A 108,639-nucleotide genomic window follows, 5' to 3' on the forward strand; every position below is an offset into this window, starting at 1 on the left:
TAGATATAGTCTATCATTCTTCTTAAGTATAAAGAGTATAGACACTTCTGCTGAACTCTTTGATGAATGTATTCAGTTCTTTGATTGCACTTCTTCAAGATATTTATACAGAACATTCAACTTCTTTACAGACAAGTTATAAAGAAGCCTGTACAGCACTGTTGCACTGTCTTCAAGATGAATCTTATATTACACCTTGATATCAGGAAACTTTGCTGCTTTCCTTTTCAAAAAGACATTCTTAAAATCTGTAAAGAGATGTTGTATACATTTATCTTCAATGACAGATACTGCTGCTAATCTTGCAGTGAGAGTGATGACTTCTTCACCTGTTCTCAAGTTTCAATCACCTGCTATACAGTATATTGACTCAATTCTTTTCTCAAGATTCTTCTGATGAAACTCTTCAGATTTCTCTATCACTATCTTTTCATTAGTGAGACAGTATCACCACACCTGAGTGACTCAGTCAATGAGAGAATTGTTTTCTCTCAATTATAAGAGACCTAGAATGACATTCTCATCTATGATGTTAACTGTATAAAGAAGCAGACTGCTCTTCTTGAAGATTTCTTCAGAGTCTGTGATCACACACTTCACTTGAATTATGTCAAAACAGTGGCATTTTATTTTATCAGTAAATTTCACATAGTCTGACAGATCTATCTTCTTTCAATTCTTCATCAAAGAAAAGAAATAGAATATGAAGTTGACATCTACTCTGAAGTCAAGTAGACATCTCACTGATATCTTCTTATTCAGAGTATGCATTGTGATTGTAATATGAACTCAGAGATGTGAGAATTATCAATTCTTTTCTTTCTCTTCTTTATCTTCTGCAGATATATTTGTCAGAAGAGAAGTTAACTTCAAGAAGATGTCTTCTCAGTTTCTTCTCTTCTTCAGCTTCTTACAATCACTGATATAGTGATCATCAGCTCTGCAGTTGAAACAGAGATCTTTATCAAATCTTTTTTAACATTTCTTTACAGTGAGTGAAGAATCAGAATACTTGAAATTCTTCTTTACTTTCTCTGCACTGAAGCTGTTATGATACTATTTAGATTCTGTTGTTAATTGCTTAGAAGAGATCTTGTTAGTCTTTTTCTCAGAGAATTGATTATTCAAATAGATCTGAGAAGCCAGGTTGACAAGCTCAGTGCAATTGATTGATAAACTCTGATATTATAATATTATTATTCACACCTTGTGAGTCAGCTTTGTAAGATAAAGCTGCATTTTTAATTGATTCAAATCATCAGCTAGTTTCTCTCAATATTCTTCAAATCTTGCATTGAAATCAGAAGAATTCTCATTATCTCATTGATATAATGAGTTGAATCACTGCACTGCTATAAAGCTGCAGTTGTGATGATTTTTAATTTAATTCAGTAGAAAGTTCTTGAATTCTTCTCAAGTTATAATAGTATTGATACACTCAAGCTTTCTCTTCTTGATAGCTCAAGTAGTTGCAGAGATGTCTTCAAGAAGGTTGATAGTGTATATTACTCATATCTTATGAGTATTATACTGGCTCAGATTAAGGTGGAATTTTCATTCAAGAATACAGATAAAGCTGTGAAATTCAGATAAGATGTTTTTCTTATATCTCAGAGAATCTCTGACCTTAATCTCTCTATCTTCATGATAAATGTAGGTGTGTAGAGGCTGCGATGATGGCAGAGTGGTTAGAGAGCTCATGTCAAAATGTGCAGCAGGTTCAGAAATCTCAGATTTCTGCCAGAATAGAGGTGTACACACTCTAGAAGATGATGTAGTGTTTCCCTCAGAGAGTGAGGTCAGGTCAGTCTCAGCACAGGTGCATGAGGTTATATCAGTCTGTTAGAGCTCAACTGATTCAAATGTGTAATTAAATTGAGTGATTTAAATTGTAATATAACAGAACTGAAGCAGTGACTAGTTAACAGTGATATGTAGAAATAGTTGTTTGAGAAGTCATATGAGTGAGCTTGACTATCTTGCTTGAATAGTGAGCTTGTAGACTACAGAGTTATTGTGAGAATATCACAGATATGATACTTAGTATACTAAGAAGATTGTATGAGATACATAGTAACTCTTGTGTATATTTCAGTAGCAGTAAAATGAATCACTAACTTCTTTGATAGAGAGTCAGCATCTAGCTATTCTATATAGACAATGGGTGAATACTCTTCTCTCATTTCATGAGTGAGAATAGCCAGAGTGATACCTCAGCAGTGCCTCATTGTCAAGGAAAAGTAATCTGCTGACCTCATATAGAAGCAGGGTTCTCATATTCATCAATCGGATCTTTCTATGATATATCTGAATGATGTCATAGAGTGGTTGGAAACCGGTTCAGACGGGATGGAATCATCCGCATGGAAGCGATGGGCCGTGTGGAACCGCAACGGGGCCTTGGCGCGGCCGGGAGCGTGACAGAGAAGAAGAAACAGTCAAGAGTGTATAAGAAGATGAAGAAGATGTGTCATCATTCATGATAATACATCATTCTGGTGATTGTTAGAAGATAAACAAGTCCTGGTCACATTTCACAACATGTTACACTTACTGCTAATGAACTGCCCGGTATAAGCACTGTGAGAACACTTGGTATGAGAACAGAGAGCCATCATCAGAAACATATACAATGTGATAGATGAACAGATAAAAAGAGTTGAACAGAAGAAGAGATAGAAATCTTGAATAAGATAATGACATTCAATAATGACAATGATGAAGATGATGATTAAAGAATGAGAAAAGTTAGTGAATGAGTGATGTAATATAGTGAAAGTTTCTTTGTGAGAGTATATACAGAATGCTAGCTGAATCAGAGATAGATTACATAATTGTAAAATACTAGTGGCAAGCTAATCTGCATGAAGCTAGAATGTATAACATGATCATATAAGTGTGACTGAATCTGATGAGAGAGAATGTGATTCAGAAGAACATACAATTATCAGATAATAACACAGCTGCTTTCAAACTACTAGCATACATATACAAGTGTAAAGAAGTCATAGTGTATGCTAATTAATTTAGTATATAAGACTATAATATAAGAAGCCGGCGTACGCCTGTAATCGTACACTGACTTAAGCAACCTTTGAATCACAATCAGTTTCTTCAGAGTCAAGAGCTTAGAGTCTTGCTTAATGAGCTTATTCTGCATGTCTTTATTCAGTCTCTTTATAAATATCATTATTCAGATCTTGTTTCAGAGCTCTGTTTTCACAGATCTTAATTCATATTATAATTTTATAAAGCACTGTGAGTAGTCTTCATCAGATTTCTCATCTCTTTTTCTAATATTGATGATTACAGCTCAGATGTTCTCTGTTCAGCTTACAGAGTCTCTCAACTTATTCTCTAGATAGGTCTTAAGAACAGATTATCAGAATCTCTTATAATCATTCTCTAAATAATTCAGTCAGTTCTTGACTTCAGTGTAATAGAGACCTGTTATCACATAGATAACAGCTTCTTCATCTTTCATATTACACAGTCAGGCTTGTGAGTCAATTTTAAATACAAACTTGCAAAAGCTTTTATAGATTATGATTCAATAGATAGCTTTAAGTGATCACAGCTTAAGAAAGTTTCTTTTCAGTTCATAGATGTCTTTAAATATCATGTCTAGAGACTCAGTTTGAGAGTGTTTGCAGACAGTAAGCATTTCTTGTAGAAAAATAGCTTAATTCTGTGAGAGATGCTCAAGAATGTTCTTCACTGAGATTGATTTATTCATGAGTTCAGAGAGTTTCTCTGTCTGAAATACAGAGAATGATGTTCTGTAAGTAATTAGTAAGTTCTCTGAGACTTCTTTTATAAGAGTTATTTATAATTTGAGTGACTGCTTCTGAGTATCTGCAGTAGAGTTCATAGAGATTGAAGTGTATAAGTTTCTAGTTCTTTCAGTTATAACAGATGATTGCTGACTGACTGAGCTTGAAATATAAGAATAAGTGCTCACAGATGATTATTCAGGTGTTTACAGCTTGATGTGATATATACTGTTAACTACTAGAAGTATTCACAGTAGAAAGATAAAATGTAGAGGTTAAATGTATAATAGCATTCAAGCTGAGTTATAAATAGTATTTATGAACTCCAGTCTATATAGTTGTGTGTAGCCAAGAGCCGCTAGCCCTATTGATTACGCGAGAGATAGGAATAGAAGTAAAGAATCCGTGAGAAGCGGGATTTCTTACACACAATCTGATTGAATAAGTACTGAGAATGTTATTATCTGTTCTCTCAGTATGAGAAAAGCCTCTTCACACACAGCATTTCAGATGATTGAATGAAACTTCTTCTTTTGCAAATTTGTATTCATTTCTCTTAAGAGATCTGAGAGTGATGCAGATATTCATGCAAAATCCTTGATAAATCTGCAGTAGTATGAGATCAACTTAAGAAACTGTTATATATGATGTATATTTCTCAGCTGCAGTTAATTTGCTATGACATTCAATTTCTCTGAGATGAGATATATATAGTTATCACTTACTACATGTTCTACAAACTTCAACTCTTTCATTTCAAACACACACTTGATTGATTTGATGTAGAGCTTATACTTTGCCAGAGTTGTAAGCACTTCATCAAGATACTTCAGATATTCATTATATGAGTTTGAAAAGACTAGAATGTTATCAAGATATATAAGGTATGAGGTTTCATTCTGTTTATAAAGAATCATATTCATCATCATTTGAAAGATGACAGGTACATTTATCAGACTGAATGATATTATCAGAAATTTGAACTTCTCTCATTACATATTAAATGTGATTCACAGAACTGATAGTTTATCTACACAGATCTGTCAGTATTCTGAGAGAAGATTGATCTTCAATAGATATCAGGCATTTTCAATCATATTCAACTGTTGTTGAATCTGTGATAGTGAATATTCATTCTTGATTATAAGCTTGTTGAGTGCTCAGTAATCAATACACATTCATCACTTCTCATCTGTCTTTTTCACAAATAGGACTGAAAAGCCTCACACACTTGATGAGAGTTATATAAGATCACATTCTAGAAGGTCTGTGATCTGATACTTCTGTTCTTTGAGATGTGTTTGTGACAGAGAATATGCATTCTGATTGACTGATTTTGCATTCTCTGTGTCAATCTCATGTACAAATTCTTGTTCTGACAGCAATTTCAGTGAAAGATCTGTTTAAAAGATCTTCTTATACTTCTTCAGAAGCTTCTTCATACACTTGTCCTTCTGTATATTCTTTATCTTGATTTTCTTCACTTTCAGATTCTGTATCACATACAGAATACTTTCAGATGAGATCTTGTGAATCATTCTCTTTACTTGTTGATGTGTAAGCAGATTTAATTCTTCTATATCAGAGACATGGAATGTTCTTCTCATATCAGTTAATAGAATTGTATAAACTGTTTTCTTTCTATCAGTTAACTGTATATAGCATGTACATCATTGAATCTGCAGATTGAATCTTTGAAATTAATCAAGTCTGAGAATAAGATTGTATTTCACATTCTGTAGCTCTTGCACTCAAATATAGCAAGATTATTCTTCAAAGTGCAAGGAAACTCTTACTCTTGCAGGTGATATCAAATATCAGTTATCAGATAATCTTATATATCAGAGATTCTTCACTCAGTGAACCTCTTTCAATCTTCAGATTATATAATTATCAATATATTGTATAGAAGCTTCTGTATTCACTAACACTTTTACAGCTATCTCTCAATTCTTATTCAAGTGTTCTCTATATATTAACATTTCGGGCCTCAAGACATTGAGATGAGTGTTCACTTTATCATTCTTATCTGCATCTCATTCAGAAGCCTGCTTCTTCTTTACATTCACAGAATTCAGAGAATCATCTAACACAGACATCTCTTTCACTTTGAAGACTTTTCATAGAATATCAGCAAGTGTCTCTGAGCTCACTGATTCTGCTAGTTTTTTGACTCTCTTGCTTCTCTTGACTGTACACACTGAGTGCAATCTTTTGCATCATGATTTTAATATCTGCAGTTGAAGCAAGCTCAATGCTCATAACATCAAGATTTTCACTCAGAGAATCTCTTTTTCAGAGAATTCAGTGCTTTAGTGATGATATTCAGATCTAGATTCATTATATTCAAGTGTGTGACTTGTGTTATAGAAGTCTGATTATTCATTCTTCACTGAGATATACTTGATTGCAGTATTTTCTGTTGCAATTGACTCACTTATTCTCATATAATGAGAATATTGTATACTTTCTTCACTGTATCTGACTGTGAGATTAAGCATTTTCATTTCACTCTTAACTCAGATATAAGATCATGAATGAAGATCTGTAAATAGAAAGATATTAAAAGCTCTTCATTTAATGTAAGATAGTATAAGCTGAAGTGTATAAAGTATGATATAAGATTATTCACTTATCTACACTCAGTGAAGTGTTCATAACACTTATCTTATATATTCACTTTCTCAAAGTTATGTAAGATTCATTTGAAAAACTTATTTCATGTTTGTAAAAATGAATATTGCTCTGAGTCTGTGAGATTCATCTTTTTATCAGTTATTTATAATGACTTTGCTTTTCTGTATATTATTATTATTATTATTATTCTTCCATTATACTCATATGCAAGCGGAGCTTATGATGAGTCCTTGTGTAATGTTAAATACAGGCCAAGTGTTGGTTATACAGGAGGAAATACAGGTGTTGAGACCACGCCAAGATAACAAGAACATAGGAAATACAAAGGAGTGACAATTAAATACATGCGATAATAACTTCCCAGCTCAGGAACATAGAGCAATTTTATTGAAGCGATTTATACACCTCTGTATTTATTAGGAACCTGAGGTGCTTGGGTTCTGGATTTAATGTATCCCCTGCGGGTTTCGAACCCACACGCCCTGGTTTCCCACGCCAAGGCGCTACCGGGTGGCCGCATTAATCATTCGGCCACCGGGGCTGCTTTTCTGTATAGAAATGCAGCAGATCTTAAGACTTGTTGAAATTCTGTTAACTGTCTGTCTGTGAGTTTATATTCAATTTAATAATATGATTGCATCTGACTTAGTCAGCTGATTACAGCATCATTTTTTCATTTGTCATTGAAGCTTGATAACTTCAGCAGATCTTCTAACTTAATATATTTCTTACTCAGATTCTCATTCTGTGCAGTGATCTCTGATTATATGTATACTTCTGAAGAGATTATGAATAATCATGATGAGATCTTCAGATTCAGTGTAGTTATCTATCTATGTAAATGTTCAATCTTCTGCTATAGATCTAAGATCTGATTTTCTCTATTCTTATTGATAATAATGATTGCATCAGTGAAGCTCTTTATAGTAAATACTTGATCTGCAGTGAATGCTAATTGTTGTTTAACTTTCATCTCAGCCTGTCACTGCATACACAAGGCCTCAATCTTGTTTAGAATTCTTGTACATATATGAAGCTTCAATTTCAGTTCAGCAGTTTCAGCTGCTTTTCTTACTACTTTGAGTAAACTCTCTGAAAGGTTCTGCATATCTTCTGATTCAGATAGCAGAGAAGAGTGTTATTCATATTAGCTAGAGAAGGTATTTATTTCAGTGATTTTCTCATTGATTATACAATGTCTATTATTATATCACTGTATCATTATATTACTATATTGTTATATGATTTCTGTTATCATTGTACAACTTCAGTGATAGTCACTCTTTCTTTTATCTCTTTAAGTGAAGAGCAGTCTTCTTTGAATCTGATTCATCATTTTCATCTCTTTTTTCACATCTCATCTGTTCACATACATAGCATTTGTCTGAGTGTGAAGTTTTCCCTTAACAAGTGAAGCAGCATTAATTGAATACTCTTTCACTCACTGCTCTTTGTACACTATCTTTTGAGATGTTCTAGAATCACACTGACATGATAACTATAAATCACTTCATAGGCAGAATTATCACACTCTGAAGGAGCCTGCACTTCTCACTAGTTTTTAGACATGCTATCAGATGTGATTCAAAGATTGCTTAAGTCAGTGTATGATTACAGACATATGCTGGCTTCTTATATATTGAATCTTGTACGCTAAATTAATTAGTGGCCGCTAGGGCCCTCTTTACATTCATACACTAGTAGTTCGGAAGCGGCCGCGTTATTATCCGACGGTCGTACGTTCTCCCGAATCACAAAATTGAAGAGTATAGACTAATCAAATTTTAAATGCAGAAGAATCAAATTATATTTAATATTACTAATTATTCATCTTCTCTTAATAAAATTACAGTTATACCTTCTCTTTTCTCTCTTAAATAAAACATGATCTGTGAAAAGTGAGTACTATGCTAGATTATAATAATTAACACAGTTTCAGTATGCAGAGCTATATACATGCAGTGTGTACTGAACTAAGAGACTGTGTGAGTTATAAACTAGTATCAGCATCTCAGAAAGAGCTGTGCAGTGTGAGAAAGCTGTAACTCTCAACTATATATACAGAGAGTGAATCATCACAGTAAGTGTATATATATTATATGAAAGTAATACTTTTTGATAACACTCAGTCTCTGATATCATGAAAATAGAGTCTCTTCATAAGATTCATTTTTATCAGAAGTCAGAGAATCTTATATTTCTCAAGATTATTTTCACTTATCTTATCTGTGAAATTAATAAGAGAAATCATTGATTTCAGTATTCTGTTCTTGATATTATTCAAGTGACAGCAGAGTTCACCCTGGTCACACTTTTTAAGTGTATATTTTCTAAATATTCACATTTATACAGATATATACTGATTATTTGTTAGATAATATTAAGACAATAGCTTATCACAGCTAGACTGGCTGCTGAAATCATGAATTTCACATTTGATCTCATTTGATCTGATCTCATACATTTCTTGGCGTGAATCCCGCTGAGACTGGCTATCAAAAAAACAGGTAAAGTGACTATATATCAGATCTTAAAATGAAACCATAACTTGAAAAAAATAAGAAAGTGATCTCATTTGATCTCATTTAGTTTCATTCTTAGTATAAAGTTACTATTTTTAGACATTTTAAGGTTTTTTTTAGACTATTTTTAATTTTTTAAAAAGTAACGCTTTTTGATAATGCTCAAATGAGATTTAAAGTCATTTAAATCAATAAAAATAATTTAAATTGAGAAGTGAAAATCATGATCTCATTTGAAAAATGTGATAAGAGTAGACAGTAAGTCTCACTGAGACAGTATGAGACTACTATCTAATGTTAAAACCATGTAATGAGATCAGTCAAATTGATAATGAGACTATCAAAAAATCTGATTCTGATCTCAGACACAGTTACATAATCAGTCTAATCACAGCTGTGTTACTCTCACTGTGAGAAATACATGATTAATAATAAATATTACAAAGACTCTGAGAAGTGAGTATTTTGAAGATACTTGTAAGAATAAGTACTCGCAGGCGATTATTCGGGTGTTTGCAGCTTGGCGTGATATGTACTGTTAACTACTAGAAGTATTCATAGTAGAAAGATAAAATGTAGAAATTAAATGTATAATAGCATTCAAGCTGAGTTATGAATAGTATTCACAAACTCCAGTCTATATAGTTGTGTATAGTCAAGAGCTGCTAGCTCTATTGATTACACAAGAGATAGAAATAGAGATAAAGAATTTATAAGAAGTGAGATTTCTTACATACTTCTCTCTCTCTAAGGCTTCATTCATGAAGTCTTTCACTGAGTGACTTCATAGAGTCAGCTCAGTACTGCAGTGATACTCACTAAAAATTCTTCACATCTATAAAAAATCTCAGTGAGGAAAAATTCCTTATCACTGTGAAGAGAAAAGAGTCTGTCACTTAGTTTCTTATTTCATGAGATTCTTTATAGTCTACAGATTCTTCTCTGACTATTACACAGATTCATCTTATATCTTTCATATAGAAGAGTTTCAGTTGACTCTCAATCATTTTCATGAGATTCTTATATAACTATCACACAGATTTATCTCACAGATGAATCACTCTCTATGAGATCATTCTCATTAAAGAGAAACATTTATGAGTTAATCTTTCACTCATTCTTACAAATCATTGTTCTTTGACACTGTAGAATTGTGAGGAATTTTTCATTCTTTTATCAACTCTGTAGAATTGTAGAATCAAGATGTTTACAGTCTGTAATCACTCTTTGTAGTTATATAGAAAGATTCAGATCTGCAATTCACAATCACTTATGTTTATTAGAGTAATCTGACTGTTCTGTAGAATCACTCATAGTGTAAGTAAACCTCTCTAAAGTAGTATAAATATCTCAGATCTGTCTGCAGAATCTCATCTTCTTTTCTCTTTTTTTATAATAGCTCTCATTCTTATAAACTGTGAGTATTCTCATTTATCTGTGAAGTGTTTTCACTCAGATAATAGAGAGAGAGTGTTTCTGACAATGTTTACATATTGATTCAAGAACTTTTCAAGAATAAAAATTTTTTCAATTCTAATATCTTTATAAATAATGTCTGATTATCACTGAGCTTCTTATAAGTGTTTCTGTGACTTCTCTGATCACTTTTTACCAGCTGATGAAGCAGAGATGCTATCACTCATGATCACATCTTCATTCTCTTCAGCTCTGTCACTGCATCTGATCTTCAGGCCAGTGACTCATCTCATTCCTTTCTCAGACCAGTCTCTGACTTCAAGTAGTGCAGTCTTCTTCTTTGCTGTAAGTCTTCTTATAAGTAATTTCTTACAGATTCTAGCTGACAGTTTTTGTAAAGCTCTCAGTGTTATCAGTGTCTTCTGTGGCCCTGCAGGCCTATGATCATTCTTTCCCTGCTCACACAATCTCTGACTAGATATATGCAAATATGTCTAGATTTCTCATCAATGATTCTCATGCTGCAGTGCATTTCTGCAATCTCATTGTCAATGAAAGATGAGTTCTCAGGTACCTGTAAAATCTGAGTAATCAAGACAATGCAAATGTCATGAATTTGTGATAAGAGTTAATCTGAACAGATAAGCCTTCTCTCTGTATTCTAATTATTTCCAGGCTGAATACTTCAGCATAACTGAAAGAGCAGACACAGCTTCATGAGAGATATCTGATTATACACATAGATAGTCAGCTCTCAAGACTCTGCTACAACTGTATATACTCTGATGTTCAGCTTCTCTGAAGTCTGTGCATTTCTGACAGTCTTCATATCAAATGCAATAATTGTCTGTATCACAGACATAATACTCTCTACTTCTTTGAAGAGAGAAATTGATAGTTGTGAGAAGATTGAGTGTCACAGATATTAAGAGTGCAGGTTTGAGTTTTCTTTGTTTTTTTCTTTATTAGTCTTCAAATTGTGTTCACAGTTCTGTTTATTTTCTTGTTTTTTTTTTAGCTTTAATGAGAATATGATTTCTTCTTCTCTTATGTACACTGCAGACTGTTCATCTCAGTAGAAACTCATCATCTTATAGACTAGAATTTATAAATAACAGTGTTAATATCTTTATTACAATCAGATTCTTAGTGAAGACTGCACTATTCTGACTTATTAGAATTCATAGTATGAAAGTTATGTCTCAGCTTCTGCAGATGTCTTATCTGCTCAGATAATTCTTAAGTGAACTTATTCATCTTATCAGAATACTTTTATCACTGAATCTTGAATCAGAGCTTACAATCTCACTTCTCTGAGTCAATAATCTCTTTAATCTGATATTCTCTTTTACTCTCTAGTGCTTTGTGAACAGAGTGATGAGTCACAGAATTCTCTTCTGAGAATTTCTTATATTTACAGAGTAAAGAGATATGAAAAACATTGTATATCTATAATTCAGATGATAGTTTCAATCTGTAGAACTGTAAACTAACTTTTTTCACAATCTTATAAAACTCTGTTTATAAGAGATTCAGCTTCTTACTAGATCTTTATATGATAATGTTTTCTAGACTTAGTCAGACTCTATTATCTTTCTTGAAACTCTTTATAATATACTTGAAGTTATAGTATCTCTTCTGATACTCTTGAGTCTTTCTCAAGAATTCACAGACTTTCTCCTGAATCTTCTGAATTCTCTCAGCTCATTCACAAGCATCATCACACTCTATAGTGTACTCTTGTAAGTTTATCAAGATTATTCATGAATGAGTCTCAGTGAGCATTTCAAAGAGGGTTTTGTCTGTGCTGACATGCTTTGAGTTATTGTATATAAACTCTGTAAGTGATAATCAATGCACTCAGTCATTCTGATTGTAATTAACAAAGTATCACAGATACTGTTTCAATATACTTATCAGACATTCTGTCTGATCATCTGTCTGTTGATAAAAAGTCATGCTTAGATCTCATGAAATCTTCAGTATAGTTATCAGATCAGATCAGAACTCTTCTGTGAAGATTAATTCTCTATCTGAGACAATGTTTATAGATACTTCATGCAATCAGATCACATTGTGAATAAAGATGTGAGTTAAATTCTTTAACTTCAAGTTCTTACAGATGAGTATAAAGTATGTTATTTTAATGAAGTAATTCACTATCATCAGTACACTGTCAAAGCAGATATTATATATGTTCTTGCTTTCAGAGAGGCTTATAAGAGTATTCATTTCTAGCTGTTTTCAAGATTTCTGCAGAATGAGTAGAGAAGTAAGTTCTTCATATAGTCTGAACTACACTATCTGTGAATTCTGATAAATAGTATAAGAATTCACTATCTTCTTTACAAGTTCTCATATCTTCAGTCAGAAGTATTTTCTTGTAAGCAACTCATGAGTTCTAGTGTCTATAAAATAACTCACTAGAGAAGAGTTATGATATCTTTTGATAAGTTCTACACATAGAAACTTATTCACAGATATATAAATTCAGCTCTCTCTTCATAAGAGATTATTTAAGTCTCTTTAACTCTTTATTTCTGCAGAGTTGATCTCTGCTGTAAGCAGTTTCTGAATATACTGAGTATATTCATTCTTCAGTTGCAGTTCAGACAATCTGAATAGAAGATCTTATAAAGACTTATACTCTGTTTCTTCTTGCATCAGATCTTCTGCAGTGCTTCTCAAAGTCTGTAAATTCTTCAGATTATAGATACTCTCTTCAAGAATCCTCACAGAGATTCTCAGAGTGTTGACTCTCAGTGTTATAAGAAGTAGTTATGCAGGCTTCTTCTCTCTCTTCTTCCTCTTCTCTTATAGAGAATTGAGAGACTCTTTAGTTAATCTCTTCATAACACTCAGTTTAAGCATTCTGTGAAGCTTTTCTGTCTTCTCTAGTCTCTCTGTATCTGTCACCCTGGTCTTCTTAACATAGTCTGGCCTGTGAGAGAGTTTATTCACTGAGTTCTTAGTTCTCTTGATATGTTCTATCTTGAATCAGAACTCACTCAGTCTCTGAGCTTAGTAAATCTGTCACTGTGAGAGTTTCTTGATTGAAGTAAACTGTTATAAGCTGTTATAATCAGTTCTAACAGTAATCACTATTACAAGACTCTCAAAGTAGTGAAATCAGTGATAGAAGAATTTCACTATTATAAGAAGCTTCTGATTATAAATGTTATAGTTGATCTTTGCAGATTGCATCTTCTGTAAGAAAAAGATCACTGAAACTCAGTTCTCATTTGACTGTAGTTGCAAGACTATTTCTGAAATTATAAAGAAGAAGACATCTGTCTTCAATCTAGTTAAGAGTAAGAGATCAAAGTGAAATAGTATTACTGCATTTATAAATATCTGTTTCAATCTTGCAAAGACCTTATGAGCTTCTGAGATAAGAAAATTCTCACAGTTCTCTCTTCTTAACAATCTTTTCATTCTTTATTCACAGAATGACTTCTTCTTATTTTCACTCTTCAGTATGTCTGTAAGAGTCAAGAAGATTCTTATAAACACAAAGATAAATTATCTATAGAAATTCACAAAGCTCAAAAAGATCTGAATCTCATGAATACTAGTTAACTTCAGTTATGATAGAATAGTCTCAATCTGCAAAGGTTTTATCTGAATACTATCTGCAGTGATTACATATTCTAGGAAATTAATTCAGCAGACACTGAAGTTGTACTTCATAAGCTTAATATACAGTTCTGCCTCATCTAAGACCTTCAACACACTTCACACATGCTTAGTGTGTTCTTTCTTCTTCATAAAGTACATTATCACATCATTCAGATATATTATCACAAAGACATTCAGATATATATGAAGTGTTTTATTGATAAAAGACTGAAATACTGTAGAGATATTAGTCAGATTAAAAGACATCACTAGATATTTAAACAATCTCAGTGTGGTTTTAAAGACAGTCTTTCATTCATTCTCAGACTGTATTTGCAGCCATGCATATGCATTGATCACATTCAGTTGTGTGAATATAACAGCTCTCATAAGATGATTGATAACATTCTCAATCAGAGACAGAGAATAGCAGCTCTTTATTATCTTGAAGTTCAGATCATGATAGTCTACACATAATCTGAGATCTTCATTCTTCTTCTTCATAAATATCACAGAGGCTCTCACAGAGATCTGTAAAGATCAGATGAAGTCATTCTTCAGATTCTTCTTTACATAGATTCACAAGACCTCTATCTCATAATGAAAGAGCTTATAGATTGATTCTTAGAAGGGTTTCTATTCTTCTATCAAATCTATTATCAGATTCTTCTCATAGTGAGAGAGAAGCTCAGCTGCCTTTGCTGAGCTGAACATCTCTGTAAGATCTCAGTATTTCTCTGATATCTGAAGCTCAGTTTTCATGATCATAAGATTCTCAGACACTTGTAAAGTCATTATATAGATGAGCTTGTCTTCTCTGATCAACTCTGCAGCATCAACTGATTCTATCTCTGTAAGTGAGTCTGTCAACACTGATTGAAAGTATAAACCTGACTTGCAGACAGCTATGTGTAGATTGTATCTTTGAAGTCATGCAAGTCTCAAGTACATGTTATCTGCAATGTCTGTGATAATCACAGTTTTTACAAATCTTCTTCAGATTTCAGAGAGATCTTGTAATTCAAAGATAACTCTTACAAGTTTCTCAGCTCTCAGGTCTGAGATCTTATACTCTGCTTATTATAAGAGCAGATTCTCAGTTTTCATCTTTCAGCTCATTCACTTTATAAGCTTTAGAGATATCACAGTAATCTGAGATTCTGAGTTCATTAATACTTCTCATACTTGCAGAGCAGCAGCACTGCAGTACAGTCTCTTCTCATAAGTAAGCATTTTCATCAGAAGAGTAACAGATTCAGGTATCAGCTTCAAGACTCTTAAGAAGGCTGTTGCTGACTCTGTTCATAACTTCTCAAATTTCTATTTTGATTTGTCTGAACAGTTTGCATAGAGATGTTCTGATTTATAATAAATGAAGCAGAGTCTCTTTTTCTTAATCTCTCTGTTATATACTCTGTTCACAGAAGCTTATAAAGCTCTCTCTCTCTGCTCAGTAGTCAGATACAAATCTCTTTATATCTTATCATCTTTTTCTAACAAATCTGTTCTCTGTTATTCTGACTCTTACAGAGCTAATCAATGATTCACTCTCTGCAGGTCTGTGACTCTCACAGTGATTCATAAGCAATGAATAACAGTTATCAGTTTCTTCAGAGTTAAGAACTTAGAGTCTTGCTCAATGAGCTTGTTCTGCATATCTTTATTCAGTCTCTTTATAAATATCATCATTCAGGTCTTGTTTCAGAGCTCTGTTTTCACAGATCTCAATTTACATCACAATTTCATGAAGCACTGTGAGTAGTCTTTATTAGATTTCTCATCTCTTTTTCTAATATTGATGATCATGACTCAGATATTCTCTGTTCAGCTCACAGAGTCTTTCAACTTATTCTTTAAATAGATCTTGAGAACAGATTATCAGAATCTCTTATAATCATTCTCTAGATAATTCAGCCAGTTCTTGACTTCAGTGTAATAGAGGTCTGTTATTACATAGATGACAGCTTCTTCATCTTTCATATCACACAGTCAGACTTGTGAGTCAATTTCAAATACAAACTTATAAAAGCTTTTATAGATTGTGATTTGATAGATAATCTTAAGTGATCACAGCTTAAGAAAGTTTCTTTTCAGTTTGCAGATGTTTCTGAAGATTATGTCTAGAGACTCAGTTTAAGAGTGTTTGCAGACAGTAAGTATTTCTTGTAGAAAAATAGCTTGATTCTGTGAGAGATGCTCAAGAATGTTCTTTACTAAGATTGATTCATTCTTGAGTTCTGAGAATTCCTCTGTCATAGATGCAGAGAATGATGTTCTGTAAGTAATTGATAAGTTCTCTAAGACTTCTTTTATGAGAGTTATTCATGATTTGAGTGACTGCTTCTGAGTGTCTGCAGTAGAGTTCACAGAGGTTGAAGTATATGAGTTTCTAGTTCTTTCAGTCATAACAGATGATTGCTGACTGACTGAGCTTGAAATGTAAGAATAAGTGCTTGCAGGCAATTATTCAGATGTTTGCAGCTTGGTGTGATATGTACTGTTAACTACTAGAAGTATTCACAGTAGAAAGATAAAATATAGAGATTAAATGTATAATAGCATTCAAGCTGAGTTATGAATAGTATTCGCAAACTCCAGTCTATATAGTTGTGTGTAGTCAAGAGCCGCTAGCTCTATTAATTACATAAGAGATAGAAATAGAGGTAAAGAATCTGTAAGAAGCAGAATTTCTTACAATACTGCAGCTCTGTGATCTTGATTTTTTTTGTTTTTATTTTTTATTTTTTTCTTTTTCTTTTATTTTTTTTTTTATTCATTCTGATTTTTTCTTGTTTTTGTTTTATTTTTTGTTTTTTGTTTTTTTTTTGTATTTTATATTTTTTTCATGATTAAAATTATATAAATTATAATCTGTATTTAGAAAAGTAATGATATTTAGTAACAAACTCTCTGTTGAATTTTTAATAAATAAGCACTATATTATGATATTATGTAAGTGAGAAGTGATTTTATAATCTTATTTAATATTATTCTGAATAATGAGATCAGAATGAAAATGTGACTAAGAATTCAAATATATTCTTTATTCAGAACTAGATTTTTATTTGAAAAGTGAATCTGAGATCTTTAATATTTAAAATAATATGATTTGAAATTAATATGATGAATACAAATTATAATCAGAAGTAATACTTTTAAATAATATAATAACTGTAAAGTTTGATTCTGATCTCAGACACGGTTACACGGTCAGTCTACTGTTAAGTGCTCAAAGTGAAATAATATTTTTATTCTAATCTTTGATTCTTATAACATCAATTTCTCTGACACTGTTATCATATTATTATATAACTTATCTATATTGAATTATAAGAGAATTATAATGAATATCACTGAAGAAAAGATAAGAGTTATTGCATTTTATATAACATTTCTTAGAGATATATCACAGTAAAATAGCAATGCAGAGATTAAAGAATTAATTATAAGAAGATCTTACTAAAGCTGTTTTATTAATGATAAGAATCAGCTGAATTTAAACTATGATTTATATAATAACAGCTGATTTCATCATTATATACAGTATCTTCAGACTAAACTAGCTGATCTGCTGAATCTCATATAGACTGGCCGCCGAGATCATGAATTTCACATTTGATTCCATTTGATCTGGTCTCATACATTTCTTGGCGTGAATCCCGCTGGGACTGGCTATCAAAAAAACAGATAAAGTGACTATATATCAGATTTTAAAATGGAACCATGACTTGAAAAAAATGAGAAAGTGATTTCATTTGATCTCATTTAGTCCCATTCTTAGTATAAAGTTACTATTTTTAGACATTTTAAGGTTTTTTTTAGACTATTTTTAATTTTTTAAAAAGTAACGCTTTTTGATAACACTCAAATGAGATTTAAAGTCATTTAAAGTAATAAAAATAATTTAAATTGAGAAGTGGAAATCATGATCTCATTTGGAAAATGTGACAAGAGTAGACAGTAAGTCTCACTGAGACAGTATGAGACTACTATCTAATGTTAAAACTGTGTAATGGGATCAGTCGAATTGGTAATGAAACTATCAAAAAATCTGGTCCTGGTCCCAGACACGGTCACACGGTCAGTCTAATCTCATACATAGAGATTAAATATGTTAAGAGCAGAGTATGACAGCACAGACAGTATCTCTTTTTCAAATATATTTAAGTTTGAATTTAATCTCATTTTTCTCTTTAGATTCATATTATAGTAAGTTTACTAAAATATCAGAGATTTTATACTTATTACTGATCTATTCTGTTCTATCACTGTATAATTAGTAAGAATACTTCTGAATATTATAAATATTTCTCTTTTCTTACAGTTAAAATTATTTACAGTTATTAATTACTTATCTTAAGAAGTATCAGCTTTAAGAATATATTTAAGCTTTAATTATTATATCTCTTATCTTACAGTGTAAGCTCAAAGAGAGATGACTTAATTCAGTGATTAAGTAAATTATTTCTGTGATATTTTCAGTACAAAGTCAAAATCAATCATCTATTAATCTTATTATTCAGATATATACAGTTATTATAAGTGTAATATGACAGAACTGAAGTGATGACTAGTCAGTGACATTACATAGAGATAGTTGTTTGAGAAGCTGTATAAGTAAGCTTAACTATCTTACTTGAATAGTGAGCTTATAGACTACAGAGTTATTGTGAGAATATCACAGATATGATACTTAGTATACTAAGAAGATTGTATGAGACACACAGTAACTCTTATATATATCTCAGTAGAAGAAAAAATGAATCACTGACTTCTTTAATAAGAAGTCAGCATCTAGTTATTCTATATAGACAATGAGCAGATACTCTTCTCTTATTTTATAAGTAAGAATAGCTGAAGCAATATCTCAGTGATATCTTATTATCAAGAAAGAGTAATCTGCTGATCTTGTATAGAAGCAGAGTTCTTATATTTATCAATTGAATCTTTCTATGATATATCTGAATGATGTCATAGAGTGATTGAAAACCAGTTCAGATGAGATGAAATCATCTATATGAAAGTAATGAGTTATGTAAAATTACAGCAGAGTCTTGATATAGCTGAGAGTATGATAATATTCTTCTCTTTAAGAGTATAGTCTCTATGCTCTCAAGATTACTGAATTAGAAGTTATCTTTATTATGTAGTAATGATTATCAACTGATTAACAGTGTATATACTGTATATAATATAAAGAAATAGATGAGTTTTTCTGCTGACTGTGTAGATCTTTCTTTTCTCATCTTTATTCAAATTAAATGTATGATAAGTGAGTTTCTTATATATTAATTTAAAATATGAAAAAATGTAGTTAATAAGTGACTTATAGATCTCTCATTATATTTCATTCTATATATGAAATTCTCTGTAAAAGTGATGTGTTTTAGAGACAAAGTTAACAGTAGTGATAGAATTTTTTGAAAAGATCTTTTCTCTCTATGACACATTTTTCTCTTCTCTTTCTCATCTGTAATAGTGAGTGCATGAGAGCATCATTCTTAGAAGATAATAAGAGGCTTATTCTGACATTTTCTAGTGAGTAATAAATGTCTTCATGATGTGGCTGCAGCCTTCATGACTGTTAAGAAAGCCAGGTTGAAGATGAAGATAACAGTGTCACTGAGCTGCAGAAGCACTGCTCTCATTGTCATATCTTCTTCTTCTTCTTCTGCTTCTCTTACAGCTGCAGTGATAGTCACTGTACTCTGCAGTGAGATGTTATCTCTTCTGCTGATTAATTTATTCATGTCTAGTTCTTTCTCTGCTTCTCTTATCACTGTTGCAACGCCGCTCTCTCTCTTAATCAACATGATGACATATGACCTCATGTGATCATTCAGAGAGAATCTCAGAGAGAGCTTGATTTCAGAGACAGCAGCTCTAAGAAGCTCAATCTATAGTTTCTCTTCTGTGACACACTTGAGCTCTGCTCAGAATGCTACTGAGTTGAATCTGCAGAATTCTGCAGTTTCTTTATCTTCTCTCTATAAGAAGGCTTCAGTGCAGCCTCTGATCAGCACTACTACTTGTCTGCACTATGTTAAGCAGCTGAAGAAGAGAGGAATTTTATATACTCACTTCTTCTCTTACTTCTGTTATTTCTATTATATCTGTAATAACAACTTCTGTCTCTCTGTAAGTATTATCTCATAGAAAGATATTATATCAGCTCTAATAAGAAGTCTAGATATCTAAGCAGTACAGAGTGAAAGTCTCAGAGCTTTAAGTATTGACAAATTCTATTAAGACTGAGAAGATCTCTCTTACTCATCTGTAAAAGAAGATAAAAGTATAAGTCTCTGAGATGAAAAAACATCTCAGAATGACTGATCTTAAGAAGAGATTAGTCAGTATTATCATTGAAAGTACTGCAGAGATCAATTACTGATTGAAGAGAATCTTACTTCAGTTAAAGTAGATAACTAAGATACTTTGTAAGTTAATAAGTTAATACTTTCAGTATCTCTTATACTCTTCTATAGTATACTTCTCTGCAGTACTGCAGTGCTAACTTCTTAACAGATAAAGATATCAGTATCAGAGACTTCAATGATGAAGAATGAGTTTAATAAGAGTGTGATTATTAATGAGTAGACTCTGAAATTTTCTCTTTTTACTTTTTCAGTGAGCTGTAATCTCATTAGATTAGCAGCAGTCTGTAGATTAATTAATATTAATCTTTTTTATTAATTTCAAATATCTCTTTCTTTTCTTATTAACTGCTTCAGAAATTTTATACTTATATAGTCTTATTAAACTTCTAAAAAACTCTTTAAGAGAAAATAGAAGAAGAGTGCTACAGAGTTTATAAGATACTGACTCATTATTATAAGATTATCTCTAAAAAACTCTTTGAGAAAAATAAGAAGTCTTAAGCAGTATTTCTTACTTAATGTCTCTGATATATAATGAAACAGTCTCTACTAGCTGTCTTATAGCTTACAATCTCTTTCTCAGTATTTTTCAAATACTTAAGTGATTCTTATAAATTCTCTGATAATAAATAATCTTCTTATTTAACAAGATATTGAAGCTTACTGTAATGTATTCACTTATTCAATATTTTCTTTATAAGATATTTAATATCACTCTCAATTTTAATATTATTCAGCTGAGACAGCTCTGCTCTGAGATGTTACTTATAGAGCTTTAAATAGAAAATATGAAAAACAGAATGAATTGATTTCAATTCTGTGAGTAATTTCAACTTATATATCTACTTATCTATTACTCTTATTACTGAGAAAGGTTCTAGTCACTACTTACTAAGCTTCTTATATAATCTTATTATCTTGATATTCTTTACTGAAAGTAGTACTTGATTCTCTATTAAGAACTTCATTGAAAGATGTTTTTAATTATAGTATTTCATCTGCTACTTCTGAGCATAATAAATACATTTTATCATCTTCTTATGAATTTTATTCAAAAGTTTCAATCTCACTTTTATTTCTAGTACTGAGAAATATTTCATTCTCTGTATCTGTCTAACATTCTGACTATCTATCTCTCTCTTTGAAACATTATCTGTGATGTCACTGAGTAATGAAGAATTATATTCATAATAAGTATAGAAAGAAGATATCTTTAAGATTACATTCTTTACATTATTATATATAAATTCAGCAGTTAGAAGATGTTTAAGTTAATTATTCTGATAATATAAACAGAACACTCAAAGATGCTGTTCTAGTGTCTAATTCTGATATTCAGTCTGATTATCTGTCTGCAGATGAAATGCAGTACTGAGAAGATATCTTATTATAAGATAATAGTAAAAAGCTGATCAGTAATTACTAATGAAGAGAAATTCTCAATCTATTATCAATGATTTCAGAGCATCATAATCATGAATGATGATATCTAAAAACAGATCAGTTAATTCAGAGGCTTTAATCTTTTTATAAGTAGAGATATATCTGATTATCTTTGTAAAGTAATTAATAATGATTAAAATTAAGTCATATTCTTTAACTTTTGTTGACTTCAGCAGATCAACTATGAAATTCATTAATAAATTCTATCATAAGCTCTTTGAAACAGGCAGTGATACTAACTCACTATATTACTTATACTGCAGAATCTTTATTCTTTGATAGATATTATAAGTTTTAACATACTCTTTGACATCTGCTCAGAGCTTGTTTTAAATGTATTTATATTTTAGAAGCTTCTCAGTCTTCTCTACTCTAAAGTACTCTGTATGAGAATTATTATAATGAATTCTTAATAACTTCTGACATATCACTCTGCTATAAGAAATGAAGACTGAATCATTCAGTAGTAGAAGTTCATATTCTTCTAGTTATCAGTGACTTGATTTCTTAGCAGCACTGTCTCACTCAGAGTCTGTCTCTTTTAAGTTCAAACTGAATTCTTTCTTCTTCAATTTCTGAATTTAAGCTGCAGTAGAGATGTTCCTCTTCTATAACTTATTAATGAATTTCAAAAGTAGTCAGATTAAAAGATTGTAGACTGTTTCATTCTTTATTAATTTAATAATTGTAAGATATAATATAAGAAGCTTATGATCTTCAGTGTCAGTTCTCTACAGAGATCTGAGTTTTCTTTTATTTTCTATACTGAGTTATGCAGCTGTCTCTTCAGCACTGTTTTCAAGCTTCAGAGAATCTCAATTCTCTGCAGTCAGCTTCTTCTGCAGTAATGACAGAGATTCTTTTATAGAATTCTTCTCTGTATCAATGATATTATAATTAGATTATCTAGATAGTATATCAGCAGGGTTAAGCTGATCTGAATGATATTGAATATAGAAATCATACTCTGAAAGCAGCTCTACTCATCTGACTTGATATTCTGTTAAGCTCTTTGTTGTCAAGAAGTAATGCAGATTTATATAATTAGTAAGAACTTACACTGAGTACTTACTACTCTGAAGATAATATTACTAGATCTTAAAGAATTTAATAATTACTAATATCTTCTAATCATGAGTATCATATCTTCTCTGTGTGAGTGATAACTTCTTGAAGAAGAAGATCACTGATCTTCATTCACAGTACTTTATAGACTCTGTGAAAAAGTCTTCTCTCATAGATAATTCATTGTCTGTTTTCTCAGAGATAATTATTCTCTGATTCTTTCAATGTTGAAAGATCTTCAATATTAACTGTGAAAAGATTTCACAGACTTTATTCTCAGATACATCAGTCTCACACTGACTGAATAAGTGTAAGAAATCCCGCTCCTCGCGGATTCTTTACCCCTATTCCTATCTCTCGCGTAACCAATAGAGCTAGCGGCCCTTGGCTACACACAACTATATAGACTGGAGTTCGCGAATACTATTCACAACTCAGCTTGAATGCTATTATACACTTGATTTCTACATTTATCTTTCTATCATGAACACTTCTAGTAGTTAACAGTACATATCACATCAAGCTGCAAACACCTGAATAATCACCTGTGAGCACTTATTCTTACATTTCAAGCTCAGTCAGTCAGCAACCACCTGTTATGACTGAAAGAACTAGAAACTTGTGTGCTTCAACCCCTGTGAACCCTACTGCAGACACTCAGGAGCAGCCATCTGAATCATGAATAACCCCTGTGAAAGAAGTCCCAGAGAACTTACCAATCACTCACAGAACATCATTCTCTGCATCTGTGACAGAGGAACTCTCTGAACCCATAAACAAACCAATCTCAGTGAAGAACATTCTTGAGCATCTTCTGCAGAATCAAGCTATTTTTCTACAAGAAATGCTTACTGCTTATAAACACTCTTGAACTGAGTCTCTAGACATGATCTTCAGAGACACTCATGAACTGAAAAGAAACTTTCTCAAGCTGCAATCACTTAAGACCATCTATTGAACCACAATCTATAAAAGCTTTTATGAGTTTGTATTTGAAATTGACTTGCAAGCCCAGCTGTGTGATATGAAAGATGAAGAAGCTGTCACCTATGCAATGACAGGCCTCTATTACACTGAAGTCAAGGACTGGCTGGATCATCTAGAGAATGATCATGAGAGATCTCAATAATCTGTTCTCAAGACCTATCTAGAGAATAAGTTGAAGAACTCTGCAAGCTGAACAGAGAACATCTGAACTGTGATCATCAACATTAGAAAAAGAGATGAGAAATCTGATGAAAACTACTCACAGCACTTCATGAAATTGTGATGTGAATTGAGACCTGTGAAAACAGAGTTCTGAAACAAGACCTGAATGATGATATTTGTAAAGAGACTGGATAAAGACATGCAGGACAAGCTCATTGAGCAAGGCTCTAAGCTCTTGATTCTGAAGAAACTGATGACTCTCATTCATCACTTGCAGATCACTGTGAGAGCCACAGACCTGCAGAGAGCAGATCATTGACCAGTCTCACAAGGGTCAGAACAACAGAGAACAGGTTTATCAGAAAAAGATGACAAGACACAGAGAGATTCACATCTGACTGCTGAGCAGAGAGAGAGAGCTTCATAAGCTCTCATGAACAGAGTGTATAACAGAGAGATTAAGAAAAAGAGACTCTGCTTCATCTGTTCTAAACCAGGATATCTCTGCGCAAACTGTCTGAACAAATCAAAATAGGAATTTGAGAAGTCACAGACAGAGTCAGCAACAGCCTTCTTAAGAGTCTTGAAGCTGACACCTGAATCTGTTGCTTTCTCAATGAAAATGCTTGCTCATGGAAAGAGACTGTGCTGCAGTACTACTGTCTCACAAGCATGAGAAGTATTGATGAACTCAGGATCCCAGGTCACTGTGATGTCTCTAAAGCTTGCGGAGCAAATGAGCTGAAAGATGGAGACTGAGAACCTGCTCTTACAACAAGCAGAGTGTGAGAACTCAGACCTGAGAACTGAGAGACTCACAAGAGTCATCTTTGAATTGCAAGATCTCTCTGAAATCTGAAGAAGATTTGTGAAAACTGTGATTATCACAGACATCACAGATGACATGTATTTGAGACTTGCATGACTTCAAAGACACAATTCACACATAGCTGTCTGTGAGTCAGGTTTATACTTCTGATCAGTGTTGACAGACTCACTTGTGAAGATAGAAGCAGTTAATGCTGCAGAGTTGATTAGAGAAGGCAAGCTCATCTATGTGATGACTTTGCAAGTGTCTGAGAATCTCATGATTATGAAAACTGAGCTTCAGATACCAGAGGAATACTGAGATCTCACAGAGATGTTCAGCCCAGCTAAGGCAGCTGAGCTTCCTTCTCACTGTGAGGAGAATCTGGTAATAAATTTGATAGAAGGACAGAAACCCTTCTGAGAATCAATCTATAAGCTCTTTCATTACAAGACAGAGGTCTTGCAGACCTATGTGAAGAAGAATCTGAAGAATGACTTCATTCAATCTTCACAGACCTTCACAGGAGCCTCTGTGATGTTTGTAAAGAAGAAGAATGAAGATTTCAGATTATGTATAGACTATCACAACCTGAACTTTAAGATAACAAAGAGTCACTATTCTCTGTCTCTGATTAAGAATGTGATCAACTGTCTTACAGAAGCTGTCATATTCATACAACTGAATGTGATCAATGTATATACACAGCTGTGAATACAGTCTGAGAATGAATGAAAGACTGTCTTTAGAACTGCACTGAAATTGTTTGAATATCTAGTGATGCCTTTTGATCTGACTAATACTCTCATGACATTCCAGTCTTTCATCAACAAAACACTTCATGCATATCTGAATATCTTCATGATAATATATCTGAATGATGTGATGATGTACTTCATAAAGAAGGAAGAACACACTGAGTATATGCAAAGTGTGTTGAAGGCCTTAGATGAGGCAGGACTGTATATTAAGCTCACAAAGTGCAACTTCAGTGCTCACTGAATTAATTTCCTAGAATATGTAATCACTGCAGATGATATTCAGATGAAACCTTCACAGATTGAGACTATTCTATCATGGCTGAAGTTAACTAGTATTCATGAGATTCAGATCTTTCTGAGCTTTATGAATTTCTATAGATGATTTATCTTTGTGTTCACAAGGATCTTCTTGGCCCTTACAGACATGCTGAAGAATGAAAACAAGAAGAAGTCATTCTGTGAACAGAGAATGAAAAGATTGTTGAGAAGAAAGAACTGTGAGAACTTTCTTATCTCAGAAGCTCACAGAGCCTTTACAAGATTGAAACAGATATTCACAGACACAGTGATGCTGTTTCACTTTGATCTCTTACTCTTAATCAGATTAAAGACAGATGTCTTCTTCTTTACAATTTCAGAAATAGTCTCACAACTACAGTTAAATGAGAACTGAGTTTCAGTGGCCTTTTTCTTGTGAAAGATGCAACTCACAGAGATCAACTATAGCATTCATGATCAGAAGCTTCTCACAATAGTGAAATTCTTTCATCACTGATATCACTACTTTAAGAACCTTGTAACAGTGATTACTGTTAGAACTGATCATGACAGCTTATAACAGTTTACTTCAATCAAGAAACTCTCACAGTGACAGATTCACTGAGCTCAGAGACTGAGTGAGTTCTGATTCAAGATAGAACATATCAAGGGAACTAAGAACTCAGCAGATGAATTCTCTCACAGGCCAGACTATGTTAAGAAGACCAGGATGACAGACACAGAGAGACTAGAGAAGATAGAAAAGCTTCACAGAATACTCAGACTGAGTGTTGCAAAGAGATTGACTGAAGAGTCTCTCAATCCCCTGCAAGAGAAGAGAGAGAAGAGAGGAAAGAAGCCTACACAACTACTTTCTGCAACACTGAGAGTTAACACTCTGAAAATCTCTGTGAGAATCCTTGAAGAGGGTATCTATAATCTGAAGAGTTTGCAGGCTTTGAGAAGTGCCATGAAAGACCTGGTGTAAGAGAAAACAGAGCATAAGTCTTCACAAGGTCTTCTATTCAGATTGTCTGAACTGCAACTGAAGAATGAATATGCTCAGCATATTCAGAAACTGCTTGCAGCAGGGATCAACCCTGCAGAAATAAAGAATTGAAGAGACTTAAATGACCTCTTGTAAAGAGAGGGCTGGATTTATATGCCTGTGAATAAGTTTCTATATATAGAACTCATCAAAAGGCATCATGACTCTTCTCTAGCAGGTCATTTTACAGACACTAGAACTTATGAGCTGCTCATAAGAAAATACTTCTGATTAAAGATGCAAGAACTTGTGAAGAAGATAGTGAATTCTTGTACTGTTTGTCAGAATTCACAGATAGTGTAGTTCAGGTCATATAGAGAACTTACTTCACTACTCATTTCACAGAAATCTTGGGAACAGCTAGGAATGAATGCTCTTGTGAGTCTCTCTGAAAGCAAGAACATATATAATGCCTGCTTTGACAGTGTACTGATAATAGTGAATCACTTCATCAAGATGACACACTTTATATTCACTCACAAGGACTTGAAGTCAAAGGATTTGACTCACATCTTTGTTCATAATGTGATTCAGTTGCATGAATTGCCTGCAAACATTGTCTCAGACAGAGAATCAATCTTCACAGAAGAGTTCTAATCTGACCTGATGACTATACTGAAGATCTCATGAGATCTAAGCACAGCTTTTCATCAACAGACAGATGATCAGACAGAACACCTGATGAGTATATTGAAACAGTATCTGCAGTGCTTTGTCAATTACAATCAGAATAACTGAGTACATTGATTACTACTCACAGAGTTTATATACAACAACTCAAAGCATGTCAGCACAGGCAAAACCCTCTTTGAAATGCTCACTGACACTCATCTGTAGATGACCTTGAGAGACCTGCAAGAGTACACTATAGAGTGTAATAATGCTCATGAACAGACTGAGAGAATTCAGAAGATCTGAGAGAAAGCTCATAAATTCTTGAGAAAGGCTCAAGAGTATCAGAAGAGATACTATAACTTTAAGCATATTATGAAGAGTTTCAAGAAAGATGATAGAGTCTGACTGAGTCTAGAAAACATCATTATGCAGAGATCTAGCAAGAAGCTGAATCTCTTGCAGACAGAGCCTTGCAAGATTATGAAGAAAGTTAGCTCACAGTTCTACAGATTGAAACTGTCACCTGAGTTGCAGATGTACAATGTTTTTCATGTCTCTTTACTCTGTGAATATAAGGAATTCTCAGAAGAGAACTCTGTGACTCATCACTCTATTCACAAAGCACTAGAGAGTGAAAGAGAATATCAGGTCAAAGAAATTGTTGACTCAGAGAAGTGAGATCATGAGCTCTGATTCAAGATTCAGTGATAAGAGTATTCTGACAAGATGAATGAGTTCACTTGAGAATCATCTGAGCAGATAAGACATCTGCAGAAGCTGAGACATGACTTTCATGTCACAAATTCTGATAAGTCAGAATAATGCAGTCTTCACTAAGAACCTGATTATGACAAAGATATTAACACTGTCATTTGCAAACTCTAGTCTATAAGATGATGAGTTTCTACTGAGATGAACAGTCTGCAGTGTATGTAAGGAAAGAAGAAAACATATTCTCATTAAAGCTAAAAAATAAGAAAACAAACAGAGCTGCAAATACAATTTAGAGATTAATAAAGAAAAAATAAAGAAAACTCACACTCATATTATCAACATCTGTGACACTCAATCTCCTCACAACTATCAATTTCTCTCTTCAAAAGAGCAGAGAGTATCATGCCTGCAGTACAGACAATTGTTGTATTTGATATAAAGATCATCAGAAATGCACAGACTTCAGAGAAGTCAGACACCAGAGCATGTACAGTTGCAGCAGAGCCTTGAAGACTGGTCATCTGCACATGTGACTAGATATCTCTCATGAAGCTGTGTTCACTCTCTCAGTTATGCTGAAGTATTCAGCCCAGAAACAATGAAGATGCAGAGAGAGAACTCATCTGCTCAGGTCAACTTCTGTCACAAATTCATGACATTCACATTGCCTTGACTACCCAGATTTTGCGGGTACTCAGGGACTCATCTCCCATTGACAATGAGATTGTGGAAATGCGCCGCGGTGTGAGGATCATTGATAGAAAACCTAGACATATTTGCATATACCTGGTCAGAGATTGTGCAAGCAGGGAGAGAATGATTATAGGCTCACAGAGTCACAGGAGACACTGACAACATCAGAAGCTTTATAAGAACTGTCAGCTAGAATCTGTAAGGAATTACTTATGAGAAGACTTACAGCAAAGAGAGGGACTGCACTGCTTGAAGCCAGGGACTGACCTGAGAGAGGGATGAGGTGAGCCACTGGCCTGAAGATCAGGTGCAGTGGCAGGGCTGAGAGAAGTGAAGACATGATCATAGGTGACAGCGCCCCTGCTTCATCAGCTGATAAAAAGCAATCAGAGAAGTTGCAGAAATGCTCACAAGAAGCTCAGCAGTGATCAGACATTATTTGTGAAGATATTAAAATTGAAAAATTTTTATTCTTGAGAAGTTCTTGAATCAATATATGAACATTGTCAGAAACACTCTCTCTCTATCATCTAGATGAAAACACTTTGCAGATGAATGAGAATACTCACAGTTTATGAAAATAAGAGCTGTTACAGAAAAAGAGAAAAGAAGATGAGATTTCACAGACAGATCTGAGATATTTATACTACTCTAGAGAGATTTGCTTACACTGTGAGTGATCTCACAGAACAGTCAGATCACTCTAGTAAATAAGAGTGATTGTGAATCACAGGCCTGAATCTTTCTATATGACTACAAAGAGTGATTACAGACTGCAGATATCTTGATTCTACAATTCTACAGAGTTGATGAAAGAATGGAAAATTCCTCACAATTCTACAGTGTCAAAGAGCAATGATTTGTAAGAATGAATGAAAGATCAACTCACAAATGTTTCTCTTTAATGAGAATGATCTCACAGAGAGTGATTCACCTGTAAGATGAATCTGTGTGATGATCACACAAGAATCTCATAGAAATGATTGAGAGTCAACTGAAACCCTTCTATATAAAAGGTGTGAGATGAATCTGTGTGATAGTCAGACAAGAATCTGTAGATTACAAAGAATCTCACAGAACAAGAAACTGAGTGACAGACTCTTTTCTCTTCACAGTAACAAGAGATTTTTCCTCACTGAGGTTTTTTATAGATGTGAAGGATTTTTAGTGAGTATCACTGCAGTGCTGAGCTGACTATGAAGTCACTCAGTGAAAGGCTTCATGGACAAAGCCTTAGAGAGAAGGAGGTATGTAAGAAATCCCACTTCTCACAGATTCTTTACCTCTATTTCTATCTCTCATATAATCAATAGAGCTAGCAGCCCTTGACTACACACAACTATATAGACTGGAGTTTGTGAATACTATTCACAACTCAGCTTGAATGCTATTATACACTTAATCTCTACATTTATCTTTCTACTGTGAACACTTCTAGTAGTTAACAGTATATATCACGCCAAGCTGCAAACACCTGAATAATCGCCTGCGAGCACTTATTCTTACAATAAGTTAAGATTAAAGTGATTCAGTATTATGTAGACTGACCGTGTGACTGTGTCTGAGACTAGAATCAAACTTTACAGTTATTATATTGCCTAAAAGTATTACTTCTGATCATAATTTGTATTCATTACATTGATTTCAAATCTCATTATTTCAAATATTAAAGATCTCAGATTTACTTTTCAAATAAAAATCTAGTTCTAGATAAAGAATATGTTTAAATTCTTAGTTACATTTTCATTCTGATCTCATTATTGAAAATGATATTAAATAAGACTATAAAATCATTTCTCACTTATATAATATCATAACATAGTGCTCATTTGTTGAAAATTCAACAGAGAGTATTATCAAATATTATTACTTTTCTAAATACAGATCATAATTAATATCATTTTAATTAAAAAAAAATGTAAAATATAAAAAATAATAAAAAAACAAAAAATAAAACAACAAGAAAAAATCACAACAAAAAAAAAAAAAAAAAAAAAAAAAAAAAAAGAGAAAGAAAAAAAGAAGAGAAAGAAAAAAAAAGATAGAAGAGAAAGAAAAATAAAAAAAATAAAAATAAAAAGAAAAAAATAAAAAATAAAAATAAAAAAAAATCAAGATTACAGAGCTGCAGCACTCTTAAAATACTCACTTCTCAGAGTCTTTACAATATTTATTATTAACTGTGTATCTCTCACAGTGAGAGTAACACAGCTGTGATAAGTTATTATCTTAATATTATCTAATAAATAATCAGTATATATCTATATAAATGTGAATAATTAGAAAACATACACTTAAAAAGTGTGATCAGAGTGAACTCTGCTATCACTTGAATAATATCAAGAATAGAATACTGAAATCAATGATTTCTCTCATTGATTTCATAAATAAGATGTGTGAAGATAATCTTAAGAAATATAAGATCTTCTGACTTCTGATAGAAATGAATCTTATAAAGAGACTCTATTTTCATCATATCAGAGACTGAGTGTTATTAAAAAGTATTACTTTAATGTATATATACTTACTACAGTGATTCACTCTCTGTACATGTAACTGAGAGTTGTAGCTTTCTCATGCTGTATGACTCTTTCTGAGATGCTGCTGCTGATTTGCAACTCATGCAGTCTCTCAGTTCAGTATACACTGTGTATATACAGCTCTGCATGCTGAGGCTGTATTGATTATTATAATCTGATATGATACTCACTTTTCATGAGCTATATTTTGTTTGATTGAGAGAGAGAGAGAAACATGACTGCTGTTTTATTTAAGAGAGAGTGAATAATTGAATCTGTAGAAGAATAATTTAGTTTCTTCTATATTTGAAATTTAATTAGTCTATACTCTTCAATTTGAGAGTTTCTGAGAGTGTTTTAATAGTTTTCATATCAGCTTGAAATTAGTGATTGATTGAAGAAGAGAAAAGAGAGAAGAAAGAAATGAGAATAACTTATCTTTATAATATAAAAACAGAGAATTGCTGTAATTATTTATTCTAGTAATAAAGATCTGTTTTCTGCATGTATTTCTGATACAGATTATATGATAACTGTATATAAAGAATATTAACAGTGTATGTATTAAATGAAGATGATATTACTATATAACACTGTGACTGTTTCTATATATCACTGAAAGCTGTTAATATTTTCTTTGAGTCTTTTTATATTTAGAAAGTCAGTAATATATTTCAATACACTCTCTCTTTCATCATCATTATTATTATTATTATCATCATTATTATCATCATTACTATTATCATTATTATTATCATCATTATTATCATCATTATCATTATTATTATTATTATTATTATTATATCATTTCTGATTGCCTCTTCTGCCTTTATCTCTCTTCAATACTCACTGAAATTAATTATATCATTTCTCTTCAAATATTCTGCAGTTCTGTGAATCATCAAGACACGTGAGCACTGTCACAGATTAAAGAGAGAGAAGAAGAAGATGTTCAAGTGAGAGAAGACAGATTGCAAGACATGTTATAATGCCTTGAAGAGACTTTGTAAGAAAGTAGAATAATAATAATTTTAAGTAATACTTCTGATAGATTTAGACTGAACTAAGTATAGAAATAATATGAATGATGCCATCTGTAAGAGATTGAAGAAGAAGACAGTGAAGAGTCTTATACAGTAGTGATAAGATCAGAAGAAGTTCTGAGAATGATTTAAGATTAAGATAAAGAGAGAGAGAGAGAAGAAGAGTATTACTGTAAATAAGCAGCAGCAGAAGAAGATTGAGAAGGTGTTGAAGTAAGAGATAAAGAAGTCAAAACTGATAAGTTTTTTATTTATTAAGAGATAATAATTTTTAATAATACTTCTGTTCTCTAATTGATTAGCAGAAGCTGACAGAGAAGAAGAGAATTAAGATCTTATTCAGATCTTGAATGCATTTCATGATTCAGAACATTAAGAAGACAGCTCTGCTCTCTGAGTATGTCAATCTGCTTATCACTGAAGTGGAATCTGAGATAGCAGATCAGAAAATGCAGAATTTTGAGACACAGATTAATCTGACTAAGAGAGAGCAGTGAAAACCCTTCTTTGAGAAGATAGTAAAGAGAGATTTTGAGGTGATTATCATCTCAGATAAGAAGAAGAAGAAGAAGAAGAAGAATAAGAAGTGAATTATAAAGAATGATAAGAAGAATAAGAAAGAGAAGAAAAATGATAAGTAGAAAAAGTTTTTTTCTTTTTATATTAGTTAGTTATAAGTTTATAATTATTAATTTTGAGTTTTTAAAAATTATTGTACAAGTTGTAATCAAGTCAGAAACAATATATATATATATATATATATATTTAACTATCATGATTTATAAATCACTATAATGTATAAGTATCAACATTTTTTCAACATTGATATTTACAATATTAATATATTTTTAATGATATTATCTGATAATGTAATTTAGTAATACTCTCTTTCACAATATTAATATATTTTAAGAAATATGATAGAGATTAATCAAGATTATTTATTTACTTTTATACATTGATAATATTCAATCTGAGTTAGTACTAAAATTATAACTAAGCTAAGAAATAAGATTATTTTCTCTTATATTAATTCTTCTTACACACATCAGTGATCAGTTATTGAAAATAAATTATTATCTTTCTTAAATTATTATTATATTTTCTGAATTAACTTTTTTCACTTCTTTTACTTCTATTGAAGATTCACAAACTCTTTAAGAAATCACTGTGAATTACAAAGTCTATATTATTTACAATTCAACACAGAATGCTCTCTTTCAATTATGATAAATAATCACTTTATTCTTTATATCTGATTTCAGGTCATGAAATTTATGAAAAACTCAACACAAACATTGAGATGAACTATGAAATAATTATTAACAGATTGTATTGTAGATTACTGAAGAGTCATCTCTCTGCTACAATCACTATAACTTTATTCAGAAATATTCATTATAAACTGATTATAACTCTGAAGAAATTTTCTGATATCTGAAGTCATCAGAATGCAGATAATAAAAGAAAAATAATCAGAAAATTACTACTGAGCTGATAAGTTACTCTATCAGATAATGATTTTTAATAATACTAACTTTCTAATTTGAAGAAAATCATGTGAAAATGACTCTGTATCAGTACTCTGATTTCATAACTCTTATCTAATAACTTCTGTGAATAATTACTTTACATGTGTATATCTCTGAATCTTTCTCTTTAATCAATTGAAAACCTTGAATTCTGAACACTTCTTCAAATACTTAATTCAAATCTTCATATTTCATATCAATTCTGTCTTCAGTTCAATCTCAAGATATACTACAAAGTTAATATGCAATATCTAGAATCAGAGTTGAAGAATCATTGAAGAGTGTCTCTCACAGTGAATGTATGAACTAGTACAAACAATCTTGTATTTATAAGAGTTACATGTTATTACATTGATGAGAACTGAACTTATTAAGAGATATTAATTAAATTTAAATCATTGATCAGTAGTTATACTGAGAATTATATAGCAGAGATATTAATAACTGTGATTAAAAATGACTATTAAGATATTAGTTTCAGTCTTCTTACAATTACAACTGATAATGCTGTGAATAACTACACTATAATAAAGAGCTTGAAGTAAAAATTAACTTTGCATTTCTGAAATAATAAACAAGGTTATATTCTCTGCATTGCTCATGTGATTTAACTTGTGATATAAACACTGATAAAGAATCTTAACATCAAGATAAAGAATAATGAGATGACTGATTCTTGAGATGAGAATGAGATGAAAGTGATTACTCAAGTAACTTTTATATTCATTTTGTAAAAGATAATATTTTTTAATAATACTTTTTAATATTACTTTTTGATAATGCTTTTTGATAATACTACTGTTAATTTTAAATAGATTGACTAATAATTTAAATATTATAGATTTAAAACATTATTAATATAATTTATATCTCTTCTAAACAATAATAATGATTTCATAATATTCAATAAATAAATAAATCAGTCACATCACTGAATATGATACAGAATATTAGAATATGATGAAGTTCAATATATAAGATAACTGTTCAGACTCTTTGATTGTATCAGATAATTAATCATTGAGTGTAACACTCTGATTAAAAAAAGATTCAGATATTGAAACTTTCTGATATGAAGTGAACTCAGTTGAAACATGTAATTGATTTACTGTTTCAGTTTTATAAGATAATAAAGACAGTCTCAATCACTTATACACTAATACTGCAGTCAGTCTGATGAATGTATAACAGTTTATTTACTTATCTTGAGAAGCAGTTGAATCACTCAAAAAGAAATTCAGTCTGAGATAATGCTATAGCACAGGCTATTATTACTGTAAGAGATAAACTGGCATATTACTACAGCAAAATGAAACAATCTTTTACAGAGTACTATACTATAGTAGCTCTACTAGATCTCTCTCATTAAGTTAATATCTACACTTCTCAAGATTGAATAGAGAAGAAATGAGACTTATATATCAAATTAGCCTGAGACTACTACAATGTTAACTATCAGAGATTTGAATGAGCAGATGTTCAAGATGTTAAGACAGTGAAATACAATTCTTTAGTAAGTAATAATCTTTGATAACACTTTATATTACATAGAACTATAATACTAACTTTGAAACAGAACTTGTATACATTAATTGTAATTAAAAATCAGACAAAACTACATACTTATAAAACTGAATTTGACTGCTATCTTTAAGATAATCTGACAAATTTACACATTAAATTAATTCTAGAGTTATAAAAAATTGTTGAGAGTATATATTTAACTGTTGCACTGATGATGCATGATATTCTGACAATTTCATTGACAGAGATGAGAATGAAGTGAAAGTTCAACTTAAGTCAAGATATTTATTACTATCACTGAGAACAATTATAAGAAGAAATAATTAAGAAACTCATGATTGTAAAACATGAAATTATTAGACAGTTTAATATCTCTGATCACAGTATATCAGAGAAGTATAGTTTTCATAAGAAAGTGAAGAATAAACTTGTACAAGAATGTATTTAATTGTTTTATAAGTGTTATCAATAATTGTTATCAAATTCTGATTATATAAGCAATCACTGAATGAACTGAATGAGACTGATTTTAATCTTCAGTCTCAGTCTCATTCTGATTTTGAAAGAATGATCATCTTTCATAGTTTATTCTGAAAAATTACTCTTATTTCACTGTTCTTGAATTAAATCTGATCATTTTTCACATCATTTCTCTCAGAAATGATTCATTTTCAGATTTTTTTGAGGCTTGGTTCTGATGGGACTCACGCCAAGAAATGTATGAAACCAGATCAAATGAGATCAAATGTGAAATTCATGATTCTGACGGCCAGTCTAGTATCATGACATCTGTGAAAGCTTGTTTCAATTTCACAAATATCTGTGTAGTGTCTTGAGTGAGAATAAACAGTCTCATTTTCCTGTCTTTCATACTTCTCTTTAACAGATCTGTAAGAGAAGCAGTAATTCATGAATATGTATAGATGAATTATCTGTAGAAATTCATAAATTCTAGAAACATCTGCATCTCACAGTACATTCATAGTATCAGTTAGTTCTCAATGACAGAGACTCAGCTTCTGTTTATTGAAATACTGTTCATCTTAATAATATAATCTAAGAAATCAATCTTCTGCATGTAGAACAAGCATTTTTCAGTGTTTATATAGAGTTGATACTGTTTCAAGTGACTCAATACTTCTTGAACATAAATATCATATTCTTTCTCTGATTTTGAGAAGATTAGAATGTCATTCAAGTATACTATACAGAAGATGTTGACAAGGCTCTGCAGTGCTTCATTTATATAGATCTGAAAGATGACTGAAGCATTATAAAGATCAAAAGATAAAACAAGATATTTAAAATTACTGTACTTGATATGAAAAGCTGTTTTTCAAATATTGTCTTTGTTAACTCTGATTCTATGATAGATATTCTGTATATCAATCTTTGAGAACATCTTTGCTTCAGATAATTGATCAATTATCTTATCAATTAATGATAATGAATAGTAATTCTTAACTGTTATCTTATTAAGATCTCTGTAGTCTATGCATAGATATAGCCTATTATTCTTCTTGAGTACAAAGAGTATAGACATCTCTGTCAGACTCTTTGATAAATGTATTCAGTTCTTTGATTGCACTTCTTCAAGATATTTATGCAGAACATTTAATTTCTTTATAAACAAGTTATAAAGAGATCTGTATAATGCTGTTGCACTGTCTTCAAGATAAATCTTATATCATATCTTGATATCAGAAAACTTTACTGCTTTTCTTTCTGAAAAGACATTCTTAAAATCTGTAAAGAGATGTCATGTATATTCATCTTCAATGATGAATACTGCTGCTAATCTAGTAGTAAGAGTGATGACTTCTTCATCTGTTCTTAAGTCTCAATCACCTGCTATACAGTATATTAACTCTATCTTTTTCTCAAGATTCTTCTGATAAAACTTTTCAGATTTCTCTATTACTATCTCTTCATTAGTGAGATAATACTATCACATCTAAGTGACTCAGTCAATGAGAGAATTGTTTTCTCTCAATTACAGAAGATCTAGAATGACATTCTTATCTATGATATTAACTATGTGAAGAAGCAGACTGCTCTTTTTAAAGATTTCTTCTAAGTCTGTGATTACATACTTCGCTTGAATTATGTTAAAATAGTGATATTTCATTTCATCAGTAAATTTCACATGATCTGATAGATCTATCTTCTTTTAATTCTTTATTAAAAAAATGAAATAGAATATGAAGTTAGTATTCACTTTGAAGTTAAGTAGATATCTCACTGATATCTTCTCATTTAAGATATGCATTGTAATTGTAATATAAACTTAGAGATATGAGAATTATCAATTCTTTATTTCTTTCTCTTCTTTATCTTTCACAGATACATTTGTCAGAAGAGAAGTTAACTTTAAGAAGATATCTTCTTAGTTTCTTCTCTTCTTCAGCTTCTTATAATCACTGATATAGTGATTATCAGCTTCACAGTTGAAATAGAGATCTTTATCAAATCTTTTTTAATATTTCTTTACAGTGAGTGAAGAATTAGAACACTTGAAATTCTTCTTTACTTTCTCTATACTGAAGCTGTCACAGTACTGTTTAGATTCTATTATTAATTACTTAGAAGAGATCTTATTAATCTTTTTCTTAAAGAATTAATTATTTAAATAGATTCAGAAAGTCAGATTAACAAGCTCAGTATAATTGATTAATAAACTCTGATATTATAATATCATTATTTACATCTTATAAGTCAGCTTTGTAAGATAAAGCTGTGTTTTTAATTGATTCAAATTATCAGTTAATTTCTCTCAATATTCTTCAAATCTTGCATTGAAATTGAAAGAATTCTTATTATCTTATTAATATAATAAGTTGAATCACTGCACTGCTGTGAAGCTGTGATTATAATAATCTTTAATTTAATTCAGTAGAAAGTTCTTGAATTCTTTTCAAGTTATAACAGTATTAATATACTCAAGCTCTCTCTTCTTAATAGCTCAAGTAGTTGCAGAGATGTCTTTAAGAAGATTGACAGTGTATATTACTTATACCTTATGAGTATTATACTGACTCAGATTAAGATGAAATTTTCATTTAAAAGTACAGATAAAGCTGTGAAATTCAGATAAGATATTTCTCTTATATCTCAGAGAATCTCTGATCTTAATCTCTCTATCTTTATAATAGATGTAGGTGTGTAGAGGCTGCAGTAGTGATAGAACAGTTGAAGAGCTTATATCAAAATATACAGTGAGTTCAGAAATCTCAGATTTCTGCTGAGATAGAGATATACATACTCTAGAAAATGATGTAATATTTTCTTCAGAGAGTGAAGTTAAGTCAGTCTTAGTATAGATATATAAGATTATATTAGTCTATTAGAGCTTAACTGATTCAAACTTATAATCAGATTAAGTGATTCAAATTATAATGTAATAGAACTGAAGTAATGACTAGTCAGTGATATTATATAGAAGTAGTTGTTTAAAAAGCTGTATAAATAAGCTTAACTATCTTACTTGAATAGCAAGCTCATAGACTACAGAATTATTGTGAGAATATCACAGATATAATACTTAGTATACTAAGAAGATTGTATAAGACACACAGTAACTCTTGTATATATCTCAGTAGAAGAAAAAATGAATCACTGACTTCTTTAATAAGAAACTAGTATCTAGCTATTCTATATAGATAATAAGTGAATACTCTTCTTTTATTTCATAAGTAAGAATAGTCAGAGTGATATCTCAGCAGCATCTTATTACTAAGAAAGAGTAATCTGCTGACCTTATATAGAAGCAGAGTTCTTATATTCATTAATCAGATCTTTCTATGATATATCTGAATAATATTATAGAGTGATTGAAAACCGGTTCAGATAGAATGAAATTATTCACATGAAAGTGATGAGCCGTGTGAAACCGCAGCAGGGCCTTGACGCGGCCGGAAGCGTGATAATAAGAAATAATAGTCTATTAATATCTTAATCTCTGAGAGAAAATAATTCTGAAGTAATCTATTAAATTATACTTACAGTCTGTTAACAGTTACAGTTTCTTATTAAAGCTGCAGTAAGAGTAGTAGTAATATTTAAATTATTCTAAACTAATTCAGTTATTAATTATCAATTATTTTCTATTTTAACTATAAGTACAGTTACTATATATATCAGTAGCAGTGATTATATTAAAAAAGTAAAGCTTATATAATATATAAAGAATCAGCTGAATATATATATTAACTTACATTATATTAAGCTGATTAAAGAATATACTGTATCTAATAATTATAATATTCTGATAGAAGAGAATAAGTATTAAGACTATAAAAATTTAGTACAGTAAATAAATCATCAGAATATAAAAAAGATACTACTCTTATAGAAGAGTTTTCAGTGAATCTTATAACTAATATTAAGAGATTTCTTTAACAGCTCTGATATACATCTGATATAGAAGATTTAGAATTTATATATATATTATTCAGCACTTTTTAATAATTTGTTAAGAATGAATAAAGAAGCTGAAGATAAGAATGATAATTTACTAAACTACTCTATTAAGTTAATATTAATAAAAGATTATATTATTTTGAAGATTTTTAATTATCTATTATTAAACAAGATATCAGAGAAAGTTAATATATAATTTATAAATCTCTTTAAGCTTGAATTACTTTATTTATTTCTTAATAATCTGTGAGAATTCTATGATACTGATTGAAATAAGTTCTCAGTTTTAAAACTAGATCACTGTCTAATTCTTTTCTATAATAAGTTAATATTCTTAGTTTAGTATATCTCTTCAACTAATCAATCAATCAGTTATTAACTTATTAATATATAAATCAGAGAGTGTGTTCACTGAATCTCTCTGATAAAGAGAGATATTTTTTAATATCAGAGAGCTGATTTTAATCAGATTATAACTATCTTTATTTATAAAATAAGAAGAATTAAGTGAATTTTCTTTATACTTACTTCTTTATATTATATTGAATAGAATTATCTACTGAATCTGCTGATTTTATAAGAGAATTCTGATAATTATACTATTATCAGACTTTCAGCAGTTCAAAAGATAGTATTATATAATATTTCAATACTGAATACTGATAAAAATAATGATTATTTAATATATAAATCTTGAATAATAAGATATTTACATTGCACTTGAAATATCTTGTTTCTTTAGATAGTAATTTAATTTATATAAAGTAGTTAACTAGTCTAGCTGAATAGTATACAAGTATTGATTTTACTGATAGAACAGTATATCATGACTCACAGTATTTTAGTAGTATCTTGATGATGACATCTGCTGATTATATGATGACTGAGTCATTCTCTGATAATGTCAAGAAGTTCTGTGCTGTTTCAACACTATCTTGACATTTAATTTTCAGCAACATGTTACCAAAATCAATTATGGAACATGTGTTACAATCGGCGACACATGACTGGCGTGGAACGGTGGAACCACCGTGGAATCACCGTAAATTAACCCTACGTTCTTCCGGTATGGTAGTAATCACCAACAAGTCTCTCTAGGCAGCAGGTGAGCTTCTGAGATAACCTGTATTGAAGGAACAAAAATACTAGTACTAATATGCAGCGTGAATTCCTTTTACATGAGCCGAAATATTCGGCAGCATGTATGTAGCACCCCGAGCTCATTGCAAAAGACGACAGAAGCGTGCCGCCGTAAAATCAAGATATATGTCTGCATTTTGGCTGAGTTCCATGGGCTACCAGAGAACCTTATCGAAGAGCCGCAACAGACCCGAAAAGCCTAAAACTCTAAATGCACGCGCCTCCACATTACATCAGCCGGACCGTGCCCCACTTTTACTCTACTTAACCGTGAACGGCCTAGCGCCACCTTGACATCAGAAATATTGTTGGAACCAGCCACTGATTTACTTCCCAGATTGTCGGACTTCCCGTCAAGGATTTAATGGCAGGGGCTGGGGGAAGAGAGTCGGAGGGTGATATATTATGCTGGAGGGGAGGTCTTTCTCACATTTTTTCTCGCTTTACTCTTTTACTCTATCTTTCTCTTCATACCTGCCTCCACTTCCTGGACATAGTGTTTGCTGCATTTCGTTCAGTATATACATAGTTGCCATACTCTTTTACCAGCTGCTTGCATATCGATTTTCGCAACCATTTCTTCTATTTGCTAATAGAAAATTTACACGCCAATTGTAATCTTGAAGTAAGTCGAACTTTCATCGGTCTATTTTTCGGTTGTATGATCTAATCAGTTGCTTGCTCCGGGTGCGCACGATGAACATGCCAAACATGTATTACATTCGCGACATTGTAACAGCCTGACAATGGAAGCAAATTATGTTAGCTGACAGATAACTCCCGCAGAAAACTTTCCTTCGCATATAGTCTCCCGGAGACGATAACAGCTATCCCATATCTCAGTACCAATCTTTGCTACTCCCGCCTTCCAAAAACTTTTAATCCATATCAGAGCATTATTTATTGGACCTCGAAAACCGACCATCAAGTTCTCCGCTCCATAAGTCTCCAAAGAGGATAAAGAGCTCACCCTCCACCCTGTCGTACCACCTCTGTGTTCGCCGCACATCGACTCGAAGAAGCAACGACGAAAGCGCCAAAACAATGGTTAAGAAAAATATAGCCATCGCTATTATCTTGATAATTTTCTTTATACTTGTCGGGCTAGTCTGCTTCGTAATCTACGCCATTAAGAACCGTATTCTCTTTTTCGGCCGGCAGAGGGCACTCGACGAAGAGGACGGAGAGTGATCACTGGATCAGCCTATATATTTATATCCCCCCTTTGAGTGCCAAATCTAAAGATTGTTGAAGGAAAAAAATATTGCGCAAGCTGACGTCTCCATAAGGGGAGACTCGACTGCGTGCCTTCCCTTTCCACTGCGGAATTTTTTCTCGTTTCTTTTCTTTTCTTTTCTTTTCTTTTTTCCGTCGGGGCATGAGCGCAAAGATTCTGGGTTATTTACGATTTTCAGTTATACACTTCACTGATAACTTGCGGAGAGTTGAATGGAGTGACGAGTTATCATTAATGATCGTCCGACCCTTCTCCAAGTGCCCCCATTAATCGACCAGGTGCCATGGGGTTCAAATCACGGCCCCTACGTCGCTATATATACCGCCCCCACCTGGATTGGATCGTCGAGGTTGATCTGAATATGATATATATGCTCCTGCCTATATCCATACCAGTTACACCCTTGCCTATTCGTCCCGAAATAAAGGCCCGTCGACGAAAAAGAAACAAAGCGAATGAATTGAAACGACAGCCTTTTAATCGGATATTGATGTCATGTTTTATTGTTTATACCTTGCATTTTCACGCAATACACGATATTACACGATACCTGTACCCTCCTCAAACCTCTCAGATATTTATACCCGCAAGGAGGAATTTGTTGCTGGATGCTGTTTTCATGATTACGGTAACGGGTTTCAGTTTTGGATTAGATTTTATGATTTCCCCGCAAGCACTTGAGATGAAGAAAACGACCATATAGAATGACGGTCACTGGAGCTCCGGAGGCGTTTCATTGGTAATGCATATGTATGGGTTTTTTGGTGTTCGTTTGGTTATATTTCTCCATCTTTTTAAAATAATTTTGAGACATATATATACCAGTAACTTGTCTACTGTTTACGTGTTTACGTTCATTTCTGCACGAACCTGAGTGAAAGGGCGCTCATTCAAAATATATGGAGTCCGCAGAAAGAGTGCAGATTCAGGGATGAAGTGTGGGTATCAGAGCAGAAGCAATGCTGCGTGGGATTGAACGCGTAAGGGATTTGCATCTCCTCGCAGAACAAACAGCGGAGCTTCGCTTCTCACCACCCCGATCAGGGATATAAACAGTTTTGGTCTCTGCACATAAAGTTATATCTCTCTCTTTTGTACTCCGTACAGTATATGCGTATGTAGTAGTGTGAGAAAAATGAACGAAATAGTGAGTACACAAATATCAACAGGAGTAAAATACAAAAAATACTGGACACAGCTGGAAGGGATCGCTGTCGGACTGTCAAGATGTGAGGAAAATGAAATATACATCGTAGATGTCTGCTGCTGGAGAAGCTCAGCCCTTCATGTACTTCTCTTTGCACTGCCACGGTGTTCAGCTTATAACACCCCCTAGCAGGTTAGTTTAGGGCCCGGGGGGGGGGGGGGGGTGGAGGGGGGCCGTAAACATCTCACTCCCAGAGTCCATTTAAAAAGTGAAGGGTTTAACTTAAAGAAAGGTAGGAGAGGGAATATGTGCACCGAGGTTGGTGTAAAACATGAAGTTAAGAGGCCCGGAATAAAAAAGACATACAAATATATATAAAAAATGGGAAAGAAAAGGCCTACATGAATCCAACCGTATGTCCCCAGTGTTTATATATAATGTTAGACTGGTAGAGAAAGAAATATATGACAAAATAGCAAATGACTAGGTAATAATGACAATAAATGCTCGCTTGCTTTCCTTCTTTGTTAGATTCACTTCCCCCCTTTTCCATGCGTAAACGATGCAGATAATCAAAAAGAAAAGAGAAAAAGACATATAGAAAAGTTAAAAATGCATCACTAGCCAAAGATCATGAAGCAATATCTGGGACACCATCATGTTAGAGTCATTTAAGAGGGAAGGGTAGATTCGGGAAATATGGAAGGAGAAAATCTATTAAATACTACAATTGAAACAAGGGCTCTTTCGCTTAGGTTGACTTATTTGCCTGCGGCTGCCGTTGTTGCTGCGAACAAGCCCCCATCAACATCTCCAGCCCATTAGTATGGCCGTTGCGAGTAGTCGCGGTAATATTATTGTTAACATTGTTGTTGCTCGCCGCAACGTGTGTGCTGTTAGTGTTATTGTTATGATTGATATATGAGTATTTCTGTTCCTCTAGGCCAGCACCTATTCGGGATATCGGGGCCATCGTAGCTGTGCTGTGGGCGGGCTCATGTTTGTTATTATGATAAGCACGATAGGGAGGAAGATAGGGTTTGTCATTGTTCAGTCCAAGGGGGCTGGATTTGGATTTCAGCGCTGGAGATGTGTCTGCTACTGTTGAAGGGGTTGATGGGTATGTGGAGCGGGATAGGTGGGTCTGTTGTGAGTTATATTCCGTTGAGGATGGTGGTGGTAATGGTGGGTTCAAGTTACGGTAGGTAGTGTCTGCCTTTTCATCAACTTGTTGAGTGGGGTGTTGGGGGCGACTGCTGTGACTTGTACGTTGTCGTTTGGGAGGCCGGAAGGGCTCGTCAGTCCTGTTTGGATCGCGCGTTTGGTAGGGAGTTGGGTGCGTATTGGTTGCGGCGAAGCTTTGGTTGGAGGAAGGGTCGGGAGTGACTGGCAAATTTCGCCGAGGGGAGGAGGGTTTCGCGTTATAGTGGTGTTGGGAGTAGTGGACAGTTGCGCTGTTGGACCCGCTCCTATGGTAATCACTATTGGTGTTGGAGCTATTGTTGCGAGGGGAGTTATTAGAGTCCGGGAATATGCTTGGGACCGCCCCTGAACCAGCCCTGCCCATGCTCTTATCATGCATAACCACCCGTTTCCACTTCGCGACTAAATTGTCGTAGTCCCACCGCGAAGAATCTATCCTGTTCAATTTGCTGTCTTCAGCTAGCGCTCTGGACACCATCCGTGGGATGGGTAGCATCTCTGGGGGAAATATGGCGAATTCCCGAGGCCACTGGCAATTCTCTAGCCTCTCAATCTGTGCTTGTAGCTGATTCACCTCTTGCTGCGTCCGCGCTAGCTGGTTTTCGACTTCCTCACGCCTCTCCTTTTCTCGTGCAAACGCACGGGTAATCTCCATTCGCCAGATATCAGTTCGAGCATCTTGTGGCAAAGATATCCAATGGTTGAACGAGAGTTCAAGGTGTCTGATGGCCATTTCTTCATGCTGCTGTGCGGACCTTTCAATCATTCCTTGGTCCCATGCTCGTGGGCTACCCGCATTCGAGCCTCCGGTTCCTTGGTAAGCAGATGAAGCTACAGCTGCCAACTGATTAGACTTCCACTGCTGTATCTGCACCAGCATCGCCTGTTTTATGATGTCGCGTTTGTCGATGCCTGGAGGTTCTAGGGGGAAGGAGGTCGGGGTTGGAAATGGATGGGTCGAAAATAGGCTGGGAGGAGGGGAGAGTATATGGAGACAAAGGGCCGGAAACGTTTGACGTTGAAGATCGAAGTCAAAGGGATTCATCCGTGATTCGGTCCTTGAACTTTAATAATATGTAACGAATTATTCATGCAGTGTAAGCTACAGATATACAGGAGCGTAGGATGAGAATGAACCAGAGAGCAACGCGCAAGGACTTTATAACTCACACTGCCGCTTTCACATTGTCCAATACTTCCCTCAGCGCCAGCTCCAAAGCTCTCGTCGTCTCAGGGCCATTCTTATCTGACGGTCGTGCCGAATAGTCAATACCCGTGGCGGGCACTCGCAGCTGCGAGGCCTGCGAGGTATTCGGGATATCATTGATTACACCCGTAGAGTGCCACGTGGGTTGATTAAGTAGCACCTGGAACCCAGTCCTACCTGGTTTGCCATTCAGTCGCGGGCCACTCTCGCTCTTGGATTCAGTGCCAGAAGCTTTGGGCGTCGTTGATGGGGAAGCGACATCGGGACTCTCCCGTTTCGCGCTCGAGTTACGCGCCGTTCGCCGCGTGATGCTGCTGCGCAGACGTCGTATCTCCTCCACATCATGTACACCATCTGGCTTCTTTTTGAACAGGTACTGGTCAAGATGGCGGCCGAGAGAGGAGGAGGTGAAGGGTTGATGGCAGTACTGGCACTGCTTGTCCTTGAGGGCGGGGGGTTTTGAGCCAGCTTGGCTGTGGCCTTCTTCACCGACGGTGGACCCTTCGGGGGTACCTGTCGGAGCGGAGACGGATTCGTTCATAGCTGGCGGCGCGATGTTTCCGCACTGTTATGTACCACTAGGGTCCAATTACTTGATTCTCTGTTTTTGGGTTGGAATGAGTATAGGGGAGGTTTTAATGGGTTGGAAGCTGCAGGAAACGAGAAAAGAAAACGGAAAAGAGAGTGCGAGAGAGAGAGAGAGAGAGAGAGAGCGACAGGAAGAATACTGGTCAACCAAACGAAAGTGAGGGCAAGTAATTAATTTCAAGGAGCGGTAAACAGACTGACAGACAGAGGGCATCCTCGCGTGCACTCTTCTTCCCTCTATGGCCGTTGAGGGAGGTTGGTCGGATGAAAAAAAGTCGAGATAAATATTTAGATAAATAGGCGGCCGCCCTCATTGGAGGGCGCGGTAAATACGTCCCGCAAAGCAGATCTACCTCAGCCAGTTCGCTAGGGGCTGTGCTTTGGTCGCCGTCGAACGAACGATGGGAACATCAAGCAAGCCACTCATCACAATAAGAGCAACATATGATCGGGCTGATTGATGAGGAGATGGTAAAGTTACAAGCTAGATAAACTGCGTGCCGCGTCGAGGTCTTCGGTATCGTATCCGTATTCCCCAATCTGTACTTTTAATTGCATATTTAACACGCGTTTCAGGATCACCAAACTGTGGCAACAAGCAACAGCTGGTTATATTTTATTTTGCCTATTATTTAACTAGGTAACTAACTAACAGTTAGCCGCCGCCGCCAATTCTGCAAAATAGCCAACTATTTATATCTGCAACCATTCCAATAATTAATGGCTCTGAACAGACACGTCTTAAATTTGAATGCATTTTATCATTGGAAGAGTGATCTTGCAACTGAATCGCGAGGACAATGCACGAAATTATCAACCTCGCATCTCATAGGGCGGGGTTGTCCTTTTTCTTTCTTTTTCAACTCGTCCAGTTTACAGGATGGGATGGGTTGGCAAACCGCAAGTGCAACATGAATTTATTACAGCCCCACACACGGGTGGGAGTGGCTGGGCGAATCCACGGATAGATCATGGTTGATTGTCCTCTGTTTCTCTACTCCGTAACTACGCCATAACGGAATCACTTATATACAAAACAGATTCCAGTTGTTCTTCGATAAACAAGAGTGACATTAGACATGAGAGGGGACAAGGAGACGGAGACCGAGGGAGGAAAGAAAGAAGATTAAAAAGTTAGGATAAACATCAGATAAAAAAAAATTGAACCGTTCACTTGTTAGAATCTCGTCAGCTAACTCGTTGTGGGGAGGTATGCCCCGTTGTCTGCTTGTGACAACTTCCGAATCTTACTTATATTCTTTTGACTTCCTCTCCCAAATATTCCGCAAGTGCAATCAATTTCTCTTCCTGGAACCTCCTCCCAACAAGCTGTAGGCCCACAGGGGCACAATCATAAATCTCCGCGTCATCTGTATGCAACACCCATAAATTAAACTCTGCACAATGCTGAAGACGAGGGGAAGAATCCAATGGTGGTCAAAATCCAACTTACATTCATCATGAATCGCCTTATCCGTATCATTCAACGGCGTATAGCCAGCATCCAGGATGTCCACCGCTTTATCAGCTGTTGTCACTGGGATAACGATAGAGCTGTAATCTAGCACATTCACAAACATGGTATAGTTGAGGTAGTTGGTTTTGCCTCTTCGTGCTGCGGGGAATACGGCTACGGGGCATAAAAGGCCATCAACGGGCCGGCCTGTTCCCGTCAACTCTGCGGTACTATTCCAGTATTCCATGTACTCTTTCTGATATTCACGTTTGGTGACGTTGATTGCTGCGATTTGGTGGGCGGTCTTTTGCGGATTTGGGACACCGCTGAAAAAGACGGATAGTTCGGGTATGGGGGCTTCGCCTGATAGACTAAATTGATAATGTGCATCGGTACCGCCGTCGAGGGTATATATGGTGATCTACAGTTGCGTTAAAAAAAAGAGAGTTAACTACATCCTAAATGACGGCATCATGGGCTAGGTTAGACATACTGCTAATTCCTCGGCCCTTTTGTGTGAGGGTGGCTTCCATTCAATGACCTATGAAGGTAGTCAGTTAGCCGTCACGGCGCCAGCGAGCATTGAACGAAATAATGGCCGGTTTGCTTGCCTTATGTCCAAGTTTCATTAGGGTAGCTGTCATGATTCGCAACGCTCTAGCAACGGGAGGAAGCGGCTGAACGTAACCATCTGAACTCATGAGGCCGAACGAAAGCTGGCCTTGTCCCGCAGCGGAATTCTTAATAAGACTTAACACTTCCTGCTCTACCTCATCCCGCCATGGTAGCTCAACTGCCAATGGATCCTGAAGCCATGGCTTCTGGCTGAGTATAGACTGGAACAAGAGCTTCAACCCGCCTGCAGTGGTGGCAAGGGGACCGACAACGGAGTTTAAGGAGTTTTGGCCATCCATAGAATTAGCCGCGCCTTCGTAGGGGATTCTGCCTGCTGACGGCCTGATGCCATAAATGCCGTTAAAAGCAGCTGGGATTCTCACGCTGCCGCCAATATCAGTGCCAAACCCGCCCGCAGATCCTCTCAGTAAGATTAAGGAACCTTCGCCTCCAGAGCTCCCGCCAGCAGATAGATGGCGATTCATTGGATTCCAAGTGTAGTCAATGATATTGTTGACTGTTTCACCGCACATTAGAGTTGCAGGAACGCTTGTCTTGCAGTGAAGCACGGCACCAACAGAGCGGAGTTCTCTGACCAGTTCACTTTCAAAGACGAGTCGTCGAGGATCCCCTGGCTGGCCCTGGAAAGTGCCAATCCAACCAACATAGCCCATGGTGGTGTCAACTCCCTTTACATGGAACTGGTCTTTTAAACTGATAGGGATACCGTGAAGGGGTCCTAGCGGCTTTTTGTGCTCTGCGAAGTACGCGTCGAGCTTCTGTGCGTCCTTCAGGGCAGCAGCGAAGTATATCTCATGCAAACAGTTGACCTGGGATATTGTGCGTTAACAAAACGGTGGACTTTTTTTTTCTTTTAGCATCTAAACATGCTAACGGGGATTTGAAGATTTGAAGGATACACACAAATTGATGTGCAAGAGCTGCTCTGTGGCAAAACGCTTCCGTCACCTCCACAGCAGTCCATTGCCCAGTGGTGGTGCGCCGCGCCAGACTGACGATATCCAATTCCGTGATTTGAATCTCTCGGGAGGAAAGGAACTGCTGGATATACGTGGTCACATCCCGTAACTCACTAGCCGGGGGAAGTGGGGTCGGAATTCGCCATTTCTCGGGGATGAGATTGAGAATAGATTCACGTTTTGCTTTGGCAGCAGTTTCCCATGATGTTCCTGTCGCCATCATGTTAACCGGATAAGTATGGTAGTCAAAGGATGTACTGGATACCAAGGCGGGGGTAATTGAGAAGTATACAGCCGAGACAAGGGTGTGTATCAGCTTGGAAAAAGACAGCGAGGGATCGGAGTCGATACAAATCTTTGTGCTGTACTCCGTAGTTATGTAGCTGAGATGAAAACCACTGATCGGAATGGGTATGACTAGAGGTTATATATGACTGGCTTTTAATGTTGTAGTCAACAGAGCCAGAGTCATACAGGGAAGTGTGGGGTAAATCATTTGAATCCTCGCACAGGCGCCATAAGATTGCCGGAAGATTGAATATTGCCGCTCAAGCTGCAACGGAAGCAGGAGTGGGTGGCTCAACGCCAAAAACCCTTGGGGCTGAGTGTGGCATGAGTGACAATTCACCCGCCCATAACTTGTAGCTTGTAACATGGGGGCCGGCCCGATCAAAGTGCCTTTTTTATCTGTTTTAAGCCCTTTTTGAACACCCGATTGAGGCTAAACAAACGATTCACGCCCATATACGCCACTAGATTATCTTTCAGGACCATCCATCTCGTGTCCTTGTGAACTTGAGTGGGCCTCACATCAGATTAAAAACTATGTTCGATGTTCTAGATTCTGTCCACAGCATTTTTCCAAGACGTTGAGTATGATTTTGAGATACATATACTGTTTGGAGTGCTTCAAACAACACTGTGAGTTTCGGTTTTACTTTACTAACTCACTAGCGTGCTGACTCATCTCAGAATAGCCGGCTTCGGATTGCCGCATCCCCCGCTTTCAATAGCTCCACACCACGGCGTTTCTATGACCGCGGTTTAGAAGGGCACAGCTCTCCCCCGCTTGATGACGCCCTTGTCGCAAGAAAATGTTAATGCTACTAACACCCATTGGAAAGACACCTCGCATCGGCTATTCAATACTGGATAGGACTTTGAAGATCGCGATGTGACAGCAAGACGATGAAAAATGACTATGTTTCTACATAGGCTCTTTCTTCTTCTATGCTTATTTGGGGAGAAGAAAAACGATTTCAAATCAGGGCGCATGTCTGTTGTGTTCTGGGCTTGAGAAGACACAGCGAAACGTCCCAAGTTTGGTTTTTAAAGAATAAACTAGCTCGGTGGAAGCGAGCCCTCGAGACAGGGAAGCACCCTTAAAATTTGGTCTCAAGGAGGTACCTAGGGAGGTGCAGGAGAACATAAAGCACGCAAACAGTAGGATGGCTGTGGAACTGGAGAAGCAACTGAGGTGCTGAAGACTGATAAGGTTTCAAGGTTATTGTTTGCGATATTCCCTCTTACCATATGGAATAATCCTGGCCATGAGTTATGGTACAATAAGTTGAAATGCTGAAGATGAAGCAACATAGTAATAGGAGATGGGTTGTGTCAACAGGATTGAAAAGCAGGGGACAAAGCACAGGGTAACTGCAAATTATTGTTGTTTGAAAGGCCGTTTAACAATATATCTGCTAGTATGGAGTTATGGAGCTGAGGAGTTTGTTGCCCTCTATGAAGGGGTGGGAAAATAAAAGTATGAAAAATGCTTTTCCAAAGAAATTTGACTCAGCATCGTGTGGATACATTTCCCTTGTAGCGAGGTTTTATTATAAACTTAGTATTCGCGTGGGAGGGCGGGAGACACTAAGGGAAGGTTGTCCGAGAAAGCGTTGTCGAGGATACCAGCATCCCAGACTATGGTAATCATCGTCGCTCTCTCCCTCGTCATAAATTTCGGTAGCACACTGAGATTAAGTTAATTCGCTGAAAGTGCCAATGCATCTCAAGCATTTATATACCCGGGACAGGGTGTGTGTTATGGTTGGTAGTTTGAAAGAATAAAGGTAGGGCCAGATTTGTTCATCTGTGGTGCAGTGCCCGTTGTTTCGGGGCGAATTGCGGGTATCATGCCGGCTACTTGAAGAGTCCCCAGGATGAGCTGTAAGATTCCAGGACCTTGACAGACTCAAAAAGCTCATGGGATGGTCTGAACCGCCAGTAACATTGAGAAGTCCCTAGGATTGTCGAGCACGGAACAGCTGTAGTGAAAACATGCCTTGTGTCCGATGGAAGCGCCATAACTTAGAAACGTACCATGTTAAGATAGTTATATATGAAGTCATGGTGAGTTGGAAGAGTGCCTTGAATATTTCTGCCATCGATTCTGCCGGTCCAGTTCAAAAGAACCGTGACACCCCCGTTATTTTTCGTCACTTCGAACCATCGTACACTTGCAAACAGGCTCACAGTGAAGCTCTCACAATATCTTGTTGAGTTGTGTCTCTGAGCTCAGGCATGAAATCGACCCGCCCCTGTGACTTAATGTTGAAAGACCTGGTCCACCTGATCAACAGCCGTGGCAAAGCGCGGATCAAGTGTGGAGATATCCCGTCCTCCGATGCCAGAAATAGTGAACCACGTCGGGTTAGGACGCCAGCACCGCTAAGTAACGAAAACAAAGAATAGAACGGCCCAGGCGCTGGTGGTGATTGAGCTCTTTTGCCCCAGTAGCCTACAAAAGGTATACTAGTAAAAGGAAACTAGTAACTAAGCGAACGGGGAGTGATGCCCCGAAAGCGGGCAGTAACCGCCTAAACCGCAGGGTCCGAGGATTTCGCGCTGAATCAAACCATGCAAAGAGGTTCACTATTGTTGTGAGCGAAAAATATTTGTAATTCCTTGCAGGCTGGCTTGCAGTTCTGGGTAGAAGGTTTGGATCAAAGAATACGTTGCCAGGTCGTTCCTACTCCTGAGCAGATGGCTTGACATGACGTCGAGTCCAGAATCACGTGATCGAGATAATGGCCGGCCAGAGTGCGAGTTAGCCAAAGTCTCAAGCTGGCTTCATCTGTCTCACGTTGAGATTGATTCTTTTGTTCGACATCCAACCCCGCCATTTCTCGAACTGAGCAGAAGCGCCGGGCCAGTCTGCCAACCATTCCGGACATGTTGAGGGAATGATCTTGGGTACTGCATGCCAGGCAAACCTTGACCGACCAGTCATGTAGACAGCATCGCCAGAGCGCAGTCGGATAACCTCACAACCAGTACCGTCTTCGTGGCCCACCAAAAAAAGTCCATCACACCCAAAACTGATACTAATTAAGCCTGTGTCGCATTCTTCGCTTACATCCCTGTGGACACTGAGAGTATCACCAGGAGAATAAAGGTTAACAATGGCAGCCTCCGGTTTCGTGTCAGGAAATATATTGCGCAGCAGGCTGGCTATATCTTCCGGGAACTGCGGTGGTATTTCAGCAGGATATACCTTGTCCGTCCAATTGTACTGTCCGCCAAGTGTTATCCAGCGCAGTTTTTTATCAAGGAATGATTTTATTGACAGCGGTGGGTGGACTGAGGGATCCTTCGGGGCTAGTTCTCGAGCTGGCTTATCCTGAAAAAAGGAGCCTCTTTTTTGCAGGGAGGAATTATGACCCTCCCGGCATGTTCCAGTATCGTCGTCGGGGGAGGTTTCTTGTAGATCGGGGTATGACATGTGGTAATGGAGGTGGATATTGGTCTTGTGGTTGTCGTTTGATAGATCACGGTGGAAGATGCGAGATAGCAATTCAATCTGTACAGCAGGAGGCAAAAGGGATGGTATAATACGTAGGCCTGGATAAAAGTTACGAATTTTACTATGTCAGTAATCAGTCATCTTGTCGTGGGTTGGAGAGCATCTCACCGGGCATTGCCTGATGTGTGAAAATAGGAACGTCTCTCAATTCCTCCTTAGATACCCGACATTGAAGCGACTGCTCTAGCGCCGACAAAATAGACCGACTAGACACATATCCGTCCCTCTGTAGTCCGTTATCAAGGGCATTGTTAGCTTGACGCTGGGGGTCGAGAATGAGCGGATGTGAGTCGATCTCTAAAGGTTTGAGGCTCCGATAATGTTTGTACAACTGGCGAATGGCAGCGGGCGGCCTTTCATGGGCATTACGCCGCATGATCTCCACCATTGCGAGCTGTTGTAACTGCTGAACGAGCTAGTTTTGAAGTCTACTTTCTTCCTTCAAAAGAGGTGTCGTTGGAATAAAAATATTCGGCACTGCATATTCTGCCGTCTGATATCGCTCTGTGAGTGGCCGTGGCTGGCTGGGCGGTGAGGCGCGTGTTGTGTTTGTTTGGTAAAATGGAAAAAAAAAGTAAACTCCAGAAACCAGAGAAACCGCAAAAAAAACGTCCCCTCCCCCCTCCCACCAGCACCGCCGGCACCACCAACGCCAACAACCTCTGGGAAAAGCATTCTGACAGGGCTGCCTCCTCGACAATGACATAGCACCAAGGATACTTCTGGCGTTTTCCAGAGAGGATTTGTACTAACCACTCCAGCACACATATTCAGCACACTGTTTTTTATCATTACAGCCCCGGTACGCTCGCTCCACTGCTCCCCGCTCGACCGGCCCACTCTAAGCCTTGCCGGACAGCAAGGACTATACGAACAGCGTTTGTGTAAGACTTGCGAAAAGGACATCAATCTGCAATCATGGAGAATTATCAGAAAATCGAGAAGATTGGAGAGGGTAAGCTCGAGTCTCGCAGTTATCTCGGACCGCAGCCAATCCCCATTTGGGAGTAGTGGTGATGACTTGTTTGCTAATGGGCGATGTCATATATCTAGGCACCTACGGCGTGGTCTATAAAGCTCGAGATCTCACACATCCCAATCGAATTGTTGCATTGAAGAAGATTCGACTAGAGGCTGAGGATGAAGGCGTGCCGAGCACTGCCATCCGCGAGATCTCATTGCTGAAAGAAATGAATGACCCCAACATTGTTCGACTCTTCAACATCGTCCACGCTGACGGCCACAAGCTGTATCTGGTCTTCGAATTCCTGGACCTCGACCTAAAGAAGTATATGGAGGCACTTCCCGTTAGCGAAGGTGGTCGTGGCAAGGCGCTGCCCGACGGGTCGGCACTTGATATGAATAGACTGGGGCTGGGAGAGGCCATGGTCAAAAAGTTCATGGCCCAGCTCGTCGAAGGCATACGGTACTGCCACAGCCGTCGAGTGCTTCATCGTGATCTGAAGCCCCAAAATCTTTTAATTGATCGCGAAGGTAATCTCAAGTTGGCGGATTTCGGCCTGGCCAGAGCTTTCGGTGTTCCCTTGCGTACTTACACCCACGAGGTAAGTACTCTTAGTACCCAGACACAAGACGTGCGCTAACTTTCTTCCAGGTTGTTACCCTCTGGTATCGTGCGCCGGAAATCCTACTAGGTGGTCGTCAATACTCCACTGGTGTCGACATGTGGTCCGTCGGTGCTATTTTTGCTGAAATGTGCACGCGCAAGCCGTTATTCCCAGGAGATTCTGAAATTGATGAAATTTTCAAGATCTTTAAGTAAGTCTCCGTTATTCTACCTATCCCGGAGCGTCGTTTCTTTGCTTTATACTCTTTTTGTACCATTCGCTATTTCAAACTAACTCGCACGAAAATTTAGACTCCTCGGAACCCCGGACGAGAATTCCTGGCCCGGTGTCACTTCATTCCCCGACTTCAAAGTCTCATTTCCTAAATGGAAGCGTGAGGAGACGCGAAAGCTGGTTCCCGGCCTGGAACGGAACGGTCTCGACCTTTTAGATGCAATGCTCGAATATGACCCTGCACGACGTATATCCGCGAAGCAAGCCTGTATGCACCCGTATTTCCAAGCTGGCAGCTCGGCATATTCGGGACGCGAAAGATTGCCTCCATGTCCATGAGTAATGATGTCCCTATCCACGTCCTGTGTTTCCCTTCTTCTTCATCCGTTTATCGCTCTCACCCACACGCTCTCTCTTCCTCGTTTCCTTTGTTTTCTCTCTTTAATTTCCCCTTTACTTGCCGTTGCCATTCTCCGACCTTGGAGACTTTGTCCTTTTGCTTTTCCTTTTACAATGGGTAACTCTATTCAGAATCACGAGGCGCGGGTTATCTACTTTCATTTTCACCCTTGTTTCTTTTTATAGCGGGAGCAATGAGGCTGAGGCTTTTTCTTTTGTCTAGCAAATAACTGTTCTTGCTTAGATCAATTTTTTAATGTTATTGTGATAAATTTTCTTCTGTCTCTTTTCCTTCCATTTTCTTTCCCCTTTCTTCCCGTCAGCATGATACCTTCGCTTATCTTTGCAATTTATAGGAACTATGCTTATGTGATGAGAAAATATTTCCACCTAAACGGGTTCTTAGGTCCCCTTTATTAAAAGCTTGATATATACATATATATATCTTGCATTATTAGGAGTTCCTCCGCTGGTGAACTGGATACTAAGGAATAGAGAGAGGCACCTCGGTGAATTGCGAACCACGGGGGTATTTTAGGACCTTAGACTTCATCGGTGAAGCGAGAACTAAGGCGTTCGACGGCTACTTTTCGGCTACTTTTCGACTCGTTGACAGCTAACGCGTATAGAACCGCATTCCTAGGTCGAATACCTACCTACCGGAGGAATCTTGATATACGGATCCTCCCATTGTTCACATAACCTCGTATAACATCTCTGTCGCCAGAGTAACGATGTATTGGTCTGCTGCACGCCTCTGTCATGAACTGAAACGGCGAATTTGAGAGCAATATCTCTCTTTAGACTGCCGTTCCTGTAGGGATGGGATGGTCTAGATAATGCTATTAAGGCTAGGCGCGAGTGCTGGTGTTTTACCGTGGGCTTTGATGTTGCCCTAAACAGCTCCTGCCTCGACCATTTGCTTTCGAGAATCACCATTCTCTGATTTGGATATCTGATAGGTAGGAGGATATGAAATTGTCTTCCCCTTTGACAACATATGTTTGGTAATCTCTCTGAAGCTCGGCAAATACTCATTACATGAGCAAACCCCAATTGCACGCACTTGAAATTTAGATTATATGCACTATCTTGGGATGCAATAAAGGGCGCCACTAAAGGCATCAACCATGTCCCAAGAAAGATATTTAATCGCCGCCCATTGTCCCATGCTGCAAAAAATGGCCACGCAGCTGTAGTATAGCTCTTGTTGGCAAGGATTGGTGTTGATATCAATTCGGCAGATTGTGGCAATTCCTACCATCGAACTCCTTCGGACCACAAGTTCTGCCAAAGCTGACTTGCTGGCAACACATTTCAGTCTATGTATGCCTGCTCGACGTCGTCAAATAATGGTGGCTTCGTCTTTTTACCTCTGTTCATCTGTTATGTAGCATTTCAGCGGTGTTCCATTTATTGAAATATGTTATTAGTAATAAGTTTTACCATCTTCGTTAAGTAACTTAATCAGGGGAGCATCTCTACTTGAGGATCAGAGGATTGTGTAGAAGAAACCCCCCTCTCATAGGAATCATGGGCCACAAAGCACAAACAGAGAAAACCTAAACAGAAGCTGGTTGGGCGGGGGGTAGGTAGGAAGCGATGACACTGCTGTCTGGAAAAATCTATACTCTGGAATTTTTGAACGCAGGCCCAGAGGGAGGCCAGGAGATGATAATAACGGCCAAGCAGGGCTCAACCACCTAAACACAGAGCTCTAATCAAACCGCAGAACATGTTACAAGTTTTCCACACTGGCAGCGGCACCATACATATATATGCTTTTGTCCAGCATAGCATCAGGGTGAGAATCTTGTAAGGGAAATATTAAACGCAAATCCACCAATATCGACTTCTTTTTCCGGTACTGAGGCTACATAAATATACCAACCAACCTACGCCCATGTCGGCGTCTTTGTACCCCACCTCCTGTGTGCCAGTATCTAGATCGAACTTAATGCAGAATGCATTTCAGTATCAATGAAGCGATGTGCAGTGCTTTGAGAGGAACGCTCTGTTACCAGCAAGGTAAAAAATGGGAGCAACTCACTCCTTAGAAGCGTCGAGGAGCAAAGGGCCGAGAACATAGGAGGAGCCAGTAATAAGCTCCGCACGGCACAGGTGCGCTGCGAAGCTATCCTCAATGCCCGTGGCGGAGTAACTGGTAGCTTGTAGACTTGCAAATCGCAGTGAGGAACCTAGCGAGTGCGGGGATGGGGATAACTCTATTGTAGAGGGGGGTAGGGGATTGGAAGATTGAATGGAGAAAGGAGAGTCAGCACCTTGGAGGAACCGCAGAGCCATGAGAGATTCTCGTCCCCGGGCCGGGTTGAAAAATGGGAATTGCTATAGAGCATTCAGTAGTTAGTTAAATATGACATTGAGCGTATCCGGTCTTGGCTGTGGCAGTTACAGCAGCTTGATGAGAGAAAGAGGCGTAATCTGAAGAAACAAGTCCTCCGCATATTGCAGTGGTTCAAGCTCAGGAACACGATATAGTTAGGCTTGATGAGCATTTTGGTTCCTTTTGAGCGGTTCTGAGAAAGTTTCGGGCTCAGCCTTAAATCTGTATGTAGCAAGCGGCTCGAACCGGATCGCTGTGACAGCAGTCTGACAGCAGTGACAGCCTGACAGGCGCATCTTTTGAGGGCGGTGCACTTGGTAAGTTAGTTACTGTGTAAGTTGGTAGTCAAGATGCTAGCATGTCGGATTCTTCAACAGTTCCTGATCCATGCCAGTGGTGGGATGGATGGTGTAGTTACTATACTCTGTTATATTTATACTCGCCAGCGGGGCATGTTGCAACGCGGAGGCTGTGCCTAGGGTCTGGAGGGGATAGCCGGGGGCGAGTCGTCCTGCTTGCGAACTATTTATTAGTTATATAATTAGTAACTCCCTGCCGCCTGGCCGGGGGATTTTTTTGTGAAAATTATGAAGACACTTCATGGATGAGATATCCGGCCAAGACACAACATTGTATTGTCGTGAATTCGCAACATGATCAAGTGAGTCTTATTAAATATACTGACTATCGAGGAGGCTCCAGTGTATCCTTGATATTTCTATAAATAAGCACTAATCTTCGAGTTATTCTTCCCATCGCAACACCGCAGTGTACATAACAATTGATATAACTATACGGCTGGGTCACTGAGTCTAAAGATTCGCTTCTGCCTTGAAAGCTGGAGGCCGACTCAAGAGTGCCATAGTTAGCCATGAGGTTCGCGCGCCAGGTATGGACGCTGACGGTGAAGAACCTCTTGCTCACTCTCGTGCGGCCTTACTTGACGACACCATTGCGGGCTTTCTTGTTACCCGTGATTTTCATAGCATTTCTGTACGGTTTCCTGTCCTGTCCGTCCGCGCCATGGCTCTCTCTCCTTGTGGCTAACAGCATATCTACCTGCCGTCAGGTCCTATGCTCGTAACCTCTTCGTCCCCCCTGCTGTGTATGGCATTGGCGATGCAACTCCAGTCCGTTCTATCCCCGAAGCCCTCAGCGGCGTCTCTGGTGGTAGGAATAAAGTTGTTTTCGTAAATAATGGCTTGACCGGTGGCGATATAGAGCGTGTGATACTGCGGGTGGCCGCACCCTTCAGAGAAAGCGGGAGGATCGTCGAAATTTTATCTTCGCCCGACAACCTATCAGATTCGTGTCGGAGCACTCTGCGGGGAACAAGTCCGTGTATCGTCGCTGCTGTTTTTTATTCGTCGCCCAACGAAGGACCGGGCGAGCGATGGAACTATACAATCAAAGCCGACGGTTCTTTGGGAGGTTTCAAAATCCGTACGGACAGGATGGACAATGACGCGGAGATATACGTTCTTCCTTTTCAACATGCAATGGACGCGGCGATTGCGTCTCTCAACGATACAGTAAAGGATTCTGTGCTCGACCAAGAGGTTTGTGGTTTCCCGCCTCACATCGGATCTCTCCATTACGGCACTAATTCATTTCTATTTTCCTCTCGTTGTATAGATAATGGAATACCCGTTTACCTCGAAAACGGCCGACGAACGAGCAGATGAGATCCGAGTAAGGTATACAGGGTCTATCATGAACTTCCTTGGCGTTGCCATTTTCATCGGTATGGTTGGTGTCACCTACCAACTGACCGGCTTAGTCGCCGCTGAACGCGAGTTGGGCATGAGTCAACTTATCGATTGTATGATTCCAAGTCGTTCTCCGTGGATACCTCAGGCGGTGCGATTTCTCTCAGCTCATCTTGCTCTTGACATGATTTACGCCCCGGGCTGGATTGTCATGGCTATAATCCTAAACTTCGGAGTCTATAGCAAGTCGTCTCATGCCATTTTGATCATATACCATCTCCTTGCTGGCTTGGCCCTCTCATCTTTCTCCCTGTTCGGGGCGTCGTTTTTCAAACGGGCTCAGCTCAGTGGCATTACGGCTGTGATAGTCTGTCTTTTGCTTGGTGTTATCGCCCAAGTAATTGGCCCCGAGTCCAACGCGGGCGTTGGGATTCTCACTTTCCTCTTCCCACCTATGAATTATGTTTACTTTATCATTTTAATGGCACGATGGGAGCGCCAGAATCTGCCAACTAATCTCGTCAAAGCCGCGCCTGAGTCTCCTTGGACAATTCCCGGTATCGCCCTTTGCGTATTTCTAATAGTCCAGATTGTGGTGTATCCAGTCTTAGCTGGTGTGATGGAACGCCTGCTCTACGGTACCCAATCCAGGGGCAGAACCATCACGAAATCTGGTACCACCTCTGCTGCTGTATCCTTAACCAACTTTACCAAGATATATCCTGTGAACTGGTTGTATAGGAATATCGGGCTTTTTTTTGGCAGTCGTCGGCAACCAGTTGTGGCTGTCAATAACCTTACCCTGAATATCACAAAGGGTGAGATAATGGTTCTGCTGGGTGCGAATGGCAGCGGCAAATCTACAACGTTAGATGCAATCTCTGGGCTCTCCAAAGTAACGTCCGGGGAGGTCACAGTCAACTATTCAGATGGAGAGAGTGGATTTGGATTATGTCCGCAGAAGAATGTTCTCTGGGATCGACTCACGGTTATGGAGCACATAAAGGTGTTTAATAAGCTCAAAGCTGAGGGGGCTGTGGATACAAATGAGCATTTAACCCAGCTGATCGAGGCCTGCGACTTGGGGAAAAAGGTCAATGCGTGGTCTAGATCACTTTCCGGAGGACAAAAGCGAAAACTGCAGTTGGCTATGATGTTCACTGGCGGTTCGTCAATATGCTGCGTTGATGAAGTGTCTTCCGGCCTAGATCCAATCTCTCGAAGGAGAATCTGGGATATTCTACTCGCAGAACGGGGTAAACGAACAATTGTGTTAACAACACACTTCTTGGACGAGGCTGATCTCCTAGCTGATCACATTGGGATCTTATCAAAAGGAGTATTAAAAGCTCAAGGCTCGAGCGTTGAACTGAAGCATAACCTCGGCTCTGGGTATCGGATTCACGTTTACAATGTCCCTGGATCTGAGAGTGCGGCAATCCCACAGTTTCATGGTATTCCGCGCGAAGACAATTATGACGAAACCGTCTACAACGTTCCCGATTCTGCGCAAGCGGCGGCATTTGTCTCTCGTTTAGAAGAGCTCGGTATCACAGAGTACCGTGTCAGCGGCCCAACCATTGAGGATGTGTTCCTGAAAGTGGCAGAGGAGATGGGTCGATCATATGTGCATGGCGATGACGAACCCAAAGGAGGCAAAACTGAATACCAGGCACCCGACTTGCTTACTGGTGGCCAGATAGGCATGGCACGTCAAGCCTGGATTCTGTTTTGCAAGAGAGCAATAATTCTGCGTCGGAATTGGCTTCCTTATACTGCAGCCTTCCTTATACCCGTGATTGCAGCTAGCCTTGTCACGCTCTCCCTCAAGGGCTCTAAGCGACCAGGATGTATGGGGCCAGAGACGGTGCTTCAAGGTGATATCAAGTCGATACTATCTCAGCTTAACCTCAATTTGGTTGTTGGACCGTCGAACAAGTTCTCCTCACTCTCACTAGCTCCCAGTGAAGGCGGACCTGGTGGCCTGGATCTTTCATATTTGCATAACAGAACCCATTTTGTCAACACCCTCCCAGAGTTCAATAATTACATCGATACGAATTTCCGCAATGTCACGCCAGGCGGTTTTTTCCTTGGGGATGATTCTTCGCCCCCTACTTTTGCTTGGAGGGGTGACGGTGACGTCTCATTTGCGGTGATCATACAAAATTCAATGGATAGTCTGCTGACAGGCATACAAATCGATACTCAATACCAAAGATTTGAAATCCCCTGGGCAAACAACTCGGCAGACTCCCTAATACTAATCACCTACTTTGGTCTGGCCTTGGCTGCCTACCCGGCTTTCTTCTCACTTTATATAACTATAGAACGGTTGCGCAACATTCGAGCCTTGCACTATAGCAATGGCGTTCGGAGTCTTCCGCTTTGGCTAGCATATGTCTCTTTCGATTTTTTAATCGTCACAGCTAGCACTGTTTTAACCATCGTGATTTGCGTTGCTGTGTCAAGGGAGTGGTACCATATTGGGTATTTATTTGTTGTCCTGTTCCTCTATGGTTTGGCATCGACGTTACTTGCGTATGTCATATCGATTTTTGCAAAATCTCAGCTCGCCGCATTTGCCTTTGCGGCCGGCGGACAAGCGTGAGTGATCTTCCTTGGATCCCAGAAAACGGTTGTTGCCATATTGACATGAATTAGGGTTGGCTTCTTGCTTTATCTTATCGCGTATTTGTCAGTTCTGACTTACATCCCGTTTGACAAGATCGACCGCGTGCTCAACGTTGTGCACTTCGTCATCGCTGCCTTTGTGCCCATTGGCAATGTAGTTCGAGCTTTGTTTGTGTCTCTCAACCTTTTCTCCATCCTGTGTCGGGATAAAGAGGTTGCTACGTATCCTGGGGAAATCACCCTCTATGGTGGGCCTATATTATACCTTTCTCTACAATCGTTGCTTCTGTTTGGTGTATTGCTGTGGCAGGACAGCGGCCCACTACTCAAAAGGTTTAGAAAAGATGTCAAAGGAGAAGATCCCGAGATTGATGTCGCCAACGACGGAGATCTTGGCAATGAACTTGCTCGGATGTCCGCCTTCAATGATGGCCTCAAAGTGGTACATCTAACTAAATCATTTGGACAGTTCGTGGCTGTTCAGGACATTACTTTTGGCGTTGCCCGTGGTGAAGTATTCGCGCTTCTTGGACCCAATGGTGCCGGAAAATCCACCACCATTACACTTATCAGAGGAGACATCCAACCATCGCGAAATGGCGGTGAAATCTTCGTCGAAAATATCCCGGTTTCCAAACAACGCGCCGCCGCACGCGCCCATCTGGGAGTATGCCCTCAATTTGACGCCATAGATCAGATGACCGTCCTCGAGCATTTGAGATTTTATGCCCGTATCCGTGGCGTCCCTGACGTCGAACATAACGTCAGAGAGGTCATCCGTGCTGTTGGCCTTACGCCCTATGGCGATCGAATGGCTTCCAACCTATCTGGCGGTAATAAACGAAAACTGTCACTGGGGATTGCATTGATGGGCAACCCAACAGTTTTACTGCTTGATGAGCCCTCATCAGGAATGGATGCAGCCTCCAAGCGTGTTATGTGGAGAACACTTGCGTCCGTCGTTCCCGGGCGCTCATTGGTCTTGACAACACACTCAATGGAGGAGGCAGACGCTCTCGCTAATCGGGCCGGTATCATGGCTAAAACGATGCTTGCTCTCGGCACCACAGACGACCTCCGCCGCCGCCATGGTAACGTTTACTATGTACATATCGTGCACAAATCCGCGCCTCACACTCCAGAAGCCGATATGGAGCGAATGCGCAATTGGGTTTCGACCACCCTTCCTAGTGCATCGATCGAGCAAAAGACCTACCACGGCCAACTACGGTTTAGCGTCCCTGGCTTATCATCTGTGGCCACGCGGGGTTCGGATTCAAAGAACTGGATCTCGTCTCAGAACAATGCTGATCACCAAATCTCGTACAATTTTGGCGAGAAGGGTCCTGCCGACACTGCTGCGTCCTTCTCGCCACCAAATCCGTCTTCCCCTGGCCTACTTGCTGCTACTGGCGCTGGCATCAATGTTAGCAAGCTCTTCACCCTTCTTGAGCGCAACAAGGATACGCTTGGCTTCGAGTACTATTCTGTCAGCCAAACGACCCTTGACCAGGTCTTCCTATCTATCGTTGGCAAACACAATATTGCGGAAGAAGGCGAGTAAAAATAGGTGGTGGTGTGGGATGTGCATGAGCGATTCTTTCATTGCTTGCCTCACCTTTTCTTTATCTAAACTATATATATATATATATATAAAATGTTCCTTTACGAAATGGATCACACCATGACCTAGATCACTTTGTACCAATACACTAATTTTAGTTGTTAACTATGAGAGAGTAGTCAAAGGCGAACAAGTCGAACACGGCAAGGTACCTTCTCATACTAAATTCGCGCAGTGGCACAGTACAAAGTGATCCAGCTCGTGGTGTGATCCATTTCGTCGCGGGATATTTTATATATGTCCAACTTCTCATGGCTGTCTATATCTTCCACGCCGTATTCCTTGTATATAATCTACTTCTTTGCATATCCTGTGGTTTCCATCCAAAACCCGCACATAACACTACCACTCCTTTCCTAACTTCTTTTCTTCTTTCTTCTTTTATCTTTATCTATTTATTTTCTTTTTTGGCTATTGCCACCTTTTCCCTCCGTGTTAGAATTCAATATCAGTATCAGGATTTTCTTCTACTCCTATGGACCAAATGTATCGTATCATTTTTCATTATTATGCAGTGTGCGATCAGAAAAGCTCGGAGAGAAGGATTTTGGCTGTCAGAGTGTCACAAGATTCAGGAGGCTGACTGCTCAAAGGCAACAAACATCCTTTTCCATAACTAGGGGGAATCGGCAGAGAAAAGCGGGTTGATTTGCCAGTAACTACATTAACTAAGCAAGAGATTGTTAGTTACCAGGAAATATCCCCGTGTCTATCATCCCGTTTCAGCTCCCACTCATTTAAGCTCGGACGGGGCCTCTCACAGTTCAGTATCTAGTGCTAAGGCGATGGCTAGACCAGCTATATATGAATGGCTAGAATGCTTTAAGTCCTTAGATTCTTTACTAGCTCTCTACTCCGTACTTCCACCAACTTACACCTTCACAGCAAGAATGTAAGCTCTCACTCATGACACCCGAGAATGAGCAAGGCTACTCTAGTTAAGGCTCCAGGCAACAGAATGGAAAGGATAATGTAAGTAGCTACTCTTGATTCTCTCTCCCCAGCCGTAAAGTTGACTTTGTACATATTTAGGGGGCGGTGAATTCCCCGCGTATGTTATCCGCATCTTACGGATGAGTTGGCTCTAGACACCCAACTGTTGCTATGTAAGATCCTTCACAAGCGTATAAATACATGCACACCCACCCCTGAGCATGGAGAGGGAGACGGGAACTATTGTCCGGCATACAGAACATCCTATCTGTCTAAAGTAGTGCACGCGGCTTATGCAGTTCGTGGTGTTTGCTCCGACCCTGGCTCTTCGGCATATGTCTTGATTACGGCCAGGTTGGATGAAGCTCCCCTCAGCTGGAGATAACGAACAGATTTCACCACGAACTCGCGCGCAGAGCCACATGGTATAAAACTCTATTTAATAACCCCTGGAGTATGAGTGTCAGAAGTTGACGACTGTTATTTAACCTAAACCATTTGTTTCATAAGATTGATTACCAGGGAAAATATGAGAGAAGAGAAAATTTGAATTGGTGTTCCCTAAACTGCATATATCCAATGGATAGGGGTGTGAGTTCGTGGTGAACTAATAATACTATGCGTATGTTAGAGCTACTACGTTAAGAATAGTTACCTCTGAAGCTTGAGCAATTCTCGATCCATTGCCCCAGTAATGTTTCCCCTTTTTAACCAGGGAACTTCCCACGTTAATTATCTCTCCGATGGCTTGGCCAAGGGTCCGGAGGCCGCCACGAGGCCAGGTTCCAGGACAGTGGATTACAGGTAGCTTCGGGATGTCTGGTGGTGCATTTTCCCCAGTAATGAGGATGTGCCGGACGAATTAACTCGAACTCTTTGATAGAGATTTTCATAATTTTCTACGCTGTGCATGATACAAATGGCCTTTGGAAGTTTTCGTTAGCTCTTCTGCGTATTTCAATGCCACAGCTATGACTAACTAATCAAATATCATGCAGTAATTTGTATGGAGTTCTCCGTACATTTATGTATGGGATATATATATACATCGCCACAGTTTCTCAACATCTATGTAGATTCAGTTCTATATTTTAACTTCAACACATCACCCACATAGAGAAAGAGCCTGGGGAATATGGATAAAAATCATCTCTCCGAAAGCTGTCCTGAAGATGTGTGAGACATATCTACGCGTAAGTTAGTAGTAGATGGATCCGCAAACGCCTCTGGCAGAACGGCCTAGTTTAAAAATTGGCGTTGGAGGCGTATTTAGTGCACAGACAGGCCCTATTCTAATTAAGAGCATTTAAAAACCTAGGATCCATCTACATAGTAGTTGAAATGTCCGTTAATGAACTTGTCAGCAGGTGAGCTTTATATGAACTATAATAACGGTAAGCCCTAACTAGCCGTTCGCTACTGGGATAAGGTAACTTAGCTTACTCCGTACTTAAAGCTCCAGATTTAAATGCTTGCCCTCTATATTTGTTTATTTCCGCCAAATATCTACATACACTAAATTATCCTAGCAGAGAATGAATCATGCTCATATGTGCATCTAAATTTGTATATATTTGTATATATTTGTATATTTATTTTGGCATGAAAATGCGAAGAAAAATACTGGTGACTTCGGGAAGTTGAAAATTCCCTTCTAGCTCCGGGAATTAGGGCTTGATCACATCACGTGGATATGCCAAGGGTTCTATGAAGCTTTCTCCTGAAGAAAACTAAAACTCATCATTCTTCAAGATATGTTTGACCTGCGCGGTGAGATCTTGTTACTGGGAATGCTAGCTTTGAGCTTTGATAGCGATGATTTTCCGCATCCAGATGGAACTCCGCACCTTATAGCCCGGAACCCGCGAGGCTACGGCACCTTTTCCCTTGCTGACTGCGGAGAATAATCTATCACCGCTTTCAGTGGAGCGATGAAACAATGCTGCCAGCCCCAATTGCGTGTTGTTACCAAACAAGTTCTTCGAGTAGAACACTCTGACAGATGCTCTACTACAATATAATTCCCAGACGGGGGCTAGCAATCCGCTAGCTAAAACCCTTGCTGTCGCCCCTTTTCAATGGAGCTTACTATGTATAGCTCCTCCCACTGTTTGTCAAGTTGATTCTGCGTGTCTGGGTTAATATAATGAATGACTGAAAGCATGAAGAGCTATGGTTGCTTTCAGCTTTCTCTAGCTTATATATTAAACTATTTGACTGCTGTATCACCGAACAGCGACTTCTTTCTCCCCACAATGCACTCTTTACTTATGTTCTTTATATTGTATCATTTGACTGCTACTACGGAGTACAGCATAGAGCAGTGATTTCTTTCGAATTTCGACACTCATTAATTTTCGTTATCTTCTTAGCCTTCTTTCCTTAACACTTCTTTCGCTTCTGAGCGGCGAATTATTTCCCCCACAGAAATGGGCGCCACCATTACGAATGACAAGCTGGTTCCAGCAATCGGAGACCAGGGAATTGACGGAAACATGAGTATTCTAAGTTTTAACAACTCTGAACTCGCTGACGAAGGGGATGTCGAACTTCTCGGTCAGTGATTCCTGACTTCTTTTGATTTTTTTTGTAGTTATCATACTAACAACTACTCCGTCGACTACTATTTAGCGACAATGGGTTATAAACAGGAACTTCGACGTCAATATTCCTCAATTCATATGTTTGCCATTGCTTTTAGCGTTATGGGCCTTTTACCATCAATTGCAGCATCCTTGACTTTCTCACTGCCCGCGGGGCCTGCTGGTATGGTTTGGGTATGTTTACTGTCACATTTAAACCGATGGTGAAGTGTGAAATGCGCCAACTGACTAGATTTCCTGGAATTTCTAGGGTTGGCTTACTGCAAGCGGCTTTATTTTTATCGTTGGTCTCGCAATAGTAGGTATAATATGATATCATAATATGACTCTCTTTTATGACTCTCTAATAACATTTTCTTCCAGGCTGATCTCGCATCTTCACTCCCTACATCTGGCGGGTTGTACTGGTGGACGCATTATTTTGCAAAAGAGAAGTTTAAAAACCCTCTAAGCTTTCTTGTCGGATATAGCGGTACAATTGGGCTTGTTGGAGGAACATGTTCAGTTGACTGTATGTATATTTTCCCAATTCCACTGTCAGCACATCGATTTGGCGCTGACCTCAGAACCCTCAATCTCTTGCTCTTCTATTGACTTTTTCACAGATGGATTTGCTTTGATGATCTTATCAATTCCATCCATTGCTTCAAACGGTGAATGGACTGCGTCCTCTCCTGTTGTATTTGGAGTCTTTGTAGGGTGTGTAATCACCCATGCAATTCTGGCAACATTTGCTGCCAAGAACATGCACAAGATTCAGACTGCCTTTATTGTGGCTAATGTGTTGCTGGTTATGGCCACTGTGATTGCATTACCAATTGGTAAATCCAGAACTGAGCAAGGTCTGAACTCTAAGGATTATGTGTTTTTCCATCAGGATAATTTTACCACTTGGCCCTCTGGCTGGACATTCATGCTTGCTTGGTTGTCTCCTATCTGGTCAATTGGAGGTGTTGATTCCTGTGTCTATATGAGTGAAGAGGCAATGGATGCACCAAAGGCAGTTCCTCGCGGTATCTTAGGATCTATTGCAGCGTGCTGGGTTCTTGGGTTTATCTCCATCTGTGTAATTGCAGCATGTATGAATCCAGACATTGGAAGTCTATTACAGAGTCCTTTTGGACAACCAATGGCCCAGGTATGTGCTTCTATTGATAGTTGGACAGACTTCTATGTGCTCTCTCGCTAACTATACTAGATTTATTATGATGCTCTCGGAAAAAGCGGCGCGATTGCTTTTATGGTGCTTATGGCATGCCTGCAGTATTTCATGGGATTGAGTCTGGTAAGGCTTCTAGAGCTGTAGCCCAACGAAATAAACAATTACGTTACTAATTGGACAATAATGTAGCTCCTGGCTGCATCCCGACAAAGTTGGGCATTCGCTCGAGACGGCGCACTCCCCTTCTCCACTTTTTTCCGCGTCGTTAGTACGAGAATTCATTTTCAACCTGTGCGAACTGTCTGGGGGTGTGCGGGATCCGCGATCGCCGTTGGTCTCCTCTGCTTGATCCATCCCACCGCTGCAAAAGCCCTCTTTTCTCTTGGTGTCGCCGCAAATGACCTAGCCTGGGCCATAGCGATTTTTTGCCGTGTTGCTTGGGGTCGAAAGAAATTCACACCAGGCCCATTTTACACTGGCCGACTGAGCACACCGATTGCTATCGCCGCGCTGATCTATCTGGCATTCGCCATCTCGCTCTGCATGTTCCCCACACAAGGGCCACACCCAACAGGTACGCGATCCCAATGGTTTCTAATACACCTCAAATGTTGATTTCTCAATTTCCTTATTTGGTGATCCGAGGCTAACCTAAGAAATAATTAACAGCGGAAACCATGAACTACACTGTGGTGGTCAACGTAACTATTTGGGGAGGTGCTCTGTTATATTATTTCCTCTTCGCAAGAAAATGGTTCAATGGACCCAAGACGACTTTGAATTAAATGCAGGATTATGTCCTCCACAAAAAGAAAATGAACGGGAAACCTGACGCCCCCTGCGATGCTCGGGAGTTGACATAACACATATTGTTCTCCCAATCGAATCTGCCCACTACAGAGTCAGTTGCCGGACAGCTAGACAGAGAGGGTTAAGGTCCTCTCAACACACCACCTATGAGAAGATTGATTTTCTGCGAAACGTCGCGGAACTACCACCGTGTTGTTGAATACAGGCTACATAACAGCTACAGTTTGTTGACACATCCCAGCATGGCTACCCACAAGAATGGAGTCATGTCTGCTGGCGGTAGTGAGGGGCTTTGGTAGAAATGGTTTGTCTTATCGGGTGCGGGCACCCACTGAATCTCTACTTAAAAGAAGTGGAGATTTCGGGCCGCTGAATTAGATTTTGATTTATAGGCGCTTTGCAGCAAAGGTATTAGAAATATTGGGGCGTATGGTTTATTTAATTGATATTTATTTGTGTATATAGTTCTCTTAACAGTGTTCTATACATCTTTTTAATATTTATAGACTTTGCTAGATTTCTTCTAAAGTTATTCACTGTAGCTATCTCTTTTATTAATACTACTAATAAATATTCAAAGCCAACATGGATGAGAGGGGCAGATTTGAAGCTGAAGTTGCCTAACTACAGTTACTCTTTACGATGACTCATGTTCTGTAGTTTGAATAAGGGAACTAACTTACTTCAGTTCTGATCAATCGGAGAGCAGTGATTGATCAAACTTTTTGCCTTTCTCTTCCATTGCTTCGCTCGCTCTTCCGCAATAATGACCGGGTCATTCATTAATCACTATAGTTTTCTAGCCGCTCGGCTCACCGAAGGATCGAATTAGGGCACCGCTGACCACGTGCTCCCGGCTATATAACCTGGAATCAACCCCTCCAACCTCAAGCCGAGTACTTGCATGTATCTTCTTCCCCCGTCAGACGTCTGACAAACCTCAATTCCAGCTCAGCCATCTTCCGAGATAGCTATACTTCTCTTTCAATCAATTCTCCCTCCTCGCCTCTAGCTTCCGAACAACTTTTCATCTGGGTACGGCTCAGCATGGATAGCGACATCGTCCTCTCTTGCAATGGAGTTGCCATATGGTCAAGGTATTGTTGAAAAAACATGCGTGCACATGGCAGGTGTTCGACCAGTTCCATGTTCCACTCAGCGCCCGGTTATCATTTATATTCTCTTCTCTAAAAGCTTGTGCCCTTGTGGATATAATATATGCATATCTGGCCACACTTTTTTTTGAATTGGACTGGGCTTTACACGCTGGTGGGGCATGGAGCTGGTCGTTCTGAGATTATACTGTCTGAACTTGATCTGGGTAATTCCAGCGAAAGGACATGTTACGCTTAATATCCAAGGCTCCCTATTTGTGTTGGTGTTGTTGATATGCTGACTCTGGCAGTGACACTCAATTGTTGAACTTACATCGTTCCTGTTGCCATCATGTCTACCGATAAGATTACTTTCTTGACCAATTGGTATGTTTTTTGAGCTCGATGATGGGCATGCTTAATATATCCAGCTGCAGCCAGCTACATCGAACTCCAGTTTTCTGAGAATAGTTTAATTGAATGATGTGAAGGCATGCGACGCCGTATCATATCCCCCTTTACCTCGCGCAATCCAAGGGCTATTTCAAGGATGAGGGCATCAAAGTGGCCCTTCTTGAGCCTAATGACCCGTCTGACGTGACCGAGATCATTGGGAGTGGAAAGGTTGACATGGGCTTCAAAGCCATGATCCATACCCTCGCTGTTAGTGCACACTCATTTTACTACATGTAATGAAAACAGAGATGCTCATGGATTCATCTAGGCGAAAGCTCGCAACTTCCCAGTTGTTTCCGTCGGATCGCTGCTGGACGAGCCTTTTACCGGTATTGTCTACTTGAAGGACAGCGGTATTACCACTGACTTCCGCACCCTCAAAGGGAAGCGGATTGGATACGTTGGCGAATTCGGAAAGGTCCGGCCTCCCCCTGTCTAACAGTGTAATGATAGGTCGCTCACCTGAAATTTTCCAGATCCAAATCGATGAACTTACCAAATACTACAACATGTCCGCATCTGACTACACCGCCGTCCGCTGCGGCATGAACATCAGCAAGGCCATCAAGCGCGGCGAGATCGACGCGGGCATCGGCCTCGAGAATGTACAAATGGTCGAGTTGGAGGAATGGCTGGCTGAGCAGAATCGCCCCCGTTCCGACGTCCAGATGCTCCGCATCGACCAGCTCGCCGAGCTCGGTTGTTGCTGCTTCTGCTCCATCCTGTACATCGGCAACGAGACTTTTATTTCTCAGAATCCGGAGAAAGTCTCCAAGTTCCTCAAGGCCGTCAAAAAGGCAACGGATTACGTCCTCGCGAACCCGAAGGAGGCCTATGAAGAGTACGTGGACGTCAAACCCATCATGGGCACGCCAGTCAACCGCAAGATTTTCGAACGCTCCTTCGCCTACTTCAGTAAGGATTTGAAGAACGTCCAGCGAGACTGGGTCAAAGTGACCAACTACGGCAAACGGCTCGATATCCTGGATGCCAGCTTCGAACCAAACTACACGAATAAGTTCTTGAGTTGGGAACTTGAGCCTGAGTCTGGCGATCCGACGGGCGACCAGTGTCGGATGGCAGACTTGCAGCGTAAGGTTGCTGCTGAGGGTGGGTTCCGACGGCTTGAGGCCGCTGCGGTCAAGGCTTGAAGCTCACTTCAGACCCTCTCGATCAACATGGGTTATTAGGGATCCCCGTCCGCCGAATATGTTTTATACAATCCAATTGTGGTGGCATCGTTACTTGCGCAGGCGTTGCGTTCCTGCACACAAAAAATTCCATTAGGAAAAAGTTGATTGAATGGCTCCGAAGCAGTTTGTTAATTTACCACAAGCCAGAAATGCTCCCCAACTAAATGACACTCTTTTACACAAGAAAAAGACTTAGTATGAAAATCAAATATTGTCCGACCTTTCATTGAGCAACGGTGGTTTCCATGCATCACCAAACATATCCATACATAATATCATACATCATACACGCGTCACACATGATTCAACATATATCCAAACCGACAACACAACCTGCCCCACCCCCCCTAACCATAATAAATAACCCCACTAAATACAAATCAATCACTCCTCATAATCACGGCCATCCCCCCTCCCCCCGGCCCCTTCACCCTCCCATGCCAGGCTCGAACTTGCGCACGAAGCCTCTCCGCTGCGGTGCGCAGCCTCGCGTGTCCGCTCACCCCCCTCTAATTTGCCGCCGGATTCCTGGCCGCCCATGGAGGAGAGATCTCATGGTGTTCAGTGGAGGATAGCGTATTATATTAGCCATTATTGTATGAGCAATCTAATATGTGGGTAGGTATAGTTGGGGGAAAGGGGGGGAAAAAGAAGACGAAACTTGCATAGCTGGATCCATGTTGGCGAAGCCGTTGGCATGGGTGGACTGGCAGCCCTTTCTGGCGACTTCCTCGACCTCCTCCTGGGGACGGTTGGCAAAGTTGCCTGGGTATGGTTTCGGAGGTCATTTTTGCTAGGTTTTTCTTTTTGTGAGGTTGTAGACGTAGCGTAGTAGAAGTATTTAGGTTATTTTTGTTTGGTTCTGCAGCAGCTACCTAGGAGGACTTTTTTTTGAATGTTCTGTATTCTATAAGGTAGGTTTGGAGTTTACAACTGCTCTCCAAGAAGTATCTCGTTCATTAAAGTAAAATCAGAAATGGAAAGGCAACAAAACTCCATTGAATAGGGAGGGGTATGGGGCCAGTACGGAGTAGATGTTGCGAAGTGCTAACAACAATAACAATAATAAGTTCAAACAACGACGACATTATTTTTCCAGAACATAGCTACTTAGATAGGTAGCTAACAGAACACATCCACAACCGACATTTCTAGTCGTCCTTCTTCAGATCTTTGCACGTTCCAGTTTTCTCCTTGGGGAGTTGCTAGCAGTTTCGTAAAGGAGTCAGCTTGTTCAAAAGCTTTCCCCAAAAGCTTGAAGGGCACGGGGGGTATGGAACAAACGAACCTCGCAGTACCCGCTCTCGCAGATCCCCATACTCCCATCTTCCTTGCAGTCCTTTCCATTAGGGAGCTTGAATGAGGTTAGCTCGCGCTGTTGGTTGTAATAATAAGCATGGACGGGTCTAATATTCATACCAAAGTCTGTGCACTGATAGCAGTGCCGATGAGGGCAAGAGTAGCAAGGAGAGTGAACTTCATGGGTACTGAGAGGAATTGGAAATGGAGAAGGATGATATAACGGTGCGGCGAGGTAGATATTGAATTGAAAGATGGTTTTCGTCAGCTCCTGGGGGGGGGGGGTGAAAGGATGCTGGCGACGTAGATATTTATATGAGCAGAGCGCAGCAGCTGCGGAGGCAGCTATTTATTACTGTTGCTTCGTGCATGCGGGCATAGTAGTGCAAATCATCCGCATTTCGCATGAGCGAGGTAATAATAGAGTGCGTTGATCATGATCAATGGTATTTTCATTGAATTGCACTGCATCAAAAGCAGTCCTCTTTTTGGCCAAAGGTGTTGTTTCCTTCCCGCGACTTGGGTCCTTGAAACGCGACCGCTTGGGTTTGCTATAGGCATATTTATAGCCAACCGCCTTTGTTCAACGGTCTAAATATATTTCCCAACAGTCAGATATTGACTTGGTCATCCTGTTTCATTCCGCTGCATGTGTATCTCGTCAACACGGTGTCACAAATAAATCTGGCGCATCATTATGCAAGCTTCGCGCGAAGCTTGTCTCTACAAAAGCTCTCCAGGATAGAAAAAACTATCGATTTTAGACCAAGGGGGGGTGAGCATGCTGGGAGATCCGTAGTAAATTCAAAAAATTTTGTTGCTAATAAAAACAGTGAAAATGAAGCTGTTGTTGTCCATTTTGTGCTGTAACTATATTAATAAGCTGCGCTATAAATTTTGCTTCCTTTGTGAGCATGTAACTAACTAACTTAACTAACCAGAATACACTAAACATTGTCCTTTCTTCAATACATTAGTAGTTACACGGGAGATGAAGAATAAGTACTGTTTTTTAATCAACTATACTTTCAATCCTATCATTTTATAATGAATTGAAGCAAAGAATGAATCTGTCAACTAGACTCTTTGAGTTATTCATCAATAAACTGCGTATAGTCTCAACCACAGTCAGGCTAGTGTATGCTGGTCATATGTCAAAAAGGATACAAATTTATGGCGCAAGCACTGGAGCAAGCAACAAAGAGATTAAGACCTTCGGGGCCACAGCGAAAAGAGAAGGATGCCTTAGTTAACTCCTTCTAATTTGCGAATGAGTTCGCTCGAAATGAAAAGAGCGGGTTGCAGGCCCTTGAGATGCGGGAGAGAAGGTTTGTTGTTTGTTGAGGACATCAAAGCTATCAATTTGTGTGGTTCCTGACCGTCAGGGATGGACACAGAATACGATAATCCGTAACTACACTTTGCTCTCAAAAACCAGCTTTGGTATTGGTGTGTTTTGATGATCTGATGCGTGGCAGTCATGGCTTGTATCTCCAGTTGCGTGGAAACTAACGCGGTGTCGCAGACTCGCAGCTGGTGACACAGTCCCTTTGTGTCCTGCTGTGTACGGAGTTCTCCAGGGAAATAACGTTAACTAGGAATTGTAATCGGACACGGTGTGTGTTAGATGACTCCAGCTAGTATGTCTCAAGGCCTCTGTTGCTCGTATATAGCCTTCGACCACGCACACAGCAATCGCTGATTGCACCTACCAACTCGTGAAGAGCATTCATGCTCCCCATCATCCTCTGTTGGGAAATATAAGTATAGCTGCGGATGCGAGGCCATAAACACAGAAGTTAATCTGTATCTGAGTGTCTTTTGTGACCCTGCTTCACCAAAATTTAACTGCCAACCCGGACTGTAACACAGTGTCTCAGCACGGCGATATTGAAGGTCTACCCTTTCCCCCCTCCCCCTGGAGCGCCCACATCTTAAGTATGGTAGTGATTTCTTTCTATCGCAAGATCATCAAAAGACCATACTGCCCCGAAGAATCACGAGCGTATCTCTCGGTGCACTGACACGCTTTCCTGCGCAGCCTAGACCCCGTCTTGCTATCCTATCTCTAGCCTCTTCTCATCCGATGACGGAAGAAGATAGAATTGAACCCAAAGATGGAAAGAAAACCCCCTCCCACTGCTTGCCGTGACTCTTTAATGTCATGATGCTGGTACCGCGACGCCCCCAGAGTTCTTGAGTCGAGGGTCCCTGTCCCGCAACCCAGTCGCCGTAAACTCGGTAGTGCCACTGTATGTAGGTGGGGGGCTCTTCCAACCCCATAGCCGAACACTCCACGTCACCAGCCGAGAGGAAGAATTAATTGTGCATTCAGGGGACGGGGGGGTAAGTAAACATCTCAGACCCGAGCGGTTGTGGCCTTCTGTCAATACTCAGTGGAATTGTTTGCAGATAGATTCGACCTGTTGACAGATCGCGAATCTACCTAGGTTGGTTGGAAGGGTAGGTCTCGAGCTTCAATGAAATCAAAGTTTTGCCAGTTATCTCTTAGAACCTATTTAATTCGATTGACTTGATATTTGGCAGGCTGTTATTCGGCGCCTTCTGTGCCACTGTTTTATGGTGAATCATTTGGATTACACTTTTCCAAATTCAAGATATTTGATAATTCCTCCCATCCCTGGTGAGTTTCATCATATTGACATCGGAGGTTTAGCACCTTAATCGTGTTTTCCTGAATATCGATCGGCAACCCCCATGGGGAGACCTAGGAGCTGACATCAATGTGACGAAATATCTAAACGATATTTTCAAAACGTCACGCTGCTAGCAAATCCGATGCGCTTGAGTTTTGCCTTCGGGATATTGTAGCTGGAAGAAGGTAAAACTGGATAATGCCTCCCTGCTCACTACCTTACCCAGCCTTCAAAATCATGCGCGGTCACTGCAAATCCTCCCTGACGTGGTATCGCACCATGGTCGGTAATCTCAATGTCGATGACCAGACACAGGCGCAGGACCCGAAGCTCAACCAGCCCGTGTTGTTGCTGACCTCGCAACCGGGACCGCTGAATCTACCGGGCGCCGCCGATATGATGAGTGTCAAGGAGTGTGGGCACGAAGGGGCATTGGACATAGTTGGAGGCGAGGGATGAGATCAATGAGGCTCTGTTGAGGTTTATTGAGGGGGGATAGGAAAGGTGAAAGTAGATACAGTAATGTAACGTAACTATCATATAGATTGTGTGGAAATTCCACGGCGTGCAAAGAAAAGAATTATTATACACCCTTTCCACCTTGTTCCTATAATCAGTACAGCATATCCAGATCCCAAGCAGGAAGCCCAGCTCTCACTCACTAGGATTCGCAAACTCATGGGATTGGTTATTTGTGGTATTTATGATATCAGCTAAGGAGGTTACATGCACCCCTTGATTATTTGATGGCAATCCATTATGCCTGCTCTGGAAGGACAAGACAATATTCAAGCATCCCAAACCCCATATCGAATTAGTTGCAGTTATTTTAAGCTTCCCATCGAAATGCTTATTTAACCACGGTTCCAAGGGGTTATTGGCGAAGCCCTAGTTAAGTTGCCGGACTCTAGTAGACCCTGACGAGTCCCAGGAGTTAAGTCCTTTGTTTTCCTCGACGTGAACACTAGGTGGGGTGTTGATAAATAGCGGAGCTTCATTCGGGGATGAAGATGGGATGAATATCAGAGAGCAGTTCTGGTATTTATATATAACCCCTCACTTCCTACCCCGCTGATGTTCCTATACGTATATAAATTCGGGATAACCTCCTTTCAACTTTTACATTGGAAAGAGTTTACTTTCTTCTACAACATTCAAATTTGTTTTTAAAATCATTTAAAAAGTACTGTACCAAATATACAATTCTAGTTTAAAAAAAGCACCCAATATAAAAACATCCCCAAGATGTCCCTAAAATCCAACCGCGCCCTCCCCCTCCTCAACGCCGCCGTCGCCGGCAACTACGCCGTCCCCGGAATCTGCTGCTACAACCTCGAAGGCATCCTGGCCACCGTCCGTGCCGCCGAAGCCAAACGGTCCCCAGCCATGATCCTCCTCTTCCCCTGGGCCATCGAGTACGCCAGTGGCCTCCTCGTGCATGCCGCCGCCAGCGCCGCCCGCGCCGCCTCCGTGCCCATAACGCTCCACCTGGACCACGCGCAGAGCGCCGAGATCATCAAGCGCGCGGCAGACATGCAGCCGCTGACCTTCGACAGCATCATGGTCGACATGAGCCACTACGAGAAGGCGGAGAACCTGGCGCGGACGGCGGAGCTGGTGGCGTACTGCAACGCGCGGGGGATTGCGACGGAGGCGGAGCCGGGGCGGATTGAGGGCGGGGAAGACGGGGTGGCGGATACTGTGGAGGGCGGGTTGGAGGGGCTGCTGACGACGCCGGAGGAGAGTGGGGAGTTTGTGGAGACGGGGATTGATTGGCTCGCGCCTGCATTTGGGAATGTGCATGGCGAGTATGGCCCGCGGGGGATCCGGTTGGAGTACGACCGGTTAAGGAGCATTAGGGATGCGGTGGGGGATAAGGTCAGGCTTGTGTTGCATGGCGCGGATCCGTTTACGAAAGAGATTTTTAACAAGTGTATTGAGTGCGGGGTGTCGAAGGTTAATGTCAATAAGGTGGTTAATAGGGAGTATGTGCGGGTGCAGAGCGAGAAGGCGGGAAAGGTTCCTATTACTGTCTTGCACGAGGAGGTAACGGCGGCGATGCAGAAGGCGGTGGAAGGGGTGATGGATATGTTGGAGTCGACCGGGAAGGCGTAGTTAGCGGTTTTTCCATTAATATATATATATATATATTTTTTTTTCTACTCCATAGGTATTGAATATATGGTTATGACACTGCATTTTTACAAATTGATGATTCTCCATATATGTACAGAGGTAAAGAATGGAACAGAAACAAAGAAAACAAAACAACCAACAAATTGAAAATATGTCGACAAAAGAGAGCTAAAAACCTGACGAAAAAGGAAAATAAACAAAAAAAGAACGGGCGAGAATTTTTCAGTATCCCTGCACCCTCAATGCGCGAGACAGCGAACCCAGGGCTTTTTTCCGCTCTTTTTTTATTAGGGTTAGGCCCATCATGGAAGTCGTCGGAATGCCACGGTACAGCGAACTGTAAACGAGAATGAAAGAGCTGTAGCACCAAAGATAGCAGATGGTGCCATCAAGTCCGGCGCTAGCAATTGGAGGATACAAACACAAATGACAAAATTTGAACAGAAACAGAGAGAGCTGTGCGATCCTATATCTATGCAAAGGCCATCATTTTCTTAATCTCCGCAATGGCCAAACCGGGGTTCAATCCCTTGGGGCAGGTTCTCGAGCAGTTGAGGATGGTATGGCATCTGTACACGCTCATGCTGTTGTCGAGATCAGCCTTGCGCTCCTCGGTCTTCTCATCGCGGGAGTCGATCAGCCACCGGTAAGATTGCAGCAGCAGAGCAGGGCCGAGGTATTCTTCCGAGTTCCACCAGTAGGATGGGCAGGAGGTTGAGCAGCAGGCGCACAGAATACACTCGTAGAGTCCGTCAAGTTTCTTGCGGTCAGCGGGTGATTGGCGGTGTTCACGGCCCTAGAATGAAATTGTGAGATGGTTTACTTTATAGATAGTTATATTGTGAGAGTAACAGAGATAGTGAAGCACATACGTCTGGAGATGGGGTGTCCCGCTGGAGGTAGGGTTTGATTGATTTGTATTGTTTGTAGAAATAGGTCAAATCGGGGACTAGATCTTTGACTACGTAGGTGTGGGGGAGGGGATAGATTCTCGACTCTTTGGCAGTCTCAGTAGGGATACGGCCTGTATAGTTCATAGTTCAGTATAAATCAAGGTGGTACGTGATGTGTGGAAATGAAAAGTTGGACATACATAAGCAAGCCAACGTATTAACGCCGTCAATGTTCATGGCACAGCTACCACAGATACCCTCTCTGCAACTTCTCCGGAAGGTCAAGGTCGGATCCTGCTCGTTCTTTATTCTGATTAAGGCATCCAGTACCATGGGGCCGGTCTTATTCAGGTCGAGGGTGTAGTCTTGCATGTAGGGCTTCTCGGTGGGCTTGTCCGGGTTCCATCTGTAGACCTTGAAAGTCTTGAGTCTGGGGGATTCCGATGTCGCCGGGGTCTGATCTGCGATCTTGGAGCCAGACTCGACGGTGGCATAAGATCTCGAGGCTACAGAGGGGCGGAAGAGAGGACGAGAGGCAGCGATCAGGCGGGAGGTCGGGCGTAGGGAGGCCATTTTGACGGATGTCTTTGGGGATGCCCTCCAATTGAAACGAGAGAGAAGAGTGTTGCAGATGGGATAATATGCGTAAAACGGTGTTGTAGTCGTCGTCTTATCCTTATTCCCAGTCTTCCTCCAGCTGGTTGCTGTGCTGTGTGCGAGATTAATTGAGACGTCGTCGGTGATGCTCCGTGGTGTTTGGAGGATGATTCTCGCGCGGTGTCTTTCTCTTCTTCGCCGACCTCGGGAAGCGGGCGGGCCCGGTTATGTCAGCAGAAGGAACTAGCCAATCATGGGACAGTGATTACCACATCGAACTTCATCTTGAAATTCTTATTGATATTTATGTTTATGCTGCGTATGCTAATTAATATAAGTTGGTTAGACCGCTGACTGCCCTAACTGGCTATCACTACTCTGCTTATTCCTAGCATCCCATAGAGTAGTCCTCAAAAGATATCTATTATCCGCAGCTCCAACTCCCAATATGAAAGTCACGTGATATAACGCCCACCAACAAGCCCTAATTTCCTATTCCGGCCACGCTCAGCGTGCCAACCTCCTTAACTGTCATCCATGTTGGCTTTATACGAGCCGCCAGGGGATAACAGGACGGACTAACCAGATACATTTATATCTTTGCAGGCCGTGTCAGATCGAGACGCTGCCGTCTCTACCCCTCTCACCACGGTGTGGACCATGGCCTGACACCCGGCTTCATCCTGAGAATTGATTCATTTCATTCTCCTGTCACTCACTAAACTTAACGCGGCAGCCCATCCATCCATACACTCCTTCTAGACAGATCGCGGGAACATCCTGCTTAACTCCAGTGTCTTCATTCAGCCCCTGACTCTCGGCGCAGAGGGAGATATTCTATCCGAAGTATCACCGCCTACCAGCAGGAATCGGGCCAGATAGCCCTGTGCTGCTCGCGTTGACATTTAGATACCCTGGAATCTGATATATGGCCACCACCCCCGCCTCATTTGGCCTACTTAATCCTTTGCGCACGACGGGTTATCATGAATAAGAAAAAAATTTCAATTGCCGTTCCTGACACACTCGTTTAACTACATATCCGAAGGAAAAAAGCTCAGAAGAAATCGCTTCGGAAAAGTATATACATATAGGTATATATCTATAATGCCCCCATCAATCAGCACTATCTCCTCCCTCACCCGCACAATCTCCTCCACGAGCATCCACAGCCTTAAGGATGAAGAACCCGCCCGCCCTCACCCTCTCCGTTCCTCGCCCACGGGCCCACAACCCGAACACACCGCGATAAAACACGTCAAATCCGGTTCCGCGCAAATCTCCGTCTCCGAAATCCCCAAACGGAAGCCTGTCGCCTTCCCCGCCACTACCACGACGACAACTGTAACAGCAATACCATACCAAGACTCCCCATCCGCGGAGAACGGCGCCGGCGCGGCCTCCACGAACCCACCCTGGCTGTCCTTCATCGCCAAACTGAAACGTCCATTCCCTAAACTAACGCCAACCGCAGCATGGCCGACACGGCAGCCAGCATCAGAACCCGCAACAGCACCCGCAGCGACAAAGTCAGCAGCAAAGTCAGCAGCAACGTCAACATCAACGTCAGCAGCGGCAGCATCACATCTCGACAATATAAAAGCAAAGCTCCCCTTCCAGTCCAATAAAAAGAAACAGCGCATCTTCCTCTTCGCAATCGGCGGCATAATCCTGCTCCATCTTATCCTCGTAATCGGACTTGCAGCAGGGCTTTCTGCACGGAAGAACAAGGGCCAGGGGTACGGCGACCTGCCGCTACCCAGCGCCCATGGCGGGCCGTATACTGGTGATTTAACCTATTACGACCCAGGGCTGGGTGCGTGTGGGATTGAGAGTGCGGCTGGGGAGCCGGTGTGCGCTGTGTCGCAGTATTTGTATGATGCGGTGGCTGTGGGGACGAATCCGAATGCGAATCCACTGTGTGGGAAGAGGGTGCGGTTGAAGAGGGCGGGGAGGAGTGTGGATGTTACTGTTGTGGATCGATGTAAGTATTTATTATGTTGTCTTACGAGCCAGGGTTGTTCGTTACGTTGTATGGTGATATGTGCTGACTATACGATATTTTTGCCGTAGGCGTTGGATGCCAGCCGAATGATATCGACGTCTCGCTGAGCGTTTTCACGCAGCTGGCCTTGGAGGAGCAGGGGCGTGTCGATGTGCAGTGGGCGTGGTTGGAGGAGACACCTCTCCAACATCTGCGGGGATAGGTTGGTAGCTAAGTCCATCTCCGTCATGGGAGGTGGTATACTCCCTCCCTTCTGGATTTTGGAAATGCGAACTGGAATTTTGATTTTGATTTTGATTTTGATTTTGATTTTGATTTTGATTTTGATTTTATTTCTTGATTTTGATTTATGAAACTGGTGTTTCATGTTTCATCGTTTCGTTTCGTTTCGTTTGATTTGGGTGATTGAACGGATTACGGTTCCTTGCTATATTGTTTTTGGTGTTTATTTACCCCCCTTGCACTCAACCCAATCTTTTCTTGAACTCCTCAGAGTTTCCAGCCCTTGACGGGTAATTTGGGAATATTCTTCTATCTTGTCGATATCGAATCCATTTAAATTGAACGATACGCCATTTACGTGCACTTCATATATCTCTATTTATTTTCTTTTATGCAATGCCCACTTCCAGAGAAAAGGGTCTGTTAACCTCCAAAAATATTATCTTGCCATGATATGACATGAATGAAATAATATTCATTTCCCTTCCCCCACTACTCACAATATTAGATCCCATATGCCAAATCAATAATCGGGGAATTCCGCCTCAACCTCATCCCTCCACGCCCTAAGTCCACCCCGGATATCGCCCACCCACCTCTCACCTCCCCTATCAACACCCAGCTCTTTCAGCTTTCGCACCGCCACCTGGGAATCATTCCCCAATCTGCACACGACATGGATCGGCCTGGTGGGGTTCGCGTCGAGGAGAGATGAAGGGTACCAGGATGGGAGAGTTGTTGTCGCTTTGTTTGAAGTTGGGTGTGTGCCATTAGCCGCTGATTCAGCCGTGGAGTTCGAGTTCGATTGCACCGTGGAGGAAGAGGAAGAAGACGAGGACGACGACAAGATCAGCGACATGGGGATATTAACGCTCCCCTCCAACGCGCCCAGGCCAAACTGCACTGCCTCCCGGACATCAATTAAGATCGGCTCCTCCCGCTCCACCTTCACCTCCTCCTCCGCCTCCGCCTCCGCCTGCAACTGCTCTCGATACCGCCTCCAATACTCCCGAGCCGATATCCGCTCCTCAACCCCCAACAGTGCCTGTGGACCCACCACCCCGCCACAGAACTGCACGTAATCCATCAACCCACTGCGCAGTGAGTCCAGTGTAATCGTCCCCGCCGTTGGCGAACATGCCGCGCAGTTCCGCCGGCGCGGGCGCAGGCGTATGCTGCGGAAGGGTGGGTTGGAGAAGGCGGAGAAGAGATGGAGGGTTGGTGGGGTTGTTGGGGTTGCGGTTGTTGTTGTTGTTTGTGTGAGGATGCGGATCGTCTCGAGTGCTTGGAGGACGCCCATGAGCCCGACGACGGGGCCGATGATGCCGCCGTCGGCGCAGCTAGTAACGCTAGCGGCGGGAGGGGGTTTAGGGAAGACGCAGCGATAGCATGGTCCTCCGATGGTGGTGGTAGACGGAGAATTGTTAGTTGACGAGGCGGATGGCTTTTCTGCTGGCTTTTGGGGCGGGTAGTTGAGGACCATTAGCTGGCCTTCGGTGCGGAGGGCGGAGGCGGAGACGAGCGGTTTCCCCAGTAAGACGGCAGTATCGGAGATCAGGTAGCGGGTTGCAGGGTTGTCGGTGCAGTCGAGAATGAGGCCGTAGGGGCTGAAGATTGAGGGGGCCTCGGCGGGCGTAAGGTGGGTGTGGTAGGGTATGTATTTGGGGTGTGGGTTTAATCTTAAGGTTTTATATGTCAGTGGGACAGTTGGATGTGTCCAGCACAGAAAACAACAAGAACGTACTCTTTCAAATATTCAATCGCGCTATCAACCTTGAACTTCCCGACATTCTTCGTCCGATGTAGCACTTGTCGATGCAAGTTCGATCCTTCAACCGTATCCCCATCTATAATGCCGATCGTCCCAACCCCAGCTCCAGCCAGGTACATCGCAGCGGGGCATCCCAGGCCACCGGCGCCAACGATAAGAACCGACGATCCACGCAGTTTTAACTGCCCTGTAACAGAAACAGTTCACAAATTAGCACCGTAACTCTCATTTCATTTTAGGAATAGTTGTTATATAGACTAGGAGGAACTTACCCTCCAGCCCGATCTGCTCAACAATCATCTGCCGCCCATAGCGTCGATACTCATCCTGCTCGAGCGGGTATCTCCGTATTCCTTCAGTAGGCTTTGTCCCCCCGTTCACAACTTCGGAACGACTTGTAGCCTCTGATGTTGCAGTCATCTCCGCGGCAATCTGCCTTTCCGTTAGCTCGAGTTCTGCTTTGAGTTGGGAGAGCTGAGCTTCGGTGGTGGCGATTTGCTGCTGGAGGAGTTCGCGGGATTGTAAAAGATTCTTCATTTCCCCCCCTTCTGTTCTTTATCATGCTTTGTCTCCTTGATGCCTGCTCAAGGGAGTTGGCTGGTTGGTAGTTGTGGTGAGAAATGAAGATTAGAGGGTGGGTGGGGTTGGTTGGGCGGGGTGAAAATTGATGGCCGGAGCTTAACTTTATTCCAATATCTTGTTATAGGGAGCGGTGAAACGATTCACTATGTAAAATAGTATATATGTGGCCTCTCAATCATTTCGCACTGTTTTTACGATGCTTTTTATTCTTTTCCATGGTGTCCTTTCACGGAAGAAATGATATATACAATATTCAAATTGCCCTAGAACTTGAAACTCTATAGAAGAAACTCCATACACCGGTTCATTCATCCTATGGACGTCCCTTGAGCTATGCGTATCCACACTATTCACCTATGTTTGCAATCTATCGCTACCACATATGAACCTTCTTAGACCTGTAGGACCGGAAACCGCCTAGTTAACTGCCCGAACAGCACCGACACCCTCGTGCCGGTATATGCTCCAGTCGAAGAGATAACAAGACATCTTAGAGCAACAATTTGCGCTCATAAATATAAAGCATTCCACCATCTATCATCCTCCCGCGGGATAAATCGCCTAAATAAAATGACATAATATACTCCTTCACGTGGGCCTGTCAGCAGCCTTATTAAACTCCGGATTCTGATCAATAGTCTGCGAAATAAAACTACGCAACGCTGCCCAGCGATTCGACGTCGAGGCATCCTCAACCTGTGGTTGTGATGGTGACTGTGCCATATGGACTGGTGTATTATTATTATTCAAGGAACCCGGGCCACCTGCCGTCGAAGGTGAAGCTGCCGCCATCTGTGCCAGATTCTTCGCAAACCGCTCCCTCTCCCTCCGATCCAGAGTCTCCTTCCTCTTCATCGCGCCGGGTTTATGTTTCAAACTCCTTTGTCGGATGATGTTCATTTGGCTCGCCATCATCTCTCTTTGTTTGTCAATAGTATCATTAGGGGTATTATTATCGTTGCCAGTGTCAGGCAGAGCATCAACCAGTGAATCGAGGTTAGCGACTAGTTTCTTCGAGGGGCGCCGCCTTTTTAGGGTCTTGGTGCGTGGCTTTTCGATCTTAGAGAGGAAGATAGAGTGCTTTATTTGGCGTTTGTCTTTTTTGTTTGTGCGCAAGGTTGATGTGTCGGAGAAGGGGCCTTGGGATGGAGTGGAGGAGGTGGTTGGTTTCCGGGCGATTTTTGCCCGGGTTGTTGTGCGCTTTTTGAGGGCGATTGGAGCCTATCAGAGTCTTGTTAGAAATAGAAACAAGCGGAGTGATTAAGCGCTGAGCTTACCATAATGCTGGAGCTATGAAGGGTGTTGGTGGTTGTCTTGTATCGATGTGATAAGCCTATTCGAGTGAGCCTCAAAAATTTTAGCGCGCGGGATCGAAATTAGAACTTGTTGCCGATAAATAAGCGCGCGTCTGCATCTCCGTTGTCTTGGCGCTCGTTTTATCTGGAATAACATATGGAAGAGAGACCAAATGACATAAAGAAATTTAAAAAGTCAATCGCGATATGCTGAATTCATTGCAGCACCCTAATTTTTCACTTAAAGAAAGCAGTCTCGGAACCTCCATCCATATCTGACCATTGAATCAGCATCATGCTAGTGTCCAAAAAGCGTTTTATGGACCATAAAATCTCAAATGTTGTTTGCAGATAAGGAAGACATAACATGCGCTGTTTCAGAGAAACGTAGAGTGTCTAATTCAGCAGATTTATCCCTACGGATAGCAGCCACTGGCTTGTGATCTGGAGGCCTGGGAACAACCACCAGCCAGAGGGGCTGGCAATGGGAACAAGCTTTCGGCCAGTGGGTTGGGGAGAATGGATAGGAACTTCACTGATTGCCCAGTGGCACATTCAGAGAGAGTGTGAGTTCATATGAGTGTGAGTTCATAATGTTCGTATCGCCTCCGATGTTTTCTCATCCCGGCTCTGGCCGTTTCCTCCGGAAGCATGTACGTAAGCCAAGACACGGATAAACTGTTGTGATCTAGATCATTGGGGGGAATAATCGTTAACATATGATACGCGTTGTTTACTCTTATTAACATGTATATCAAATAACAAACGTAGAATCGAATAGAGAGGAGTAACAACAAATTCTCATCATTCAACAATATACAATAATAATATATGCCTATCAAGTGCCAAAGTCTAGATCTGTGTCGGAATGGGTGTCACGGATGAATATGTTGAAGACATATGAATCTTATGTATCAAGATCTGCTTGTTATATTCTCCGTACACTATCTAATATATCTATTTCATACAAAAGATAGAGCTATTTATAGTAAAATATATGTGCGAGCCAAGAGAGCTAGCATAAGCGAGTATTAGATGAGCGTTGTAGTAAGCTGATGATGAGAAATATTGTAGTAATATGATGTTGATGGCATTCAGTAGTGTATAACCTCTTTTTCCTGACAATCTGTCGCTGGCGACTGCCGCCCCCGAGAGCTCTGCCCCACCTTTTCCCTTGTTGGGCAGCCTGCAGCCAATCACGGGCCGACTTTCAGCCGCAGCCCAATCAAAGGGCATTGAGACTGTTTGGGGCAATTCGGATACCTTGATCAGGTTTTCTTTACATCTTGTTCTCTTCCGTTTTGTAACCCTTCTCATCTCGATTTCCAACGCTATATATATCTCTTAGCCTCTGCCTCTATTGCTGTCTACTTCTCGTGAATGTCCTGCACCTCTCCACGGCCAATTCGTCTCACTTCCTCTACTGCATTCGCATTCTGTCGGCCAACTTCGCCGCCCCTCCGCCGCTTGCCCCAACGCTTCTTCTCCGCTGCCAGCAAAGCCATCCGTCACCGCTCTTATTTAAATACTACCTGCTCACTTCCTCCTCCTCCTCCTCTTCGCTCAACTTTTCGATATAGCCCCTTTGGTCCCAAGTTACCCGCGCGCTCATACACCATGACTTGCCTTACACCACACCTGAGGAGACATAAGGTGACCGTAATAGGGTCCGGAAATTGGTAGGCTTTCTCCCCGCGTCTCATTCTTGAAGTGATATAGATATAGTTTTCTAATCTAACATAACGCATATATGTTATAGGGGCTCTTCAATTTCTAAAATGGTCGCTGAAAACACAGCAGCTAACCCGGACATCTTCGAGCCAACGGTGCAGATGTGGGTATATGAGGAAAAAGTCGAAGTTCCCCAGTCCTCGAAACACTACAACAAGGAATTGCCCATCTGCAATGGGCTCCAAAACCTCACCGATATCATCAACCAGCTGCACGAGAACGTCAAATACCTGCCCAACATCACCCTACCAAAAAACCTCCAAGCAAACCCATCCCTCGAAGACGCTGTCAAGAATTCCACCATCCTTGTCTTCAACCTGCCCCACCAGTTTATCAATAACATCTGCGACAGACTCAAGGGCCACATCGTCCCCTACGCTCGCGGCATATCATGTATCAAGGGTGTCAACGTGACTGCTGATGATGGCGTAAGCCTCTTCTCCGAATCCATCGGCAGTAAGCTGGGTATCTACTGCGGGGCCCTCTCGGGAGCCAACATCGCCAGCGAAATCGCCAAGGAGCTCTACTCCGAAACCACGATCGCCTACGACCCGCCCCATATGGACTCCAAAGCTCCCACTCCCAAAACCCTCTCCCCCGCCCCGTCCATTGCCAACATCAATGTTCCCCTCCCGCACGTCGTGCACTTCGAACACAAGGACTCGTCTGGCCGGTTCTCCAAAGTAAAACTCCAGGCACTGCCCGTCGAATACCCGCCCATCGATCACGGGCTGATCAAAACCCTATTCCACCGCCCTTACTTCCATGTGCGTGTCATCAGTGATGTCGCAGGCGTGTCTCTAGGCGGTGCGCTGAAGAATATCGTCGCCCTAGCTGCCGGCTTCGTCGACGGGAAGGGATGGGGTGATAATGCGAAAGCAGCTATAATGCGCGTCGGGCTACTGGAGATGGTGAAGTTTGGCACGATGTTCTTTGGAGCATCGGTGAACTCGCAGACGTTTACCGAGGAGAGCTGCGGAGTTGCGGATCTGATTACGAGCTGCAATGGCGGAAGGAATCATCGGTGCGCGAAGTTGAGTATCGAAAGGGGGCTGAGTGTTGACGAAGTGGAGAAGCAAGAACTTAATGGGCAGATGTTGCAGGGGACGTTGACCTCCAAAGAGGTTAACATGTTTTTGAAGAACAAGGGGTTGGAAGGGGAGTTTCCGCTTTTCACGGCGGTTCACCGTATGTATTTTTTCTTTTCCTTCTGCCTTGCTTCTTTTCTTTCGGAGAGGATGACATGCTCACTTTGCATACTACGGAAACTAACAATGTTACAGGGATTCTGAACGGAGAGGTGCGGGTGGAGGATTTGCCCAGTCTGATTGAGCGGTAAATGGAAGGAAATTCTTTAAGCATGGAGTAAAGGGAAGTAGTACTCGCGATACCCAGTTATATGCGTTTATAGCTTATTATCATTATCATTATTATTTATTTGTTTTGATGCATATTGGGTAAATACCCCCCGCTTTGCCTTCCGAGGAGGTCGACATATACACACAAGTATACTCGAAAATTGACGACTCTCAGTTTACGTGTTACATACGGGCGGTTCGCTTAAAATGGTGGTTGGTGTTTTGTGAGGGACAGGTTGTTTTTCTTTCCTTTAAATTTCAATTATGGTATCTAGTTTTCTAGCAATAGTTAATGGCATGGAAGTGGTGGCGGGTATATAGTATACGGCATAAATAGTATATTTGAATTGCAAATAACTGAATGGATCATGTATAACTATTTGTTAGGGATCAGCCGACGTGGAAGCCGCCGCCTGACAGATGATGATGTCAGCGACAAACTCAATGACAACAGGGAACAACCAACCACCAACATCAACAACGTCCAGCAGGTCATTCCTGGCCTGGAGTTTTATAATAGATATAAAAAGAATCCCTCGCCCTGGATGCCACTTCCATCTCCCTATACCATGCGGCAGTCATCGCTCTCTTTCCTACTCCAGATACCCCTCCTATCAGCATTCCCTCTGGAAGATACATAGAGCAAACAGATAAACAATAAAAATAGCAGACTCAAGTAACCTAGATACCCTATACGCGACTTGCAAACATGTCTTCCCAAAGGCGAGTCGTTTACCTTCTGCCCCTGACGGACAGTGGCGCCCCAGATGTCCTGCGGGAGTTTATCGAGCTACCTCCACCCTCCGACCCGCCATATATCCTCCGCTTCGTCACTGATGGGAGCAGCCCCATTTGCAACCGAGGGAGTCTATGGGTTAATATCCCGAAGGAAGGGAAACGGTTTGAGAGAGATGTATTTACGGAGTATAGGTAGGCAATTTCTTTTCTATTTATGCCTACTACATCTCTATACAACCAGAGAGGCTGGAATTTGGCAGTAGATTCGAAGAATGATAATAACAACAATATTAGATTGACCCCTTCCTTAACCGATGCAGCTAAAATCGACATACCCATTACGGCTCCCGGAGCTTTCGCCTTTTACTCAACCTACAGCCCTCCCCCGTCGCTCTCAATCAGCCCCTCTTCAATCCCGCAGGAGAAGAATCAAGACCAGGTCCGCTCCAAAACACACTACCTAACCATCTCGCCCCGCGTAACCCTTAACAATGTCAACCTCCCCTTAACATCCCTTTCAATAATCACTGTCCTCTCAAAGTTCATGGGTCAGTATCCGGCAGACTGGGACAACCACCTAACCAGCATCTCCCGGCGCGGTTATAACATGGTCCACTTCACCCCGCTGATGGAACGTGGCGAGTCGAATTCGCCGTACAGCATATTTGACCCGCTAACGTTTGACACGGCCCTTTTCCCCAATGGCGAAGCTGATGTAGCGGCGTTGGTCAAACGTATGGAAGGCACCTATAACCTGCTGGCATTGACGGATGTCGTGTGGAATCACACGGCTAATAATGCTAGTTGGCTGCTGGAGCATCCGGAGGCTGGTTATAGTGTTGCCACGGCGCCATGGTTGGAGGCGGCGTTGGAGCTTGATACGGCATTGACTCGCTATTCCGAGCAACTAGGCGAGCTAGGGTTACCCGTAGAGTTTAAAACGGAGAAGGACGTGGTGGAAGTTGTACATGGGATGAAAGCGAATGTTATTGATAAGATACGGTTGTGGGAGTTTTATGCCGTGGATGTGAAGAGGGATGTAGAGAAGACGATTGAGTTGTATCTGAGTGGCGACGATCACATCCCCAAGGGTGGATTTGGGGTAGGCACTGTTGGCTCTTTGAAGGAGATTAGGGAATGGAGCTTAAAGGAAAAGGCACTTTTTATTCGGGAGAAAGGGTTGATGAATAAAGATCGGATCCTGGGTCGGTACGGCCGGACTGTCGATGCCACGGTGGGTGCGGCCTTGCTCCGGGCTCTGTATGGCCGGTATGACAAGGATTCGTCGGATGTTCCACGCATTCGAGAAGCGCTCAAGAAAATTCTGGACGAGGTCAATCTCCCGCTATTTTTGGAGTATGATAAGGACGTCCAGGAGATCTTTGACCAAGTGTTTAATCGTGTCAAGTACCAACGGCTCGATGACAATGGGCCTAAGCTGGGGCCAATTACCAAAGGGAATCCGCTCGTTGAAACATATTTCACTCACCTCCCAATCAATGAAGTTACGAAGAAACACTCTCCCAATTCGCTGGCGCTGGTTAATAACGGGTGGGTATGGAACGCAAATGCCATGCGGGACAACGCGGGTCCAGACTCTCGTGCCTATCTACGACGCGAGGTCATTGTCTGGGGTGACTGTGTCAAGCTTCGCTATGGCACATGCCCAGATGACAATCCGTTCCTATGGGATTATATGGCCCGATATACACGACTGATGGCGAAATACTTCGCCGGCTTCCGTATAGACAACTGCCACTCGACCCCTCTTGCTGTGGCGGAATACCTCCTGGATGAAGCTAGGCACGTTCGGCCGGATCTCACGGTCTTCGCGGAATTGTTTACTGGCTCAGAGGAGACGGACTATCTCTTTGCGAAGCGGCTGGGCGTTGGCGCACTGATTCGCGAGGCTATGCAGGCGTGGAATACGGCAGAGCTTAGCCGGCTTGTCCATCGGCATGGTGGGCGGCCTATTGGGAGCTTTGATATCGATCTGCCGACGGATAATTGCCCGCGAGAAGACTCTCCTGAAAGTGGCAGTAGAGATGAAATTGTCAAACATATCCGTGAGGCGTCTATCCCGGCACTGTTTATGGATTGCACGCATGACAATGAGGTACCTGCGGAGAAGCGGCAGGCAAGGGATACGTTGCCTAATGGCGCGCTAGTCGCAATGTGTGCGTCTGCGTCTGGGAGTGTTATGGGCTATGATGAGATCTATCCGAATCATTTGGATTTGGTGGCTGAGACACGTGTGTATTCTTCCGGATCCTCGGACAGGAAGGGGAAGGGAGAGGGGAAAGAAGGGCAAAGCGATATGTTGTCCGTTGTTGGGGAGGGGGGTATTGGTGGAGCGAAGAAGTTGTTGAATCAGCTACATGCGAGGATGGCTGTGGATGGATATGACGAAACCCATATTCATCATGAGGGAGAGTATATTACCGTCCATCGCGTGCAGCCGAATACACGAAAGGGTGTTTTCCTCATCGCCCATACGGCGTTTCCGGGAGGCGGGGATTCGGGTGTCACTCTGGGCCCTGTGCGGCTGGTGGGAACTAAGGCCAAGCTTCTTGGTGCATGGAAGTTGGAGGTCGATGATTCAAATGAGTCGAAAAAGTGTGTTCTCTCTGATAAGATGTATCTCAGAGGCCTACCAAGTCGGGTTCTGAGCCTGGATGGTGTGCAGGTTGAGGAGATAGGGAATGAGACGGATATTACGATTCCGAGGGAATTCCCCCCTGGTTCGATTGCCTTGTTCGAGACGTGTATCCCTGGTGCCGATCTGTCGGAGAATCTACGTGCTTTTATCACCTCTGGTGCCGACGAAGCATTTGGTAATCTTGACCTTATCGATCTTAACTTTGTCCTTTACAGGTGTGATGTGGAGGAAAGGGATTCCAGCAGCGGCAAAGATGGCGTTTATAACATCCCCAACTTCTCTCCGCTTGACTATGCTGGTTTGCAGGGGTGGTGGAGCGTGCTTGAACCTATTGTCAAATCGGATGACCTCGGCCACCCGCTATGCGATCATATTCGCAGCGGCCAGTGGGCGTTTGATTATATAGTTGGACGCATGAATAACGCAGTGACGGCATATGGGTATGACCGTCTTCGGGCTCCCGCAACATGGCTACAAGAACGCTTCGATGCGATTCGTGGTGTTCCAAATTTCCTCCTACCGAGATATTTTGCTATGATTGTCCAAACGGCCTATTACGCCTCATGGAGACGTGGCATCCATTTATTTAGCAACGTCAGGCATGGCACGGAATTCATCCACTCGCTCGCAATGGTTTCCACCCAGATGGTCGGCTATGTGAAATCAGCCTCCCTGTTTCCCACCAAACAGGTTCCTTCTCTCGCCGCCGGTTTACCACATTTCGCTACCGATTGGGCGCGGTGCTGGGGGCGTGACGTTTTCATCTCCCTTCGTGGTCTCCTACTTGTCACCGGCCGATTCGACGTCGCGAAAGAACACATCCTCGCCTTCGCGAGCGTGCTTAAGCATGGCATGATCCCCAATCTACTCGGGAGCGGTAAATTATCCCGCTATAACTCGCGTGACTCTGTCTGGTTCTTCCTCCAGGCTATCCAGGACTATACCACCATCGTTCCCGATGGGATTTCGTTGCTGGATGAGAAAGTGTCCCGTCGTTTCTTGCCGTATGATGATACTTGGTTCCCCTTTGATGATGAAAGGGCTCATAGCCAGTTCTCGACCATTGCGGAGATTATCCAGGAGGTATTCCAGCGACATGCATCCGGTATGTCGTTTCGGGAGTATAATGCCGGCCCGGAGTTGGATAGGCAGATGAGACCTGAAGGGTTCCAGATTGATATTCATGTCGACTGGAATACGGGATTTATTTTTGGTGGCAATCAGTGGAACTGTGGGACGTGGATGGATAAGATGGGCGAGAGCGAGAGGGCTGAGAACAAAGGGTATCCGGGGACACCAAGGGATGGTGCTGCGGTTGAGATTACGGGGCTTCTATACAGTGCACTACGGTGGGTGGAAAAGCTACACCGTGAGGGGCGGTATATGCATGACGGCGTTAAAATTAGCTCGAGCTCTACTGCGACGACGGAGACAATAACCTTCTCAGACTGGGCTGGCCGTATCTACGAAAATTTCAACCGTGCATACTACATTCCCCTCCACCCAGCAGACGATTCAGAGCACGATATCGACCCATCCATTGTCCACCGTCGTGGCATCTACAAGGACCTCTACAAATCCTCCAGCCCCTACCAGGACTACCAACTCCGTCCCAACTTTACCGTCGCCATGGTCGTCGCTCCAAGTCTTTTCCCACTGGAGAATGCCATACACGCACTCACCACTGCGGACACTGTCCTCCGGGGTAAAGTTGGGATGGCTACGCTCGACCCCGCTGATCTGAATTATCGCCCGTATTATAACAATGCGGAGGATTCGACGGATTTTGCCACGGCGAAGGGGAGGAATTATCACCAGGGGCCCGAGTGGGTGTGGCCATTGGGTTATTTCTTAAGGGCGCTATTGAGGTTTAAGATCTTGGGCCAGAGGTCTAGCGATGGAGAGGGTGGGGAGAAGGGGAAGGGTAGGGAGATGGAAGAGACGTTTCAGCTTGTGTCGAGTAGGTTGGAAGGGTGTAAGAGAATGATTGTTGAGAGTGGATGGAAGGGGTTGACTGAGCTGACGCATGGGGGTGGGGGGTTTTGTGCGGATTCGGTGAGATATATATTTCTTTTCCCTCATTTGTCCCAGATTTTCGTTCGATGTTGGATTGTAGTATGTGGGTAGGCTTTGTGGTGCTGATTTTCCGGGTTTTCTAGTGTCCGACCCAAGCGTGGTCTTCGGCGTGCTTATTGGATCTTTATTATGATGCAACACAGTATCAGAAAGGAACGGGATTTGACGACGAAGGATGAGGAATGGTAGAAATTGATGCCTCGGGAATTGACAGATGACGGGTGCCCTCGGATCTCAATTTTCATTGTTTGATAAATACAGTAGAAATATAAAAGATGGGAGTTTGGATTTAGAATTGTGAGGCTAGCAATGAGGGTTATGTGTATCATAACACATATAGTGATAGTTGAATAATTGAATCGTATATGGTTAGCTATCCTTTTTTAGTACTCCATCTAACTACTGTGTAGTTCTGCTCAACATGCTAAAGAATAGACAATGACGTCATATTAATGATATTATTAGGCAACGTAAGCTAACCGAATCTGGTAAGATGCTAATCATCCCGAAGCGCAACTTCCAACTTCCAACGATCCAAAAGCTAACCATTCTCAAGATCGACAACCTCTTCACCGCGCCCACGATAATAACAGCCAGGCAGCTGGATGGGTCGCGTCGATAATCCCTCTATTTCCGATGATGTGAACGGCCGCGGTTAACTTGTCCCTTTATTTGCTCTTTTTGGTATAATTCACTTCTATCCGCACGACGATAAAGTAGCGAAGGGGAGAAATAAGCAAGCAGTATATTCAAAAAGAGCTTTACTGCTTAATCTCGCGATCGGAAAGCCCGCACACGAATAAGGACGCGGGGTTAAGAACGGAAAGCCGCAGGTCGTATCACGTCTCTATCCCCGACGACGGCGACGAGATCTCTCCACCCACTTACTCCGATGTTATCCTCGCTACTATCCGCCACCGCGACTGCCACAGCCTCTTCGATCTTAGCCGTTGCGACGGGTAAAAACGATACCGGCGATGGTGGCGGAGATGGCGAGCATAAATACCAGGATCAGACGAAGGGTCAGCGCGACCTGCTAACACAGGTTATCGTCAGCTCTACCGTTGGGTTTCTAGCGTTTATGGGCTTTTGTGTACGTTTTGAGGTTTCCGTTCCTTCTGCCCTCCTCCTTTTAGTGTTTACTGATTTTAATCTTGGCGTAGATACTTCGACCGAAGTGGAGATCGCTCTACGCTGCTCGAAGAAGGCTGAGAACGGCCGCGTCGAGATTGCCTGAGCTGCCAGATACGTTGTTTGGCTGGATCCCAATCGTGCATAAGATTTCTGACGATGAGGTGCTAGCATCTGCCGGGCTGGATGCGTTTGTGGTTGGTTTTATTTCTTTACGCGGGGTACTATATTTTGGAAATACAAAAACGATGCTAATTATATGTGTTTTCCGCGCAGTTTTTATCATTTTACTCGTACGCCCTTAAGTTCCTGACAGTTGTGTTCTTTTTCACGCTTGCGGTTATTCTCCCGATCCACTATATCTATACGAATAAATATGGCTATCCCTGGGACATACCAGAGGATCATAAGGATGATTCACAAAAAACGAAAGCCGACCCGACATACCTATGGATGCATGTTGTTTTCGCCTATGTTTTTACTAGTATTGGCATAAAATTTCTTATCGACCAGACGAACAAAATCATCCAGATCCGCCAGCAGTATCTGGGTGCTCAAACAACTATGACGGATAGGACAATTCGTTTGTCGGGGATACCGCCCGAGTTACGCTCCGAGGAAAAGATAAGGGACTTCATCGAACAACTTCAGATTGGAAAGGTGGATCAGGTCATGCTATGCCAGGACTGGAGAGAACTGGATGGCCTGATGGAGGCGAGGAAAAATATTCTCCAAAAATTAGAGGAGGCATGGACTAAACATGTTGGCTATCAATGGAAGAGGCCTGACAGCAGAGCAAACGCATTACCGCTTGTTCGAACGGACACGGTGGAAGCAAGTTTCGAGTCGAGAGAGGAGAACGAGCGTTCCCGCCTGCTTTCGACCGAAGACTCTGCACGAGCGCATGTCTCGAGCTATTCCCTCAAGCGACCCACGATACGCATTTGGTACGGCCCGCTAAACATGCGGTACAAAAAAATCGACGCAATTGACTTCTACGAGGAAAAGCTGCGGCGACTAGATGAGAAAATTGAGGAGATTCGCAGCAAGGAGTGTGAACCAACACCGCTCGCCTTCGTCACTATGGAGTCCATCGCTGCCTGCCAGATGGCTGTTCAGGCTATTCTCGACCCTTGGCCCATGCAGCTCGTGGCGAACCTAGCACCCGCTCCTGCAGACGTGGTTTGGCAGAACACCTATTTGTCGCGGGGCAGTCGGATGCTCCGGGGATGGTCCATCACGTTGCTCATAGGGGTTCTCACCGTGTTCTGGTCTGTTCTCCTCATTCCCCTCGCTTACCTGCTCAACCTGGAAACCATTGAGAAAGTCCTTCCGACTCTTGCGGACTTTCTTTCTCGCCATGCCATAGCCAAATCGTTGGTACAAACTGGTCTACCTACTCTTATTCTCTCTCTATTGACAATTGCCGTTCCGTTTCTTTATAATTGTAAGTTCTGCTACACCTACTCTTTTGATATCCGCAGAACTCCCGCTAATAGCAATTATTCAGGGCTGGGCAACCTTCAAGGCATGACATCTCAAGGCGACGTCGAATTGTCTCTTATCTCGAAGAATTTCTTCTTCACCTTCTTCAATCTCTTCCTCGTCTTCACCGTCTTCGCAACAGCCTCCAATTTCTACCGCCTCTTTGAAAACCTCCGCGACGTCTTTAGAGACACAACGACTATTGCCTTGGCCCTCGCTCGTTCCCTCGAAACCCTTGCCCCGTTCTACACCAACCTAATCGTCCTCCAGGGCCTGGGCCTCTTCCCCTTCCGCCTCCTCGAATTTGGCAGCGTGTTCCTCTACCCCTTCCAACGCCTCAGCGCGTACACTCCCCGCGACTACGCTGACCTGGGCAAACCTCCAACATTCAGCTACGGCCTCGCCCTGCCACAAACAATCCTCATATTCATAATCACCGTCGTCTACAGCGTCTTTCCTAGCTCATATATCGTCTGCCTCTTTGGCCTCATCTACTTCTCCATCGGCCGCTTCATCTACAAATACCAGCTTCTCTACGCCATGGACCATCAGCAACACAGCACCGGCCGCGCATGGCCCATGATCTGCTCCCGCGTCATTCTAGGTTTTATCGTCTTCCAGCTCGCCATCATCGGTACCCTCGCTCTCCGTACTGCCGTCACCCGCTCCATCCTTGTCGTCCCCCTGCTCGCCGGAACCGTCTGGTTCTTCTACTTCTTCTCCCGCACCTACGACCCGCTCATGAAATTCATCGCGTTACGCTCCATCGACCGCTCCCGCACCGCAGTCGATCAGGACGAAACGCCTACGCCTACTTCTACAATGTCCCCGCCTTCCCAGTGGGATCGCGATGCTGTCCACCTCCGCTTCCGCGGTCGGGACCTTGCGTCCAAGCTGAAGAAGTATGTCAATCCGAATTTGATCGTGCCACTTGACGAGCCTTGGATTCCGGGACGTGCGCCCACGCTTGGGGCTACTAATGCTCTTGATGCGGGTGGGGACTTTATGGGAATTACGGATGGTAGTCACAATGGGAATGATAATAATGGTGCCCGGTTCAATGGGAATAGGAATTGGAGAAATAGGGGACAACACCTACCTTGCTAGATTTTGGGGCAGGAATTTTATATATATTCGCACCCAGGTACAAATGTACAGAATTGGACTTGGGATCGTGATGGGTTGGGTTATGATAAACGGAAGTGATGCTGATGGATCGAATAAATCTGAATCGGATTAGATCATCCTTTTTCTTTTTCTTTTTTTTATTTTGTTTTGTTTATTGATTGGACTGGTGGTGATTGCGATTGGCACAGGGTGCGCCTCCCAGCCTTCCCCTAGATAATCGCTTCTTTGTATATACATTTTTCTACATATGTGGTTTTCTGTATTCCTATTATTAATATTTCGGGTTTGGGAGACTTCCAGAGCTGACTGGGCATTGTTGGGTTTCCTTTTTCTAGATATCCCTGCTCCTGTTTTCTCCATTGGTTCTTCTTTGTTTTGCTTTCAAACGTACTTCTATTTTTATTTTTCTCTGCATCCATGATGATACCACTCTTAAGCCGCTCGCCATTTTCCTACATTTTCCTAATTCCAACTTCGATTGCACTTCCATTCTCTATTCTCTACGCATGGATCAGTTTTCATCTCCTACACACAAAAGTGTTACACTTTCAAATTCCAAACATCGGCCTACTTGTCCAACTTCAGTGAAGCGAGATAGGAGACAAGATTTGTGTTGATTGTCGTAAGTAGTACGGAGTAGTTTGTGTTATCATTATGTTCCAGTTGTACTCAAAAGTCGCCGGGACCTTCAGAGAGAAACGGATCATGCAAGTAACAGAGGTAAAATAAGGTACGAGAAATTCAAAATATTTTTTGTCTTCCCACCGTTTCAACCAGGCATATCCCCAATTTATATTTTATCTTATTTTCCTTAAGCCATTTGACCAAACCCCCTGAAAAAGACAGCGAAAATCACAACAAATTAACTCAAGGGAATATATAAAGGCGTTTTCAAAATAGACGAAAGTAGGCAAGGGAATAAACGACTTTTTCATAGACGTTTTGAGTAGTTTTCTATTATTATGCTCATGCGGCTTGTCCGCGTTCCCGCCGTTGCCGCACCGCATCCGCGAGGGTTTGTAATACGCTCTCCGTATCTTCCCAGCCAATGCAGGCATCCGTGATGCTGACTCCGTATTTTAGACCTGGTTTGCCCTGGGGGCTGACTTTTTGGTTTCCTATTGCGGATTAAAACCCACAGAAATTAGAAAAGGGTTCGTTCAGATCATAAGCTGCCAAAGGACCAGAAAAAAAAAAAGGGTAAAAGAAAGAAAAGGAACAAATATATATAGAACCCACCTTCGTTAATATTACTCTCAATCATCACCCCCATGATCGCCTCTTCACCGCCCGCAATCTGCTCCGCCAGCACAGCCGCCACCTTGGGCTGGTTGCGGTGATCCTTCAGCGAGTTGCCATGGCTGCAATCAACCATCAAGCGGGCATTCAAGCCCTTATCCGCCAACTTCGCCTTGGCCTCCGCAATGCTTGCTGCATCGTAGTTGGTTCCCTTCTTCCCACCGCGCAGGATCGCAAAGCAGTCGTCATTGCCATCCGTACCCACAATCGCCACGACGCCCGGTTTCGTCACGGAGAGGAAATGGTGCGGGTGCTTGACGGCACCGATGGCGTCGACGGCCACGTCCAGAGAGCCGTCGGTGCCATTCTTGAAGCCGACGGGGAAGGAGAGGCCGCTTGCTAACTCACGGTGCAGCTGGGACTCTGTGGTGCGGGCGCCGATGGCGCCGACGGAGAGGAGGTCAGCGAGGAACTGGGGGGAGATGGTGTCGAGCATCTCGCTAGCGATAGGCATGCCCTTGTCTGTCAGGTCAACAAAGAGCTGGCGCGAGACGCGCAGTCCCTTGTTGATCTTGAACGAGTTGTCGATGTCCGGGTCGTTGATGAGGCCCTTCCAGCCGACGGTTGTGCGGGGCTTCTCGAGGTAGGAGCGCATGACGATGAGGAGCTCGTCTTTGTGTTTCTCCTTTTGTTGGAGTAGGCGGTTGCAGTAGTCCATGGCTGCCTCTGGGTCATGGATGGAGCAGGGCCCGATGATGACGAGGAGGCGGTTGAGCGGGTCTTTGCCATTGACGACGGCGGCGGCTTCTTTGCGCGAGCTTATGACCGTCTGCTTGGAGGCAGGAGTCTGAGATATCTCATGCTGTAGGAGGTTTGGCGGGGTAAGAGGATTGTAGCCCCGAACTGTATGTGTGTGTTGTTCGTTAGCTGAGCTCTGTCATATGGAATGGCGGGGGAGAGCTGGTGCTTCGAGATATTGAACCAAGCAGTAATCAAGAGTAGTTATGAATATTGACATACTCCGCCAGTCTTCCGCATGCTCTGTGTTCCCGACATCTTTATTCTCGATATACCACTATGTCCGGTTAGTTGGGATAATTGCGTCCTGGGCGCTGCGTTGAGTCATCGTTCTCACCTGGGTAGCCATGGCGGGGCAGTTTGACAGTTCAACAGTTAAACAATCAATGGTGAGGAGATAGGTCAATTGCAACTGGCAATCATGGCAAGGTAAAAGTGAAAAGGAGGAAGTGTTGTCTAGAAGAGAGTTATTAGTTTTATTATTGTGTTGTTTCTCTATTAAATACTTCTGTATGAACTGAACTGGCGGTGATCGAATTTCTCTCCGGCACCGGCGCCTTTTATTTTTTTTTGGCTTTTAATTTTTATTTTGGAAATTTGAGTTTGCAGTCACAAAGTTCTAACATGTGATGCACGTTATAAAGATAAATGAATATAAACATATTTCTCCGTTGGCAGACGCAACCAGCAATATTGTCACATTGTTACATTTAATCCCCATTATGTTGCCTTCGCTTTTTCCGTAAGATAATAATATAAATCCATGGATTGAGTAAATTATACAGCCGACAAACAGAAAACTCCCATTTCCCCTCGGTATTGAAACTTCGTGTTCGTCCGCTGCCCATTTTGTCCAGAGCAGTTAGGCACGGAAGCAACCAAACCACGCCATCTTTAATAATAATGAGAGCGGTAACCTGGTCACTAACTCCATCGAGAAGAAGCTCTAATCGGGGTACGCTAATCATCCGCCCCGTATTCTTTCATCACAACATCAATTCGCCCTAGCAACTTCTTTCGCTTATGGACCGCTGCAGAAAGATCCTTCATGGCCGGTTGCTTTAAGAAGCTCTGTCTATCACTGATGAGACGAGCCATTATCATCTCGCAACGCTCAATCAGCTCTTCCTTGATGGGTAGCAGCCGGTTTTCGCACTCCTCAAGCTCCTCATCGTATCGCTGTTTCAGTTGCTCTACTAATCGACTCCCGCCTTGTCTGTAGGTGTCGACGACCTTGGTGATGGCTTGCTCCTCATCTAACAGGTGTCGAATGAGACGCTTTCAGAGGCAGGAGGGTTAGCAGAGACCAAGAGGGCAGAGTGTTTCCAATATTAACTTGTACTTACGCTACTAGTATCTAGCAGTATGTCTAGGCTGGTCTTTTGGGTCGCTCGCAACGCATTCTGCCACTCAGATTCCACATCTCTATACTCTTCCACCAGGGTATACGAGAGGTTTGAACTTGAGCCAGAAGAAACCTCAGCTGTGTCCCAGTATCTACTCTCCCCGTCGTATACCTCAGCCTCGGAGCTATTGATATCATGATCGAGTTCACTACTAGATTCTATAAATGGCATGATATTCGACTTCCGGGAGGTTTTTTTCATCGTCCGCACGTGTTTATGTCCTTTTTTGTTCCTCTGCGATTGCTTGTTTTGTTTTTCCTTTCGCTGTCCTCTGAGACGTCCAGCGAATGCGCTCGGAGCGCTCCGTCTCCAAAATGAATTGTCCATTAGATTGGATCGATTGCGAGCTGCAAAACTTCTTGTATTCTCACCCTGTTGCTTTAAAGGTGCGTCCCTGCGCTGAGGCGGGTTTTCGGAATTGGAACTATCATGACTCTCGTCGTTCGTTGCAAGGCCCTGGTGTTTGAGATCTACGTGGGTGCTTTCAGATTCGGAACTTGTCGATATACGATTGTTAACGGCAACATCCTCTCCTGACAAAGAAACCGAAAGCTCTGATGGGTGCGATGTCGCTGAAGTACTATCAATTGGAAGTTCGGCGTCAGGTGATATATTACTTGTGGGTCCCTTTGCACGGAACTTTCTGCGGATAGGCTGAGGGCTGCCATTCTCATCAACCCTTTGGCTCTGGCTTGGGATAGGCTGCACAGCCCGGCGTTGCGATCGAAACTCAACTTCAGTAACTTCGCAAACTGAGCTAGAATGGATGTGGGAGCCGCCGTTTTGACTACCAATATCCAACCTACGACATTCGGACGTTGGAATCAGGGACACCTCATCCATCTCGTCGATTTCGTCAATTCTATCGTCTGAACAATTTTCTAAACCATCCTTGGTAGGACGGGCGTCTTCATTATTATGATTCTCATGTGTACTGGTATCAGCTTTCGTCAAATTTCGGCCGGATGTGCCACTAGATATGGTGCACTGGTTTTTGGGCCCGTTTGAGTCGAAACCGACAATCTGTACTTTTCTAAGGGCTATTGCTGTCTCTGGGAGAGCGTCACTCTTGTTTCCTTCAACATTGTTTGGACCGTTACTCTCGGACATTAAAATACTGCGGATTTCAGTGGTAGCTGTCGGTTGACCCTGGATTTTTGGCTCTGTGGACTGTGTTTTATGCTGATCTCCTTCTGGTACACTCTGGTAAGCTCCATCGTTTGGCCTGGCGACTTTCACAGGCGCTCCGGCATTTTCCACAAGCTGGACCTTTGAGTGGTCTAGCTTGTCATGCTCATCCAGGGAAGGTCGTTGACTAACAACCGCCTGCCGTGCGATGAACTGGGAAACGTTTTTGGAAATTTCAGATACGTCCTTTCGCGCTTGACAATCCGTGCCGTTAACATTATTAACTGCTATCAAAGAGTTTGATGATAGAATGCCTGCTTTGGCCAAGGCATCGGAAAGCCTCTTTCCCCAGCTGTTCTCCCTGCATTCAACAGCCGTTTTCTGGAGCGCGTTGTCCATATTGGAAGGGGGTTCGGAATTGCGCACTTCGACTGGCCCAGCAGAGGGACTAGATCCACTTGCAGCTATATTTCTTCCCTGCAAATCCAGATTTTGATCGGCATCTTCCTCTCCAGGGAGGTGGACAGGTCGTCTATTCTCCTCATTTGCTGTGGCCTGGTTAGGCCCAAGAACTTCAGGAGATGTGACTAGATTAGAGAATTCTGGGGCTGGACGACTTGTGCTAGGGTTGACGACACCCTCGATGGAGCGTACCTCCTGCACCTGGGCATCTTCAGAGATTACAACAGGGGAGATTACAGCTATGCCCCCTGTCCAATTGCCCTGGTTAGCAGCCAATATAGACTCCTCTGGCGGACTTGATTCGATAGGATCATCAACGTCGTATGCTGCATTTTCAAATTCGTTGGCCAACGCAAGCTTCTGGTTTGCTTTTTCAGCCGCAGCTCGGCGCTCACGAGCAGATGTCAATGTTTTTGTAACTTGACGACCCGTTTTCTTTGTCTTGCTTTTAGCTGACGTTGGAGCAATATGCGGGGTCAAGACAAGGGTTTGTTCCGGCTTCTTATGCTTTTTCGATGATCGTGAGATGCTTTTTGGTTTGGAGGTTTTCGTGGGACCCTTGAGTTGGGGTGACGTTCTTTTCTGTTTCTTAGAAGAGCTTGCTGGTCGGCCTACAACATCATTCTCTACACGAAGGTCCTGGTCCCAGTCAATGGTTAGTTGGTTAGCTCTGGATTCGCTGATCCGGTTATGGGGTCGTTTGAGTTTCGAGCTGCTGGCAGTCTGATCGGGAACCTTATCTCCATTCTGCTTTTCAGATGGGTGTTTGACCGTAACATTGATTTGCTGGCCCATATTCGTCGGATTATTATTGAATGAGCCAGGGTTTGTATCATTTGGCGGGGAGTCCTCGACCAGGATGTCAGCTAATTGTTCAGAGTCAGTGGCAGGGTTGTTAGCAGCGAGAGGCGCCTCTTGAACGCCCAAACCACCCGAATCCAGACTGTTTCCCACAACTTGATCCTCCTGTCCTAGAACATTTGCAAATGAACTAGAGTCGTGAGGTTGAGGTTGAAGTTGAAGTGCTTGTCGGGCGAGGCTTGGCAGCCCAATTTGGCAGTCACCCTGCCCCTGACTAATATGCGGCTCAACAACACCCTCGCCATTGCAGGATATATTATCCTGCGTTTTGGACGGAATTACAGCGTTGGGGGCTATTCGGGGACTTGGGATTCGTTCGTGTCTGGGCGAACGACTTCCAGGCGGATTTCCAGGCTCTGGTGTCTCGCTAACCCTAGGCGGGTACGAGTCACAATATTCGCTCCCTACGGTGCCAGAACAATCCTTATTATTAATTATCCACTGCTCACCTCCTGGATGTGATTTATCCTGATCTCCTTCGTTCACGTTGCAGGACACGCTCAAATCGAGATGGGCACTGGAACCATTTATAGCTTCCTCGTCAAAGGAGAGCACCATGGCGGCGAAGGATGCCTTTCTTCTCGGATTCTGGGGTGTAGATTTACCAAAATCTAGGGGTAGAGTGATTAAATCCTTTACAACCCCCGTCTTGCACAAAAATGATTCAAGTGAGCTGCCTTGTTTTTCGTGCGAGCGGGATCTCGCAGGGTTGGAGAACCCGTTGCTAGCCCTGAATCCCCCATTGGCTCCTTCGGCGAGCCGACACTGTTGTTCAAGGGCGTCCCGAACCTCGATCCCTTGGTTCTGATTTTCAAATACCATGGAAACCTTGTCTGCCTTTTCCATCAGACCATTCGTCATATAAAAACCATTGCCGCAGAGGTACACATCTAGCGTTGCCGTTCTCTCGTGCAGTACAAGCTTGTCAATATGGCCTACACGAATTTCCATAAACTGAAAACGGTTGTCTTCAGTTATCATAACCCTGAGGAGACTAGATACCAATACTCCGATTAAGCAGTTACTGTGGCCGATATCTAATGCTCCAATATTGATAGTTTGGAGGGTATGCATCCTAAATGTCGTAATTAGTGTCGTAATAGACTAAGGATAATAGACAATCTCATTATTATTAAGCGCACCTTTGAGGCTCTGCCTTTTGCTGCGTGTCTTGACTAGATACAAAGACATTGAATTTCTCTATCCAGTGGGAGGCGATCGGGTCTCCTGAGGAAAACATGCCCAGGACTGGCTGCGGCGTGCTCGGAGGCCAAAAGATCCCGGGATCGACTTGTGAAGCAACGATAGTCTGGATAATTACACTGGCCAGCAATCGCAAAACATAGTCCGGTTCGCTCAGAACGGTCGCACCAAGTTTTCGCCTAAGGGCATGTTAATGTTAGCCCACAGAGTAGGTACTGGGTGTGTAAACATGAAGCCCTCACATATTCTCTTCGCCGCCCAATGCTAACATTCCCCCGTTGTCCTTTGATTTCCGGATCATCTCCAGTATAAGCTGACCAGTCTACCCGCACGCACGAGTTAGCATTCCGCGAGCCAGTAGCGTGCAGAAAACGCCAGCAACATACCCATTGTCTTGGTGCATCGACGTCACCACTGACAAATGTGTGTAATAGGTGCTTGAAGGCCTTTTGACCCATGAGTGATTTGCGCTGACGAGAAGCGACAACCATAGTATACTGCTGAGAGTTCCGGATGCTGTCCGTGAGACATCTCAGAGATTTCTTTCACAAAATGGTTAGATACCCACATAATAACTCAGTATATATATATCAAGTAGATGTTTCAGGGGAATGCAAACCAGGAAAAGATAGAAACCCCTGTCTCGAGCCCGACATGGAGGGGCTCGCAGGAGAATATGGAGAACGCAATGGAAAGACACGAGATCGAGTCTTGAGCAATTCCCTCTATTTTCTCCATCGAATAAGGCGATCAGATCTGGAAAACCAGCTTCGTCAAGACGATCGAATGATGCTAGAAACCCATTAACCGTGTCTAGGGGGATGCTGTATAGGGAATTGCAGTGTTAGTGACCACGGTCATGCTTTTTGCACGAGCTACAACCCTGGGAGTTGAGTGGACTGACATTAGCAGATCGTTGCCTTTGAGCTTGCCGATAGCTCCCTGTAGATATACTACCAAGCTGCCCAGAGAGGATTTGCGTCCAGTGGCATCAGCTGTCTCATTGGGGACGGCCATTTTTGAGACAGGCTTCGAAACGGGAAAAGATAGAACGAAACAGCAGAGGGTATATCAAATGAATAGCATTGCGCAAGTATATGTATCGTACTGCGAATTATATAGCGTTACATAGCCAGTTCAGAAAGATATAGTAGCGAAAGCACAAAGTAGCAGAAGAGACAAACCCTTCAAATGAAGTGCAGAGCGAGTTATGAGAGAAGCGAAGATCGAAGAAGAAGAAGAAGAAGTGATGTCTGTCTGCGTGGAAGGAGACGACCTTCGCGGGACAGAACAACGACAACGCGCATCAAGACAAGAGCAGACAACATCCCACCAATCTCCCGGGGCAATGAAACAGAAGAAATATTGAAGCTACAAGCTGAGCTGTAACTAGTTGTCTTAGCACTAACTACTACTTGTGATAAATAAGCATCCCAAACATTCTCACAGTTATACTTGTGGTGATAAATACATTGGCAAGCCAAAACCTTCGTCCTGAACAACAGGCAACACACGCTGGATCCCTCTGTTCTCCAGACTGGTAACATGCAAATGGCTAGCTTCACGGCTAGTCACTTCTTCCGCTCCCTCAAGAGTAGATTTGCTAAAGTTCCATCTTCCATTTAGGAAAATGTTTGATCCTCCCAGAGCACCCCCATTTTAATCCGATATCAACCATGCCAGATTAAATAGCTTGGTTGCCTGGACGGGAAAAAGGGGCAATCTTTCTGCTTGAATCAAACCCACACCCCGATTGTGCGGCTGGGATATTAATCGCCCGAATTATGACACATGGCCGGAACCATGCAAGTTGCTATGAATATTAGTCCGAGGTGGCTCCGATTGATTGGACTTGAGCGCGAACGTGAACGAACGTAAAGGCATCCGCTCTCCACATCACTTTCTTCTCATGGGTAAATAACTACGAATAATCAATGCCAATTTCCCGGTGTGCACTCTAAGAAAGGGCCATCTCTATCGTCTATGAAGTCCATTCCCAAAGTCCAGTCCCTCAGCCCGGAGAGTCCTCGCAAAATCCGCCATGTCCTTCTTTAATACAACGGTGTTATTTATTTCGTGGACAAGGGCATGTTCCTTGGCCGGTCTCAACTTCGGGCCCTACAAATCAACGCTCTTATTTAATAAAGTAAAATAAAATAAAATGGAACTCCTACCTATCCTCATTGATACCGAACCGCTTAAATTTTACTTGTACATTACATGTAACTAACGTAATCAACCTGTTGGTGATTACTACACCTACCCTAGTCACGTGCCACCCCAACCTATTCATTTAGTGTAACTCGCGTAGTTAGAACACAACACAACAACGTTATCCTCCAAGAGGTTATGAAGCCCTCATTAAGCTAACGAAAACCGCTGAAATAACGTGCCAATTGACATCTCCACGCGTCGTTACAAGCGTGCCTAGATGATTTATTGAGTGATTGAACCCATGGTTAATCTAAGATCCGGGGGGACGCCTGACTTAACAAAAGAATATGTGCCTCCAAGACAGAGAAACGAGAAAACGCCAGAGCAGCAAACACAAGATCACAGATCACTGCCAACGCCAATAACGAATCGGAAGGCGGCTCCTGGGGCATTTGAGCCGGACGACATGATCGTGGAAGAACGGTCTGACGAGTCCAACAACGAATACGAAGACCCAGTTGAAGGCATCAGTGAGATGTCAGACAATGCGGGGGGCCCAAGTGGCCGGAATGACAATAGCTCTGTGAGTGAGGAGACTCGCATGAGACTAGAAATTGCAAGACTCCAGCATGAAGTCGAGCGAATGAAGGCAGGCAGGAGTGAAAATGAAGAGCTCAGTGCAGATTTGGTGAACTATCTTCAACAGAAGGGTAGGACATCTGCATTGGTGAAGATCCTTAATGAATTCAGGGATCAAGTAAGGCCTATAAAGAAGTCTGTTGTACTCACTGGCTCTGCAAATTATCCTATGTGGAAAGAAGAGATTCTGCTCACAGCAAGGCAATCTGAAACGGATGACATTCTTAATGACAAGCAGATTAATCCTGACGAGGATGCCAGCATGGATATGCAACGTTTTTGGTCAGAACAGAATATCTGGCTATACAACTACATGTGGTCTGCAATCACCCCGCAGGCCAAATCTCACTTTATTATACCCAAGGAGTCCCAACTATCTGCTTATTCTCTATGGTCTGTCATAGAGGATAATTTCGCTGAGAGGCCTGCTGTCCGCAGAACTCGCCTGTTCCAAGAATTGATTGAGATGACATCAAAATCAAAGGGTTCTGATCACACATTTATCGAACGTTTAATCGCAATCAGGACTGATTATATCCGATTGGGATATAATGTTGAAGATTTCATGTTTTTCGACAGACTTCTTACAGGGGTTAGTAAAGGTTGGTCATCTTTTATAAAGAATCGAATGGATGCAATAGAGAAGGATGAGAACACTAGAACACTTGAAGATGATTTCATGGAATTGTGTCAAGATATTCTCCTACGATTGCCAGCTACTGGCGAACCTCCCACCTCCGATGGAAAGACCCCTGCAAATAATGCTCAAGATTCCAACAGAAAGGATAAAAAGGATAAGGAGAAAGAGAAGGTCTCTGAGGACAAGGACAAAGATTCCACCAAGCCGGATAGGAAGGGTAATAATGCTACCAAAACATGTTACCATTGTCAGAAGATTGGCCACATTCAAA

General features: G+C 41.5%; 21 protein-coding genes across 24 annotated transcripts; 10 read left to right on the forward strand and 11 right to left on the reverse strand.

Annotated features, from left to right (window-relative positions):
- Positions 1–19,521: 19,521 nt before the first annotated feature.
- On the reverse strand, positions 19,522–19,779 carry BDCG_17623 (uncharacterized protein; the record flags this gene model as incomplete). The annotated part of the gene is made up of 1 exon (XM_045426717.1): positions 19,522–19,779. One exon carries the CDS (start codon positions 19,777–19,779, stop codon positions 19,522–19,524), a length of 258 nt encoding a protein of 85 aa, XP_045282269.1.
- A 23,378-nt stretch (positions 19,780–43,157) lies between these two features.
- Positions 43,158–47,038, reverse strand: BDCG_07712. 2 transcript variants are annotated; one of them, XM_045423501.1, is made up of 3 exons: positions 46,658–47,038; positions 45,832–46,469; positions 43,158–45,725 (listed from the first exon to the last, which is right to left on the reverse strand). In XM_045423501.1, the coding sequence occupies exons 2-3, from the start codon at positions 46,407–46,409 to the stop codon at positions 44,210–44,212; spliced, it is 2,094 nt and encodes a 697-aa protein (XP_045282271.1). In that variant the 5' UTR covers positions 46,410–46,469; positions 46,658–47,038; the 3' UTR covers positions 43,158–44,209. The 2 variants fall into 2 exon arrangements, with proteins under 2 accessions (XP_045282271.1, XP_045282270.1); XM_045423500.1 differs by having other exon boundaries at positions 45,832–47,038.
- Positions 47,039–47,707: 669 nt separating this feature from the next.
- Positions 47,708–49,730, reverse strand: BDCG_07713 (general amidase; the record flags this gene model as incomplete). Its single annotated transcript, XM_045423502.1, has 5 exons — positions 47,708–47,826; positions 47,910–48,333; positions 48,406–48,453; positions 48,524–49,357; positions 49,452–49,730. The coding sequence occupies 5 exons, from the start codon at positions 49,728–49,730 to the stop codon at positions 47,708–47,710; spliced, it is 1,704 nt and encodes a 567-aa protein (XP_045278883.1).
- A 2,838-nt stretch (positions 49,731–52,568) lies between these two features.
- Positions 52,569–53,700, reverse strand: BDCG_07714 (oxidoreductase; the record flags this gene model as incomplete). Its single annotated transcript, XM_045423503.1, has 2 exons — positions 52,569–53,350; positions 53,421–53,700. The coding sequence occupies 2 exons, from the start codon at positions 53,698–53,700 to the stop codon at positions 52,569–52,571; spliced, it is 1,062 nt and encodes a 353-aa protein (XP_045278884.1).
- A 530-nt stretch (positions 53,701–54,230) lies between these two features.
- BDCG_07715 (CMGC/CDK/CDC2 protein kinase) lies at positions 54,231–55,453 on the forward strand (the record flags this gene model as incomplete). The annotated part of the gene is made up of 4 exons (XM_045423504.1): positions 54,231–54,267; positions 54,366–54,877; positions 54,928–55,091; positions 55,192–55,453. The coding sequence occupies 4 exons, from the start codon at positions 54,231–54,233 to the stop codon at positions 55,451–55,453; spliced, it is 975 nt and encodes a 324-aa protein (XP_045278885.1).
- A 1,574-nt stretch (positions 55,454–57,027) lies between these two features.
- On the reverse strand, positions 57,028–57,817 carry BDCG_07716 (uncharacterized protein; the record flags this gene model as incomplete). The annotated part of the gene is made up of 2 exons (XM_045423505.1): positions 57,028–57,466; positions 57,564–57,817. 2 exons carry the CDS (start codon positions 57,815–57,817, stop codon positions 57,457–57,459), a joined length of 264 nt encoding a protein of 87 aa, XP_045278886.1. The 3' UTR covers positions 57,028–57,456.
- A 306-nt stretch (positions 57,818–58,123) lies between these two features.
- BDCG_07717 (ATPase) lies at positions 58,124–64,465 on the forward strand. The gene is made up of 5 exons (XM_045423506.1): positions 58,124–58,518; positions 58,627–58,850; positions 58,927–59,416; positions 59,493–62,173; positions 62,231–64,465. The coding sequence occupies exons 2-5, from the start codon at positions 58,729–58,731 to the stop codon at positions 63,762–63,764; spliced, it is 4,827 nt and encodes a 1,608-aa protein (XP_045278887.1). The 5' UTR covers positions 58,124–58,518; positions 58,627–58,728; the 3' UTR covers positions 63,765–64,465.
- Positions 64,466–66,513: 2,048 nt separating this feature from the next.
- BDCG_07719 (GABA permease) lies at positions 66,514–69,916 on the forward strand. The gene is made up of 8 exons (XM_045423507.1): positions 66,514–67,313; positions 67,389–67,534; positions 67,611–67,658; positions 67,724–67,871; positions 67,966–68,498; positions 68,559–68,645; positions 68,712–69,096; positions 69,192–69,916. Exons 1-8 carry the CDS (start codon positions 67,187–67,189, stop codon positions 69,305–69,307), a joined length of 1,590 nt encoding a protein of 529 aa, XP_045278888.1. The 5' UTR covers positions 66,514–67,186; the 3' UTR covers positions 69,308–69,916.
- Positions 69,917–70,056: 140 nt separating this feature from the next.
- BDCG_07720 (protein NMT1) lies at positions 70,057–74,302 on the forward strand. Of its 3 annotated transcripts, XM_045423508.1 has the most exons (5): positions 70,057–70,429; positions 70,738–70,813; positions 70,918–71,089; positions 71,151–71,300; positions 71,359–74,302. In XM_045423508.1, exons 2-5 carry the CDS (start codon positions 70,779–70,781, stop codon positions 72,031–72,033), a joined length of 1,032 nt encoding a protein of 343 aa, XP_045278889.1. In that variant the 5' UTR covers positions 70,057–70,429; positions 70,738–70,778; the 3' UTR covers positions 72,034–74,302. The 3 variants fall into 3 exon arrangements, with proteins under 3 accessions (XP_045278889.1, XP_045282272.1, XP_045282273.1); XM_045423509.1 differs by having other exon boundaries at positions 70,117–70,813; positions 71,359–73,259; XM_045423510.1 differs by having other exon boundaries at positions 70,154–70,367; positions 70,738–71,089; positions 71,359–73,259.
- On the reverse strand, positions 72,886–74,170 carry BDCG_17624 (uncharacterized protein). Its single transcript, XM_045426718.1, has 3 exons — positions 73,495–74,170; positions 73,364–73,429; positions 72,886–73,280 (listed from the first exon to the last, which is right to left on the reverse strand). The coding sequence occupies exons 1-3, from the start codon at positions 73,555–73,557 to the stop codon at positions 73,227–73,229; spliced, it is 183 nt and encodes a 60-aa protein (XP_045282274.1). The 5' UTR covers positions 73,558–74,170; the 3' UTR covers positions 72,886–73,226.
- Positions 74,303–75,861: 1,559 nt separating the features above from the next.
- On the forward strand, positions 75,862–76,593 carry BDCG_07721 (uncharacterized protein). The gene has a single exon (XM_045423511.1). It carries the CDS (start codon positions 76,230–76,232, stop codon positions 76,488–76,490), a length of 261 nt encoding a protein of 86 aa, XP_045278890.1. The 5' UTR covers positions 75,862–76,229; the 3' UTR covers positions 76,491–76,593.
- A 273-nt stretch (positions 76,594–76,866) lies between these two features.
- BDCG_07723 (succinate dehydrogenase [ubiquinone] iron-sulfur subunit, mitochondrial) lies at positions 76,867–79,946 on the reverse strand. The gene is made up of 3 exons (XM_045423513.1): positions 79,261–79,946; positions 79,040–79,191; positions 76,867–78,963 (listed from the first exon to the last, which is right to left on the reverse strand). Exons 1-3 carry the CDS (start codon positions 79,631–79,633, stop codon positions 78,640–78,642), a joined length of 849 nt encoding a protein of 282 aa, XP_045278892.1. The 5' UTR covers positions 79,634–79,946; the 3' UTR covers positions 76,867–78,639.
- BDCG_07722 (fructose-bisphosphate aldolase) lies at positions 76,922–78,331 on the forward strand. Its single transcript, XM_045423512.1, has one exon. It carries the CDS (start codon positions 77,277–77,279, stop codon positions 78,144–78,146), a length of 870 nt encoding a protein of 289 aa, XP_045278891.1. The 5' UTR covers positions 76,922–77,276; the 3' UTR covers positions 78,147–78,331.
- Positions 79,947–79,989: 43 nt separating the features above from the next.
- Positions 79,990–83,939, forward strand: BDCG_07724 (riboflavin aldehyde-forming enzyme). Its single transcript, XM_045423514.1, has 2 exons — positions 79,990–81,641; positions 81,731–83,939. Exons 1-2 carry the CDS (start codon positions 80,765–80,767, stop codon positions 81,862–81,864), a joined length of 1,011 nt encoding a protein of 336 aa, XP_045278893.1. The 5' UTR covers positions 79,990–80,764; the 3' UTR covers positions 81,865–83,939.
- Positions 81,826–84,288, reverse strand: BDCG_07725 (molybdenum cofactor biosynthetic protein). The gene is made up of 3 exons (XM_045423515.1): positions 83,928–84,288; positions 83,629–83,842; positions 81,826–83,563 (listed from the first exon to the last, which is right to left on the reverse strand). Exons 1-3 carry the CDS (start codon positions 84,190–84,192, stop codon positions 82,408–82,410), a joined length of 1,635 nt encoding a protein of 544 aa, XP_045278894.1. The 5' UTR covers positions 84,193–84,288; the 3' UTR covers positions 81,826–82,407.
- Positions 84,289–84,310: 22 nt separating this feature from the next.
- Positions 84,311–86,331, reverse strand: BDCG_07726 (uncharacterized protein). The gene is made up of 2 exons (XM_045423516.1): positions 85,515–86,331; positions 84,311–85,458 (listed from the first exon to the last, which is right to left on the reverse strand). Exons 1-2 carry the CDS (start codon positions 85,515–85,517, stop codon positions 84,826–84,828), a joined length of 636 nt encoding a protein of 211 aa, XP_045278895.1. The 5' UTR covers positions 85,518–86,331; the 3' UTR covers positions 84,311–84,825.
- An 818-nt stretch (positions 86,332–87,149) lies between these two features.
- BDCG_07727 (glycerol-3-phosphate dehydrogenase [NAD+]) lies at positions 87,150–88,602 on the forward strand (the record flags this gene model as incomplete). Its single annotated transcript, XM_045423517.1, has 3 exons — positions 87,150–87,211; positions 87,292–88,451; positions 88,547–88,602. The coding sequence occupies 3 exons, from the start codon at positions 87,150–87,152 to the stop codon at positions 88,600–88,602; spliced, it is 1,278 nt and encodes a 425-aa protein (XP_045278896.1).
- Positions 88,603–89,330: 728 nt separating this feature from the next.
- BDCG_07728 (alpha amylase) lies at positions 89,331–94,273 on the forward strand (the record flags this gene model as incomplete). Its single annotated transcript, XM_045423518.1, has 3 exons — positions 89,331–89,551; positions 89,654–94,073; positions 94,178–94,273. 3 exons carry the CDS (start codon positions 89,331–89,333, stop codon positions 94,271–94,273), a joined length of 4,737 nt encoding a protein of 1,578 aa, XP_045278897.1.
- A 338-nt stretch (positions 94,274–94,611) lies between these two features.
- Positions 94,612–98,777, forward strand: BDCG_07729 (uncharacterized protein). The gene is made up of 4 exons (XM_045423519.1): positions 94,612–95,187; positions 95,258–95,422; positions 95,502–96,672; positions 96,736–98,777. The coding sequence occupies exons 1-4, from the start codon at positions 94,987–94,989 to the stop codon at positions 97,815–97,817; spliced, it is 2,619 nt and encodes an 872-aa protein (XP_045278898.1). The 5' UTR covers positions 94,612–94,986; the 3' UTR covers positions 97,818–98,777.
- Positions 98,218–100,413, reverse strand: BDCG_07730 (phospho-2-dehydro-3-deoxyheptonate aldolase, phenylalanine-inhibited). The gene is made up of 4 exons (XM_045423520.1): positions 100,213–100,413; positions 100,098–100,152; positions 99,078–99,980; positions 98,218–98,956 (listed from the first exon to the last, which is right to left on the reverse strand). The coding sequence occupies exons 1-4, from the start codon at positions 100,222–100,224 to the stop codon at positions 98,805–98,807; spliced, it is 1,122 nt and encodes a 373-aa protein (XP_045278899.1). The 5' UTR covers positions 100,225–100,413; the 3' UTR covers positions 98,218–98,804.
- A 9-nt stretch (positions 100,414–100,422) lies between these two features.
- On the reverse strand, positions 100,423–105,280 carry BDCG_07731 (uncharacterized protein). Its single transcript, XM_045423521.1, has 4 exons — positions 105,178–105,280; positions 104,875–105,114; positions 101,222–104,807; positions 100,423–101,153 (listed from the first exon to the last, which is right to left on the reverse strand). Exons 1-4 carry the CDS (start codon positions 105,234–105,236, stop codon positions 100,836–100,838), a joined length of 4,203 nt encoding a protein of 1,400 aa, XP_045278900.1. The 5' UTR covers positions 105,237–105,280; the 3' UTR covers positions 100,423–100,835.
- Between the last annotated feature and the right edge of the window lie 3,359 nt (positions 105,281–108,639).

The sequence above is a fragment of the Blastomyces dermatitidis genome, assembly GCF_000003525.1.
Source record: "Blastomyces dermatitidis ER-3 genomic scaffold supercont1.9, whole genome shotgun sequence".
In the NCBI taxonomy this organism is placed as follows: Eukaryota; Fungi; Ascomycota; class Eurotiomycetes; order Onygenales; family Ajellomycetaceae; genus Blastomyces; species Blastomyces dermatitidis.

Bases quoted from the DNA above. Each gene is read 5' to 3' on its own strand.
- BDCG_07731 (XM_045423521.1), bottom strand. From the start codon at position 105,236: ATGATCCGGAAATCAAAGGACAACGGGGGAATGTTAGCATTGGGCGGC. The intron at 104,808-104,874 runs GTGCGCTTAATA...TACGACATTTAG, and splicing joins CAAAAGGCAGAGCCTCAAAG to GATGCATACCCTCCAAACTA. The intron at 101,154-101,221 runs GTAAGTACAAGT...TGCCTCTGAAAG, and splicing joins TACTGCTAGATACTAGTAGC to CGTCTCATTCGACACCTGTT.
- BDCG_07729 (XM_045423519.1), top strand. From the start codon at position 94,987: ATGTTATCCTCGCTACTATCCGCCACCGCGACTGCCACAGCCTCTTCG. The intron at 95,423-95,501 runs GTTGGTTTTATT...TTTTCCGCGCAG, and splicing joins CCGGGCTGGATGCGTTTGTG to TTTTTATCATTTTACTCGTA. The intron at 96,673-96,735 runs GTAAGTTCTGCT...GCAATTATTCAG, and splicing joins CGTTCCGTTTCTTTATAATT to GGCTGGGCAACCTTCAAGGC.
- BDCG_07720 (XM_045423508.1), top strand. From the start codon at position 70,779: ATGTCTACCGATAAGATTACTTTCTTGACCAATTG. The intron at 70,814-70,917 runs GTATGTTTTTTG...AATGATGTGAAG, and splicing joins ATTACTTTCTTGACCAATTG to GCATGCGACGCCGTATCATA. The intron at 71,090-71,150 runs GTTAGTGCACAC...GGATTCATCTAG, and splicing joins CCATGATCCATACCCTCGCT to GCGAAAGCTCGCAACTTCCC.
- BDCG_07730 (XM_045423520.1), bottom strand. The intron at 99,981-100,097 runs GTATGTCAATAT...ACACACATACAG, and splicing joins GCATGCGGAAGACTGGCGGA to TTCGGGGCTACAATCCTCTT. The intron at 98,957-99,077 runs GTGGGTTCTATA...AATCCGCAATAG, and splicing joins TGAGAGTAATATTAACGAAG to GAAACCAAAAAGTCAGCCCC.
- BDCG_07719 (XM_045423507.1), top strand. From the start codon at position 67,187: ATGGGCGCCACCATTACGAATGACAAGCTGGTTCCAGCAATCGGAGAC. The intron at 68,646-68,711 runs GTAAGGCTTCTA...ACAATAATGTAG, and splicing joins ATTTCATGGGATTGAGTCTG to CTCCTGGCTGCATCCCGACA. The intron at 69,097-69,191 runs GTACGCGATCCC...AATAATTAACAG, and splicing joins ACAAGGGCCACACCCAACAG to CGGAAACCATGAACTACACT.
- BDCG_07722 (XM_045423512.1), top strand. From the start codon at position 77,277: ATGTCCCTAAAATCCAACCGCGCCCTCCCCCTCCTCAACGCCGCCGTC.
- BDCG_07721 (XM_045423511.1), top strand. From the start codon at position 76,230: ATGCCTCCCTGCTCACTACCTTACCCAGCCTTCAAAATCATGCGCGGT.
- BDCG_17624 (XM_045426718.1), bottom strand. From the start codon at position 73,557: ATGAAGTTCACTCTCCTTGCTACTCTTGCCCTCATCGGCACTGCTATC. The intron at 73,430-73,494 runs GTATGAATATTA...ACCTCATTCAAG, and splicing joins CTATCAGTGCACAGACTTTG to CTCCCTAATGGAAAGGACTG. The intron at 73,281-73,363 runs GTTCGTTTGTTC...CGAAACTGCTAG, and splicing joins GCGAGAGCGGGTACTGCGAG to CAACTCCCCAAGGAGAAAAC.
- BDCG_07712 (XM_045423501.1), bottom strand. From the start codon at position 46,409: ATGAACGAATCCGTCTCCGCTCCGACAGGTACCCCCGAAGGGTCCACC. The intron at 45,726-45,831 runs GTGAGTTATAAA...ATATTATTAAAG, and splicing joins GACAATGTGAAAGCGGCAGT to TTCAAGGACCGAATCACGGA.
- BDCG_07723 (XM_045423513.1), bottom strand. From the start codon at position 79,633: ATGGCCTCCCTACGCCCGACCTCCCGCCTGATCGCTGCCTCTCGTCCT. The intron at 79,192-79,260 runs GTATGTCCAACT...TGAACTATACAG, and splicing joins TAATACGTTGGCTTGCTTAT to GCCGTATCCCTACTGAGACT. The intron at 78,964-79,039 runs GTATGTGCTTCA...ATTTCATTCTAG, and splicing joins GGGACACCCCATCTCCAGAC to GGCCGTGAACACCGCCAATC.
- BDCG_07724 (XM_045423514.1), top strand. From the start codon at position 80,765: ATGCCCCCATCAATCAGCACTATCTCCTCCCTCACCCGCACAATCTCC. The intron at 81,642-81,730 runs GTAAGTATTTAT...TTTTTGCCGTAG, and splicing joins TGTTACTGTTGTGGATCGAT to GCGTTGGATGCCAGCCGAAT.
- BDCG_07717 (XM_045423506.1), top strand. From the start codon at position 58,729: ATGAGGTTCGCGCGCCAGGTATGGACGCTGACGGTGAAGAACCTCTTG. The intron at 58,851-58,926 runs GTACGGTTTCCT...ACCTGCCGTCAG, and splicing joins GTGATTTTCATAGCATTTCT to GTCCTATGCTCGTAACCTCT. The intron at 59,417-59,492 runs GTTTGTGGTTTC...CTCGTTGTATAG, and splicing joins ATTCTGTGCTCGACCAAGAG to ATAATGGAATACCCGTTTAC.
- BDCG_07725 (XM_045423515.1), bottom strand. From the start codon at position 84,192: ATGAAGAATCTTTTACAATCCCGCGAACTCCTCCAGCAGCAAATCGCC. The intron at 83,843-83,927 runs GTAAGTTCCTCC...TTTCTGTTACAG, and splicing joins TGAGCAGATCGGGCTGGAGG to GGCAGTTAAAACTGCGTGGA. The intron at 83,564-83,628 runs GTACGTTCTTGT...TAAAACCTTAAG, and splicing joins GCGATTGAATATTTGAAAGA to ATTAAACCCACACCCCAAAT.